The 139,849-nt window shown below is 32.8% G+C and overlaps 19 protein-coding genes, 3 long non-coding RNA genes, 1 other non-coding gene and 1 pseudogene across 29 annotated transcripts; 11 read left to right on the forward strand and 13 right to left on the reverse strand.

Moving 5' to 3' along the window:
- The first annotated feature begins 7,384 nt into the window (after window positions 1–7,384).
- On the forward strand, window positions 7,385–8,517 carry LOC126672951 (F-box protein At5g07610-like; annotated as a pseudogene).
- A 302-nt stretch (window positions 8,518–8,819) lies between these two features.
- On the reverse strand, window positions 8,820–11,472 carry LOC126675305 (uncharacterized). The gene is made up of 2 exons (XR_007639728.2): window positions 11,185–11,472; window positions 8,820–9,026 (listed from the first exon to the last, which is right to left on the reverse strand). It is a non-coding gene; the product is annotated as an uncharacterized LOC126675305 (long non-coding RNA).
- Window positions 9,577–11,025, forward strand: LOC126675304 (F-box protein At5g07610-like). The gene has a single exon (XM_050369925.1). It carries the CDS (start codon window positions 9,750–9,752, stop codon window positions 10,956–10,958), a length of 1,209 nt encoding a protein of 402 aa, XP_050225882.1. The 5' UTR covers window positions 9,577–9,749; the 3' UTR covers window positions 10,959–11,025.
- Window positions 11,473–13,216: 1,744 nt separating the features above from the next.
- Window positions 13,217–14,596, forward strand: LOC126672952 (F-box protein At5g07610). The gene has a single exon (XM_050366896.1). It carries the CDS (start codon window positions 13,217–13,219, stop codon window positions 14,594–14,596), a length of 1,380 nt encoding a protein of 459 aa, XP_050222853.1.
- Window positions 14,597–15,180: 584 nt separating this feature from the next.
- Window positions 15,181–17,781, reverse strand: LOC126675282 (putative kinase-like protein TMKL1). Its single transcript, XM_050369895.2, has 2 exons — window positions 16,963–17,781; window positions 15,181–16,389 (listed from the first exon to the last, which is right to left on the reverse strand). The coding sequence occupies exons 1-2, from the start codon at window positions 17,441–17,443 to the stop codon at window positions 15,803–15,805; spliced, it is 1,068 nt and encodes a 355-aa protein (XP_050225852.1). The 5' UTR covers window positions 17,444–17,781; the 3' UTR covers window positions 15,181–15,802.
- Window positions 17,782–24,395: 6,614 nt separating this feature from the next.
- LOC126675164 (acid phosphatase 1) lies at window positions 24,396–27,040 on the reverse strand. Its single transcript, XM_050369767.2, has 3 exons — window positions 26,337–27,040; window positions 25,903–26,112; window positions 24,396–24,775 (listed from the first exon to the last, which is right to left on the reverse strand). Exons 1-3 carry the CDS (start codon window positions 26,753–26,755, stop codon window positions 24,598–24,600), a joined length of 807 nt encoding a protein of 268 aa, XP_050225724.1. The 5' UTR covers window positions 26,756–27,040; the 3' UTR covers window positions 24,396–24,597.
- Window positions 27,041–35,544: 8,504 nt separating this feature from the next.
- On the reverse strand, window positions 35,545–40,422 carry LOC126674228 (U-box domain-containing protein 35-like). 2 transcript variants are annotated; one of them, XM_050368645.2, is made up of 10 exons: window positions 40,123–40,422; window positions 39,537–39,768; window positions 39,191–39,312; window positions 38,771–38,892; window positions 38,359–38,546; window positions 37,842–38,242; window positions 37,615–37,716; window positions 37,061–37,489; window positions 35,890–36,645; window positions 35,545–35,791 (listed from the first exon to the last, which is right to left on the reverse strand). In XM_050368645.2, exons 2-10 carry the CDS (start codon window positions 39,730–39,732, stop codon window positions 35,609–35,611), a joined length of 2,499 nt encoding a protein of 832 aa, XP_050224602.1. In that variant the 5' UTR covers window positions 39,733–39,768; window positions 40,123–40,422; the 3' UTR covers window positions 35,545–35,608. The 2 variants fall into 2 exon arrangements, with proteins under 2 accessions (XP_050224602.1, XP_050224601.1); XM_050368644.2 differs by having other exon boundaries at window positions 39,191–39,318.
- Window positions 40,423–42,226: 1,804 nt separating this feature from the next.
- LOC126673584 (derlin-1.1-like) lies at window positions 42,227–44,414 on the reverse strand. The gene is made up of 7 exons (XM_050367783.2): window positions 44,236–44,414; window positions 43,931–44,066; window positions 43,778–43,851; window positions 43,602–43,695; window positions 43,365–43,493; window positions 43,076–43,236; window positions 42,227–42,777 (listed from the first exon to the last, which is right to left on the reverse strand). The coding sequence occupies exons 1-7, from the start codon at window positions 44,250–44,252 to the stop codon at window positions 42,546–42,548; spliced, it is 843 nt and encodes a 280-aa protein (XP_050223740.1). The 5' UTR covers window positions 44,253–44,414; the 3' UTR covers window positions 42,227–42,545.
- A 271-nt stretch (window positions 44,415–44,685) lies between these two features.
- LOC126673583 (ceramide kinase) lies at window positions 44,686–50,267 on the reverse strand. 2 transcript variants are annotated; one of them, XM_050367781.2, is made up of 13 exons: window positions 49,909–50,267; window positions 49,597–49,761; window positions 49,351–49,518; window positions 49,166–49,258; window positions 48,761–48,853; window positions 48,353–48,578; window positions 48,232–48,258; window positions 47,974–48,058; window positions 47,071–47,220; window positions 46,411–46,512; window positions 45,542–45,910; window positions 45,151–45,217; window positions 44,686–45,078 (listed from the first exon to the last, which is right to left on the reverse strand). In XM_050367781.2, the coding sequence occupies exons 1-13, from the start codon at window positions 50,050–50,052 to the stop codon at window positions 44,941–44,943; spliced, it is 1,827 nt and encodes a 608-aa protein (XP_050223738.1). In that variant the 5' UTR covers window positions 50,053–50,267; the 3' UTR covers window positions 44,686–44,940. The 2 variants fall into 2 exon arrangements, with proteins under 2 accessions (XP_050223738.1, XP_050223739.1); XM_050367782.1 differs by having other exon boundaries at window positions 49,597–49,661; window positions 49,909–50,007.
- A 1,081-nt stretch (window positions 50,268–51,348) lies between these two features.
- Window positions 51,349–53,969, reverse strand: LOC126670970 (probable isoaspartyl peptidase/L-asparaginase 3). Its single transcript, XM_050364639.2, is given in 8 exon segments — window positions 51,349–51,661; window positions 51,663–51,686; window positions 51,774–51,878; window positions 52,382–52,440; window positions 52,518–52,898; window positions 53,171–53,235; window positions 53,580–53,754; window positions 53,861–53,969. Coding segments are annotated over 8 exon segments (1,056 nt in total). The 5' UTR covers window positions 53,918–53,969; the 3' UTR covers window positions 51,349–51,471.
- A 295-nt stretch (window positions 53,970–54,264) lies between these two features.
- Window positions 54,265–59,403, reverse strand: LOC126674788 (uncharacterized Rho GTPase-activating protein At5g61530). The gene is made up of 10 exons (XM_050369300.2): window positions 59,240–59,403; window positions 58,650–58,767; window positions 58,298–58,560; window positions 57,160–57,222; window positions 57,037–57,055; window positions 56,528–56,626; window positions 56,353–56,430; window positions 56,013–56,257; window positions 54,974–55,136; window positions 54,265–54,802 (listed from the first exon to the last, which is right to left on the reverse strand). Exons 2-10 carry the CDS (start codon window positions 58,708–58,710, stop codon window positions 54,657–54,659), a joined length of 1,137 nt encoding a protein of 378 aa, XP_050225257.1. The 5' UTR covers window positions 58,711–58,767; window positions 59,240–59,403; the 3' UTR covers window positions 54,265–54,656.
- Window positions 59,404–86,352: 26,949 nt separating this feature from the next.
- On the forward strand, window positions 86,353–90,395 carry LOC126674024 (hexose carrier protein HEX6-like). 4 transcript variants are annotated; one of them, XM_050368379.2, is made up of 6 exons: window positions 86,353–86,581; window positions 86,680–86,824; window positions 87,421–87,483; window positions 87,613–88,539; window positions 88,619–88,941; window positions 89,100–90,395. In XM_050368379.2, exons 4-6 carry the CDS (start codon window positions 88,410–88,412, stop codon window positions 90,174–90,176), a joined length of 1,530 nt encoding a protein of 509 aa, XP_050224336.1. In that variant the 5' UTR covers window positions 86,353–86,581; window positions 86,680–86,824; window positions 87,421–87,483; window positions 87,613–88,409; the 3' UTR covers window positions 90,177–90,395. The 4 variants fall into 4 exon arrangements, with proteins under 4 accessions (XP_050224336.1, XP_050224334.1, XP_050224335.1 ...); XM_050368377.2 differs by having other exon boundaries at window positions 86,680–88,210; window positions 88,349–88,539; XM_050368378.2 differs by having other exon boundaries at window positions 87,421–88,539.
- A 726-nt stretch (window positions 90,396–91,121) lies between these two features.
- On the forward strand, window positions 91,122–93,029 carry LOC126674026 (uncharacterized). Its single transcript, XR_007639429.2, has 2 exons — window positions 91,122–91,965; window positions 92,437–93,029. It is a non-coding gene; the product is annotated as an uncharacterized LOC126674026 (long non-coding RNA).
- A 332-nt stretch (window positions 93,030–93,361) lies between these two features.
- Window positions 93,362–95,810, reverse strand: LOC126673282 (hexose carrier protein HEX6-like). Its single transcript, XM_050367366.2, has 4 exons — window positions 95,681–95,810; window positions 95,279–95,601; window positions 94,350–94,775; window positions 93,362–94,153 (listed from the first exon to the last, which is right to left on the reverse strand). Exons 1-4 carry the CDS (start codon window positions 95,808–95,810, stop codon window positions 93,506–93,508), a joined length of 1,527 nt encoding a protein of 508 aa, XP_050223323.1. The 3' UTR covers window positions 93,362–93,505.
- LOC126673285 (uncharacterized) lies at window positions 95,501–96,002 on the forward strand. Its single transcript, XR_007639274.2, has 2 exons — window positions 95,501–95,591; window positions 95,671–96,002. It is a non-coding gene; the product is annotated as an uncharacterized LOC126673285 (long non-coding RNA).
- Window positions 96,003–96,204: 202 nt separating this feature from the next.
- On the reverse strand, window positions 96,205–98,601 carry LOC126673281 (hexose carrier protein HEX6). 2 transcript variants are annotated; one of them, XM_050367364.2, is made up of 3 exons: window positions 98,249–98,601; window positions 97,771–98,093; window positions 96,205–97,384 (listed from the first exon to the last, which is right to left on the reverse strand). In XM_050367364.2, exons 1-3 carry the CDS (start codon window positions 98,376–98,378, stop codon window positions 96,311–96,313), a joined length of 1,527 nt encoding a protein of 508 aa, XP_050223321.1. In that variant the 5' UTR covers window positions 98,379–98,601; the 3' UTR covers window positions 96,205–96,310. The 2 variants fall into 2 exon arrangements, with proteins under 2 accessions (XP_050223321.1, XP_050223322.1); XM_050367365.1 differs by having other exon boundaries at window positions 98,168–98,258.
- Window positions 98,602–100,278: 1,677 nt separating this feature from the next.
- On the reverse strand, window positions 100,279–106,560 carry LOC126672954 (uncharacterized). Its single transcript, XM_050366899.2, has 5 exons — window positions 101,239–106,560; window positions 101,055–101,072; window positions 100,865–100,992; window positions 100,395–100,416; window positions 100,279–100,293 (listed from the first exon to the last, which is right to left on the reverse strand). The coding sequence occupies exons 1-5, from the start codon at window positions 106,558–106,560 to the stop codon at window positions 100,279–100,281; spliced, it is 5,505 nt and encodes a 1,834-aa protein (XP_050222856.2).
- LOC126676019 (small nucleolar RNA R71) lies at window positions 105,953–106,058 on the forward strand. The gene has a single exon (XR_007640197.1). It is a non-coding gene; the product is annotated as a small nucleolar RNA R71 (small nucleolar RNA).
- Window positions 106,561–107,547: 987 nt separating the features above from the next.
- LOC126673284 (uncharacterized) lies at window positions 107,548–108,621 on the reverse strand. The gene is made up of 2 exons (XM_050367367.2): window positions 108,419–108,621; window positions 107,548–108,332 (listed from the first exon to the last, which is right to left on the reverse strand). The coding sequence occupies exons 1-2, from the start codon at window positions 108,450–108,452 to the stop codon at window positions 107,662–107,664; spliced, it is 705 nt and encodes a 234-aa protein (XP_050223324.1). The 5' UTR covers window positions 108,453–108,621; the 3' UTR covers window positions 107,548–107,661.
- Window positions 108,622–110,251: 1,630 nt separating this feature from the next.
- Window positions 110,252–113,974, forward strand: LOC126675029 (uncharacterized). The gene is made up of 5 exons (XM_050369595.1): window positions 110,252–110,491; window positions 110,605–110,743; window positions 111,935–112,161; window positions 112,406–112,663; window positions 113,414–113,974. Exons 1-5 carry the CDS (start codon window positions 110,282–110,284, stop codon window positions 113,717–113,719), a joined length of 1,140 nt encoding a protein of 379 aa, XP_050225552.1. The 5' UTR covers window positions 110,252–110,281; the 3' UTR covers window positions 113,720–113,974.
- Window positions 113,975–114,737: 763 nt separating this feature from the next.
- On the forward strand, window positions 114,738–118,400 carry LOC126674132 (protein DYAD). The gene is made up of 7 exons (XM_050368517.2): window positions 114,738–115,132; window positions 115,240–115,964; window positions 116,056–116,439; window positions 116,542–116,647; window positions 116,741–116,824; window positions 117,282–117,839; window positions 117,949–118,400. The coding sequence occupies exons 1-7, from the start codon at window positions 114,995–114,997 to the stop codon at window positions 118,135–118,137; spliced, it is 2,184 nt and encodes a 727-aa protein (XP_050224474.1). The 5' UTR covers window positions 114,738–114,994; the 3' UTR covers window positions 118,138–118,400.
- Window positions 118,401–120,171: 1,771 nt separating this feature from the next.
- LOC126673765 (autophagy-related protein 3) lies at window positions 120,172–123,824 on the forward strand. The gene is made up of 10 exons (XM_050368022.2): window positions 120,172–120,484; window positions 120,977–121,047; window positions 121,381–121,497; window positions 121,573–121,739; window positions 121,825–121,910; window positions 122,142–122,193; window positions 122,434–122,499; window positions 123,026–123,153; window positions 123,303–123,404; window positions 123,500–123,824. Exons 1-9 carry the CDS (start codon window positions 120,324–120,326, stop codon window positions 123,397–123,399), a joined length of 945 nt encoding a protein of 314 aa, XP_050223979.1. The 5' UTR covers window positions 120,172–120,323; the 3' UTR covers window positions 123,400–123,404; window positions 123,500–123,824.
- A 1,240-nt stretch (window positions 123,825–125,064) lies between these two features.
- LOC126673766 (PLAT domain-containing protein 3-like) lies at window positions 125,065–125,878 on the forward strand. The gene is made up of 2 exons (XM_050368023.2): window positions 125,065–125,197; window positions 125,282–125,878. Exons 1-2 carry the CDS (start codon window positions 125,129–125,131, stop codon window positions 125,774–125,776), a joined length of 564 nt encoding a protein of 187 aa, XP_050223980.1. The 5' UTR covers window positions 125,065–125,128; the 3' UTR covers window positions 125,777–125,878.
- Window positions 125,879–138,414: 12,536 nt separating this feature from the next.
- Window positions 138,415–139,259, reverse strand: LOC126672955 (uncharacterized). The gene is made up of 2 exons (XM_050366900.1): window positions 139,062–139,259; window positions 138,415–138,846 (listed from the first exon to the last, which is right to left on the reverse strand). The coding sequence occupies exons 1-2, from the start codon at window positions 139,257–139,259 to the stop codon at window positions 138,415–138,417; spliced, it is 630 nt and encodes a 209-aa protein (XP_050222857.1).
- Between the last annotated feature and the right edge of the window lie 590 nt (window positions 139,260–139,849).

Raw genomic sequence — 139,849 nt, forward strand, 5'->3', positions numbered from 1 at the left:
GGAGTTCATTAATGGAGGGCCACCTTGTCAGGTATAAAGCTTCAAACCTTACTCTTGACATCTAATTCTCCGACATATTTGCATCTGATGGCGCTACGTACATTGTCTGAACTCGATCTTTTATTTTTATTTTTCCGTTATGTAGGGCTTTTCTGGAATGAACCGATTTAACCAAGGATCTTGGAGTAAGGTCCAGAGTGAGATGATCTTGGCCTTCTTGTCATTTGCTGATTACTTCCGTCCTAAGTTTTTCCTGCTAGAAAATGTAAGGAACTTTGTATCTTTCAACAAAGGAAACACATTCCATTTGACTCTGGCTTCGCTTCTCTCAGGTAGATACAAGTTGTTCCCTTTAAAATCACTGTCATTTGAAGGAAATGAGGAGATTCTTCTGACTCGCTTGTTCGTGTAATGATTGTAGGTCAGGTTCGGAGTTCTGGAAGCAGGGGCATTCGGTATTTCTCAATCTCGGAAACGTGCAATATTCATTTGGGGTGCTTCACCAGAGGAAATACTCCCTGAATGGCCTGAGCCAATGCATGTGTTTTCAGGCCCTGAGCTTAAGGTTAAATTGGATGAGAAATCAAAATCTCATTATGCTGCAGTAAGAAGTACTGCTAATGGTGCTCCTCTTCGAGCAATTACTGTTAGAGATACCTCCAGGGACCTCCCAATTGTAGAGAACGGGGCTTCTGTGACGACTTTGCATGTGAGAATTTGTTCTTGTACAAGGTTTATGTCCGTTAACTTCTGCTAATCTGCTGGAAGCTTCTGATTTTTGCATGTTTTTACAGTACAAGGAGGACCCCGTGTCTTGGTTTCAGAAAATAATGCGGGGAAATATGGTGATGCTAAATGATCATATTTCAAAAGAAATGAATGAACTCAATCTCATTCGTTGTAGAAAAATTCCGAAGCACCCGGGCGCTGATTGGCATGACCTCCCGAAAAAGAAAACGTAGAACTTGAGAAGTTCCCGTGCTGCATAATGTAAAGTGAACACACTGCGGGGGTTGCCAGAATGTTTCTTCAGCAGAAACTGCTGGTGTGACCCGACATTTATTTTGTATTTACCCGCCAATCTCTATGCATGGGTTCCATTCCAAGACAGCTATAAGTTTGCAGGTAACATTCAACACAAGCATAGGCAGATCGGAAATGCCGTACCTCCTCCGCTGGCGTTAGCACTCGGGAGCAAACTCAAGGAGGCAGTAGAGATGAAGAGGAAGTCGAGCAAGGAATAGAAATAAAAAAAAGTCGAGCAATAAGGCTATTACCAAATAATGCCGCTATACACAGTTATTTTTCGTTTCAACATTTTTTATTTTCGTAACAATAGTCAGCAATTAAGCAAACACAATATGGAAGAAGAGGAAAAAGAAGTAAAAAAGAATAATTAAGTTCCATGGAAAAATCGGATCGTTGTTCATGCCAATTCAAGAAGAAGCTATTACTTCTTCTATTCTTATTTTAGTGTAAGAATCTCAATTTTTTTATTTGAAATAACTATTTCTCATTACTGTTTTTGATTGATTTTGTAATTGTCACATAGCCAAAACTCTTTTATGCAGAAATTTTAATCTAATTTTAATGTGTTGGTAGTGATTAAAAAAAAATAGGAGAAACATAACAATATTGTTGCATATAATGTGACGTAGATAAAATTTGAGAGTGTTGACGTATTGTACTTTATTTCTTCCTTTGCTTTAATTTTTTTTAGGCTTAATTCCTTAAAAAACCCCCACCTTGCATTTTTTTTTTCGTTTATACCCTGATCTTGTAAAAACACCATTTGTACCCAATTTTGAGTTTTTATGTTTCATCTCTACCCAAAAGCATTAAATTGTACTCTTTTCATTTGAAAAAAAGTTTAAAACAATCCTTCATTTTTAACTTATATACTAATTAGATATTAATATTATTAATAATACAAAAACATCATCTTTTTCAAAAAATTAAAAAATAATAATAATTTTTTTAATTTTTTTAAAAAATATTTCGAGTTTTTTTTTTAAAAATATTTTCGACAAAAAATTAAAAATAATAATAATTTTTTTTAATTTTTTATTATTTTATCAAATTAAAAAAATTAATTAATTATTTGGATGTATTTGATTATTTTTTAAGTTTAAGGATTTATTTGTATATTTTAAAATAGAAAAAAGTATGTTTTAAACTCTTTTCCAAATGGAAAAAGTACAATTTAATGCTTTTGGGTAGAGATGAAACATAAAAATCCAAAATTGGGTACAAATGGTGTTTTTACAAGGTCAGGGTATAAACGAAGAAAAAGTGCAAGGTGGGGGTTTTTTCAGGAATTAAGCCTTTTTTTTATTATGTTAGTGTTGGGCGTTTGGGTATGGTTGAATTTCGAGTAAGTAATCTTGAAGGTATTAATCTTGAAGGTATTTAAACTATCATTTTTTTTTATTTTGATAACTGTTAATTTTCTTTATTTTAATTAGAGTTAATTCATAAAAAAATCACGAATTTTACACGAAGTTTCATTTTAATCATAACCTTTAAAAGTTGTCATTTAAAGGCATGAACTTTCATATTGTTTCAAATTCATTATTTCAGCGTATTTTTATTAACTAAATTCTTCCTTAAACCATTAATGAAAGACCCAAATTATTAATTAACATCAAATCTTATTATCTTTTAGTTAGAGTATCTAAGATTAGGAATTTTTAGTCAGATAAAATACACCGAATTTTACTTTGGTGATAGATTTGAAATAAAATGAAAGTTCGTGCCTTTAAATGACAACTTTTAAAGGTCATGATTAAATGAAATTTCATGTAAAGTTCGTGAATTTTTAGGAATTAACCCTTTTAATTATTAAACTTTAAATTTTTTTCATTTTGGTTTTTTCCGGCCAAAAATGGTTAGATGGAAGATTTTGACACCGGACAGCCGAATTTCGATAGTTTTACCTTAAAAACTTATCACATATACATAAAACCATTTTTAAGAGGGATTTTTAGACCAAATTATGCATATACGGTAAACTATCAGGTAAAAAAATAAAGGGTTAATCACTAAAAAGCCTTTATCTTTAATTTTTTTTTCAATTGCACCCTGACGTAGAAAAATTCTCTCAACCCCCTCCCCCCCTTCTCCCCCCACCTTTAGATTCTTTTTTAATTGTACCACAAAGTATTAAATTGACCTATTTTCACATGATTTTTTTTAAATAATCTTTTATTTTTAATCTATATTCTAATTAAACACTAATATTATTAATAAGGTAAAAAATCATTCTTTCTAAAATTATATCCAATAACTTTTTAAAATTAAAACCATAAAAATTTTCAATTTAGGGTACAATTGAAAAAAAATCTAAATGTGGGGGAATTTTGAGAGGATTTTTCTACGTCAGGGTGCAATTGGAATAGAATTTAAATGTGAGAGGGTTTTGAGAGAGTTTTCCAATTTCGGGGTGCAATTGAAAAAAAAGTTTAAAAGTGGAGGGTTTTTAAGTGATTAGGCCAAAAATAAATTATGGTTGCCACCTATGCGTTTTTTGCCTAAAAAACCAAAACCAAAATAAATTAAAGTTTAGTAATTAAAATGAAAAAAATTAAAATTTAGTCACAAAAAAGAAAAAAAAAACGGATAGTTTAAGTATCCATCAAAATCAATTATCCTTATATTTGAAAATAGACTAAATTTACCAAGGTGAAAAGGATAGATATTGAATAATTCTTTACCATATAGGCATATACGTATCATGATATTATTGCACATTTTATCTATACTAATTTCACATTACGTGCTATGCACGTGGCTCGTAACGTAACTCCTCAATGAACATATTAGTAAATTTATTATAATTATATCAATTTTTTATTTATAATTAATATTAAATTAGTTAAATTTTTTTTGTAAAAGTAAATATAATATATTCGGTTATTAAATTTTTTTCTATACTGAATTTATTTTTATTTTGATTTTATAATATCCATAATTAAATAATTAACTTTTATTAATAATATTTTTAAAAATAATAAGATAGAAATTTAAATAATAATATATTGACCAAATACAGTATTTTAATTTTATAGTTCAATCAAACTAAAAGATAGGTATTCCTACTAATTTGGAGACAATTTAGTTATTGTTTACATACTAAAAACTAAATTGGAGATAATTTAGCTACCTATTCTAATTAGGACTTTAATTACAATAGTGATTAATTAAATAACTAATTAATTAATGACTATAAAACCTTTATTTAGTAGTAAACTGAAAAGGATTATTCAGTAAATTTGCATGTCCCCCATCCGTGCTTTTATATATAGTATAGATAGATATTACTGGTCTTACAGTCAATTTTCCTTATTTAGTTCATTATAATTTTTTTGTTTGTAATTTTTATTTGCAATTTTATATGTACAGGAATATTCTATAACAGATCAATTATACAATTTGATACGTACCAAAATAAATTTAATTTTATAATCATAGTTTAAGAGAAATTGTTAGGTAGACCGAGTCTATCACGTCATCAGTAGACTAAGCCACTCATAATGCAACACCTCATTAAAATGATGGCAATATCGTAATAATTATTCAATAAATGTGTTCAAATCCTAATGGTGATATTACGATATTACCATCATTATAATTTAAACCACTAAATAAATAGCATATATAATCCATTAAATATTTAATTTATATTTTTGATTAAATTAGTCTAAAACTTGAACTTCCCAAATCTAGTAAAATTTTGCCTATAGTCAAGGAAAATAATTCAAAAATCTGGGTGTGGGATTGTAAAAATCTAAATGAATCTGAAACATTATGGCGAAATCTGAGATAATTTAAAATTATTATGAAAAAATCTGCTTAGATTCTATCATTAATAAAGGGGTTTACTATTCGCCGCCCTAAATTACTACCCACCGCCCAAGTTTTGACTGAAATGCCCCTAACATAATTTCAATTCAAAAACAAAAAAACAAAAATCCTCTCAACTCAAAAATATCTCAAACTCAACCTAAAATCCCGACGATAATCGGAGCCAATTTATGTCGCAATCAACGGGAAATAAAAGACGGAAACCTCCGGTAATTAATTTTTTTCGTTTTTAACTGTTTTAATAAAAAAAGATTTTTTTTTATTTTTTTTAAGGGCCATCGCCCGGCGATGGCGATGGCCCTGTGCACCATCGCCTGGCGATGCCGATGGTGCACAGGGACAATCGTCTCCGAGGGACGATTGTCCCAGTGGACCATTGTCCATGAGGGACGATGGTCCCAGTGGACCATCGTCATCTTCTGGCGATGGTCCACTGGGACCATCGTCTTCCTGGGACGATTGTCCACTGGGACAATCGTCCCCCGAGGACGATGGTCCACTGGGACAATCGTCCCCCGAGGACGATGGTCCACTGGGACAATCGTCCCCCGAGGACGATGGTCCACTGGGACAATCGTCCCTCGAGGACGATGGTCCCTATGCACCATCGCCATCGCCAGGCGATGGTGCACAGGGCCATCGCCATCGCCGGGCGATGGCCCTTAAAAAAAATAAAATAAAAATTAAAAAAATTAAAAATTTAAATAAATAAAAACCGATTATTCACCGGAAGTTCCGTCTTTTATTTTTAGTCGATTTTGACATTTTTATTGTAAATTCACTCGGATATTCGTTGCGTTTTTAATTGAATTGAGAGAATTGAATATTTAAAAAAAAACTGAAAATGGCTTAGGGATATTTTGGTAAAAAGTTGGGCGGTGGGTAGTAATTTGGGGCGGTAAATAGTAGTCCACTTAATAAATTGGAATGTTTAAATTTACAATAAGAATTTTTACTTAAAATGGTTATCAGAATTAACTAAAAATGGACCTTAGTTCACCTATAAAAACTCGACAAATTTTTAACAATATTCAAACAACTAATAATCGCACACTATATGGAAAGAAAGAAAAGAAAAAAAAAACAATTAGCAATCCGATTTATATTCAAGATTGTTTACATTGTAGCAATCCAGTTGAAAAATTAGATCGTTGTTCATGACAATTCAAAACGAGACCATTACTGTTGCCGTTCATTTTTTATTGTAAGATTCTCAATTCTACTGTAACCCATTATGCTATTTGTTTGTCATAATTTATACTACTCTAAAATAATATTGTTCATTCATGAAATCATGTTAAAATTATTCATTTCTCATATAGTTTATAAAATAACTACTTCTCCTCACTTTCAGATTGATAATTTACTTTTATGCAGCAATTGTAACTTGATTTCATAGCGTTGACAACTACTAAAAAATGATAATAGAAACACAACTTTTTCCTTATTTTATTTCATATTTAATTGTAAGGGTTGATTTGGCCTTTTCATCTGTAAAGGCTGAGTTGCAACCCTCAGATAAGCTAAAAGGATGGAAGAAGTAGTTCATGTATAATTTCAGGATCGTATGTATATTCATATGGAGTCTATCGCTTCTATAATGACTTACTTGTCATACATTTTTCAGTTATCTTGACAATGGATTCCACCACGATCCAAGCAAACTTAGGCGGTGGATCATATTCCGTGTCTGTGGGTGAAATAATATGGGGCTCTAAAAAAGATAAGGAACTTCCCGCACTCTCTAGAGTAGAGTTACGTAATCTCATTGTCTCTTCAGCTTTTCGAGTACGAGACAGGACGAAAGTGCTTATTATGGACGATGAGTTGTTATGAATATAACTCTAGAAGTTGCAAAATGAGATTTGAAGGAGAAAATTATGACATTGTGGGTCACATCTGAACGGGATCTCTTAGAACTTGCAAGTTCGACAACTAGAAACGTACTCTTTGCCAGAAGCGAATTCTGTCCTAAATGGTGATTTGGAGAAAAAGTTCTGGCTTGTTGATCTTGCAAGACTTATTTTCCTAGAAGTGGGTTGCTTCATTGAACTGATTTCTAGCCTATCACAAAAACTCAAAAGTAGCCTATCTATTCATACACCTTGTATTATCTGTAATTGATTTCCCCTATGAGAAATGTAATCTACGACTAGAAAATGTGATAGTTTGAAATAATTTGTTGGCTCATGTTACCTAAGAGTATTAACTATAACAGATCAATTATACAATTCGACATGTACATAATCTGATATGTCCAAAATGAATTTAATTTTATATAGTTAAAATAGCCTATAAGCCAATAACAATTTAGTTCATATTTGATTAAATTAATCGAAAACTTTAACTCCTTAAATTATACAGATAATTTGAAAACATTATGAAAAAATCTGTTGAGATTTTGTCATAATAAAGTTAGAACAATTTGTTGGCTGATGTTATATTAAATTGAGCATAAATAAATTCATCTTACAGAAACAGATTGATTTTCTCTTGTTGCTTGTTCTTTTAGCTGCAACTTCTAGTTTCTGCAACGTTAGTCCAGAATTCAAGAACAGAATTTCTTAAAAAGATTCCTTTCACCTTAATATTTCAGACTCCCCTTGTGCCCTTTCCGTGGATAAAATGTCGCGTTTTAACCACCATGAATTTGGCTTCATCCAGCTAGTTTCTAGTAATGGCATCAATGCTCCCTTTAAAACTCTAACTTTCAATCATGAACTGTCAGGAATTAAAATAATTCAGTCTAGTAATGGACTGCTATTGTGCTCTAGTATTCGTATGTTTTCACCTAGGTCAAAATATTACATTTATAATCCCACAACCAAGCAATATGCTATACTTCCTCCACTAAGCAAACTTAATTTATCAGATTAATAGTGTTTATTTAGCATTTGATCCGAGCATATCGCCTCATTATAAAGTATTATGTGTACGTAAAACTTCAAAATCTGACGATCGGTGGACTTTTTTCACGAAAGAGGTCTCTGACTCGTATCAGATAGAGATTTACTCATCAAAAACTGGGTGTTGGAGAGTCTCGGCCGAGAATTTAAAGTTTCTGTCCGATATGGTACTCTATGGAGGGGCCTTATGGAATGGTGCTATTCATTGGTTTGATAGTTGTGGTCTTTTTTTGTGTTTTGATGTTGATCAAGAACATTTCAGACAAATTCCAGCACCTCAAATTTCAGATGATTTACGTAGACTGGAGGTAAAATATTTTGACGCATCTGGAGGATGTTTAAATCTTGTTGAGAAATATAATCCACCTAATGCACAATTCAATGTGTTTGAGATGGAGAAAGACTACTCGGGATGGTATGTGAAGTACCGTGTTGATCTTAATGAAGTTATGAGAGCCTTTCCTAAGATGATTCAACCCTACCATGAACCAGGGGAGGTGAGTTATTATGCTTATCAGATTATGAGTATTGTTAGGGAGAAAGTGACAAAGACTCCTACATGGTGCTCAAGATACCGGAAAAAATCATCATTCGGTACAACTTTAAGGATAAAAGTTTCAAGAAGCTTACGGATTTTGCTTCAGGAAGAGGTGCATATAAGTACCAATATCCAGAATTCTATAACCATGGTGCTTATCAGTACATAAGGAGTCTTGCTAGTGTTTGGGAATATAATAGAACCATGTAGGAGTCTTCATCACTTCTTCAATATATTTAGTTCTTGTAATAATCAATATGTTGGAATTTGAAATTTTGACTTTTTAAGATGGTGGCATTTGATAAATTGTTCTTTTGATATGATTTTCGAATTCAAATTGAAAGAGCTCTTAAGAGTGTAAATTCAGTTAAAACAATTCAATGGTTAGAACTTTCTTTCAATCCAATGAAATTTTGGCCATTATTAGTTCCTTCTAGGGAAATTCAGTTAAATACCTTTTCTATAGAACACAGTGATGGACAGCCAACTAGACAATTTAAAATAGAAACTAATAAACAAGTAACTTGCCAATTTATTAGTAAATAATGTGGCAAAGGGTCATTTATTATGACTAGTTCAAAAAAAATTCGACACAGAAACTACAAAAAAACTGGCATAAAACAGCACACAATTAACGGATGCATGAGGAGGCAATGTGTTAAACATCATTCAACTTACCTGCAATAAGAATGACCTTCCGTGCTGCGATAAGAGCGCACCTTAATTAAAAGAATGCAAAAAGTCAATTTCTTCTCCATATCGAACAGAGTTTATATTGTATTGAGATTACATATATTATATCCACAACCAGCATAGAAGTTTTAACAATTAGCAATACATCAAATCAAAAAACTATAAAGACCACTCAGAAAGGTAGCCTAGTTTTCACAAAGTATCTTTGCTTCATTTGCCATCCTATCTTAATTGTCCCAGTTCATACAAAGCGATGATGAGACAGTACAAAAACATACTTTTAATCCGGTTTATCCATAGATAGATAGCTATACAAATGCATGCAATTCAACAAATTTTGATGATTTTAGATTCTTTCTCTCTACTTGCCTATGGCAGCTTTGTTTATGTGGGATTTTTATTTGGAATATATATTGGCAAGTTAGGGTGTTTTGTTGGCATTTGACCTATGAGAGAAACGGGACTTTAATTTTTTATTCTCATTTATGTTGTTGACCCTTACGCATCTCCTTAAACTTAATTTTCATTATGGTAGCACCAACTCCAATAATAGCATTAACAAATGATGTAAATAAAATAAAATCACATGACTTAAATCTAGAGAAATGAGAATCGTCAACTACAAGAAGCTTACAACACAATCTTCTCAATTTGCAAGTTCCACGAACAGCATATAAACTTCTTTTCCATCCAATAATAAGGCAACATATTCCAAAATTTTCACAATTCAGAATCCATCACAGTTCATCATGGTCTCTGATAAAAGAACAAAAATGATGTTCTCTTTATCTCACTCATTATCAGCAGAGAAAATCGCCAACAATGATGATCTTTTAACCGAAATCCTTCTTCTTCTACCCATAAAATCTCTATTTAAATTCAAGTGTGTATCCAAGAACTGGCTATTTCTCATCTCCAATCCTGACTTCCACCATCGCCTTAACCTCTCTGACTTCCCTTGTGCCCTCTTTGTGCATAGATTGCCTTTTTCTAACAACCCTCTATTTGACTTCATCAAACTCGATTCCAGTTACTCTGAGGCTCCATTTGAAAGGCTAAATTTTGCTAATGATCTGTTTGGTATCGATATCATTAACTCTTGTAATGGATTGCTATTGTGTTCTAGTACTCAGAGGTACTCATCTCAAGCCAGATACTACATTTACAATCCTACTACCAAGCAACATACTGTACTTCCTCCAGTAAGTCAAGTTGATGATGAATCGTACAGTCTTCATTTAGCTTTTGATCCTTCCAAATCACGCCACTACAAAGTTATATGTGTACGTCAATACATCGTTTCTGAACCTCATTATAATATAGAGATTTACTCGTCAGAAACTAGGCTATGGAGGGTAACAGCTGCGAGTTTTACGGTGGACAGCTTGGACAATGAAGTTGCTGGTGGGGCATTTTGGAACGGAGCTATTCATTGGATTACTGACTGGGGTCCTTGTTTTTATTTAGATGAAGAACAAGAACAGATTCGAGAGATGCCAATGCCTCCAAAGCCAGATGATTGGAATCGGAGGAGGGTGATGTATTTTCAGGAGTCTAGAGGATACTTGAACCTTATTGAGATTTATCAACACGCAGCTACTCAATTTAACGTGTGTGAATTAAAGAAAGACTACTCGAGATGGTTTGTCAAGTATAGGGTTGATCTCGGAGTTATAAGATCATTTCCTGAGATGATTAAAACCGAGTTAGAACCAACTGTGTTGAACTATTATGCTTACCAAATCTGGTCTATTGTAAGGGGTAAAAATGATGAGGACTCCTATATGGTGCTACATTTACCAGCGAAAATCGTACGGTATAACTTAAAAGATGGAAGTTTCAAGAAGCTTTGTAATTTTACTCCTGGAAAGGGTGCAACTAAGTATAAGCAGGAGAATGCTATGAACTTGAAGTATTATAGAGCTTATGAGTACATAAAGAGTCTAGCTACTGTTTGATTACACTATTAATTTAGCAATTCAACTAAAACTTGAATAAAATGTTTTTCATAATTTGATATTTCATTCCTATGTAAATGCTTGCAATTATAATTCAAGTTTAAATTCAGTAGAACTAGCCAGATTAACCAAAAAGCAGACATCTAAAATTAGTATCTAATGATCAATTCAAAATTGAAAAAAGAAGCTAGAAATAATTGAGGAGATCATTAGTAACTGAGAATACCTCCAATTTTTTATGATAAGCCTCCTCTGCACGTCGAGAATCCAAACCAGCTTACTGAAAACATAACATCGGTATGCGACGGAATTGAATCTGGCAGGTGTCAGCTTTCAATTTTCCGATCAGCACTGTTTTGCAAGATGCTCTATTTACGCGACGGTCATTTCATGTTGTCGTTTGCTTAATTTGGGTGCTGGACAGTTGATTGCAGATTGGCTTAAGTAACAATTTGACATCTCAACTTGTAAACAATAAACAATTTACCTTCATTTTATAAATTAATTTACAAATAAAATTAATTGATCATAATCGCTAATTTCAAACTGATATTTTATAAATTTATGATTCATTATTTATAAATTGGAGAGATAAATTGCTATTTAAATTTATAAAAAAATTGAATTGGCGATCTTGATAATTTACCTAAAATTTTATTTCGTTCAATGAGATACTACTCGTTGGTTGAATTTTATATTTTTATATCATAACCTTGCTAGTTTACCCCACTAATAGCCTATATAATTTATTAACAATTTTGTGTGTATCTTGATTTGCCTTTCCTTATTAATTGCTTAAACATTATTGAAAATTATCATACAAATGTTGTGGTTAACTTTTCGACATATACACTAACTCGTAAAAAGAAAACTCTAGCTGTCTATTGTTCTTTTTTGGATTGGGATTCCCTCAAATGAACTTGAGGGGGTCATGTTCACGATCTACACCGTTCATTGTAAAATGAACGGCGTAGATCAAAAAGGTACAATTTTAATCAAATTAATCTACACCGTGCATTTTATAATGAACGGTGTAGATTATGAACATGACCCCTTCAAGTTCATTTGAATTTAAGGGAATTCTAATTCTTCTTTTTTTCTTTCGCAGCTGTTGTTAGTGATTTATTTTTTCCTTGACAATAATCATTTTTCATATTGTTTTAATTTTATAGAATATAACAAATAGACAATTTTTTTACTGAATTAAAATTTATCGATATAGAGCATATCATATTTAATTTATTGTGAACTAACAATTTAAAATAGATGAAAAAATTTAACAACAAAGATGAAATTGTTTATAGGCTATAATAGTTTTATTTTTTAAAATATTGTTTGTCTTTCTTTTTGAAATTTTTAAATTTTATTTTTGTGAAATTTTTTCATTCTTTCTTTAAGAAAGATTCATTGTTTATTTTAAATGGTAGAATTGGATATCATAACTTTAATTTCTAATATCAAAAATCAATTTGTGAGTTATAAAAAAATTAATCGAGGTTTGCATTAATTAGAGAAATAATCTGATAATTTATTTTCGTAAATAGATCTGTAAATATCAGTGTATGCTAAGTGGTCCAAATTTGACCAGATGAGAATTAGCATTAAAAGGGCTCCAAATATTTTAATCTCGCATATGCTGTTTTAGTTCATCTCCCAAAGACAAATATAATTAAAAGTGATAAAAAGTTAAAATTAAATCAAGATTTTGTTTTTTGATATGGTTGATTACTTGATTGGTAATAAGAACCGGTTGGTTTTTTGTTGGATTGAAAATCGAACCAAATCAAACTAAAATATAAGAACCGATCGGTTTTTTGTTGGATTGAAAACCGAACCAAACAGAAATATATTTTGGTTTGATTTGATCGGTAACCGATATATATTTATACTAATAGTTTTACAATGAACCTGATGCTTAGGAATCGAACCTATGCCATTAACAACTTTCAATATACTTGTTATCAGCTCGCTAAAGCAAATATTCATACTAATATTAAACTATTTAATATATATATAATATAACTTTGATCGGTTCGGTTTATATCAAAACTAAAACCGAATTTATATTTTCGATTCGGTTCGGTTCGGTTTTTCGGTTTCGATTGGTTTTTGCATGCCCCCAGTAATAGCTAGTTTGTCACCAGCGTTTCAGTATCTGCCTTTTTGTGACTTTGCTCTTCATCCCAATATACTTCTTACAGGATTTCTAGGCAAGCTACCTGTTGGATGAATATTTTACTCCCACTCCCACATGTGACATGTCCGTCATCAACTCCCACATAAAATTTAAAATCAATGGACAATCAACTAAAAAACAACTTACAGAACACTCTACTTTACACAGCATATTCAAAGACATCATAAGACTTATAAAATCAACTCAGATTCCAATTTTCACATTACAGAATCTCAAAATCATGGTCTCACCCCAAAGAATCAAAACAATCTCCTCCTCTTCTTCCTCGTCCTCCTCATCGCGATCATTTTCCGCAGAGACAATAGCCAACGACGATGATCTCTTAACCCAAATCCTACTTTATCTGCCCATCAGAGCTCTACTCAAATTCAAATGTGTCTCCAAGCATTGGCTCTCTCTCATTTCCAATCCTCACTTCACTCGTCGTCTTAACCTCTCCGACTCCCCTTCCGGTCTCTTCGTGCACATCAATAAATGGCCGCGTTCTGATAACCATCCTGAATTTGATTACATCAATCTTGATCCCATTAATAATCGGTGTGACGCCCCCTTTCGAATTCTTAATTTCGCTAATGAACCGTCAGGCATCAGGATTCTCCAATCTTGCAATGGATTGCTACTGTGTTGTAGTAACCTCAAGTACGGATCTGAAGCAAATTACTATGTCTACAATCCTACTACTCGTCAGTTCACTCTACCTCCTCCGTTACATCATCTTGCTGAAATACATGGTCCTTATTTGGCTTTTGATCCATCAAAATCGCCTCATTATAGCGTTATTTATCTCCGTCAAAACGAAGTCGAAGACACTGATTTGCACATAGAGATCTACTCTACCAAAACCGGAATCTGGAAAGTATCGGATTCGATATTCCAAACAGAACATGACATCGGATTCCATGGCGGCGTATTTTGGAATGGCGCGATTCATTGGTACACAGATTCAGGTCCTTCGATCTGTTTTGATGTCGATCAAGAACAAGTCAAAGAAATGCCAATGCCTCCGATGCCGGATGAATGGTATCGGAGGAGGGTTATGTATTTCGGAGAATCTAGAGGTTGCTTATATCTAGTTGAGATTTACCACCCGCCGTCTACGCAATTTAATGTGTGTGAGATGGAGAAAGACTACTCAGGATGGTTCGTTAAGTACCGCGTTGATCTGAATGGAGTTGCCGGCGCATATCCTGAGATGATTAGATTGTATCTTGATCCGTCGGTGTTGAATCACTACGCTTTTCAGATTATGAGTATTGTTAAGGGAGAAAGTGATGAAGAGGACTCGTTCATGGTGTTACATATACCTGGGAAAGTCATAAGGTATAACTTCAAGGATAATAGTTTTGAGAAAATATTTGATTTTGATCAGCAAGTTACTGCAGGAAATTTTTCATGTTATCCTGCTAATGAGTATATCAAGAGTGTTGCATCTGTGTGGTGATTGTTCTGTTCTTGTAACTTATTGAGGTTAAAGCTTCAATCTTTATTTTCTTTTATTTGCATAATAAATTCAACATCTCACGTTTATAGCAATTTAATCCCATATTTTACATTTCAATCTTTCCCACTTTTATATTGTGTAGTTTAAGTCTTTTTTTACCAAAAATAAACCATTTCTATAAAACGACGTTATGTGTCGAAAATATACTACACAATAATGTGCAATACGATGTTCTAGAGAATCAAATTAAATCGTTATAAATATTTGAAACGTTAAGATTTAATATGCGAATAACTCTTCTTTTATGTAATAAATTGATGGATTATGGTCCCATCTAGGAATGCGTCACACGTCGCCAATTAAAACATGTAAATGGGTCCAATGGCCAAAAGTCAGACAGCCATGGAGGTTGTGAAAAAGCAGAGTGGCAATTGACCAAAAGTGAGAATTTTAAAAGATAAAGAGGGCCAATATGCCTCAGCTAGATTGCGATCTTTCAAAGTTGAATTTGGACCAATTCAAAACCACCCGCCAATCCATCAACCTCTTGGCCAGCTAAAGGTTGATGATAAGAAAGAACCCACTACAAATTAATGCTTTATCTATACAGTATTCTGAATCAATTTACATTTGACATATTGAAGTCTGTTTCTCCGTATCTTTTGCCAAAAGAATCACCAGAATATATATTAACTACCAGTTCCTATAACTGAAAAAACACCTAACTACTTCAACAACATACCTGTCGGAGTTTGGACATTTAGCAGAGAACAAACAATAGCCCACAATTAGATGAACTATCATGTTTTCATGACGTTTTGCCCGTCGGAAGTTGGCTCTTTATAGTTAACTTATCTTCCTCTACAGAACAAGGCTGAGAGTTCAGAGTAGGGCCGTATAAGATCGACAAAGTTTTTTCGTTCTGGATACTTTTGGACAAGTGCAAAAATCCAACAATGTCACCCACATTTTGCTCCAATCTTGTCACAACGTGCAATTTCGGATTCGAATTGGAATCCTGGTGGGATGGAAACTTGTTTGGCAACTTCTATATAACCATATATGCATTACCATACTTGGTTCGGTTGGCAGCTTCTATATAACTATGCAGTCATTTTTCTCAATGCTTCCACCGATAAATACTAAAAGATAGAAAATCGAAAGTGAAGAAATTTAGCCTGTGATCAACTGCAAAAAACAAAACTGTCATCCGATTTCTTCTAGCTTCGAGAGAATTTGCTTAATGTTAGGTCTAAGAGAAGGCAAAGGAGAACAGCAAGACATGGCAAGCTGAAAAAATTTAAGTACACTTTCTTCAGTAACAGGGGTTTTATCGTCACTCTTATTGCTGAGTATGTCCGGGTGGTATAAATCTATATTTCTTCTTTCAAGCACTGCGTTTCTCATGAAAGTCGGCAAATGAAAATCCTCACCCGGTGTCGGATTCTCAATAACCGGTTCCTTTCCGGAAAGTAATTCGAGCAAGATAATTCCGAGACAGTAAATATCAGTATGCACATTAGCATCCTTCATTTTTATAAGCTCAGGAGCTTTATATCCCTCAGCCGCAGAAGCTTCAAGCATTTCTTGGCCAGCAGTCGGATTCAACAGGAGATGTAGGCCAAAATCCGAAATGTAGGGTTGGTAATTCCGATCCAACAAAATGTTTTTCGACTTCAGATTCCCATGAATTACAGGCTTCTGCAACCCTGTATGAAGATGATCCAATCCTTTGGCTATACCGATAGATATTCTATAAATAACGGTCCATTTGTGAGACTCAGCATTTCCATCTGCCATTAAAGAACAGAGTTGGACCATTCAAGACTAATTACAACTAAAAATTAAAGATTACCATTCCTCTCCATAGAGAAATTAGAAGGAAACTGACAAAAATTAGGTACCGACAGATAAAAGAAACCAAAAAAAGTTTGACTATAGGCGCAATTAGATATCTATATTAATACATGCAAATCAAAATTTTGAGTCCTAATCCTGGTAAAGAACCCTCCATATATTTACAGTTCAACTACTTAAACACCCAGAAAAGAGTTAACATGAAATTTAATGTAAGAAATTATATTAAACGATATAATCATTCAAGATCCAAACAATCAAATAGAAATATCAGGAAAACTAATTAAAATCTTCATTTTTTTTCTAGAAACATATGAATATCAAGAAAAGTATTTCTTTTTTTTCTTTCAAATCTCATAATTTCATTTCCTGATCAAATGAACTTAACATTTAACAAAGCAGTCAACATTAACCTCAATTCTGTAAAATTTACACATAAAAAAAGACAAAGACAGCTCATTTTCTCAGCAACCAAACAGAAAATCAAAGACATAAAACATAAAACATACCTCTAATGAACTGAGCAAGATTCCCACGCCTAATAAAATCATGAATAAGAAGCTTTTCACCTCTAGGGCCAGCATAAAACCCTAAAAGAGACACCAAATTAGGATGTCTAATGCAACCCAACAACTGAATCACCTCACCAAAATCTTTAGCTCGAGCTGCACAAACTGGTCTCAAGAACCTAAGCAACCTAACACAGTTACTCCTCTGCAACAAAGCCTTGTACAACGTGCCATAGTTTGACTTCCCTATAACCTCACCCGGTGCATCAAGAATGTCACTGATTGTCAAATCTTGACCACCTTGAAATGTCACTAAATCCTCTGCTTCTGACTCATCAGAATAATCTCCATTCTTGACTTCAGGGCTTTCTGGGTCATTCTGAGTATTTCTTGGTCTTATTTTGAAGTAAAAGAAGATTATAAGACTGATCAAAACAGTTGGTATGGTTAGTCCAAGAATGAGTTTCAGGGTATTGTTCATTTCCAGCAAAACCACCAAGAAAATACAAAATACTGATGAATACAAAGAATTGAAGATCTGGGTGGTGTTTGAAAAAGTGTGAGATAAGACAAGAAGATGGAGGAAGAATTGTGGAACCCAAGATTAAGTTTAAAATGATTTTTTGGATGAGATATTTAAAATTTTAAATGTATGTTAGAATTATTTGGTGAGGATGAAATATGTAGCAGAATGAGAAGGGAAAGGATTAATGTGGTAGAGACAGATCTAGACATGTGATGATGTTTCTTTCTAATTTGACTGTTGTATTTGAGGTGCAGGTGTAAAAGTTCTGCCATGCCATTACAGGTATACTGTCTAAAACTTGTAATTTCTTCAGCTATACTTACAAAGTCTGTTTAATTAGTTCTAGGCTACCCTACTTTTCTTTTTTGCAATTTAATTAACAATTTTTATATTGATATAAATGGAATTCCAACTGCTAAAATTTCATTTGGTTAGATGTTAGCTATTGAGACGACTTTCTAATGCACTTAGAGACGATTTAACCTTAGACTAATGCCCATACGGGCGTTACCAAATTTTAAAACAAATAAATTAGTTACTGTGCTATTTTTTTATGACTCCAACTATTTTTTAATAAAAATCCTACGTGTAGGTAAGAGGAAATTAAAGCACAAATCAACTGTCACGTAGGTATATATTGACCAGATTTTATTAATTCCATGAAAACACTAAATATGTAGTGCGGTACTCGATTAATTATGTTTTAAAGTTTGATAATCAAATTATAAAAAGTAAAAAATACAGTACTCTTGGAATCAATTACCCTACACAATCTTTGTGCACACTTTTATATAATAATATAATGGATTAACATCTTTCTAGTTCTAATACATATTAGAAATCAAGTTAATTTAATTTTTAAATTTATTAAAAATAAGTAAAACTAAATTATTGACAAAAAAACTAAATTAATTTACACTATTTTTTATGAAGGATATAAATTAGATGAAGTTGATCTTTCATATTCATTCAAGTTTAAGAGGACTTTAATTCATAGTATAGACATATAGTTGGTTAAGAAAATAGACTTGTAGGCAAAATTCTACATATATTTTACTTATGATCTCTCTTGATTATTGATATTAAAAAACATTTTAAAATATTAGATATTGGCTCAATTAGATATGAAAAAAATTATATATGTGGTGTTTGAATTATTCTAATTTTTTTTATATTGGTGTTTGAATTATTTTAATTTATTTTAATGTTGGTGTTTGAATTTTTGTTTTTAATATTGCCATTTCAATTCATTTATTTACCAAAAAAATTAAAAACTTATAGATATAGTAAAATTAAGAAATATGGTACGATATTCCAATAAAATAAAATCGTAAGGTATATTATTAAATATTGGCTAAACCTGACAATTTTAAATATGACACGGCATGAAGTTAAACGGATTTTTGTTTGATATAAATGAGTTTGGATCATAAACGGGTCAACCCATTTATGACACGATTAATTTTGTGTCCAAATGGGTTACGCACGCCTAATCCGTCTAAACACGTTTACACACGGTTAACTAGTTTTAATTAAATAATATTTATTTTTATAATTTAAATGTTATTAAATCTTAATTTTAATTAATTTTTTTATATTATATATAATTAAAATAGTGTTTATCTCAAAAACTAGTAATAATTTCTTTTATTATTATATTAAATAAATTTAAAAAGTGTTAAAATAATTAAATGGGTTTAAACATGTCACTATTTAAATAGGTTGATTTGTTAACACGTTTTGATAAATATGTTTATACATGTCGTGTCGTGTAATCCGTGTAATATTTGTGTCGTATTTGGATTTTATATATCAAATTCGATTAATAATCATGTCATGTTCGTATTTAGGTTAATTATGTTATAAATGGGTCTGACCTATTTATTACCCGCATATATGAATAATCAGATCTAAATACTGACTCAGTGACAATAGGAGTTATAGAACTAGATATGAGAAAAATATACATGCAAGTGTCTCAACAAATTTCTAGTATCAGTGTTTGAATTTTTGTTTCCACTATTAGTGTTTTAATTTATTTTTCACCAATAATAATATAATATTTAAAAATTTAATTATAGTTAAATTAATTTTCAATTTATGTAAGTGAATATTATAGTTAAATTAAGAATTGAATATAGGGTATGATATGATTTATGATTATATTGATATAAAAGGAATAAAATATAATGATTAATATAGAAACTGAGTGATGATTTTAAATAAATTTTGTATATATGGTAATATAAAAATTAACTTTATGGTTAATATATAAAAGGAATGAATTTATTTGGTAATCTTGTATATATGGTATCATATAATCATATACTATACATACAAAATTAATAAATAGTAACATATATGTAGTAGAATATTTTAAAATATAAAAAAAGTCTTATGCATATATAAAGCGTGTGCACGCTTGCATAATAAAACTGCTAATTACGGTTCCAAAGAGGATCGTTCTGATTTTTTGGTACTACTTAATAATTTTATCAGTGAATTAATTTCTAAAGTTTTTTTTTGATAATTAACTAATTTCTAAAGTTTACAATATTTTTAAATTTATTTTATTCAGAAATACTTTCAGTTGCTTCATTTTTAATATAAATCAACTTATTTATAAAATAAGAAATGTTTTAAAATAATTATACCATTATATTCATTTAAAATGTGAACAATAACAGTAAATTCAATTCTAACCAAATAAATAATACTTCGATTACAGTATAAACTATCAGTTATCGATTATCAGCAATAATTGAAGCAAACAAACCAATAAAAAGTAATTAGCAAACAAATTTTACTTTAAAAATAAAATGACTTGAAAAAGATAAATTATATATATATGCCTTCCAATTAAAACTGCAAAATCAATTGTAGCAATTTAGGCTTCTGTTTAAAATAATTAAAATAAAATAACTTAACAACATATTCCTAAGATTTATTTACTACAATAGAAGTAGTATAATTTACGGATTAATTATCTTAAAATCTGGCATGCATGATCTAGTAAAATCAGTGAATTTAATGTTGGATTTTTCTTTCTTTCTTTGGAATAAAAAGAAGATATTTTTTTAAGCAGCTTTATTTCCGCAATTAGAATAATAACTGATCAGAATTTTCTTTTACTGTTTATTGTATAATTTGATGCTTAAATTAATCAGAATAAGTGAACAAAATGATTCCTAGGATATCACATGGGGCCATTTGAAGAATGTCTCTACATTAAATTTTACATATTGTCAAAACAAATTTAAAATAACAGTATGATTTTAAGACTCTGATAAAATTAATCTAAATTATAGTAACTAAATTTCATATATTTTTTGCAGTTTTCATCGTCTCTTTTAAAATAGTTCACTTAATGTGTTGACGAATCGTTCATCTGTCATTTTTATTATTATTAATAAAAAAACTAGCGTTTGAGAAAAAAAATTGATATATTTTATTTAAAGTAGGTGATGATAAATAAATTGTAAATAAGTGTGCTCTAAAACTTAAAAACAATAAAAAAATGGTACATTAAAATCATTTATGTAAAAATTTCTTTTTTAATTACTTAAATCAAGTGATACTTGAGGTTAAAAAAAAAACAAGTGATACTTAAGTTGAGTCTACTAAGTTGAAGGTTAAGAATACAAATTCTCAACCGAACCATTAGATCAGTATATTTTTCTCATCGGACGGTTGATGTAATCCTCTGAAATTAATAAGAACCAATGGGATGTATACACGTTTGAAGTGAATTGGCATCGATAAGCTATGTGGAATAAAAGCTGACGTGAGTAGTATAAATCAACGGCGCAGATTGATGAGTAATGTACATGCAGACCCCACAATACTCAAAGCCTTGATCCTCTGTTTTCTCCCTCCAATCCAAATCAATATTTTGGTAACTTTTTTTTTTGATTGGTAATCCTTTATTAGTGGTTTTAGTTTTTACAATTATAATATTATATATGAAATAAACTATTTTATCTATTTATAGCTAAATTAGGATGACGTTGTTGTCAGAACAATATTTGATAATACATAATAAAATATTTTATTTTGAAAAAAATCATTCTCCGACATAAAAATGGACTCAAATTAAAAAGAATTATCAAAATAAAAAATAATGCTCTTTCTCTATTAATTACTTCTCTGGAATAACGTCGTCCTATATTATAATTATTTTATACATGATAAATTATTATTATCTTCATCTAATAATAATGCCGATTAAGTATATAAAAAATAAAATAATTATAAAAAAGTTATCTGTAATTATTATTGATAACGCTAAATAAAAAATATAACAGTGAGACTAAAAAAATATCAAACTATTGAAATTATTGATTTTTTATTGTAATTTATAAAAAAATAAAAGTAATCATTATTACATCTATACTATATATAAAAGCACGGATGAGGGAGAGGGGGGGGGGGGGGGACAAGCAAATTTACTGAATAATCCTTTTCAGTTTACTACTAAATAAAAGTTTTATAGTCATTAACTAATTAGTTATTTAATTAATCACTATTGTAATTAAAGTTCTAATTAGAATAGGTAGCTAAATTATCTCCAATTTAGTTTTTAGTATGTAAAATATAACTAAATTGTCTCCAAATTAGTAGGAACACCTATCTTTTAGTTTGATTGAACTACAAAATTAAAATAATATATTTGATCAATATATTATTATTTAAATTTCTTTCTTATTATTCAGTATGGAAAAATATTTTATAACCAAATATATTATATTTATTTTTACAAATTATTAACTAATTTAATATTAAATATAAATAAAAAAATTGATATAATTATACTAAATTTACTAATATGTTCATTAACGAGTTATGTTACGAGCAACGTGCATAACACGTAATGCGAAACTAGTATTTAAAATATATATTTAATTCTAGACATAAGAAATGGACATACAATATTATTTAATAATCAAAGTAAATAAACCAAAAAACAAATTGTAGTTCAAGACTACTGTCATAATGTGATAAATTTAGTCTATATATGACGTGGTGAACCGAATCTAAGTAAGAATTTTTTCATTATTTAAGATGGATCATAGAGTATGATAATCCTTAAATAATTTCGCAATGAACTTTATGAAAGATATCATTAAATATATGGCAACAATAATAACACTAGAATATTGAATAGCACATCTACCATTCTCGAACTAGTTTTATTCCTTGAGATACATCCAAGTAAAGTAATTAATAACCCAACAATCGACATTATGTGCTGTCTAATTTGATCCTTTAATTTTGTTATAAATCACCATCTATAACTAAATCATCATCATGCCCCACAAGCCACGCCTCAGATATATCAATTGGTTTCTAAATTTGTATAAATTATTGTAGTTTAATAAATTATTATAGTTATATTTATATTTTATATTTGGAGAACAGAAAAGTAACAACTGTTTTTTTTTTCAACGGTTGAATGAAACGCGGTACATTCAAATTAGATATATATTATTTTATAGAATTTTTTTACCTAGCTAATCCGGAACGATCATGAAGTTTTCTCCTTAATCTTTCACTACCTATAATTTATAGAACGTCTCTCTATAGACTATAGTGAAAGCAAGAAATGGAGAATTATGAAAACTTATGAGAAATAAAAAGTATCTTTAAAGAAAAAAATGTTATAAGCGTCAATTGCGGTATTATTTTGTCAAAATGACGAATGACGAGATTTGTAAACGATGTATAAAATGTAAACAACGGGACTATAAACTGTAAATTGTAATTGTAAATAGTTTCGACCTTGTGATATTATAAGTTTGAAAAAAAATGCTCAATTCAATCTCGAGAAGACTTTCCCTTTTTCTATATTCATTTGCACCAGTTTAATTATTTTAAAATATTATATATTTTTTTGATATTTTTTATTAGGTTATTTGCATATTAAATTTCTAAATTTCACTTTTGTAGTAATTTAATCCTATCTTTTAAAATATTGCATCATACATACAAATCTTTTAATTTTTGCATTGTGTAATAATTTCTGTTTTGTGGCGTTTTATACAAAACAACGTGGCTTTTTTTTACACATTTTAACTTTATTTTTGGTAAAAACGACTATAGACTATACAATGCAAAAGCATGAGAAATCATGAAATGTGCGATGCGGTATTCTAAAGAATGGAATTAAATCGCTGTAAACTAGTAATATATTGGAATTTAATATGTAAATAACCATTTTTTATAGCTAATGTTTCTTCAATATCAGTTATATATATATATATATATATATATATATATATATATTGGAGCCAACTATACATACTTATAAGAAATCGGTCAAATATTTTCAATTTTTTTCATTTACGACTATAAAAAATTGAAAGATACTTATTAAAATTAGACTATAATTGATAAAATTAAAATATATGGCCATAAATAAAAAAAGTGAAGAATCTTTGTTTTGTTTGAAAAATTAAGTAGTTAGCCATAATTAAAATATATTGATCGAAATTAAATTAAATTAAAATTAATATTATTAAAAGACTGAATTTTATAAAAATAAAAATTGAATACTTTTTGAGTGACAGAGGCTTTGCATAAAACTAACAGCCTTACAGAAAAGGAAGTAAGGGACCAAAATGAAAGGTACACACCAAGAAATTCGGCCCTTATTTCCTAAATGTATAAGTGTATAATAATACATAGTGGTCCTCTTTAATAATACTTCCTAAAAGGTCATATTCTGCATAAATTACCTCAAAGAAAAGGCAACAGAATTGAGAATTGAGTACTTGCATTTTTAATTTTGCAAACGCTAAAGTGTGCTTATTTCACGCGCTGTTAATGCGACTGCGATAAATTAAAATATTTAAATTTGGATCCCTGCATGCATATTGCATAATGCCTCTCTAACTTATTCACACAATGCTAACACCAGAAGTCAATTAGCTGTTCATTAACAAACTCAGTAAGCAGTCATTAAACACTATTTGTGGCATCATAAATTCCTGGGTAAGAATATTCAAGAATTTAGATGCTTTTACAATTGGCAACATTGAGGATGATTCTAAGATCCTCATGAAACCCACAATCACTTATTTCAATGATTTAAAAGTTTAATGTCGATCCTGTCAAGGAATGTAATACATAGGATTAGGAAGTTTGAATGAGCGAGCTGACATTGAAAACCCCAGTAAATCGCTCCATTGGTCCCCTGAATTTCCGAGAATACGATATCCTTCATTTTCCATCTCACTCCTCTTCTCCGACTTGAATACTGTTGCCAGTTTACCATGGTCGTCGGAGGCTCTGTTAAGATCAGTAAAAATGCAAGGAAATCACAATGATGAATTGCAACTTGCAAGTTCAACAGTTTTAAGCAATGTGTAGGCTTCTTGACGCTAGACGTTTTAAGAAGCATCATGAATGAGATAATTAATTTAAGAACGGAAAAAGGAATTAAAATGTCAAATCTATCATCATGAGACTCTCTTCAAACAGTTATCAGAGTTATCTCAGTTTTTCAATTTGTCCTCATTATTTAGTCCAGCATGAAATTTATGTAGAACACAATTATCAGTTCAAGTCCCTGATATGAAAGGGGCACTTATGAATATCACATGGAAAAACCATGTAACGAGAGCCTATATTATGCACCATTTGCACCCTTAAATTAGTAATCTCTAGACCAAGAAATAACAGAAAAAGGAAGCCTTCATTAATGCCTAATAATAAGGTTTGAGCCTGCGCCTTAATCTTTTAAGGTTGCAATTAGTTCAGTAAATTTGAGTTGGTTGTCTTCAAAAGAGGATTATTTTTTAATAAGATTAGCCCTGATCCAGAAATCTAAAGTCTCCGCTATCACACGATAGAAATATGACATGTTCCGTATACGAAATCACATATTTTGCCACTCCAAAGGAAGGTATGTCTCCAAAAACAACAGATTAGCCAAAAGCCATCAGAGTCAGGTAAAATCTCTAGAGCTGACTGAATCTAGGCTCACTTTCACGTAAGGAGGAGCTATCGTTCTCACGTAAATAGAAAATGTCAAAAAGTTTGGGATCTAGAGGCATGATATTTGAAAAACGAAACACCAAGTCATCTACCTCTAAGCTCAAAGACAACTATCACAATGAAGAAAGTATAACTGCCAGACAATGCTAAATCTTTAATAGTTTTCATTTAACGTGCACACAATCATTAACTGCTTTACCCGAAAGCACAAAAACATATATATGTCTCAGTTAAGAACCTGACTTAAGATAACCAATATATGGATATGTCTGTACCACATAAACTACTGTAAGGTAGCCGTACAAGTTGGCAGGTTTCAAATGACATAACGAGCCAACATAACTATTCACTATCCAGCATAAAACATAAGCAAATTCAGAATTCCATATAAATATAACAGAGAAAGCTGCTAGACTCACCTCAAGATAAGCTTATCCCAGTTCTGGAACCCGGCATTGATCAAGTTGGTCTCAGTGCATCCCCTTTGATTCTCACCGCGTCCCGTCAGCAAGAAAACCTTAAAGCCCAAATCCTGAACCTCCTTGTAGAGTTTTAAACTTAGCTCTATAGCTGGTGCTGAACCCTCCTCAACCCATTTTTCAAACTTTGCTGGCTGAAAAACCTCCAATCTGCAATTGACAACACAACACAAATTTAAATCATTACAATGCTCATCCAAATTTATCAAAGTCAACAAATAGAACAATATGCAGAATCCAGTTTTGTGGCAAAACATCCTAAAAATTCAATTTTTTTACCATTAAAATCTAAAAGTTTCAATCTTTTATAATCCCCACATTATCATAATTACTAAGCAATCAAATAAGCAACAAAACCCAAAATAAAAACTTACCCAAAACCATGATCAACATAATAACCAAGATTAGATAGCAAAGTCTCATCAACATCAAAAACCCAAGCATCCATTCCATCACCCCTCAATTCCACACTCTTCGCATACACACCAGCCTCATTGTAAACCCTTTCAAGGTCAACTTGATAGCCTCTTCCCATAACATAATCTCTCACGTACTCTGCACATTCCTGCGGAATTGTTTTCCACGGGTTTAAATTATTAGCCTCCACCGCAAATCTCCAACTAGTACACTGTAATTGAAGCTCATTATCAAATTCCCGGGTAGTCTTGGTTTCAATTGTGTTATCTGGGTATTCAAGAATTAACGGCCTGGGGAAAATGTGGGGGTTAAATTGCTCCTCAGAAAAAACAAGTGAACATAAATACAAGAAAACGAGCAATCTTGCAAGATTCATGATTTGGGTATTTAATTTTGTTGACTGGGTTTGATTTATAGAAAGAAATAAAGTGAATTGGAAGAATTCTTTATCTATTTCTTTAGCTTTTGTTTTTCTTTTTCTTGGGAAACAAAAAAGGCGAGGAATTTGATTTGTATAGTGGCGGAGGATAAGAAAAGTGGACAGCTTTTGTTTGTATAATTTGCAGAGACAGAGAGAAATTGCGCAGAGAAGAGGAGATGGTAATGGCGTGCGAGCGAAGAGAGTTGACAGGAGAAGTAACGGATTAATGGGTTTTGAATATTCGGTGTTATTCTGTTTCCAGTTTTTAATGGACAAAAAAGGGTCAATTCGGTCCTTTAATTTGTGTTCTCGAACAAATTAATCACTTCTAATGTTTTTTATAGTCAATTAAATCTTAATATTTGTTTTTCGGGATTAAATAAAAGTCACTTTTAATTTTTTTACTAGATTAAATCTCAAACTTTCTTAATTTAGGTCGAGTTATTCTAAATCTGTATATTTCAAACAAGTGATTGTCTTGACTTCGAGATATAAATTTTGAAATCTAATTGCGTAAAAAAATTCGAAGTGATTTATGTAATTCCGTAGCATGAATTTTAATTGATTAAAAGAATTAAAAATAATTTATTTGCTCTCAAATATAAGTTCAAGAGCCGGATTGATATTTTGTTGTTCTTTTATGGGTTTTCAGTTATGGGAGAAACAGAAACGGAGAGAATGAAACGGGCCGGGCGGGTTTATTACAGATGATGTGGATTTGCTTACGTGGCTGTTTTGGATAGGGTAATAACTACGCGTGCTGGGAATAAGATTTGGTAATGTAATTATTTTGTGCGTGAAATCCTATAAAAGAGAATCTATAACATGTCGTGGATAAATGGGAGAAACAGTTGTCGTTATTGACCAAACCAAAAACAATTAAAAATAGGTAGTTGGTTCACCGACCAAACTGTTTTATTTAATTCTTTTTTTTTTATCATAAACTACAAATTTAACATATATTTTTTTATTATGTAGACAATAATAAAAATAATTTAGCTCTACTTTTAATGTAAAGATTTAAACTTCATGTACAATATATTTATCTGGTTCTACTGATTTAAACTGCATTCAGATTGAACTTAAGATAATTATTTAAATTTGACTGATGACAGGAATTTGGACGAACATCTATATAGGCCCATAATCATGTAAAGACCCAATTCATCATTTATGGGCCTATAATTTCCAATTAGGGACTCCATCTTTCAGTTATACGGGCTTTGTACATAAATGCTTGATTTTAGCTTGTTCTTTTTAAAAACACTCTCCTATTAAAAAGTCAGCACATTTACTCCTTTTTTGATTGAAAGATACTCCCTCCATTTGGTATTAGTTGACGTATTTGGAGTTGGCTCACATATTAAGAAGTCAGTTAATATCTCTTAAATGCATATATAAATGACTAATTTGGCCCCATAGACTAACAATCTATAAATCATAATGACAATTATATTTAGTGGACTAGGCTTATGGACCCTTAGATTGGATTGTTGTTTCAGGGCAAACATGGAATATAAAGTCTAAAAGCACATTGAAAGTATAAAACGTCAGGTATTTCAAAATAAAAAATCACCCCTAAAACGTCATCTAATATGAAATGGAGGGAGTAGCAAATATACCTTTTCTCTAATAACAAAGGGCTTTCTCCATAAATGTTTGAATAAGTGTATCATATATATACGCTGCACCTAATTTTTTAGCACTTATATGCTTTTGTCATATTTGAATTGGCAAATGTAGTCCATTAATATTTATTCTTGGTACTGTTAAAGACTTGAATTTTTTTGTATTCCCAAAACTTCACCAATAAAAACTACAAAGATAATTTATAATTTTCTTTTAACCTTTATAATATTCATACGTCTTTATATGTTTAGACTCTTTCTTGTTTATAACTTAAAAAAATATACTCAAACATTATTTAATCAAAGAAATTGTAAATTTTTAGTCATGTTATAAAATAAACTATCTTTTTTTATCTCTTTAAATTTTTTATTAAAGTAAAAATAACATAAAAGTTATTTAATTATTATATATCAATTATTATTTGGGCTTCTTTTATAAATACCCTTTTCTGAGAAGCTATTAGCTTTTATACGCTACAGATTAAACACTTGCACATATACGCCTTTTCATAAAATATGTATTCATATATACGCTTTTTCATCAACCCCTGCTATATTAACTTTTCTTTTCTATAAAACTAATATTTGCAGTTGCCAAAAAAATTAAACTTTAGAAAAGCTGGACAAAATGGTGACCACCTCTAAATTCTATTGTTCTAATATATTCTTTCAAAAATATTATTTCTACTTTTAACTAATTTTTTATTAAAAGATAAAAAAAATATGAGAACGTCACGATTGTAATAATTTATCTAATGATTGATACAATAACTTTTTTTTCTATATATTTTTTGCATACATTTATTTTTATTTTATTTTTAGTAATTGACTATTGGAAATATTTGTACATATTGCATTTATTTTTTGAAACACCTCTCATTTAATTTCATTTTATTTTTTGAACTTTATTTTTTCGAACCCAACATGCTGAAAATTATTAATTCATTTTTTTAAATATTCTTTTCTATTTTTTAAAACTGTAATATTTCCAAATCAACCTTTTAATTTTTTAAAATTTAAAATGTTTTCAATATATTTTTATGTTTTTTTTATCTTTTAGAACTAATAGATAAGTCAAATTATATTTTTATCAAAAATATTAATTATTATAAATTATTCTAGCAAAATGTCAAATTTAACAAAAAAATCACCGTACACATTAATATTGAATTGTGATAATTTTATTTAATATTAGTTTTTATAAATATCAGTATATTGTATAATAATGATTAAGATAAAGGTGAGTGTAAATCATGTTCTAAAACAACATTAGATAGTTATTCATTTCATGTAAATTTAATTTGATTCAGTTGTAGAGAAGCAACGATCATCTGGTCAATCAAATAAATTTATAATATCACTTGGTAACAAAAATCAATAAAACATAAAAAATTATATCCCATACAAATAACAATCAATAAACAATTAAAAAATAACAAACGAGCAACCTACAAACAACCAAACAAGAAAAAGACAACAAATTAACAATAAAAAGCAATCAAAGAGCAACGAGAAAGCAACTAACAAACCACAAAATATCTACTAACGAGCAACAAAAATTGAGATCCAATCAAATTTTATACATACATATAAATCTCTAAAGAAGGTCATAATTCACCAACATCAAAGATATAATATATGATAATATATTGTTGGCAAAAAAAAAATACACCAACTAATTTCAATTTTTAAAACATAAAAAATGTGAAAACATATATTTTCATATAACATTAATATCACTTGTCAATTTTAAATCTCATTCTCTATTCCTTTGCTTCCATTGATCACCGAATAAAGTAATATGGACTTTTCGATTTGAATCAAATCTTCAAGTTTAATTACATTATGACATATCTGAAAGAAAAAAAAACAAAATTCAACGTTCATCTAGATAAAAAAAAAGAAGAACAAAGGAGTATAAATTTTTATTTGATTCCAATTACACAAATTCAATACCTTCTACCATGCTAAATATCAAATTTTGATCAGAAAGCATATAATGACATCTGAAAATAAACACATTATTATATAATTGTCAAACTAAAAAAAAGACAGTTAAAAGCAGTTTAACGTAAGAATAACAAATTCACGAGCTGAGAACCTAACACATTTCATGTAAATATGATTAAATTGCACGATAATTAATAATATCAAAGATGGAAACCTGCAAGGATGGATTGATATGCACAAAACATCTAAAGTATAGCACATGGTATAAGTGCGCGCCTTTGGGATGTGTTGCACATATATTCATGAAAAAAGAGTACTAAAGTTACTTGATATTTTTAAATTGAAAGTAAAAATCAAGCTATTGTCGACCCGCTGTCAAGCTACTACTAAACTACTGTCAAGCTACTGTTAAGTTATTGTCAAGCTACTGTCAAGCAACATGCTGCATCAATACTACATTTAGTAACATAAGTTCCACAAAAGTCAATTTCATCCATAAAGTGCAAATACAAGTTGTTAGTATGAATAATAGCTCCAAGATATAAGATAAGACTGAGAAGCCAATCCTGAAATTTTACTTTACAATCTATTCTAAAAAAACTAAAGACTTGCGACAGTCCTCTAAATGTATGCATCAAAATTAAGCTCTTCAATTTGGCTATTTCATATGAGACATAAATTGCAGAAATTTAGAAGTTCAAAGATGAATAATCCAATATGTGCTAATTATTTTTGAATTCTATGAATTCTTTTGACAACTAAACGCAATTCTAAAAATAAAAAATGAAAAATGAAATTACAGAGATCAATAAAATAAAATAACATGATCTAATTTATAAAATAATAAAAAAAGAGCTTTAGCCAATTTACCAAATAAACATAGACATAGCTAATATCAACAATAATCTTACTCGTCTTTAAATCGCTTCTAAGTCCGGATCAAACATCAACAGTTCTTATTTTTTGTGGCAGCCATATATTTATTTTCCCCTTTTTTTTGAGTTTTGATTTTTGTTATTTAGCAACAGATTTCATTCAAATGAAATTAATGACAATCAATAAACAAAACTAATTAATACAATAATTTAAGAACAAAAAAAGCGTGAAATCATAAATTTCAAAAGACAACAAAAATACCTAATTTTCTTACCTAAGTGAAGACTGAATTAACCTAACTGAGAAAGACAATTACAGAGTAAAAGAAAAGAAACAATTGGTTGAAGGAGATGAGGGCGAAGATAATTGAAGCAAGACAGCAAGAAACAGATGTTGAAAAGAGAACGGAAAAAATTGAAAAGAGACGACAGAAGAAAAGGCGTATATTTGGAAAAGAAAAATTAAAAAGTAAGCACGCTTGTAAGTGAAAGTTTTAGGAAGGTATCTTTGAAAAGAATATATAAATTAGGGTATATTGTGTAATTTCCTCCAGTTATACCTACTCATGTTAATGAGCCAGACTTGGCGGACTCGGGCGAATCCAATCGAGTTTGTGTCTTTTAAATGCAAGTTTAAATCTAGTTTGCATTAAGCGCAAACTTCATATATACTATCTAAATCCGGTTTATATATTGTATTTATACAGGTTCGGCTGAATTTTTTTGATGGTTATTATAATTAAAAAAAGGAACGATGACAAAAAGTATCTAAAATTTTAAAAATATTTATAAAAATACCTGTAAACTTTTTTTATTTACAAAAATACGACTGATTTAAACTTAATTACAAAAGTACCAAAAAATGAAAATTAATTACAAAAGTACGATTTGTATAATGTCGGTATAATTATGGTATAATTTTGGAATATTAAAACTATAAATCAGGTAATTTAAAAATAATATTTGGTTTATTATTGGTATAATTTCAATATATTTTCGGTCTATCGATTATAAATTTATATATATATATATTCTAGTTGATAACATGTATATATTTTTTTATATGTAATTTTCACTATAGTTGGTAATAAACTAGAGAATTTATATATTGTTGGTGTAATTTTAGTATATTGTTAGGTTAATATTTAGTATGCGATGTGGTGTAATGTTGATGTAATAATAAAATTTCAATATATTTTGATGTGTACACTCTTGGTTTACTGTTGGTATAATTTTGATATATTATTAATTTAATTATTAGTATACGATTTGATGTAATTTTGGTAAATTTTTATTTAATATTAATAAAATCCCAATATGTATAATGTTGGTATAATTTTATTATAATGTTGATATAATGTTAGTTTATTAGTATACTGACATTATACTCATAGTATACACCATATGTTTGATATTATTTTTTATTTTTTTATACTTTTGTAAATACTATTAAAAAATTTGTCAATGAAAAAAGCCAACATGTAATTATGTAATTTTTCTTTTTTGATAAATGGTGTAATTTCCTCTTAAAACAATTATTGAAGTTCAATTCTATCCGTTCTCTAAAATCTCAGACTCAGACCATGCTTGAGACAAACAATGTTCAAGTTTGGCCCAAAGAAAATGGGCCGAAAGAATATCCAGACCCATGATTAAATCTAGTTGTGATTTTTTTAGGGCTTTTTATGTCAAATACGACATTTGGCAGATTGTTTACATTTATACAGCCCAACTCATTTCTTTACTTTCCCCACCATCTTATTTTATAAAAATAACCTAACATCTTAAAATTATTTCTTTTATACGACTTTTCCTTTCTTCTCTCAAATTAACAATTATTTCTTTCATATTCTTCCATCTCATGTGCTCTATTCTTTTTCATGGTCGTCGCCCTTCATCAACTCTCAGTGCCGCTCCACTGCCGCCTTCGTTGTGCCGCCACCGTTCTCTTATTTTTTTTGTTTTCTTTTTCAGATCTGAATCGGAGTTTATTGTCGGAAGGAAGAATATATATCATAAGTTTTTAACGATTTAAAAAAAAAAATTAAAGGCATATGATCAGATTTTGAGACAAAAAGATTCACCGTTCTTCTTCTTCTTCTTTTTCATTTTCAGATCTAGAAATTGTTTATTAACTGCTTTTAAGTCACAATAATTTTTTTACCATTAAACATGTGTAAAGATTATCTTTAAGGAATGTAATACTAATTTTCATGTATATAAAATAATTTTATGATTTTATGGAATGAAAATATGTTATTTCTGCAGTTTTACTCTGTTTGGTTATATTTCTGCGTTTTTTTTATTCTGCAGCACGATTTGTTGATGATGGTAGATTGATAAAATTATTGTAATGTTTCAGTGTTGTTGATTTTATGTTAATTTTATGTTGATAATCAGTTGATATTTATTGATTTTAACATTGACAAATAAGATAATGATGTCCGTGAAATAAACTAAAAAAAATAAAAATTTAACTGAGACTAGATAATGATATGTTAGCATTGGGAAAGAAGACAAATAAAGATGTTGAATTATTGTAATGTTACAATGTTGAAATTGTGTTGATTTTCGGTTAATATTTTGTTGATTTTAACAATGGTGAAAAAGACAATAATGATATTGAATTATTATAATGTTACAATGTTGATCTTGTGTTGGTATTGTGTTGATGTTATGTTGATATTAACATTAATAAAAATATTAACATTACAATAATTTAGTAATCAATCAAAAATTAACGTATCATTTTTTCTGTTTCAATTTAATTTTTATTATTTTAGTGTATTTCATAGACAATATCGTTTTCTTCGACAATGTTAAAATCAACCAGATATCAACACAAAATCAACATAATACCAACATAAAATCAACACTATACTATTATAATAATTTAACATCGTTATTTATATTTTTCAGCAATGCTAAAATCAACACTGTAATATTATAATAATTATATATATTTTTCAATTTAATTTTTATTTTTTTAGTTTATTTCACGGACAATATTATTCTATTTGCCAATGTTAAAATCAAGAAAAAATTCAATTGATTATAAACACAAAATCAACATAAAATCAACAATACTGAAACATAACAATAATTCAGCAATCAACCATCATCAACAAATCGTACTGCGGAATATAAAAAATGCAGAAATACAACCAAACACATAAAAAATACAGAAATAACCGAATTTTATTCGATAAACTCACAAAATATTTTACATAATATGAAAAGATAATCTTCATACATTAATCATGAATATATAAAAACAGTAAACAAAAAAGAAAAGAAAATGTAGATTTAAAGAAAAGAAGAAGAAGAAGAATAAAAAGAATAATGAATTAGATCTGAAATCAAAATAGAAAAACGATAACAAGAAGCAACGTAAGAACAACAACAAAAAGTCATTTTACAATATCAAAAACAATGCTTTTCCTCGCCGGAATCTTATGCGGATCTTCAGCTCCAACAATGGTGAAAAGAATAACAATACGAACAAAACTTGTAGCGATGTTGGACGGCGACGTTGAAAAAGATGAATGAAGACAGCAGATCTGAGAGAGTTTGAAGAGTTTGTGAGATCTGAGAGAGATTAGAGAAATGAGTTGAGAGAGATGAGAGAAACTGATAATGATGAGAGAGAAAATAACTTTGTTTTTGAGGGTTGGTTTGAGAAGAGGGATATATATATCCGTATAAAAGTTATAATTTACAGAGTGTATGGTAGTTTTGATAATGAAAACATGTGTCCGTATAAAAATAATAATATGATAAATGTTGGTTGTTTGTGAAAAAAGCCCATTTTTTTACAGTAACCTTTTTCTATTAATTTCTTTTTAAAAAATAGTTTAACAAAAGAGCTGTTTGTAAAATATATAATAATTAAGTTTAATATCATTTCAAAACTTTATTACAATTATCTTTCAATTATATAAATTGATTTGTTTTGAGAATTTTATATATACAAATTGGTTTAAATTTTTTATATAACTGATAATTAAATTGTTCAAGTAATATTATATTAGACAAAATAAATTTTTATGACATAATATACATGCATTAGTCATGACAGTCACATCAATAATCATACACGACTTGAGAAGTAAATGTAACAAAATATTAAAATTCCAATAGACTAAAGAAATTTAAAAATTTAGTCAAAATAATAAACATGTTAATTTTTTTTGAAGTTTTAGATATTTGGCATAACAAAATAGCAGTATTTTACATATTATTCTAAAATTTATGATGAATTTTATGAATTTCGAAATAAAAATAGGAAACCTTTCACAAAAATAATAATAAATCATTTTCTGTGTGAGAACTACACAATAAATAGAAGGCCATAGTCACTGTTTATTGGACTTCCATTCAATAATAGCAGACAAAAGTGTATAACTTGGTAGAAGATTTTTACTCGCCAATGGCAAATTTGTCATCGGCGATTTATCATTATCTTCAAGCCATTTCTCAATCGCTTTCCGATCATAACTATATCCATCAGCAGCAACACAAGGGTCCAACATTATATCCTGTAATACAAAAATTTGCAGACATAGCTTAAGTATGTATAATAAGCATGAACAAAACGTACTTGCCAAGTTACAGCAGGTTGTATAGACCAACATACCTTAAGTATTGGGCAGATGAAATGATTGGGGGGAGTTCTGCGTTGAACACGGGAAATTGAATCTCGTGCCCGATCGGCTACCTCCTTCAATCTCTCTAGTGTAGGAAGTACTTGATTTTTCAAATCAGGTCTGTCTCTTCGACGCATTTCTGCACAGCTTAATCCTAATAAAACGAGTTCTTTTGTCTCTTCAAGGGGCCATTTCCCAGCCCTGGAATCTAACATCTCGGATAAACGTCCATCGTCGATTGCTGTTTCCATTATGTGTGTCAATGCTATTGCATGTTTTGCAGTCACAAGCTGCAGAATTAGTATTCCAAAGGCGTATACATCCGATTTTGGAGAAACCAGCCCGCTTCTTTGATACTCGGGATCTATATAGCAGAGAGTACCAACTGGGCCGGTGTCCCTGTACATAGTGGTTGTAAAGGAAGCATCTGAATTAAGCATTGTTGAAAGTCCAACATCACCAATCTTGCTCACAAAGTTATGATCGAGCAAGATGTTAGCGGGTTTCAGATCGCGATGAATAATTGGCTTTGGCTTGGAGTTATGAAGAAACGCAAGAGCCGATGCCACTTCCCAAGCGATCCGGTATCTTTCATACCACGGGATGGACGGTGTGTTGTTCACCCTGAATAGCCTATCATCCAAGCTACCATTCTCCATGTACTCGTACACTAGACAACCGTGCTCAGGACAAGCACCGATAAGGATAAGCAAGTGAGGATGGCGGATTTTACTCAAGATCTCAAGCTGAAATCCAAGAAAATATATAAAAAATATTAACATAAATTTTGAGGTCAGAATGATAGTGCAGCAAACACTAGAAAAGGAGGGCTTGCGCAAATCATCGCAAGAAGAATGCAGAAACAAATGCTGAAAACAGCAACCAAAGTCGAGGACTTTTTTTCTTGTTCACAAAATATTTTATGCTGAATGTTCAAAACTATTTTCTTGAAAGTCGAAAGAAAATGCTCGAAATCGGAATGAGTAAAAAAATTTGACTTTCTTGGAGCAATTCAAAAAATAATACCATTGAAGCCGTTAACGATACTTCGTCACTTCATAAGCAATTGTGAAATAAAGTCAAACTTAGTTTACTGAAGCTAAATTTTGTACATTATGAAGATTTATTGTGCTTTCAGTTAATAGATGAAAGCTTCCGTACCTCTTGCAGAAATTGCTTAGAATTAGGGTTCTCTTTGGAGTGAAGGACTTTCACAGCTGCAGTGGTGTGATGCAAACTGCATTTATAGACTGTTCCATAAGCTCCCATTCCTATTTTAAGATCTTCTGAAAATGATGAGGTGGCAGACACAATCTCTTCCCATGAGAACATGTGGTACTGCTGTACTTGACCTGAAAGAGCATTTTCGAGCTTTTCTTTTTCTTTGGCGTCGCGAATGGCTTCTAGCTCAGCTTCTTCCCTTTGTGAAGCTTCTCTTTCAGCACATTCTCGTATGTATTCCGCTTCCCTTATTGCAGCTTCACTCTTTTCCTTCTCCTGCCTTGCTAATTCTTCAGCTTCCTTCTCCCTGACATTTATTTCCTTGAGCTTTATTGCTTCCTCCGAATGACGTTTGCTTAAATTATTTAACTGAGAAAAGCAGTGGTTGAATTGAAACATGTCAACTTTAGTAAAAAAGACAAGGATACAGAATTGATTCATAAGCATGAAACTGAAGACAGTGTTTCGCTCAATACAAGAATGCTGAAACTAACCTTTCGAGAAGCATCGATTGCCTCACTTTGAGCCATTGCATATATTCCTCGAACATGTCTTAGCTCAATCCTTAGCTTTTCTAGCTCAAAGTTAATAATTGCCTGCATAATCAATCGGAAAATATGACTTCAGTGACAGTAAATATGCTCATGCAAAAGTACCAACCAACCAAGTCATTATATTCTCAATACAGGCAAATGAGCCAACAGAAAATGTAGAAAGCTACCTGCCCGTCCGAGGAAGAATAATCAGTAAGCGCATCTGAGGTGGAAGCTTGATCGGCTTCCCATGATTGGTAATCTGTTGGCATGTTTTTGCAACTAGAACTTCGAGCGACTGTATGTTCAGTTTCTGGACCACTGGGATTAGAAGTTGCTTCACAGTTTTCTTCCTCGATATCCATAGACTGCCATCTTGAATGATTGGTGGTCTCAACGAAATTTGTTCTTGTATTAGCATGGCTCTGGTTTCCGTCAATATCCAAAGACTGGCACCTCGAATGATTGGTCTCAACGGAATTTGTTCTTGTATGAAGAAGGCCCTGGTTTATTGTTGAAAGAGCTTGATTACGCTGCATCAGCAGGGAAGGAGAATGAAATGGAGTGTATGATGCGACTGACGTGGCATCTGCAGATTCCAGAAAGCAGAAAATAGATGCAGTAGAGTTTTTGTTAATTACAAATTTTGATGTGGAGATTATCACTAATTATAAGTAAGTCTCGATAAATCTTAAGAACAAGTACCTGTTTGTGAGCTGGAAGTGCAACTCGATGAGCTATTAGTAGAGCTCGCAACACTTGTGTCATCTCTCATACTCCCAATTGTCTCTAGATCTGATGGTCGGACAGATGTCAATTTTCCTTTTGACACAGCATAGACCGTACAAAAACTTGGGGTGCAATCGGATATTTGTGAGGACAACTTAAGTTTCCTGAAAATACTACCTTATCAATACAAAATGTTTTAAATGAAATTCTACCCCGAACCATAATGTTCTAACTATTACTACTATACCATATTAAATGTTATTTGTCATGCTAACAGATTTCACCAGTTATTGATTACAATTCAGATATATCAATTGAATTAACATTCAAGTCTCAAAGAATATTCTAGCATTATAAATTATAATCACATTTGACGCCATCTGCGTACCTTGTAAACATGCCACGAGGAGAAGCTCCTATAACCAGCTTTTTGATGGCGCCCTTAGCAACTTCCTCTGCTAATGCCTCAGCCACATCATCAGATTCTATCACGACGACATCTACTTGAACCTATATGCATAACAAAATGCTTTTCAAGTTGTAGTTACTCGAGATATAAAATCCACATTAGCCACATCATCAGATTCTATCACGACGACATCTACTTGAACCTATATATGCATAACAGAATGCTTTTGAAGTTGTAGTTACTCAAGATATAAAATCCACATTAGCCACATCATCAGATTCTATCACGATGACATCTACTTGCACCTATATCCATAACAGAATGCTTTTCAAGTTGTAGTTACTCAAGATATAAAATCCACAATTGGGGGCAGTGAGATGCGGAGGAAGAAAGACAGACCTTATTCCGAGTACACAAGTTCTTGAAAGGAAGAAGCATTTGATTTGTCTGCCACCCCATTTCCTGCTTGTAAGCTGCTGCTACATCATCTCGTACTTGTGATATTGGAATCGAATTTCCCACTGAAGCTAAGAAGACAAAATTCAGAAAAGTAACACTTGTATCCCCTTTCCAAAAATTCTATGCCAGCAACAATATCCATCAAGTATATTCAAATCTTTAACGAATATTAACACAAGCATCTTTGGTCCGTTCCCTGAGTTTCTAACGATTGTAATTGCTTCCGATTTGGATTAATGAAATTCTATAGTATTTGGTTCAAAATAAAGTTCTGAAGAGAACTTACTTGCTGTAGGGACAGTTGTGATCATAGGGCGGACATGTAACAACTTGAAGGCAACATTCTCCTCTGGAATAAATTTTTCCAATGCCCAATTCACTAGATATTTGCTTTTCCTCTTCCCATCAATGGCTATCCCAACATTTAAAGGTGGGATTGGTGGTAAACCAAACATTTTCTCAGGTTCAATTCTCTCCTCCATCACTCTACAACTTCTCTATAATTTGTCTATTACAGGCTGGGGAAATAAAAAAATACAACACAGTAAGACTTTGAAGCATGCCATTAAACCTCAGAACACACTGCAAAATAAGTCTGTGAATCAATACGATCATACCCAAATTAATAAAAGTAGAAATTTTAGAAGTCAAAATCTCTTCAAAATTAAGACAATTATTTTTTATGAATGCAGAAACAAAAATAAATGCATTTATACAAACAGACATATCAACAACTACCTGCAGCAAAGCTCTTAGCTTTAAACATTGAACTACTTGAAAATGAAGTTTCTTATGAAATTCAACTCCAAACCAAATGGGCAAAAAAAGAACTGAAAAATTAAGGAAAAAAACAGAGAGAAATCATTACATACCAGCAATCCAAAACGTCAAGCTCTGACCTTTGAAGAACCCATCATTCATATCTCTTCAATAATCAAATTTCAAACTCTTAAATGACAACTTGGTCTCTTTTTTTTTAAAATAAATTTAGAGTTCTGAATAAGCAGATATGGTTCGAAAGAAAAGGTAAAATATGATTACGGCATGAAAAGCAAGGATTTTTTGCAACTATGAGGCCATTTACTTGTCTCTGACGATCACTTTAATTCTATTTCTATCCATTATTTGTATTGTTGAACTTTATTCTATTCAAAGTTTCTTACTTGGGGTGTTCTTTTTTTTGTTTGTTTGACGTCAACTTTGTGATGTGATCATATGAACTGATGATGACAATTATAATAAGATATTTTTTAGCCACCATTTGAAGCTTTTGTTGAGTTACCAAATAAATTTCGCATGTAATGAATTTTTTTTTGATTTTTGAAGAAATTTTAAGATAGGCTTACCACATTATTCATAGACTAAATTAATCACATTATAATATCTTATTAAAATGATTATAAAATGTAAACACATTTGTTATTATTTTATCATTATATTAATGAGATATTAAATAATATGATTAGTTTAATTTACGGATAACTTGGTAAATTTAGTCTATTTAAAAATTTCTCTAATTAATTTAAGAAATGATATTCTTTTTGAGTCAACGAAAATGTTTCTTTCACGGTTTGTTGCTAGGAAATTAAGAAATTTGTCCTGAATACACATGGTGGCTTACTTAATTTGGTGATGTTCTATAAATGCTTACTAAATGGACTAATTTAGTGATTGTTTAGAGGGCAAAAAGGTACTAATTATTGATACAACTTTTTGGCAGTAGAAGGGTCAAATTGGCTATTTCATTGAATTTAGCTGCAAAAAACGTGGGGACTATATCTGTATGTTTGGTTAGTTGAACTTGTTGAATTTTTCATAGTACTGTACCATCTGACTTGAGACTCAAAGATGTTTTTTGGGTAATATATGATAATAATTGTTCCTAAAATCTATTTCCCCTAATTATCCTTAAACATAAACTTATATCCTATTTTTTAAAAAATGTTCAATAATTTAATTGTTCATGTTGTTATTTTTTCATCCGTTTTTGTCAATTTTAGCGATGTCGCGTGTCGAATAAAGTTTTATGTGGTCGTCTAAAATTACCACATAGCGTTACATAACAAAACTAAAATTTTAAAAGTCCATATATAACTTCAGTAGATATGCCACGATATTAAAATTGACAAAAACAACAAAAAAGTAACGACAAAGACAATTAATTATTAAATAAATATTTACAACAATTAAAGTGCGAATTAAACTTTAAGGACAATTAAAAAAAAGACGACATTTAAGAACATAAGTGTAATCCATTTTTTAGCACATATACAGCCCTATATGCGGGATTACTATTCTACTAATTCGAACCGAGTCGAGCGTATTGTACCATTTGAACTGAGATTAACAAAAAAATTCGAATACATATATGGCCCAACAATGTGAAATTACTATCCGGCTAATCCGCATTAAGTTGGATTCCGTAAGGGCATAAAAGATCTCCCACAGATTTTTTAAAGCCGTTTCATAACTAAGACTCGGAATTAAAACCTCTTGTTTAAAGAAAGGATTCTCACCACTCCATTACGCTCCACTACAAAAGATTTTATTAAGGGTTAATGTCATAAAAATTCACCAACTTTACACGTTTTCTCATTTTAATCACGCAGTTTAAATTTTCTCATTTTCATGCACGAACTACCACTTCCACCCCAATTCATGCACGGTAGAGGTGTCACAGCTCCATTGGTGTAATTCGTTGAGGTGCAGGTCATTTTACACTAATGAGTGCCACCTCAGCACTATGCATGAATTTGAGAAAAAATAGTAATTCGTGTATGAAAATGAAAAAATTTAAACTGCGTGATTAAAATGAAAAAACGTGTAAAATTTATGGTTTTTTTACATTAACTCTTTTTTTAATGATCAAGTAAATTGTCTACATGCGACTCTTTCACTTTCATCATGAAAAGTTGTCCAAGGGGATTTAATCAGTTTATACTCAATTAATGCTAAGAAACATAAGAAACCAAAAGATTGAAGGACAATAATCAACCATCAAGTTTTTATTTTTATTTTTTGTGCATGTGATTACAGACGACAAGGATTGTGTTATATTGTTGACTTTAGCAGCTTAGCATAAGATTATTCTAGCACAGTTAAGAGAGTAGGACTACCATTTTTCTTTTAATTAAGTCTGCTCCTCTCTTTTTTTCTTCTTCATAATTCCCATGAAAATTATATGCTTATCACTTGAGATAATAGTAAACTAATTGTTTGATTCAGCAAGCAAATACTACATTTTTTATAGAACTGCAAGCAGATACCGACTTAAAACAGAAACGTATGCTTTGATCTATTGTCCACCAACACGATAGCTTCTTCCACGAAAAGCGACACCGCCGGAAGAATTATTAGTAGCCTGCTGTTCTGATGAATTGGTTGCTTGTTGTGGTTCGTTTCTAGGATTAGTTCTGGTGCCATTCAGACGGAAGCTTCTTCCCCGGAAAGCAACTCCAGCATGCGGATCACTCTGCACAGGCGCATTTACTTGTGTCCCTCTGCCCCAGAAAGCCACCAGTTTGTGACTAGGAACGACATTATTAAGGATTACAATTATGCAAATAACTTCACAATAAACACATGAAGCACTAATATGGTTGAACCGGATTTGCCAAGAACTTGCATTTAATGGAAAATTAAGACCAAAATTCATATTTTTTTATCAATTAGGCCCATGAACTTGTTAGTTTTATCAATCAACCCAATTTTATAAACAATTAGCCTTCTAAAGTTGTTTCAAAATTGACATATTTGATCTAATCGTTAAAAGTTGATAAGTTCAGGACATGTTAGAAGAAAAACTGAAATAAAAAGAAAGGATACACCCAATAAGGGGTCTTCAACGTGAATTTGCCACCAGAAAGAGGATGAAGCACTGTTAGGAAGTAATAAAGATGTCCAGCTACCATACCAAGAATGTCAGGCATCAATGGATCTCCAAAAATCAGATCCAGTGCTAGCATTGCCCATGGAAGATAAAATCCCTTTAGGTTCATCATAATCAAATTATTAGATGCAAGCAAGAAATGGTTTTCAAGCATTTTGAAGAGGAATGAAGAAAGAATCTGCTAGCTAGTATGATCAAAACGAGAAGTGTAACTCATAAACATACCTTAAGTGACACGAGACCATAGATATTGATCTGGGCATTTGGGAACTCGCGGCTCCAGACATATACAATCATAAAAACTAAGGAAATTCCCATGAAAGGAGACCAAAGCATTGGAATGGCAGCCATCACCTATAATCAAACAATAAGATAATAACATTCTTGTGTCCAAAAAGCTTATAGAATGTATGAAAATTTATCAGAATTACACAATTTTATTCCATTTCTAATATAAGTTACCAGAAGTGAAAGGGCTCCAAAGAAGAACATCCATACAAAATCAGCAGTTCTCTTGTCAAAAGTTCCTCTCTCTAATGAAACCCCATATTTTGCTCTTAAAAAATTTGAGAAAAAAAAATCAATTAGCAACGCAACCCAACTCTTAGTTATTCAGTTGAATATAATTGTTGGCTTACATGATTATGAGACGAAATGCAAAAGGAAACGAAAATGGCCCCAGGAAGAAGAAATTGGTAATAAGCCTCCAAATCTGCCTTAAGACATTGGTAAAGCAACTAAACTCCTGGAAATCTGGAAAAGTATAACATAAATGACAAAAACAGATTTACCTGAAAGCGTTTAATTACATCCTCATAAGAAAGTGCTATGATCCAGGCATCGTAAAGACCCAGATAATAGGCAGCTGTTGTCATTAAACAGGCAACTCCATATGTCTTGCTCACCGGAGGTAAAGAATTGTAATATCTAATGCATTTCAAGAACAAAACAACTGGTCAATTCAGTTCATACAAAAGATAAGAACAACTACAAGTATGAATCTATAACCATCAAGCTAGAAGCTACAGACAAAAATAAACCAACAACCACATTTATGATTGTTCAGGTGTGTGAATGAGAGAAAAAGAGAGATTACTCTGCAGGTGTCGACATATTTGCAGGAAGTGGTGGTGGTGGTGGTGGTGATGGTGGTGGTTGAAGAGTGGAGAAGAAACATTAGAATTGGTGATGTATTTGATGTCTTCAATGGATGATGGCATCGGATGTTCCAAAGAGGAAGACTTTGACTTTGACTTTTGAGTCTTTCTCGTTTGTGTCTTCCAGAAAGTAAGTCAATGGTGTATTATTGTATTCTAATTTCTATGTTCATAGTCCACAAGGAGCTAGCTGTAAAGTGCCACGTCATTTTCACCAAATTGGTGTCCAAGTAAAACTTACCGAATTGAAATGCTCTGCTGCTAATAAACAAGAATCCAGCCCTAATTTATAGTTTCCCTCTCATAAACAGAGAGTGGTATTTTCACATTTGAAAAACAAAGACAGGGGGTGAGACTGAAGAGGGTAATCCAAAAACAAATACATCATATTCCAAACGAAAAGGACAATAATTTTTTTATTAATGTGGTTACAATTCACAAAACACTCCAAAAATTTACTTTCTTCTGTATCAATTTCAATGTTCCTTAGGCTTCTTTGCTATTATGATACATAAAGTTACAACATAAATCCAGGCTGTTCCTAGATCTCTCTTACAGTTATTAGCTTTACCCCGATTAATACGAAACTGAAACCATCAAATAGTCTAATTACAGTGTTAACTATATTTATCAGGAAAGGCGTACTAGACTTCAGGACCAGATGCAAATAAGCTAATAAGCCCTTGAAATACTTGTGCCGATAGTTTATGTGCCGGAAAGAGCTCACCGTCCAGATTCCAAACACTCTCATTGCCGAATGAAGTAAATGTGAAAGCCGGGGTCTGCAACCAACAAACAAAATAATTAAGAGACTTTCAAAGCATTAAAAGAATTATTGGAGAAAAGGAACCTACCTTGTGGTGTTCCACAAACTCCAAATTCAGGGGCTTTCCCCCTTTTTTCGCGAGCTGGGTTAGGTGCCTGCACATTTCAATCGTAAGTAGGGAAAATAAATGCACCAAAAAGAATGTATTTAATTTTTATCTATTATAAGTCGGACGAGATATGATTTAAGAGACTGCCTATCCCCTACGGTAAGATAATGTAGATTATACAGCAGCAATGATACAGCTAGCAATGAGTCTGGTTCGTACAGCACTCGAGAATTTCTCTCTTCTTTGGTTCAAATGCCTACAGTAACACGCTAAAAGATGCCTTTACTCTACATTTGCACAAGCCTAAAAAATTCCAAGAACTTTCTAAAGAGACAAGTCGCATATAAGATAAAAGGAGGTTTCACACTACCATAAATAAAAAGCGCGAGGACAGTCTCTAATCAACAAGAGATGCAGGAAGCCATCTGAAAGGTGTGCGTCAGCCACTAAACCATCTGGTGCTCTTTCATTTCTGTTAGAGATTATAGCAGCACCAACACTCAGAAAATGTCCTCGGCGTCTCACCCATTTAATGCCTTCTGGACGTGAATAAGGTGCTGCTCGGGGACTTCTTGCAGATACATGAACAGGTTTACAGACACTACAATTTATGCGACAAACTGATCTTTCTGATTTTTCCAATGCACCTTTAATTCTGCTAAGTAGATGACCTTTTCCAATAGTTGAATTACTTTTTCCTGGATCAGTTTCTACATATGCTACTTCTGCCTCATAGGATCTGACCAAGACACACACACAGACTTTCAATTGGAAAAATAACGTAAAGAAATAAAAAAAATATCTAATGCATGAAGTATGAACATTGACCACAATCTACAAAGTCAACAACGTGATATTCACTATATATTGAGAGCACCACATGGAAAATGTCATAATTTAGGGCCTGACAAAATGCAACAATTTATTCCATCCTGCATGGCTTTGTTGCTGATGAAGTGTATCAAAAACAAAGCTCATACACAGGTTATCATTACATTTGAACAAAATTAATCATAACCGGTCCCTAGTATGTTAATCTTCTTGTTTTTCCATCTTCTTAAGGAGTGATGTATTCAACTAGAGTATGACATGAACCGGATAAATTTTCTATTTGTTAACTTCTTATAAACACAGCCAACACTATGACGCTAAAACACAATGCTGTACACAGATCCAATTCTCCAGATTTAAGGAGACCTGGAGGAAATAAGAAACAAATACAACAAAAAGATTAATTACTTGTGTCTCAAGAACACCTTCGTTCCTGCATAGTCATAGCGTTTAGGGCCCATCCAGCGGTATTTTTCACTCTCAGTAATAACATCCCCATAAAATCCATACCTGATAATATTAATGAATAGAAAAATTCAGGAGAAAATTCAAAAAAGCATTTTAATATCATGACAGAAAAAGCATAATTGTTCTTTCTATAGCCCTAGGGCCTACAGCCACCATTACCAAAATTGACAAGAGCTCCATGAGCAAATGTAAGGATGGCATCGTGTAAAGTTTATATACAGTTTGATGAATGAAGAAACATACAATCTGACTAGCTATACTTGAGCAAGATCATAAATAGACCAAGCACCAAGACTGGTCTTCACTAATGGGTGACTTAATCATCTTTAGGGAAACTAAACACGGAAAGAAGAAATGTCATAATGTCCCTTTTAACGGACAGCGAACTCTAGCAAACTTCTGAAGCTAAGAGTTTCTGAAGTATCAGTGCGTAAAATCTAGCATATAATATAATGGCAAATAAAAATCTGCATCAACCTACCATTAATTTGAAAATTCATAACAAAAAAATAGTTCATTTCAAAACAATACCGAGAAATAAAGAACAAAGCATATGAAGCACATTAAGATGTAATGTATATGAGAGAAATGATTAACTACCCCGCAAAAGAAGCCGCATAACGCACATAAGGTTCAGTAACAGATGTAGATGACGTCTTCCATCTAACAACTTGAGCTATATCAAGATGCACCCTTTTACCCAGCACAATGTGCAATGCAGATGTTATAGGATCTCGTGTTCCGGTTGTACTGAAATAGAGAGCTTAAGTAAATAAAGAATTGTATGACCGTATCAGCAAGAATAGCAAAAGAAATAACGAAAGAGGTAAAAAGAAGAAGGCATTGCTCTCAATCTCAACTCTCAACAATTAAGAGAGAGGAGTCTCAACTCTCAACAATTAAGAGAGAGGGGCAGAGGGCACAGTTAAGCTATGTCTACAAAACAATTTCGTATGATTCAGTGTGGTATATGATAGTATCAATTTCGCCTCAATTACTTCCAAGAAAAAAAATTCACGCACAAAAATAAATTGCATTTAAAAATTTACACATCAGAAGTAATTAATTGTAAAAAAGTTAGACTTGGTCAAGGTTTTTTTACATAGTAGTGTAATACTATTATTACAAAGTTTCAGAATTAAAGCTCGCATATTTATGCTGAAAGCTGTATCCCTAGTCTTCAAAGTAATACTGGTGGACATAGACAAAAATGTACCTAATTTTCTAATTTTGTGAGCATTTACTGATATGACTTACGATTTCACTTTAGTCTTGGCTTCTTACTAATACGAAGCTTTCCTTAATGTTTTTACATAATGAAAAATGCAATTAAAATCACGTTAAATGCAACAGGTAAAAGTTTCTTTTAATCCTTTTCAGAGTTAGTCCTATCACTGAAATTTCCATCATGAAGCTACAATTTGAGAACACCCTTTCAACAAAAGTACAGCAAAATGAATTTTGATCAGGATAAGTTTTATAAACTATCGAACAAGAAAATACCACATCACGATGGCATCTGTTGAACCAGCAGGAATAATTCCGAATCTGATTTTTTCTTGGAGATATGGAAACTCCAGATCTTCATCTGCCAGTTTCCAGAGAAGCAAAAGAGCAAATTTTGGATGTTAAAAGATATTAAATCAACATGCACAAGTGCTAGGGCTCCTGCTGGCTTCATATGATAATGGTATTGGAACAACAGAAACTACGGCAAACAGTATTAAAAGGCCTAAACTTATAATACTGGAGCTCACTAACCAGTGTTGTCAGGACCATCTACAGTTCCTGCAATTTCATATGAATGCAGAATTCAATTAGATAAATAGCTCAAAATGACCTAGGTTCAAAACTAATTCAGTTCTGTGGAAACTCTACATACCAACATTTCCTAACCCGGATTCATTATTTGTGGAGCTTGAAATAAGTGGAGCATTAGCTTCATTTTTGCAAGCAGCTTCAATAACAGTCTTATTTAAACCGTGAGCTGAAGCATTGCCTTTGCTCTCATCAGAATGAATAAAATCTGAAGGAGATGGTGGGTGAGAAGCTTTATGCCTAGAAAGAAGAAATCCATTGAGGATCTCATTAAAGAAGCCATCACCACCCTGGAATCAAATCCAATAGCAATTTTCAGTGACAATCCTAGGATTTATAGCTGCCTCAACTCAGCAAAGCCTTAATTTTGAACTAACTGGATTAAGCTAAAAGATACTTTCCTCCATAATGCAACATAATAAATAGAAGGAAAGCATGAAAATGATGTGCGTGAAAGGATGCTGATGCTTACGACAACTATGACACCATCATATGACTTAAGTTCCTTGTTTCCAAGAGATGACATCACATCAAATGCATGCCCTGCTCTCTCTGTTACAACAACCTGAGGAACAAATTCAGAGGAAGTAAATGCATACATGTAACTTAAAAATGTTTCTGTTCTTTTGAATGTGAAGAAATTGAAAATTAAAAGCATAAACAGTTAATGGGTTCTGATCATATTAGCTGAATGTAAATACACTTTTTCTTTTCCTTAAACCTTTGCCACTTCACAGTAGTGCAATAATCAATATTGTATAGTATCATAATGGAAGTAACAGTTGAGAAAAATAAAAAACAACAGGCAATTATGGACGAGCAGGTTTGTTGAAACAATACCACAAATTCATCATTATCATTATGCAGAAAGATATACCTTTGCTTCCACACCCGCATGTGAAAATATAGGAGCCACAGTTTCCCAGGTTCTACAGCCACATGATTTCCCACTCCTTGGATTTATGAAAACCTAGTTATTAAGACATGAAACCTGGAAGCATTTTCACAACTAATGCCTTTTACCAAATGAAAATCAAAGGATTAACTAATTCCAGAACAAACCAGAAGACTTTTTGGCCTGTCCACTTCCATCTTTAGCAAAGCCTTAATTCTTCCAACCCATAGTTGACAAGTCCGCAAATCTTTGTGACCAAATTTATATTCAGTTAAAACCCAAAGACAGGGCTGAGACTGAGACTTTTGAAATCCATGTACTGCAAATCGATGCATCTGCAATATTTATCAATACATGTACTTATTACATCTATCCATATGTTTGCTGCAAAATACGTCGATGTAAGAACAAACCTCAGAATCGTGACACTTGCGACTCATAAGATACTTTCCAACATTAGGGTAATTCGATCCATGAACTAAACCGTAGTCGACCAATTCAGCACCATACATGTCAGAAAACTTTATGTCAGTTGCAAGTTTAGGAATAAATTTAATTCCTAAACAAATGGAATCATCCTGTTACACAAAATGTAAATCAAAACCAATCACAAAATATAATCTAAAGAACAATGTATTTCCATGTCAGTAACAAAGTTCAGATGTTTCAAATAAGACTAAGCAATTAGGGCATAATTAAATAGAAAAACAGAAAAAAGAACTTACAGTGTCGAAGGATTCGAGCAATTGCCAAGACAATCCATCGGAATTGAGAGTGAGAGAAACTTCTCCGATATTATCCAACAAAAATGTCGATTGTAAAACCGATAATTCATCTTTTTCTCCTTTAACATCATTTATAATCTCCATTAAGCTAGATTTTACTAATATTAATTTTTGTTGTTCTTATGCAATTTAAACAAAATTTGCGGCGGTGTTATTGTTAAGATAAACAACAAATTCGTCGGATTTAAATATGATCAAAGGAAAAAAAACACGATCTCATTATTATCCAAATCAGGTTTTTGTTTAAGTGTTTAAAAATTAATTAATTATGGGAGCATCTAATTGGAGATGGCGCTGAAGAAAAAGAAAATTAGGTGTAGGTAGGGGTGTGCAAAACCGAACCGAAACCGAAAAACCGAACCGAACCGACAAATTCGGTTCGGTTCGGTTTGAGATTTCAAAGAAATTTCGGTTGGTCGGTTCGGTTTGGTTTTGAGTTAAAAAATATTTCAGACAGATTTCTATGTAAACCGAACCAAACCGAAATAACCGACCGAACAGACTGGTTCGGTTCAGTTTGAAATTTTTTCTTTTCCTAAAATTTCGGTTCGGTTCGGTTTTGAAAAAGACCAAAATTCGGTTCGGTTCGGTTCGGTTTGAACCGAATGCACACCCCTAGGTGTAGGTACTACATTATTTCGGCAGCCGGTATAAAACCCCCCTAAGGTTTTTAAGTAGGAACGTTTAATCACTTTTAATAATTTTTTTGTCAATAAAGCCCTCTATACTTTTAAAAATGATACAAATAAACGCCTAACTAAACACCATTTGTAATCGGACATTAAGTTGCTTATGTGGAAATTAGTACCAATCACAGTTAATATTATATTTAATTGAAAAGATGACATGTCTCTTTAATATTATCGTCGAAATAATGCTATTTAACCCTCCTTTTATGATCCTTTTTATTGCAGTGCTTGACGTGGCAATAAAAAAGTGAAGGGATATAAATTTCTTATTACATGCAAAGAAAATTGATCAAATAAAAAATTTACTCATAAAGAGGGATGAAGTAGTTTAATATAGCATATTTGTACACCATAAAATAGACTAATAGTAGCTAATGTGGAAGTCGGAGTTGGCCACATTTCACATATCAAAACGCACCGCTTGAAAAGTTTTTTTAATTAGTATTGTGATAATAGAACTACTCTATTTTATGTATATTTCTTTGTGCAAACCAAACATAGTCTAAAAAGTTCACGTATGTTAAAATAGTCCACCATGAATTTAATTTAATAAATAAGAAACATGTCATTCAATTGTTCGAAAATATATTGCCTAAATTAGATCATTCATGAGTTTCTCTTAAAAAAACTACACTACTCTTTGAATTATAAATTTACTTATAAGAGGTCTATCATAGACTGAGTCAGAGTCTAGAGAAGAATTTCCCCTCAAGTCTTTTGCATTAGAACAGTAAGTTCCTTCAAAATGTAGACAAATTGAAAGGGGAGCATTAGATCTCCATAAGAATACAATAATTATGACGAATAATACACTTCAGATTTTGGGGAAAACGGTGAAAACTTCCACGTCATCCATATCGGAACTTCTCACAGAATACTGAAATGTCCATCCATGACAAGCACCAGCATGCACACCAGTCTTATTGATGGCAAAAACAGCTCCCACAAAGTCTGGAAATTTTCTGGCAATTCGTGATATTGCATCTTCGGCAGCTTCCCTCGAATCTCATACTCTCCACAACTTGATAACTGAAAACAAATAGCAGGTCAATGTAATACTACAACCAGTACAGAACTTTAAGTGGAAATCATAAACACGAATATTTAGGACAATACCATGGAAGGAAGCGCATCATGATGTCGCCATCGCCTGTTGCACCACAAGCTCCAACATCACTGTCAGCATATGCTGAAGATCCTGGAATGGGTCCATCTCCTACTCTGCAGTCAAGAAACAGTTAAAGTTCCATGTGATTTGATGCACAGGAAATATTTTACTATCTAAATGACTCTAAGCTGATTTATGGTGGAGTTAGTCCAAAAAGGACCCAGCATAAACCTAATCCAAGATATGAGGAGAAGCATATGATTAACATTGATTATCATTAAGAAAGATTCCTCTGAGCTTCAATAATCAAAAGTGGAACATAAAATGCTATTGACTCACTGAATTTTACCATGGAGATTCATAGATGCCAGTTCTTTTTTTTTTTTATTACTCTTAGTTATCGGCAAAGATGGTGAGAATAATAGCAAGTAAGTTCCCTGTCTATAAACTCAAATCACAAAATCTTAAACCTACCAAAATCTACTAATAGTACTATATTTTGTAATTAGAGCAACATTTTGTTTTCTGTAATTTCAAGTTTCACACGGCTTTCCATTTAAACTATCATCAAATTAGATCTCACCCAAACGTGTAGAGAATTAAACATTCACCTTACCTGCCCGGGATCTTGTACGTAGCTCCATTAGTTGATGTACCAACGGCTACATGCCCCATCTGCGGACAAGGATAATTTTGTTTGAGATATTTATAAATGGTACGTGTACAATGAATCAGCTATTTCATCAACTTACTCGATCTATGACAGCCATTGATATAGTGTCATGGCTATGACGACCAATCAGACACGATCTTGGAATCGGGTTAATTTGGGAGCATTCCTCTTCAATGACATTCATAATGCCCTTTGGATGATAAGGGCCACAACCATTGACGGGCACCACATTTTTCCAAAAATTAGGTTTGCAGTGATTCTCTTTCCATATAGTCCATTTCTCCATCGACTCTGGTGAACTAAGGTTTTCAGGTCCTGGAAGACCCATAGCAATGGCAAAAACGGATGCCTGCTCGCCAACAAGCAATGTGTGTTCTGTATGTTGCATCACTAATTTTGCAGCCCTGATGCCGTCTTTCACATATCTCATGGCAGCAACAGCTCCAACCTCCATCGTCACCTATGTATATCTTAGCAAAATGGATGTTCAACATCACTTTTCACATCTAAGCAAAAGAAATATAAAAAAGCTAAGTAGCACGGACACTTCATTCAATCAACATTTTCCGTTCCGGAAACTTGGTGTTTCGGACTCAGAACTTCATTTCTAACATTAGAAACCTTGAAATAATATTATTTCGCCATGTCCAAGTATCCCATATCCGTGTCCGTGTTACGTAGTGGAGTCTTTAAGCATGAGAAGTAATGCTTTTAAAAAAAATACATGCTTACCCCGTTCATGACCAGGGCATCAATAGTAGTTTCTCCATTCTCATCAGGACTTCCACCAGGCCCCACTGTTTAATCCAGATTAAAACTGCCAAAGACATCAGCGATCTCACCAAGCTACAACATTAAGCATATAATAATAACGGATAATTACTATCGACCACTTAGCTTTTCTCCGGAATTTCAAAAAATCACGACATTTAGCTTATAGATAAATAAACCCCGGAGTTTCAGTTACAAGAAATTAAAATGTCCATCAGAAAATAATAATTTCCTAAGATGCAAGTGAATTGTAATCTTGACTTAACCTTATAGTTTCAATTATGATCATATAATAACCGCTAACATACTAAAAATTTGTTCGGAATACATAACAAAATCTAGACATAATTAATTTGAAGCATTAGATTACCTGTACCGTCACATCTAAGTTGCTCACAAGCAGAGCAACCCTCCACAACAGCATCAACAGCAGAATCGCCGCTATCTACAGCTCTCCAAGCAGCTCTAACAGCTTCTTTGAATGGCCACGTGCTCACTACTACGGGGTGCTTAGCTGAATTGACAACCCCATTCTTGCCTACTACCTGATCACCAAAAATAGGGACGCAGTTTAGTTTCCGAGATCATGATTACAGTACATGATTAAAATAATTAGAGGGAGTTAATTTTCATTAGCGGGATGGCAAATACCGTAGAGAGAATTACGGAGAAGAAAATAAAAGCATTGGGTAGGCTTCCCGTGGCCATGGAGCTTAACTTCTGTTTGGTTAGAGGGAAAATTAGACCTCGGGAGTCGGGACTACCAAATTTGTTCTTTTAATGACTGCCAATTAGGAGGATAACTGATACGACAGCGTTTAAAAGATGAAAAATATAAACATTTTCACAATTCTACTATTACCCTTTATCATAAGAAGCTGATTCACAATTTTGAAATGAAAATAAATCTCATTTTTTGATACAAAATAGATTAATAATTGAGAATAAAATACAACTAAAAAATCAATTTAATATACTCAGCTCAATGCATGCTGTTCATAGATTATTTTTCCTTTTTCAATTATGTAAATGTTTATAGAGAATGAACCAAATAATGTCAGAAAATTACATTTGATTGCAATTTGCAAATAGTGTATTGTATGTATGATCAGAACACCTGATATTTCTCAAAGCAAATCAGTGTTCTGTAGCAAGCAATTTTTGAATATTACACGTCTTATTGATTTCCTTTCCCCAACACAGCATGTTCGGGCAAAATAATGCTTTTTTCAACTCTCTCTATCTGCTAAAATTTACAAACCACAACAGTCCCAGGATTGGCTAAAAAATATACAAGGCCACGTCCGGAAAACAGCTTTAATGAGCAATGCTTGTTTGAAGTGTAATTACAGACAATCGTTGAAACTTGTCACTTTACATCCGACTAGACAGTAAACAAGTCGCATGAGGAATCCAGGAAACACGGTGCTGTTCTTAGGCTCTAGGATTACCTCCAAACTGTCTCGTTTGCATCTGTGAAAATTGAGTTATGCTGTTCTATGAGGCACTGAACAACCTCGATAGCACCGAAGTCCAAAGGTGTACCGTCATCCAAGGGAATGGCGGATGAAGCATCCGTACCTTCGCCCTCATCTGTAGCCATTAAAGAGAAGAAAGAATGAAGATCAATTAACTGAGCAGAAAATTAATTTTTTCATTAATTATGTCGGTCCAAGTTACCACCATTGTTATTCTATCCCAACCTATCAATTCGAGTTGCTTCTGCTTTTTTTATCTGTTTTATACAGAAATTGAGTTACTCACCTGAAAGAAGGTCCCATTCACTGTAAGAAGGTGGTGAATCCATGCTCCCTTTTGGGGGATTTCTGGACGCTTGACTCCAATATTGCCTATAAGCCTCTGGCTTCTGTTCTTTCCGCCACATAATAACAGGGGCTGTTTCCATGGCAATACTTCTTGCGTCCATCTGCAGGACACGGAATAAATGAGAGAGTTAACAGCAAATGACAAAAAAAAATGATGGAAGTAGTAATATTGAAATTATTTAGTCTTTAATATAAGTCATGCACATCAAAAAGAAAAATTAAGAAAAAAGAGACACAACTAAGTTTGTCCTCGCCAACTCATTAAGTTTGGCCTAACAATGAGCCAAAGCTTGCAAACAAATGCTTAATATGAGATCCATGGTTCAGATATAAGACTTTGTGGCATTTAATGAGTAAAGAATACTAAGGCCCAGTTTGGCATAACAATTTGGAGAAGCAATTATGAATTTTTCCTTTTTGTAATTTTATTTTGGATTAAGCAATTGTGGATAATTTATCTTCTTTCAAAAGTTTGTTCACTAAAAGCAAGTTTTAAAAAATTATAAAAATCAAAAACCAATTTACAAGCCTATGTCAAACTGAGCCTAAATACCATCTTTTATAACCGACAAGCAAAAATATGCTAATCACTAGAATAATGAAATGCCATGGGCATGATTCAAAAATATGTCGACCGACATATAGAAGAAGGAAAATTACAAAATACAACTAAAACATGTATAGCAGATTGATGTGGACCAATGATCATGGCATTTCCTTTGTGAGCCTACATTGATCAACAATCTACTTCAATCTGTTGTACATATATAGATTGTATGTAAATAATTTCAATCCATTGTAAATATATAGATTGTATAGAGAAACAGTATGATAATGATGATTAGCAAATGTAAAACATCAATAAGTTAGTGAAATCCCTCAAAAAACAAAAATACAAGTAGAGGCCGCAAGTTGTTAGTGGTGACACCGATCAAATGTACCACAGCAAAACACAGAGAGAGAGAGATATTGCTTGCCTTGTTAAGAGGTGATTTCTGAGTAATTCGAAGTAGCAGCGCAGTAATAAACTCCAAAGTCATATAGTTTACAGTAGGAAGCTTCTTCAAGATGTTTCTCATGACATGTATGCTAGAGCGAGCGCCTTTAATCTCATTATAGAGCTCAAATGTTGTTAAGGGTTCAGGAAGGCTTGCAAGGTAACATTTGATAAGAGCTGCCACATCAAGTGGATTTACACCTTCCGGTAACAAAGCATTGGAGTCTATATCAAATTTAAAACAACAATAAGCATACAACATCACCATGCTGAATAATGTGGTAATCAATTCTGAGCAAAAGAAAAAAAAGGTTTGGTACCTTTATTGAATATTGAAACCAATTGCAAAATAACCTTTTTCTCTCCTTCAGCTTTAAACAAGTACATTGAATTTAATCCTGACAATGAAAAAAAATGAGCAATAAATCCCAGTTCAGGATCAATATTAGTTGATGGATAAACATTAAACTGTTTTCTGATACTCCAATCCATTACCTGATAAAATGAGATAATCTGCACATTTGACCAAAATATGTGGGACAGGCTGGTTAGAGTGTTGCCTTTGGACCGTGACTTCAATCGGAACTCCAAATACTGAATACAAAGAGCAAAAAGCAGCTGTCAAACATTACAAATATTACGTTCAGGACACAGCACAGTCTGCTTTACTAGAAGAGGAGGCTGTGTCAAAACTAAGCCTATATTACCCTCTAGCCCAAAACCCTCTAAACTGATAAATGCCCCTTATACTGATGATCGAGAAGATTTTCCAAGAGAAGAGTAACATCAGATTACATGATACAAATTATGAACAGCACAGGAGCTCAAGGTTCTTAATAAGTGCAACTAGCATGAACTGCACAAGTAAAATTCATCCAGTGCTGGGGAAAGTTAAAAAGAATCTGGTACAAATAAATTTAAGGAGGAGAAGAATGAAAAGGATAAACAAAGAAAAGCATCACACTCGTTAATTAGGAGACATGTTTAAAGTTTAATACACTTACCATCGGTGCTTGCAACTCCCTGGAAATGGACAACAGAAGCAGAATATTAACATGTATTGCTCCCAAATTAAAAGGAAAAGAATTATCAAACCACAAACACAAAGCAATCTCAAAGTCATATACCTTCTGCCATCTTTCAATATCAGTCAAAATATTCTTACTTTTCTCTGCAGTCTTTTTGGCCACCTACAAAAGAAATTCATCATTTCAAATGTGGAGTTCACTAGTCTTTGCAGTAAGTTTAAAGCTAATATGGAGAAAAAGGAGCAATTTTTTAATTGACTATGCTATCAAATTCAGTATCTTTAATTAACACTGTATATTTTACCACCAATGTACGAGTATCAGTTCACTAAAATTCTACAAAAATGATATCAAATAGAAGATACAGTGAATCCTTCATACGCTCATTCCTCCATCTAACAAAGATTCATGAGTCATGACCTTTGAAGTGTAAGAAATCTTGACATCCTGATTGATACTTGAGAAAAAGGCATACATGTATTGGGTTGACAACACAAGAACTTTCCTGACATGCAGAATGAAAATGGGGATTTTCTAGCGAATACATAAGAGAAGAATCACGAACATTATTTATGGTCCCACTGGAGTATTCTAGCTAACACCAAAATCAGAAACTTGTATAGCTTCCTCAACATGGTCAACAGATCTAGGTCTATGCTACAGCCTCTCTCTGACCAAGTTTTTAAGTTTATGTCAGCGTCTGCAACAGCTTTTAAATATCAAACTACCTAAATTTAATTATCCTTAACAGTCTACACCAACTTTGGGGTTCATAAAGTACTCCAGTACAAGAGTTAACTTAGAGAAGCTCAAAATGTCTCAGAAACCTCAAATTTAAAGCTAACTTCCTTAAAATTGTGATATATCAATTGGCAAGGTGCGATCCTCCAAAGCATGCATAAGCCATGAAGTCATCTCACCTTTTCCCAAGTTACCAGGTGACCACTACTTGAGGGCATAAAAAAACGCAATTTTAAGTTAAAGTTCTAAGGCCTCAAATATTACTAAAAATAAACAGTTAACACCCTAATTCAAATTTCTCTTTCTGAAGATTATAATAAGACAGATTAGAGTACCCTGTTTCATATGTATGCAGCCAATTGAGAAGTGTAGATACAAGCCATAGTCAATCATTCGTGGATCAAACACATATATCTTACAACTAACAAAAATAAAATAAGTGATTATCTATCATATAAAGTATAAACTTCAAATTTTGACTTTCTAGTAGAATTACCTCTTCAACTTTTGTCTTCCCAACAACAACTTTTTCCTTTGTATCTGACACACCTTTCCTCAAAAACATGCCGGTAGTTGCAGCTGCTGTGATCAAATTTTCCTGCAGAACATGCCTTGTTGCTGGCTCTCGAAGAAATGACCATCGACTTTTGACAGCCGACCCAACTTTTTCCGCTACATCAGCTACATTTACTTTTGCATCCTTAGCAAATTCTCCCATTAACGTTCCAGCTGATTGCCCAGCTTCTTTGAGCTTTGCCCCTGCATCCAAACCCCAACTATACAATTAAAACAAAAGACGGCAGATTAAAAAAAAGGCAGTAAAATAAACATAAATATCAAAAAGGCACCTGAGGAAGAAAAGAACACAGTAGCCTTCTCCTGCCAGAGAGGTGAGCCAGCTGAAGGCATTGCTCAAATTACAACAATCAAATTCCAACGGCGAATTCAAAATTAATATATAAATTCCTGTTCCCAAGCAGAATTAAAATTAGATAACACAGGAAGCTAAAAACAGGCTTCAATAATTTAAAAGCTAAACAGCAACAAAAAAACAATTAGATTCTGGTCAATTTTATCTTTTGTTTTTGTCCTATTAGTAAAAAAATTAACTAATGACAAACTTTTAATACTAACAACCCTAACTAACAAGAAAATAAAACAAAAAAATTAGTACGTAGCTGTAGATTCTACATAAGCACGATGATTAACCTATGCGGAGTTCATAAATCATAACCAAAATTATCTAGAAATGAAATGAAATTTCCCTCTAATTTCACAACCACTGAATAAATAACAACAATCAACGACTGATAATAATTCGAACGAAAATGACTAAATTCATAAATATATAATTAACGAACTAACCGAAAATCATTAAAATCAGAAATATATAATACAGAAGAATCAAAAACTAAAATTAAATGAATATAGTAATTACCTGTTTATTACAAGATAATTATTTAGAATCAGATTATTCCGTTTTGAGGAGTCCAATTTTCCCGAGAAAATTCGGAAGTTGAAAGTCTGTTTGTTTCTCTCTCTAGTTTTTTATTTTTGAGTTGTAGAGAGAGAAAGAGCGGTGGGTCTTTTTTTAGTTGCAGTATAATATTTCAATATTGTTTGTTACTTATTTGCAGAACGAATACGACTTTTCTAATAATTGGTCAGCAAAATGGATTTTGAGCCTACAGTCGAATTAGGTGAAGCCACGTGGATAAAGTAGAAGAGCCCGCGGACTCTTTTTTGTTTCATGCTTCTACAAACGGATATATAACGGCTATCGTCTTGTTTCGTCTCTTAACGGCACTTTATATAAAAAGAAAACTATACTCGTGGAAGATAAAATATAGACACAATTATGAAAAGGAAAATTAAATCGGTAGATATATATTTGTAAATTTTGAAAATTGATTATCACAAGTAATAAATTTAAGAATTTAAATTTTAAAATGAAAAATAACCTATTCAAAATATTATAAAATTGACAATCACATCCGAACTTCAGTTGTTAATAAAAATTTCATATGTTCAAATTGATTACGGGACATGAAATCTAAAGAAAATAAATTGCCAATGTCAAAAAATTAAAAAAAAAACAGTAATCATATCTCTTCTCTAATAACCAAATACTAAGCATCGTCTAATCTTTCGCGTGGTAAATCTGTCCCCAGCCACCAACGGAGAAATCCCAGGAGAAACATGATGCATGGAATTCCGACACGAATATAAGGCGGGGCAGATGATAAGTGTAACGAAGCGGAAGCAGTAGCCCGGTATAAAAAGTTGAAAGCGCCAAGGTCATCAACAACTCTATACATCTGGAGGCGTACAAATACGAGAACCGTCACCGTGAAGCCGATGAGGTACATGTAATGATACTCGTGGAAGATTGCTAGAATACAGTTCAGGGCAAAAATAATAACGTCCGCAACTCCCCTACTGTAATCCCCGTAACGGACTCGGGTCCATCTCCAGTGGCGAAAGCCCTCGGCACATAATATATGTCCCAAATGAAGAGAGTTGAGAGGACAACCCTGAAGTGAAAACATATTAATAATAAAAACTAGAATAGCGAGCATTGAAAAAATTCCAGAAGCGCCAGGAAAATGATGAGCTCCGACTGTAACAATAGGAAGCGCATAGCCGAAGAACTCCACTAAAACCCATATTTGGGTGGGCCAGTGACCGCCGATAAGAGCCAATCTGATAGCCTCTAGAAACTGAAAAGTTAAAATAAAAAAATATTAATAACAAAAGGAAAAGGATAATTCCATGTATGGCCACATTAAGATTTGATATTCTAAATCTGTATCTATTTTAAAATTATTTTCAATTTAGTGACCGTGGGCACTTGTGTGTCTTATGAAATGACACACAAGTTCAATTTTCAAAGCCTATGCGTCATAATTTTAAAATAGACCCGAATTAACAAAGTTGTATGTCGTATAAAAAGACACACTGCATGAAAAATATAGGTAATAACAGTTTTTTAATTCCCAAATTGTATGATATGTAGAAATATCTTTATACTACCTTTTATTAATTATTAATTATGTACTTTATTAATAGTAGTTTATTTTATTTTTCCATACAAATATCTTAATTTATTGATATTTATTAAAAATTAATAAATGTAAAACTAAATTAAATATTCAAATCATAAATTAATTAAAATGATAATAAAATAAAAAATCATAAAAAATAATAAACTTGGTAATCTTATGGTAATTAGAAAACTGTTTATTACCTAGATTTTTATTTTTATTAAATAATAAATAAAAAGTTATTTATTTTGATAATTAGAAAGCTGTTTACTACCCAGATTTCTATTTTTATTAAATAGTAATAAATAAAGAGTTATTTATTTTGATAATTACAAAACTGTATATTACCTTTTTTTTTCGACTAAATAGACATCAGATTAACTTCGTTCACTATTGAAATATTGTCACTGGTATGTATCTGATTGATAATGAAGATATACACGTAACAAAATTGCTATGAAACCAGTTCTAAGAATGGTTTGATCGGCTAGATAAGATTCAATAAAAAGGTTTGCAAGATAATGTTCCACGAAAACTTTTATTTTCAGAAACAACAATCAGTATCAGTTAAATCTTGCACCAAAAGGAAATTAAGTCGCTCAGTCATGTTAAATGAACGAGATAACATAAAAGAACAACTCAATTCAATACCAGTTCTAAATTCAACTTTGAAATCACCCTAATGATGATACCATAACCAAGATTACCTTTTTACCGAAATAGCTAGCAGCAAAAATGTATTAAGTAGTAAATATAAAGTTGTAAAAAAAACATTTCTACATATCATACAATTTCTAATTACTACCTAGATTTTTCATGCAAAGTAGCTTTTTATAAGACACACAGCTTTGTTTTTTTTTATCATTGACACACAGCTTTGTTTGGATTAAAGGAAAAAAAAAGCAAGTAGAGTATAAACTAGGTATGAAAAGTGAACTTTGATTGAAGAAAAAACGAAAAGCAAGTAACTAGGGTGTAAACGTACCTCACGGAGTGGCCGGGGCTGCACCGGCGCCGGCTCATCTTCGTTCTCCACGGGGATCACAACCTCCACCGGAAGATCATCTTGAGAATATGGGTGCATTCTATCCAAATGTTGTCTTCTGTATCAACAAGCTCAAATATGTAACTTTCAAGGTGATGAAAATATTTTCTCGGGTAGGTGATGAGTGTATGAGTGTTTGGCTATTTATAGACACATTTCATAATAGACACATTTCATAATTCTCTCTATCCATCTGATGCATCAGACGGTGTAGAATTAATGACGTGGCTGTATAATGATTACTAGAGGAAGCAGCAGAAATGTATGTTTTGTGTAGGCGGTTAGTGCAGCAGCAGGCGGGGAGCCAATCGTGTGGGTTTAAGACGTTTGTATGCACGCGTGACGGTGATGTTTGTATCAGTTTATGATTGGAGTTAATCTGGACCGTGTGATTGCACTATGAGTCTCGAGAGTGATGCAGATGTGAACGCGTGAGAATAAAAGAGAGTGGGATATATGAAATGAGAAATAACAGAAAATGGAATCAGTTTGACAGTGACACACACTATACAGTATACACTATAGTGACTAGGTAGAGCCTTGCATTTTGTACCTGAAAATCAAATACAACTTTGAGGACCCATCCACCCTGTTACCCGATTCAAATTTTACCCCCATAAATTATTTTGAACTACAAACAAATATCATAACTCATATTTATATTTAAAATTCAAATGAGACGTCATTTATTTTTAATGTTGATCAATTTAGCTGAAAAATTAAACTATAAATATTTTAATTTTAATTTAGTCCTTAATTTTATTTTGACATAAATATAAATTATAAATTTATAAAATCTCATGGCTTAATAAATTTAATTGAATTTATGTAATTTTCACTTTTCTTATATTTAAATTTTTAGAAATTTAATTTTTTACATCATTTAGTTTTTAAGCCTAATTTTTTTTAAAAAAATAAAAACATATTTCTTTTTTTAAATAAAATTTTAAAAATTCAATTAAAGATATTAACTCACTAAATTTCATACCAATGTAATATTTATTTGGTGTATTGGCGAAACAAATCCTAAAGTTTCATTTTTTTAGTGATTTAAGCATAACGTTTAAAACTTTACGAAACAAATCTTAACCTTTTCAATTTTGTAAATTGTAGCCCATGTTCTAATTACAACCATTTTATCATCTTTTTTAGGCTACACGTTGTAAAAATGCAAAACGTAGAAATTTTATTTGTTGAACTTTAAAACGTTGAAATTTAATATACTAATAATATGACTGCCACATAAGAAAATAATGACTGGAAAACGGCTTAGCCTACAATTTGCAACATTGGAAAAGTTAAAATTTATTTTGTAAAATTTTAAACGTTAGGCTTAAATCGCAAAAAAAGTGAAACATTAGGATTTGTTTTGCCAATACCTCTATTAATTTATATATATGAATAATATAGGTTTAAAGACTATATGCGTGAAAAATTATAAGACACGCGAATTTCTGAATTTATAATGGGCTATGTATGGAATTATGCATTAGACCGCAATTCAGTTAGAAAAGTGTGAAATTAATTAAACTACGCTTAAACTATATAAAATTAAATTGAAAGTTAAAAAAATACAAGTAAAATTAATGAAACTATTCCCAAATTAACCGATCACAACAATTGGGATAATGAATTTGAAATTATTTTTGTTTGATAATTGAATTGTAGAAATGAAAAACCGAAAAGATCCAAGGCGGTTGGGGTTGGCGAATATCTTTAGCAATGGCTGCAGTACCAACTTCAATCTTAACATTAGGTGCATTTTAGAGAAAATTAATTAGTAGCAAGTATAGAAGAAGCCTTATCAATTTCTCTAAAGGTCGGTTATCTTTTCCTTTTCTTTTTCTTTTGAAAAAATAGAGAATTTTATAACAACACTAAAATGGTATTACAAATTTAAGCGAATCGCTTCTCAATTTCTCTAAAAGTCGGTTATCTTTCTTGAGTGTGCATGCTTAATTTGTATGGTAAATTTGTAACTATAAGTCGAAAAACTATTTGAATACAATAGTTGAGTCACGCTATTCGTGCACAGCATTTATAATATTATATTATTAATAAAATTAAACAAATATTTAATATTTATATTTTATACCATCACTAATATCTTTTTTTATGGATAATATCTTAAATTATCGTATAAAATAACATAACACAATTATTGTGTATAGTAGTTACTCCTATAAATGTAATGCAAACTTTATATTAGGTCTAGCATTCAATGTGTACTGAACTAGGGCTGTATAAAAACTGAACCAAATTCAGAAATCAAATCGAACCGAAATACAATGCAATTGCAATTAAATCGCAAAAAGTACAATGTTAACAAAATATAGAATTTAATTTTGGTGGCATTTGATAAAATCTTAAAATTAAATGCTAAAATTTGAATGGTTCATTTTAAGCACTGGTTATAATAAATGTATGCCTTTTTAATTATTAAAATAACTAATATATTTGATAACTATAACAAATATTAAAAATCATAACAATGATTGCTTTTTCCTACCTAACTAAATATATTGAGTTTAAACTATTAAATATATAAATAAATAATAAATGAAAAAAACTTGCCATAAATATAAATATAAATAGGTGTTATAAATTTGGATTGCATATATCGAAACTTATTCTTTCAATTAAGTTTTCTTAAAATACCATATGTTACATGTATTTTACAAAAATAGCTGTTTATGACTAACAATTACTAATTTTTTTCATATTAATTAGTTCAATTATTCACAATTAAAATTAATAAAATATTATTAAAATAAAAGGAATTTGTTTCTGAGATCAGTTTAAAAATGTGAGGAAAGATTAATTAGTATGTGATGAGTGCAAATAAAAGTTACCAAATACTACATAATTAATCTATTAATGTTAATTTAAATAAATCTTGAGGCATAAGGGAAGCACAAACTTAGAATCCATTCAGATTTTCAAAATAAATTAGGTGTGAGCAATTTTTCTAGTAATTTACAAAACCAAAAAGGAGAAGGATGGGAAATAATATCCAAAACCAAAAAGAAAAAGGATGGGAAATATATATATGTATATATAATATGGGCCATATCATCACCTTAAACTAAAAGTTCATAACGAGTTAGTAACCAAAACTAATGGACATCGAGAAGCAGACGGAGACGGCGATCGTATTGGAGGCAGATTCAGAGACACACAAGGGTAACCCCAATTCCGGTGCTCTTCGGGATATACCAGTGATACCAGGGAATAGAGGGTGGTATATCTTGAGTACTTTTGCTGTGAATGCGCTCTCTTTTTCTGCATTACCGCTGATCGTAACACGCTTCCCACAAACAACAACTGTCCCGGGCGGCTTTCTGTTCATACCATGCTTTTGTTTCACGCAATATTTACTCTTGGTTGCACTTTGTTATGCTTATCGTCGCGCCCTTTTCCAAGACGTGCCTAGATCAAGGTGTGAGCTTGGTCGCCTCGCTAAATCTGCAAATCTCTTGATTTCTATAGGTGCTGCTCTACTAGCAGGCCGCTATTTGGTTGATCAACACGAACCTGAACTTGAATTTGTCCTCAGAGTCTTCATAGTAAGTCTCAATGTATATGTACATGCGATGATCAGATTCGTATGCTGCATCTTTCTCGACCTATGCCTGCGTGATTTACTCGTGACTGCGCTTATGCAAATTCTGGCTCTACAATTCAGCAAAACTCATGCATTTATATGCGGTGTTATCATTTTGCATGACTTCTGCTTCTATAAACCAGTCCCTGATATTTATGTGGAGGAGCGGATTGAAGCGGCTGTATTGCGTTTGATGGACTCCATTCATCCTAAGCTTTCACGGATGTAATAGTTTTAGTCGTTTAAGTTATTTATTTCTCACTTTTCATACAACTTTATGTCGTATACTAAGTATCAATCTCTTTCACTCCTATGTTTTTCTTCTAGTTTCACCTACATCATAATGTATTAGTTTCTTTTTATAGAAAGCAAACCAAAATTAAAACATCATTTTAGTAATTGTAGAGTTTATTCAATTCAGTATTAAGGATGTGCAATATTCGGGAATAGCTGGATAAATCGACCGATGAAACGATTTTAATTCGCTTTGGTTTTTAGTTCGTTTATGGATATCAAAATCTAAAAACTTCGGTTATTTCAGTTTGGTTCGGTTTTCATTATGAAATTTAGTCAAACGAATGGACCAATTTCTATGCATAAATCACGTTATGTTTGTACTCTTTTTAAAAATTTCGGTATTATTGTATTTTTTTAGGATTTAGATATTAATTGCATTGAAGTGGTAAATTAATACTAAAATCAACTTATTTTAGTTTTTAGTTTTTAATAAAATTTGGTGATTGTTTACCAAAATTATCGACCATACTGAAATATTGTATTAGTTCGGTTTGGTTCCGTAGGGTTGTGCATACAGTGTTTCGGTTCGGCCAAAAAGTGAGATTATCAAAACCAATTGTTTTTTTTAAGAATTTGAATACCGAACTTTGAGATAAATCATGGTTTGGTTCGGTTTTATCGATATAAACAAATACTTCTTTTAAAAAAATTACTTACAAAAAATTAAAAATAGTAAATTTACAAATCAAATTTAAGTCAAATTGTAATGTTTTATGCATTATAGCATTTAATGTTTTATGCATTTTTTTTTTTTGGTAAGCCCATCCGGTTTCCAAGGTTTCGCCCTGACTAATCCGAATCCGACCCGTGTCGCGCACCTGGCATGGTGGGTGAGTCTTCCAGTGGAAATTTTCTGCATTCACAAGGACTCTAACCCGAGACCTTGCTTAAGCGATACCAAGCCGTTTACCACTTGGACCAACTCCCATCGGTTGTTTTATACATTTTTTTGTTAATCATATAGTGAGACATATTAGTCCATTTCAGGTTCATTACTCTAAATACATATAAAACCTTTATTATTAATAGTATTTTATGCTTCGCTGCTTCAAAAACAATGCATGCATGAAACTTTTTATTGTTTTTTTTTTCATAACATAACTACAGTTTACAATCCATAAAAATTAGGTTGTGTGATTATAATTGCCTCCATGGGGATCATTTTGAGGTCCATAATCTACCATCCCACCCTTCCTTTCTGCATTCAACAACATTTATGAAATGAAAGTTTAGGAACTTGATTAAATAAAACTGAAGCTCGAAGTTCTTACTATAAATAAATTAAAGTTCAGAAATCTGTTATGCTTTTTTACCTAAACGAAACTTATTAATTTCTAGATTAAAATGAGAAAAACTAATTATTTTTTTACCAGATGTTTAATTCACACAATACATGTACAATAATGTTTTGTTACAACAAGTTAAATATTTGTTACATATGATATGACAAACCATCGGTTACATACAGGGGCGGAACTACCCTTAGGCTCGGGTAGGCTCAAGCCCGGGCTGCCGTCGGAAAGTACAATGACCGGGACCTGAGCTTGTTGAAGCCGGAGGAAGCTTGAAGCTTTTCAGCCATGGCTGAAAATAAACAGCAGCCACTGTTGAAGAAGAAGACGGCAAAAACGTCTTTCTATTTTAGGTTTTTATAAAGGACCGAACGAGTTGTCGTTCGGTCTTTTTATTTAAGTTTAATGATGGACAAAACCACGTCGTTTTGTCCTTCATTAAACTTTAAAAAATAATGGCCCCCTTTGCTGTTTTATTCAAACAGCTCAAATGAGACAATTGCTCTGTGATTTGTCCCGTTTCAGCTTCTGCCAAACACAAACAAACATCTCATCAAACCCCACTACCACACCATCAACTAATTAATCCCTTTTTAAATTCTTTATTAAACGTTTAATTAATTTCATTAATTCTTTCACTAAATTTATCAATTTCCTATCCATTCTCTAAAATTTTAATTTAATTTCTATGACCTAATTTTTAAAATTTCTAACTTACTTTTCAAATTTTCCAACTTAATTTTTCTAATTTCAAATTCTCCTCCCAAATCAAACAATCTCCAATTTTGAGTAAATATTTTTCTCTTTAAATCTTATTTGTATAATTAATTTTATTTATATATTATTGTGGAATAACTATATTAATTTAATTTGTTAGGTTGTTAAACTTGATTTACTCAACCAAAATCAAAGAAGTAGATAGACTATAACAAATAAGTATTTTTGGTTATTATCATTTTTATTTTATTGATAAATAATTGATGAATTTTGTTATTTGGATATGTTGTGAATTAAAAAAATAACTAATGAAAATTAATTAAAATAATTTAATTTAGATTATGGATAAATTTATTGTTAGAAGACCAAAAAATGTTAACTCTTGTGATAGAGAAACTAATTTGGGTACAATTTTTTGTGAAAATTAATGACGAGCACATTCTACAACGCCTTCAAGCTATGTAAACGCGAAGAATATAATTGTCTCGCTGCGATCGAAACTAATGTAAGACTATATTAGAATAGTAACTGTTTGTTTCTTTATTAATATAATTTTTATACAAATGAATTTATATATTATTAATTGTATATTATTTAGCCCGGGTTGAAACAAATTCCTGGTTCCGCCACTGGTTACATATGATATGACAAACCATCGGGTTCGAGTCCTTGTGAATAGGGGTGAGTATGGTTCGGTTTGGTTTAGTAAACTCCAAAATCAAACCATATTTTAAGAGAAAATATAAAAACCAAACCACGCCAAATACTTATGTAAAATTTCGGTTCGGTTAACCAAACTTTAGCATCGGTTTCGGTTCGGTTTGGTTAATATAAATTTAGATAAAAATTATATATAATTATACATAATATTTAAAATTATATATAATAATTTTTACTTATATGTGTGTTCATACATGTAGCTATACACACATATTATATTTATATATAAATATTTTAATAAATAAATTTTATATTTATTTGTACATATATAAATATTAATAAAAATAATATTATTATAAACTTCGGTTTTTTGGTCGGTTCGGTTAAACACTAGTTGAAACCAAACCAAAATCAAAAACCATACTTTTTTATAATTTGAAACCAAACCAATCCATTTTAATCGTTTTAACCAAACCAAAATTAATTTCGGGTTGGTTTGGATCGGATTAGTGGATTGGTCCAGTTTTTGCTCACCCCTACTTGTGAATGCAGAAAATTTCCACTGGAAGACTCACCCACCATGTCAGGTGCGCGACACGGGTCGGATCCGGATTAGTCAGGGCGAAGCCTTGGAAACCGGATGGGCTTATAAAAAAAAAATACATCATAAGTTTATTGTATGAATGACGCGATACAATTTTTATAATATATAATTATGAACTTTTTTTTCTGGCGGAACCTTTCAAATTTTTTACAGAAAAAAAAAAACTCTTTTATTTTTAGCTTTCGTCGTGAGCCTCGTCAATTTATAAACATTTAATTATTCTCTCTCTATCCACGTGGCTGTATAATCATTACTCGAGCGAATTTAGAGGAATCAGCAGAAATGTATGTTTTGTGCAGCAGGAGCAAGTCGTGTGGGTTTCAGACGTGTGTATGCACGCGTGACGGTAACATTTGTATCAGTTAATGATTGGAGTTAATCTCGGCCGTGTGATTGCAATATCAGTCTCGAGTGCGGTGCAGATGTGAATGCGTGAGAAAAAAAGCGAGTGGGATGTATGAAATGATAAATAACAGAAAAAAATGGAAAAAGTTTGACAGTGACACACACTGTACACTATAGTGACTAGGTAGAGCCTTGCATTTTATACCTGAAAATCAAACCCATCAACCCAGTTACCCGATTCAAAATTTTACCCCCACAAATTATTTTGAACTACACCGCAAATATTATACTCATATTTATATTTTAAAATCAAGTGATATGTTATTCTATTTTTATTTCCGCCAACTTTATTTTTAATGTTAATAAATTTGGTCAAAAAATTGAACTATAAAATTTTAAGTTTTATTTAGTCTTTAAATTTATTTTAGAACAAATATAAATATAAATTATAAAATTATAAAGTTTCATGGCTTAATAAATTTAATTTATTTAACTTTCACTTTTCTTATTTTTAAGTTCTTAAAATTTTAATTTTTTTTACTTCATTTGGTTTTTAAGCCTAAAAAAATTTGAAAAATAAAAAATAATTTATTTTTTTTAAATAAAATTTTAAGAATTCAATTGATGACATTAACTCATTAAATTTCGTAACAATGTAATATTTATTTATACATATAAAAAAATAAGTTTAAAGACTGTTTGCGTGGAATATTTTAAAACACACGAATCTTTGAATTATAATGTGTTTTGTATGGAAGTATGATTTAAATTGAAATCCAGTTAGAAAAGAGTAAAATTATTAAACTATGCTAAAATTATATTAAATTAATTTGAAGGTTAAAAGGATCAAGTAAAGTCAACACTTGAATGATATTTATATGACCGTTATGAATGATTACATATAAATAAATAATTAAATATGATATTTTAGTTATTAATATATTTATAGACGCCTATTTTCCGAATAGTAAAAGTAATAAGGGACCGAAGCATCCTATAATAATTTTCAGAAAAATCTGTCCGGGTGATGAGTTATTGATTGGCTTACTAGAATAGGCGTAATCAGTAGATATATAGCTGTAAACTGAAAGGGTTAAAACATAATTAGCCGTAAATAGCCCATAAAAATTCAAATAGATTGTAATCTAAGTATAAAAATTGGAGTAATTGTAATGTCTTAAAAGTTTATGGGTCAATTTGCAAGTTTTATTGACTAAAATTATACCATTCCCAAACCCCTAAAATTCCAAAAGTCGTTTTTAATACTTCCGGACACCAAAACTAACCTTTAGCGCCTTTTTACTGGGCTAGCAAGTCTAAATCCGAATTTTAAAGATAGAATCTTACAGTAAATAATTTAAAGATAACTCTAATACTAATAGTTTATCAGTTAACACTTTTTTTGACTTTAAAACAAACTCTAAATAAGTAAATAGTAATCTAAAGCTAAATTAACTTATAAAAAAATTCCAGATTAGTCTTCATTCTTATAAATATTCCTGCTAGCCAGTCTAGCTAGGGATCGGTCTAGAAAGACAAAAAAAAAAAAACCCTAGAAATTATATCCCCCCTCTCTAAGAAAACGTTGAAACCTTCTAACATAAACACACACAAAATCGCTCGATTTTATACCAAAATATATCTAAATATGCTTTGACTTTCCATGGACACAAGCACTGTCCAGATTCGAAGCTGGATTCCGCATCCACTTCGCCAATAAAAATGAGTCAAGGACTCAGAACGGTACCTTTGAGAACTCAGTGCATCTCTTTATTGCTTTTTATCTTTTGTAATTTAAAACTGTTAATTCGACACATTAGAACGCATGCTAGGTTATTCTAGTGCAAATTTTTCTAAAATTATGTTCTTGATATAAAATTGATGTCATTATATTAAACATTGATTCATAAGTCAGTAGTTCATTAATAATAAAATTATCTTAAATAATTAATAGTTTAATAAATAAATATTCTTATTGAAATTAAAATTTTAAATTAGAGTCATACTTAAGTTTATATTTTTTATTTTAATTGAAGCAAATTTTTCTTGTTAAAATTAAACTCTAAAATGATAGTCCTGTTTAATTTTGTTTTCATCATTAAAATTTATAAAATAATCTATCTATAACTGTTTTATAAGTGTGAAAGGGAGAGTCAAAATTACGATAATAGATTTTATTAAGAGTATAATTTAAATTAAATACAAGTTTAAATAAAAAAAATCCAATAGAAAAATAGAAATTGACCGAATTATATTTGGGTTAGGATTCTTAGAAATAAAATTTATCAAGAGTATAAGAGTTTGATTATGATTAATCGTATTAATGTCAATCTTTAAAGTTGATTAAGATGTCAAAAGCATAAGAGCGTGATTATGATTAACCGAATTAATATAAGGGTGGGAATTTTTGCACTCCACTATTCATAATTGCACTCCAATTTTAATTATAAATGACTTTCTTATCCTTTATTAAAAATTATTTATCTTTTTCACACTACTTCTTATAATTAACTATTCTAGCTAGTTTTAGTGCAATTTATTTTGCTTAAAATTCCTTACGTCAGTAATATTTTCAGCAAGAAATTCATAATTAAAAAAAGGCCAAATATCTTAAAAAGGCCAAACCTTTCATAAAAGTTTCGCAAAAGTCCTGACCTTTCAATTTTATCGATTTTGGCCAAAAACAAATTATTTGGTTTCAATTGTGGCCAACTCTCAACACTACTAGAAAACAGGTGTTTAGCGACGGAAATTTCCGTCGCTAAACACCTGAAATCCGTCGCTAATTACAATTAGCGACGGATTACCGACGGACTGCGTCCGTCGGTAAATTTTGGGTCGCTAATTGTAATAGCGACCCAAAACACTGTCTGTCGCCAACTTACCGACGGAATTAAGACAAATTGTATAAAATTCTTCAATATTGAACTTAAATGTGGATATGAAGACATACTCTCTGAAAGGTTCGATTTCAGTGCAATTCAGAAGGATATAGCTTCGGGCAGCATTATATTCAGCATCATCCAGATATCTGTTCCGAGAAGCACCTATAGGTCGCCCTTTCGGTTTGAAAATGGATAATCTGTCGACATCATCATCAACGTCCATTTCGCAAACTTCATTTCTTTGCATCCGACATGGTAGCATCGGATCACCATCCTTGAAATAGAAAGATGCAAATTTCGCTGTTTCCTCTAATAAATATCCGCTGCTGATGCTTCCTTCCACTCTGCCTTTATTCGAGACCTTATTTTTTAGTTTTCTCAGGTATCTGCATAATCAAATAATTAGTTCATGCATGTACCAACCACTCGATCGATGAAATAGAACTGTAGATGTAGTACCTTTCAAACGGATACATCCAACGATACTGAACAGGTCCTGCCATCATAGCTTCGTATGGAAGGTGTACCGGGAGATGTTCCATCGAATTAAAAAAACTCGGTGGAAAAATACGTTCCAACTTGCACAGTATCTTCGGGATATCAAGATCCAATCTCTCAAGATCTGCCTTTTTCAGCGATGTGGCAGTTAATTCTCTGAAGAAGATACTTAGCTCAGTTAAAGGTTCCCACACTTCGGGCGGAAGAAGCTCCCGGAGAGCAATTGGCAAAAGTCGTTGCATGAAGACATGACAGTCATGACTTTTCATGCCCATCATCTTCAAACTGTTTAAATCAACACACCTTGACAAGTTGGACACGTAACCGTCCGGAAACTTTAACTTTTGAATCCATTCGAGCAAAATCTTTTTTAAATCCCTGTCCAAAGCATACAAAGCCTTTGGATATCTACCGGTTTCCTGATCTTGTGCTAGACCGGGACGATCACAAATCTTATTCAGCTCTGCCCTAGATTTTGCCGTGTCTTTCGTCTTACCAGGTACATTGAGTACGGTATTAAAAACGTTGTCAAATACATTTTTCTCAATATGCATGACATCGAGATTATGCCGGATTACATTTGTCTTCCAATACGGTAAATCCCAAAAGATACTCTTTCGATTCCAACCACGGCCTTTAGATAGATCAGCATTCGTAGCCTTAGCATCTGTCTCATAAGCCCTCTTAAACCCCAGACCGTCAACCTCTGCTAATACTTCATCTCCAGTCCTCACACCTCCAAATTTGTGCTTTACTTGTTTGCCTTTTCGAAATTCAGTAACATTCCGACGAAAATGATGGCCCGTAGGTAAAAATTTTCTGTGGCAATCAAACCAGGACTGTTTACCACTATCGGGCAACGTGAATGCCTCGGTATTTTCCATACAATGCGGACATGCCAGTCTTCCTGATGTGCTCCACCCAGACAACATTGAATAAGCGGGAAAGTCATTAATTGTCCACATAAGCGCCGCCCTCATTTGAAAATTCTGCCTCTTTTGAACGTCATACGTCCGAATTCCAGATTCCCACAATTGATTCAACTCCGCTATTAACGGCTGCAGGAATATATCCATCTGGTCTTTTGGATTTCCAGGTCCCGGGACAAGTATTGTCAAAAACATAAACTCATCCTTCATGCACATGCCTGGAGGCAGATTATACGGCGTCACAATGACTGGCCAGGAAGAATATTGTGTTCCAAAACTACCAAATGGTTGAAACCCGTCAGTACATAAGCCTAGTCTGATATTTCTTGTTTCATCAGCAAAATTTGTATGCAACTCACTGAACCGTTTCCACGCCGGAGAGTCAGAAGGATGACACATCTTCTCGTCTTCCATTTCATGTTCAGCGTGCCATGTCATATGTTTAGCCGTGGCTTTGGAAGCGTACAACCTTTGCAGCCTCGGAGTTAAAGGGAAATAAAACATTTTTTTATAAGGAACGTTAGCCCTTCTTTTGGCCGAATTGCTTTTCGTAACAGGTTTCCACCGAGGAAATGTGCAAACTTTGCAGTGGGTTAAATCCTCGTCTGCCCCCCAGTAAATCATACAGTTGTGCAAACAGCACTCAATAACCTCAACCGGCAACCCGAGACCTTTCACCAGCTTCTTGATATTAGCAAAATTTTTCGGCATTTTGTTGTTCTCTGGAAGCAGTTCTTGTAATAAACGGCAGGTGTCGTCAATTAAAGATATCGACCCCTGATGTCGACACTTAATATCCAAAATTTCAACAGATGCGGACAGGGGTGAGTGTCTGCTATTTCCGGGCCATATTTCTTCTTCTGCCGCACTCATCATATCAAAAAACTTCTGAGCTTCTTCATTCGGGGTCTCTTCCTCAAAAACTTCAGGACCAGCAGCATCAATAACCATTCTCTGACCGGAGTTTAAATCTCCCCCTCCCTCATTATAGTAATCGTATTCATTAACCGGCTGCTGAACAACAGGAGGGACATTCACCTCACCGTGGTGAATCCAGACATAGTAATCTGGAACAAACCCAGACTGCAAGACATGTAGTTTCACAACTTCGACATCTCGAAAATTCGTATTTCTACATTTTGTCCTAGAACATGGGCATTTTATCTCTTCTCCATTCATACACTCGGGATGTTGTACAGCAAAATTCACGAACTCTTCAAGATTAGGGAAAAAATCTGGCGGCAGGAAGCCTCTGTCATGCCTCGTATACATCCAGCTGCGGTCTGGATTCATTTCTGGAGGACGTACAATTACGTACTGGTTCATAAGCTCAACATAGCAAAGTCAATGTAATTGACTGCTAAAAGGGTAGGGTCCTATCCCATTCGCAAAACTGGCGCCCCATAATTCGATCACGATATATGCATGAATACGGAAAAAATATTCGGCAGCCTTCCGGCGTCGTTCCCCAGGTGCATTACATAATATAGGGTGTGTAACGCTAATTATATATTCCGTAAGGAATAAGCGTTACACAGCCTATATTAAATAGCCACCCGGAGAACATACGCCAGAAAACTACCGAATATTTTTATACCATATCCATACATATATGTTTTTTCGTGATCAAATTACGCAGACGACGGCAGTTTTACGAACTGTACACACGTACAATCCCGTGTCGTTCAATCGCTTGAACACACGGGACGGGTTTCTACGGCTAGGTAAGATTTTATTCGGTGTGAATAAAATCTTTGTTAAATAAATTTAATTGTTATTCAATTTACTCTAAATACTATAAATTGAATACAAAAATGCAGTAACACTTACTTGTTGAAGAGCAGAACCGCAATAAATAGGAGATAAGCGATGTAAACAAACAACAGCGGCTATGATCAGCGGCTATCAGCAATCTTCAGAAACAAACCTACATTAATAGTTTTGGATCAGATTATAACAATACAAATTAATACTTTATCAAGATACATTTTTTTCAATTTTCTAAGTGATATAATATTTTTAACGAAAATCCGGCAGCATTTCCCCTAAAAATGAGCATCACCCATTTTTCAGGGAAATCCTGCAAGCAAACAATACACATTTCCACATAACCAACACCATTCATCTAAACTGTTTCATATTACAGATAGTATTATATTAATTACAGTTATTATTAACTAAATACGCTAAATTCTCAAAACTAACAAGTAACACAATTAAACGTATATTTACGATTACAATCCAATTCACATAAAACTTAACCAAATTAATCAACTATTAAAAAAATTAACTATTCTATTTACATGCATAGCCTAATTAACTAACATCTAAATAAAATAGTATTAATAAAATAACCTAATTTTACCAAGCAAAATAAAAAACAATTCTTTTCAATTCTTTTCAATTACAAATTTAGTCTACTTTACTAACCTAATTTTAATAGATTTACACAAATATAAAAAGTAACCTAATTTTATATAACTATCATATTATTATAAAAGTTACCAACTTAAATAAAATGTAAATTTAAATAATACCAACCTAATTTAAATAAACTTACAAATTTTAATAAACAATAATTTAATCTAATCTATTAATATCAATTAATCTAATTTAAAAAAACACCTAATCAATTAACAAAACTAATCTAATTTAAACCTAATTTTAATAATATTAACTAATCTAATTTAAACCTAAATTTAATAAAATAAACAAAACTAATTGAATGATTTATACTGACCTGAGACCGGAGAAAGGCAGCGGCACCGGCGGCAGTGGAGGGTGGCCGGAGACCGGAGAAAGGCAGCGGCGCCGGCGGCAGTGGAGGGTGGCCGGCAGCAACTATTTTTTTTGTTAAAATAAATAAAAAAATTAAATAACTAAAACACATTAATAAAACAAATGAAAATTAATAAAACCCCTAAACTAACTTACCGTAGATCAGTAGCACCGGAGAGAAGTGGGGGCGGTGGAGGAGCAGTGGCGCCGGTGAGGAGTGGCGGCAGCAGTACTGGCGCCGGAGAGGAGTGGGGGCAGCCGGAGAGGAGTGGTATCAATGGCGCCGGAATGGGAGCAGAAATCGCCGGAGATGGGAGGAGAAATCGCCAAAATGGAGAAAAGTGAAAGAAGGAAGAAGATGAACTGCTGCTGACTGCGGCGCTGTGATATTAGGTTAAGATTTACCGACGGATTGTGTCCGTCGGTAATCCGTCGGTAAATCTTAAATGAAACGGTGCGTACCGTTTCCAAATGATTTACCGACGGATTGTGTAATCCGTCGGTAATATTACCGACGGATTAATAAGTCCGGTCGCTAACCCCAAAATAAAAAGGCGCCATTTCTTCCCGCCATCAGCCCGCCAAATCCCCGACGGATTACCGACGGAATTTCCGTCGGTAATCGTTTTCCCTCCAAATTGGCGACAGGTTGCCATTCCTGTCGCCAAGTCGGTCGTTAAATGTGGAAATTAGCGACGGAAAGGCATTCCGTCGCTAATTTCCGTCGCAAATGGAAGGATTTCTAGTAGTGCAATTTGATTGCAATTTGCCTATGTGAAGCTTATGTGACGCTTATGTGGCATGCCAAATATTGAAAGGTCGGGACTTTTGTGAAACCAAATAATCCATTTTTGGACAAAATTGACAAAATTGAAAGGTCGGGACTTTTGTGAAACCAAATAATCAGTTTTTGGCCAAAATTGACAAAATTGAAAGGTCAGGACTTTTATGAAACTTTTGTGAAAGGTTTGGCCTTTTTATAACATTTGGCCTTAAAAAAATAGCAATCCAACTTTGATATGAAAAAACTAAATTTAAACAATTAAAAATTGATTTTGTATCGAGTTATCCAAAACTTTTTTATTATTTAGGTATTTTATAAATATTTGTGGTTAAAATATTATTTTACATTTTTGAAATTGTTTTAAAACTTATAATATGTTTAAATTATTCATAAATATATTTGTATAATTTTCTAATGTACAAAAAAATTTGTATAATTATTTAATATATATTTATATTATTTTTTTAATTTGAAGTTTGCTTTCGTATTTTAAACAATGTTGATAGGACAATATTAAATTTTAATAATTTTCTATTTTAATCATTTAAAAAAATAAATTAAATTGTCTAATGTATAATGAGATAGATTATAAATTTATTATTTTAAATTACCAAAGTCAACAAAAAATTCATATACATTTAAGCGTTTTTGTATTAAAAAATTTATGACCCTATTACGGATTCAACTAAACTTAAATATATAGGTGATATATTAATTAATCTCATAAATATAACACTACATATATAAAAGTATGTCTTTCTTAAAAAAATATTAAAAATATTAAATTTTATGATATAAAGCAATATAATATATTATATAGTGTTACATAAAAAATTAAAAAAAAATGAGTATTTTTTATTTTTTTGGTTAATATAATTGGATAAATAAAATCAAAAAGAATAATTTAGATTATTGTAAAGTGAATGCAGACAAGTGAGTTAAGGGCAATAAGGCCATATGTAAATTGAAAAGGTAAACGTGGAGTGCAATTATCAATTTGTGGAGTGCAAAAATCTCCACCCTTAATATAAATCTTTAAAGTTGATTAGGATATGTAATGTTAGTTGTGGTTGAGTTTAAGGGAAAAGATTATTAAACTAATATAAAAATCAAAAGAGTACCACTTTTAGCTTTAATAAAATTTATTATCGTTTTGTGTGTCTCTCCTTTCTACGTACACAATAATTATAGATAGATAGATTATATATTATAGGTAGATAAATAGATTAGGATAAGTAATATATTTAATAACTATAACAAATATTAAAAATCATAAAAATGATTGACTTTTCCTATTCAACTAGATATTGTGAGTTTAAACTACTAAATATATAAATAATAAATTTTTTTTACCATAAATATAAAATTAATTGTAAAATATTATTAAAATAAAAAAAATTGTTACTGATATCAGTTTAAAAATGTGAGGAAAGATTAATTGTTATGTGATAATCATAATTAATCAATCACTGCTAATTTAAATAAATTAAGTGTGAGAGTAATTTACAAAACCAAAAAGGAAAAGGATATCCAAAACCAAAAAGGAAAAGGATATCCAAAACCAAAAAGGAAAAGGATACATATATGTATATATAATATGGCCATACTAAAAGCTAAAAGTTGGTAAGTGGAAAATAAGCTAAATTAAATACTCGAGAGCGGCTGCCGCCGTTGCATATATAATATGGATATCGAGAAGCAGCCGGAGACGGAGACGGAGACGGCGATCCTCTTGGAGGCAGATTCAGAGACATTGGCAGGCCCCAATTCCGGTGAAATTGGTGCTATACCAGTGACACCAGGGAATACAGCGTTGTATACCTTGAGTACTTTTGCTGCGCCTGGAATCGCTTGTTTTGCATATGCGCTGATCATGATACGCTTCCCACAAACAACAACTGTCTTGCGCGGCTTTTTGTTCGTGCTATGCTTTTGGGTCGCGCAGTGTTCACTCATATATGCACTTCGTTATGCTTATTATCGCGGCCTATACGAACATCGCCGAGGGAAACAAGTGCCTAGATCAAGGTGCGAGCTTGGTCGCCTCGGTAAATCTGCATATTTCTTGATTTCTATCGCTACTGCTCTACTAGCACGCCGCTATTTGGTTGATCAACACCAACTTGGATTTGAATTTATACTTGGAGCCTTCACAGTGAGTCTCACTATATATGCACATACGATGATCAGATTGGTATGCTGCATGTTTCTGGACCTATGCCTGCGTGATTTACTCGTGGCTGCGCTTATGCAAATTCTGGCTCAACAGTTCAGCAAAACTCATGCATTTATATGCGGTGCTATCCTTTTGCATGACTTCTGCTTCTATAAACCAGTCCCTGATATTTTTATGGAGGAGCGGATTGACGCCGTTGTATTGCGTTTCATGGACTACATTCAACCTTCTTATTAGCTTTAACGGATGTAATAGTTTTTAGTCATTTAAGTAATTTTTATTTTTCACTTTTCATACAGCTTTATGTCATATACTAAGTATTAATCTCTTTCCCTTCTATATATGTTTTTCTTCTAGTTTCACCTACATCGTAATGTATTAGTTTTTTTAGAACAAAAATTAAAACATAACTTTAGTAACTGTAGAGCTTATTCAGTTAATTATTTCGTGTACAAAGTCACATGGACTATAAATAATTATGCATATTAAAGACAATGAAGCACATATAATTTAGCAGAGAGATAGAAATGTTATGCAACTCTCCCTCAAGGGCTTCAGTCTTTAGGTACAGATCATTCAGTTTTACTTTTGATGAGTGACCAATTTGAAGCCTGAGAGTGAGAGTTGGATGGCGCATGCCTTAACCTTGGAGTTAGTCCGAGCTATGAAGCAACAAAAAATATGGCTAAAATTAGTAACATGCATGCTGTACACACGTGGTGATTCCGTCCAAAAAAAAACCTTATAAATAAAATTCGTAAAGTACAGGACCCAATATAAAATACAATGAAGATATAGATAAATAAAAAGATGGCTTCAAGATGGGTGTGGTATTACATAATTAAATTGCATACATAGTAATTAAATGATACGCTTATTCATTAACATAACTCCGGATAAATCACCGAGTAGTATATTGGTGTTCATATAAGCGCATGTTTGCATATATAAACGAGCACACCTCAAAGAAACGATCTAGCAAAAAAAAGTGAGGTATTATTGTATTTTTTTAGGATTTAGATATTAATAGCCTTGAAGTTGTAAATTAATACTAAAATTAATTTAATTTATTTTTTATTTTTAATAACTAATTTTTATTATAAAATTTTGTAATTTGGTTAACCGAAATTATTGACCGAATTGAAATATTTTTTAGTTCGGTTCGGTTCCCTAGATGTGCGCATTCACTGTTTCGGTTCGGTCTGAAAGTGAAATTATTAAAACCGGTTGTTTTTCTTTTAAATTTGAAAACCGCACCGAATTTTGAGACAAATTTCGGTTTGTTTTGGTTTTTATCTATATAAAATATACTTCCTTTTAAAAGATTTACTTATAAAAAATCAAAATATAATGAAAAAAATTTAAAGATACTAAATTTAAAAATCAAATTTAAATTAAATCATAATGTTTTATGTCTTATAGCATTTAAATGTAAATAAAATAGTAGTATTAATTTCTGAAAAATAAGAGCAATTTAAAAAAAATGTATATATCAGCTTTTTGGAGTTATTAAAACATATAACCAACCTACCCAACCAACATGTATACAAACTTCATAATATAAAAAATTCAAAATCTAAAAATCTGAAAAATCATCTTCCTTAAATTCTCTTTTTTAAAAGAGAAATTACTGTAATCATTGAGCTTGGGAAGTTATAGTACTATGGCGTCAAAAATGGCCAAAACAAATGAAGGAGGCCAATACAACGGCAGGATTACTTCCTTTGTCGTCTTATATTGTATGACGGCGTCAGAAATGTTACTACTACATTGAGGGTTGATCAGGATTAAATCGGATCGAAAAATTGAATCAACCAAACTGAATTTTGTTATTTAGTTTGGTTTTTAAGTTAAAATGATTTAGTTTGGTTTTTATTTTGAACAAATACTATAAGAATTATTAGAATTAGCAACAAACATTGTGGCATGTTGCTGCTAATAAAACGTTGCCTTAAATAATTGGTAACAAAATTTGTAGTAAAATGTTGCTATAACTTAACTAATTGCAGCAACTTTTAAAATTAATGCTGTAAAATATTTTTTAGCAGCAAAAAAAATTAGATGCAAAAGAATTTGTTGTCAAATACAGAATTTCTTGTAGTGAAAGGGTCTATGCGCCCCCTGAACTTGTGACACGGGTTCATCTAACACGATTTATATTTTTTTAAGCAATTAACCCATAAATTCTTTATATTTGGATTAAATAACCCCATAATTATATTTTTATTTTAAAAAATAGATTTAAAATAATTATATCTCAACAATTAGTGAAGTATCTAATTATTGTTTTGCATCTCTCACCTTCAATTTGTATTTTATGCGTTTTAAAATACAATTATAGGATTATTTGACCCAAATATGAAGAGTTTTGGGGATAGTTGCTCAAAAAATTATAAATTGATTAGATGAACCTGCGTCACAAGTTTATGGGGCGTTCTCCCTTTGTTCTTTTTATTTTAGGTAAATTTTAGTGTTTGGTGTCCGGTTTGAATGTTTTAAAATTTAAAAAATCGAAAAAATCGAATTAACCGAACTTTAATATAAAAAATATATTTTTTTTAAAAATAATATACGTACATATTTATATTTATATTTTTTTTTATTTTTTTTATCTTAATTATTGATGATATATGAATTATAATTGTTATTTTAATATATATATATATATATATATATATATATATATATATATATATATATATATATATATATATATATATACATATAAAAGTTTATTAGATTCTAATAATTTAATGTTTGAATTAGTTTCAATATAAAAATTAATCAAGTTCGGTTTTAACCGAACCGTATCAAATCAAAAAAATTGGTTCAATATAGTTCGGTTTTTTGCCTCCAAACCAAAAGTTTGTTTTGATTTGATTTGAATGTTTTTCAAACTTCGGTTGGGGGTTTTAGAAAATTTTCAACCGAACCAATCGAACCGATACATAGCCCTAACTACGTTATATATAACAAAAATTTAATTTATTAATTTTCTATATCTCTAAATTCATTCAAGTATATATCATTTTAATCGGTTGTATATTATAATAATTTTAATACAGTAAATGTGATAATTTTTCAATAATAATTTTTAAATTTTATTAAACTCGAGTAGAACTCAAACTTGAGTTGCTCAAATGTTGTTCGACTTCAAACTTGGCATAATTCGATCTCGTCTCCAAAGGCGGAGCCATGTTGTCCCTCAAGGGGGCACTGGCCCCCAAGAAATATTTTAGTTTTAAAAAGTCTTTAATCATTTTCTATTTTATAAAAAGATATAATCATAATGTTTAGAGTTTTATGTAATTGACTCCCCTACGACTTTTTTCCTTCAAAACATGTCTGTAATTTTATTTTTTTGAAATATAACGATTAAATGCAAATCTATATATATTATATAATTGAGAGGACCAACGGAGCCTTCTCATTCATTCTCACCAAATAGAGTATTCTTAGAGTTTCCAATTTTTTTAAAATACTTCAATCATATTTAATTGTAATTATTTTACAATTTAATAGATACACAAACTCTAGCAATATAATTACATGTTTAAACTACTAGAATTCAGTTCCGTGATAGAGATTAAATTCATCATAAACATATAATTGTATTGATACACAAACTCTACCACCAAACTCATCATTTTATAGTCTCCACCATATTTTGAAACGTTATCAGATTTCTTTTTTCTTATTCTCTTAATCTCTTTATTCTCTTAGTTATGCCTTTTCAAACATCAAATTTTGCAGGGCAACAAAATTATATATAGAAGGGCTTGCAATTTATTTTTTTCCAAGAATAATCTGGTTAGCATGCTGAGAATTATTTAAAGCTATATGTAAGTTATGTCTTTTTCTTTGAAAAAAATTATTATTTTATCATTCTTTCTTTTGTTAAATTTGTATTTCTTAACATTGTTAATTTGGTTGACCCTCAAAGAGTGATTGATAATAATAATAATAGTAATTTTATTTTTATGTAATAGATTTTTGGATAGATTCTGTGTTATATAACTGTTGTGTTGTTATTTAATGTGATTTTATGTTGTTGATTTTATTTTTAATATTATTCTTTCTATGAGAAAAATTATTATGACTTTATCTGAACCATTTATTTATTCTTTCTTTTATTACAATCTTATTAATAGAGATTGTAGAAACTGTATCAATACTTATTTATCTGTTTTAAATTTATTTAAAGTCAAAATATGTTATTTAAAAAATTAATAACATATAAAACACGTAAAATATGTTATTTAAAAAATTAATAAATTTTAATTATCCTAATAAAATTAAATATTAAATAAATTGCGTATAATATTGTAAGCATATAATTTGGAAATTTGTAAACTTCTAATTAGATTCAAAATCATAAAACCAGTTTCATGATCAATTTACTAAGGTCAAATTTGTATTATAATTTCAAAGACACTAATCTTTTTCTTTGAACGTATAAACACTAATCTAATTTAGACTATTTAATCAAATTTTGTTGTGATTTGCATAACAATTTTAAAAACACTATTCTTTTTTTAACGTAAAAATGCCATGGAAGGAATTATTTTAGTTCAGAAACAATAATTTTAATTTTATTTTTTAAAAATAAACATAATTTTTAAAATAAACATTAATAATATTAAGTCCTGTAAATTTTAAAAATAATTCATTTAAATATGTTCACTAATTAAATTTAAAGATTAAATAATTAAATCATATTTTAAATCTTGATAGTATTATATATCCATCTATTATTTTTAAATAATTCAAACACTACCTCTAATTCTTATACTATGCAAACTCTGTACTTTAATCCTTATATTATATACACTTTACTCCAAAATGTTCTATACTTCAAATCCTACCTCTAATTTTTCTTCTATGCAAACTCTCTATATTTAATTTTTATATTAAACGTCAAACTATATGCCGAATTCTACTATTATTCAAACTCTACCTCTAATATTTCCACTACGCAAACTCTCTACATATAATCCCTATATTATACAAACTCTACACTGTATTCTACTATTATCCAAACTTTACATCTAATGTTCTTTATTATAAAAAAATCCACTTCAATATAAGTTCAAATACTTAAGTCCAGTTAAATTAATTTTAAAAATAATTCACATAAAATATGTGAACTAATTAAATTTAGAAAATATATATTATTTTTATTTTATATTTTAAACATAATACATGTCCATCAAATTTATTTATTATAAAAAATTAACTTCTAATTCTCCCACTCTACAAACTCTCTACATCTAATCCTTATACTAGACAAATTCTATATCTAATTCTATTATTAACCAAACTCTACATCTAATTCTATAATTAACCAAACTCTACATCTAATTCTGTACAAATATCTACTTCTATATAAGTTCAAATACCTAAATAACAATAGGTATATTCAATTTATTAATTAATCTCATAAACAACAATTAAACATAGTAATAAACAACTAATTGAAAAACAACTATATGCTTTTGTTTCAGCAATAGAAAATAATTGCAGTCAAAATCTACTTTAGACCGTCACTTGCCGGAAAATTCAAATACAACTCTCGATTTAAAATCAGAAAGATCTAAAAATCGTCCAACTACAAATAATATATATTTTTATGATTCAAATAAATTACTTGATAATAGTGTCAATTGGCCAAGAAAACAAAACAATAGTGAGATTGTTTATTGTTTACCTATTTTCAAATTACATTATTTTTCTTTCTTAATGTTATTCTTGAAATTCATTAAAAAAATAACTAAGTATAATTATTTTTTGTTATTTAGGATTTTTTTTGCTTTTTGAACCAATATGTGCCCTTTCTTTACATTTAGTTGATTTTATTATTACTGCTATAATGTGAATTGTAATGATACAAATTATATATTTTATTTTATTTTTATGTAGATACCAAGCCACCTATAAAGATGAAAAATTCAGCATTATCTTTGAAAATCCTTCGAAAAATAGCTATAAAATTGAAAAAATCAAGCATGAGCGATTTACAAAATTTCCAATTAACATAAGTATTATCATAATAAATAATTTTAAATCATAAAAAAATTATGTAATCACTTATATTTTTTCTATAGATCATTCAAAAGAAGGTCATTGAAGAAGGTCATTGAAGAGATAAACATCAAATACCAATAGAAGAAATAAAATGCAAAAAATGTGTCGTAGATATTCAATATTTTAAAACAATTCATTATTAGGATTGTTTAATGAAATTTTTTTCTAATTAGATCATAATTCATGAATTTTACTTTTTAAGAATTATTTACATTACTTTTTTAAAATTTTATCAGTCTTAAATTATATATAAATTTGATTCCGCGCAACTGCGCGGGCTTTCGACTAGTCTCATATAATTTGGCCCTCTTTTAAATTATTTTTGGCTTTGTCCTTGCTCGTCGCGGCTCGTTTTCACTCAAATTTAAGTCTTTAACTTGAATATCTACCATTTTAAATGTTTTAATTCTTTTGATTATGCTCTGTTAAAATCCCAAATTTGCTACTTAAGAAGTCTAACACATGTGCTCTATTCAACTCCACTCATAAATCATAATAGTTTACTTTGATTGTCCTTGTTGATTTTGAAAATTACTAAATTTTTTCAGTTTTTTCATTTCAGTTAATAAAGTATTGTTTTTCTCACTAATCTTTCAAATTTTTTTATTTTGATATTTTTCGATATAAAAATTTTAAGTGGCAGTCAGAATTTTCCTTTTTACCTACAAATTTTCCATTTATGTATAATTTGGCCTAGATCAGAGCCTGGTTTATAGTAGACAAAGTCGGCTGAAGAGTAACGTTCATATTCAGAGGCATACAATTTTTTAGAAAAGTATTTTCTTAAAATAACTATTTTATAATTATTTAGTTGTCATATAGAAAATATACTGTTAAAACTAGAATCTACAATAAAAAAAAATGAAAATCATCTCCAGTTACATAAATGTATTAGAAAATGAAAAACATGTAATATATTGAATTCTATATTCTGATTCTATTTTTGTTCATTCCCTTCGTCGAGAACTTGGCTTGATTCACATTTGTTTTCCACAGTTGAAGTAATGCCTTCAGCTGGCTCAGTCTTGTCATCGTCAGGTACCCTTTTTATTGACATTTTTTTTAATTGGAAGCTTTCTTAAACCTAATCTGACTCTTTATGTTCTGATTGAATTGTATTTGTGATTTGATTGCAGGGGTCGAGCTAAAAGAATCCGGACAGTCAGTTAGAAAATTAGCGAGAAATGTTAGTGATTTAGCAGACAGAGTGGGGTTATCCGCTAATGATCGATGGCCATTTCTTCGCGACCCGGGAAATGTCGTATCAAACAAACGGAAAAGGTTGCGTATCCCAAAAACTAAAGTTGAACATGTAATTGTACTACATTGTTAAATTTTGAAGCTTATGAAAAATTGACAAAAAGTTTGATGTTTGAGGTTTAAGATTATATGGTTGATTAATGCATATTAAGGAACTAAGCTTTAAAGTTAAGGTTTTTGAGACAATGTTTACATAATGTGCTCTGTGATTGCTATTCATTGTGTAGGATAACTTGGTGAGATTACAAACTATATCTGCTGACTATCTTAAATAATAATAAAGCGATTTTCTTAGTATTTGTAAACTTTTATTTAATAATTCGTATAAGAAAACTAGATGGTGTCTCATGTCTGCATTAGTTGGTTTCATTTTAAGCAGGCCCTGCGGTAGCGTGAGAGGGTTTAAGACTTTAAGTGCTCTACTGGTAACTTCCACTTAAACCATGTAGCAGTTGGTCATCTTTCAACTTCTTGTTTTCCAGTCATTTCATGCTCATTAATAATCAACGCTACAAATGTCAAAGAAAAATTGTGTAGATCTTATCCTTCACTAGTCATAGAGTCACTCTAGTCAGTTTCCTATTAAGAACTAATTGTTTGTGATGCATGGATGATAGTGATACGCGCACAAGACTCCAAAGGCCAATCCACCAACATTTTCATATGCTTAACTGCAACTTGTGAGTTAAATAATTTTATTGGGTTTGATAGTGAAACCTGCACAAGGTTCCAAAGGTCAACCCACCAACATTTTCATATACTTTAAGTGCAACTTCTGATCTAAATAGTTTTATTACTGACAATTTCAGATCACTGATGGGTGTCTCTTGGCAGTTAGAATGACCTGGAAATGCAGGAAAATGATTAAAAAGCAATGGATGACATGATCTTCAATAGCCCATTTCAAGGGCTAATACATACACGAAGAGAATAAGCGAAAGTGATTAAATGGTTTATACTTTAAAGTCTCGGAAGCGACTTACCCTAGAGTGTCTTTTAAGGACATCTATATATGTTTCTAGCGTGTCAATGAAATTATTTTGTACATTAGTAAATAGACATTGACTGGCCAGATGATTAATACTATTTCTGGGATTACTCTATATTCAGATATATTGTCTTCAAGAAGGTTATATATCCTTGGTAGTAAACTCAGCTCTACTCGATAGTACTTGTTCTGCAGTTGCCGACTAGGCGGTCTGCCTAGGTGGAGTTAGAGCTTATTGTAGTCCCTTGATACCCAAATTGACATTTCAATTGTTGCTTGGATGTCAAGTTGTGATTTATTATTGATTCTCATTTCGGTCAAATTCTTATGTAGCCTGAGTTTGTATGGATCTTGCTCGTATAGCATCTGTTCCGGAACATGCTCTTATAAATTCGGGTCCCTATATACCCACAGTATGGGTATTATATTCATTTACTCTTTTTTTCTTCTATAAAGTGCCCTTATTTATTTGATGTTGGTTTCCACAAGTCAATGGACGTCATAGGTTGTGATTTTAAATTATTATATCCTACATCTGACCTCTCCTCTTTCTCTAGTTCTCTCTTACAACAAGACATTGGTGGATAGCTAGTGAGCTTGGAATTGGAAGGTTACACCATGGCAACAGGATTAGCCATAACAAATGAAAGGGGTCAAAACAATAGCAAGCTGACCTCCTTTGTTTTACTATCTTGTGTGATGGCTGCTATGGGAGGAGTCCTTTTTGGCTATGATATTGGAATATCAGGTAGATTATACTATAGATTCTATATAAACATTTCTTTATTATGTCAAAGTTTAATTAATTTGTGCAAATTTTTGTGAAGGTGGAGTGACATCAATGGACTCATTCTTGAAGAAATTCTTCCCGGATGTATACAAAAAAATGAAAGAAGACACAACAATTAGCAACTACTGCAAGTTTGATAGTCAACTATTGACCTCCTTCACATCCTCATTATATCTTGCAGGCCTTATTGCTACCTTCTTTGCCTCATTAGTCACTACAACATATGGGCGCAAGCCATCAATTCTTTCAGGTGGTATTGCTTTTCTTGCCGGATCAGCCATCGGTAGTGCAGCAATTAATGTGTACATGTTGATACTTGGCCGTATCTTGCTTGGAGTTGGCGTCGGTTTTGCGAACCAGGTATTCCACTTGATTGTTGATAATTCCTTATTTTTTACTTGTTGAGTTCCATAGAGCTTCTACCATACGACTATAGGTCTTGAATTTTTTCACAAACCATCTTCTATTGCTTGAGAACATGAAATTAAGTTTTATATAATTTGTTTCTGACTCTGCAGTCGGTTCCACTTTATCTCTCTGAAATGGCACCACCAAGAAACAGAGGGGCAATTAACAATGGCTTCCAATTTAGTGTTAGCATTGGGATATTATCTGCAAACCTTATAAACTATGGAACTGAAAAGATAAGCGGTTGGGGTTGGCGAATTTCCCTAGCAGTAGCAGCCGTTCCAGCTGCAATCCTAACATTAGGTGCACTCTTCCTCCCGGAAACACCCAATAGCCTGATTCAGCGAACAAATGATCATGAAAAAGCCAAACGTATGCTACAGCGTGTGAGAGGCACCAATGATGTTCAAGCAGAACTTGACGATCTCATCAAAGCTAGCATGATCTCTAAAACTGTTGAGCACCTGTTTAAGAATATTATGCAAAGAAAGTATAGGCCTCAACTAGTAATGGCAATAGCCATACCATTTTTTCAGCAAGTAACAGGAATCAATATCATTGGCTTTTATGCTCCGTTACTTTTTAGGACAATAGGATTGGGCGAAAACGCATCCCTCCTATCTTCCATTGTGACAGGGGTTGTGGGTAGTGCAGCAACATTGATATCCATGCTTATAGTAGATAAACTTGGCAGAAGAGCATTGCTCATATTTGGAGGTATACAGATGTTTGTGGCACAAGTAATAGTTGGGAGTATTATGGCAGCTGAGTTAGGGGATCAGGGGGGTATGAGCAAAGCATATGCTTATATAGTTTTGACTCTAATCTGTATTTACATAGCTGGATTCTCATGCTCATGGGGGCCTCTCGGATGGCTTGTCCCTAGCGAGATTTTCCCATTAGAAATTCGATCAGCAGGCCAGAGTATCGTTGTGGCAGTAAGCTTTTTGTTCACTTTCGTAGTTGGGCAAACCCTTCTGGCTATCCTTTGCCACTTCAAATCTGGAATTTTCTTCTTTTTTGGAGGATGGGTTGTAGTGATGACTGCCTTTGTATACTACTTGTTGCCAGAGACGAAGAATCTGCCAATTGAGAAAATGGATGTCGTGTGGAGGAAGCATTGGTTTTGGAAGAAAATTGTAGAGGAAGAAACTGTAGAGGAAAGTAATAAAGTGGAAGTAGCATAAAAAAAATGGCCGTAAATCTGACAAACGTCCGTGCCTTTTTATGACTCCAGTTGCTGATTGAAAATTCCATCAATATGGACGCCGGAATTTATCCTACCATGCTTTTCATTTTTGGATTGGTCGTAAGATCTCGATGAGTCAAGTTAATAAATTTTTTTGAAATTTTCTGATTACGTAATAATATGTGTTGCACAAATACAGCCGAGTTGGCTTCGTCTACACCAAGTTCCTATCAAGTCCTCCATTGCATTACCTACTAATGTCCTACAGGTATTTAATTTCTTTACAGTTATAGTTCAGACAGCATTTAAGGGAGTTAGCAAGTGTTTCTTGGTTAACATTATGACAAAGAAACGTACTCCCTCCGGTCCGTAATATTTGTCGCATTTGGTTTTGACACAAAAACTAAGAAAATAATTAATGTGTCTTAATTTGTAAACACTTTTACTAAATTAACCCTATATTGAAACTTGTTTACTTTTATGACTACCATTTTTATTTATTTATTGTATTCTTTCAATAAATTAATGGTGGGCAAATATAGAAAAATAGCAATTAATGCTCTCTTTATATTATAAGTTTATAACATGACAAATATTATGAACCAAAAAAATTTCTCAAATGCGACAAATATTATGTACCGGAGGGAGTATTAAAATCCCAATACTCAACTTCAAAATTCCATTGACAACAACACTCTGTCTATAATTTGTGGCTCATAAATAGTCTTTTCCATTGCCATATTTGCCCACTTGAAATGATATGCTTAATGTCGGCCTGTGATGTGTACATTCGGTTTAAACTAAATCGAACCGACATTTTAATATTTTTTTAAAGAGTAGAAACGATTTTATATGAACCTTAAAATTTCAAATTGAAACGGATCAATAAATTTATTTGTCTTTTTCAATTAGGTTCGATTTTTCAGTTCGATTTGTACTGATAATCAACTAAATCAAATAGAAAATTTAATTTTTTTAATTTTAGATCGAACTGAACCAAGTTTATTGGTTCAACTCAGTTATTCGATTTATACAAAAATGTGCATAAAATCCACTTTCTATTTTTACTCTACACAGTCTGCCCCAAAAGATCCATATTAAGATGTCAATTTCCTATGTACAACTAGTGCATTTTGTAAATGGCATAATTTTTTATTTTTTAATTAAATAATTTTATTTAGTTAGAAATTAATTTTTCTAAGGCCAAACCCATACTAAGGTCCCTGTATTATACGACTTTTGTTCAAGAGGCCCTTATCTCGAAAAACTTATCTATGTGGTCCCTTTACTTTATTATTTCGCGATTTTAATACCCTTATCTGGACGGAATGCAGCAAGTGTGATTCACTTGCCGTTAATGAGAGAGTGAAAAAAAAATATATTCAACTTTTTTTATATTTTGTCACATCAGATTTACAACAACCACTAATATATCAACATGTGTCTCATTAATTATGTAAAAATTAAATAACAAAAACCTAACCCTAATTAAGTAATTATTTAATTATATTTACTATCCCACCATCAACCTTTATTTGCTTCCATCTTACCCGTTGTAACCCAACAAACCATCATAGCTTGTCTTCCACTACCATCTCCGGTACTGTCATGAGCACCACCACTACCGAAAAATAGATGTCCCTTCAGCGCCTCTGCCGTAGTGACCCCTGCCGCCTCGTCTTCTGCTTTCGTTGTTTCTATCTCGACCTCTCCGCCTCTGCCGTATTTACCCATGGCCGGAAGAGCCGGAAGAGACGACCATCGATGTAATGGTCGGGCTTCTCAAGGTTATTGCAAGTATTCTATCTATCAATTTTTTAGACCAGATGCATTTCAATTACAGAGAAACAAATAGTTCTTTGACTTCCACATTTGAAGAGTTAAACAAAATTTATTTTCTTACAGCTATATGTATCAAATTAAGCATATAAAATCAAATGGCTTCCTAGTGAATTTTTCTTGTGCTTTTTGTTAGTCTGAGTTATGAAAATTTCCTCTGTTTTCTTTTTTTTCTTTTAGCAGCAAAGCATTTACCGAAATTTAGAAAAGTTAAAGAATATTTGATGGGTTCTGGAGATGGTAATAATTTGAATTCTTAAAAGGAAAAATTTTCATCAATTTCTTAGCATAAAATTTGCATTTTGTAAAAGTTGTCCGAAGTGGCAAAAAATTCTATAATGACAGAGCTTTTGCAATATGTGGCAAGAAGGTAAGCTTTATGTAATGGCTTATGGACATGGTAATTTGGCATTAGACAGGGATGTGAATGGAAGACGGAATAAAGCAACAGATACATTGAGTCACGGCGGCAACGAAAGTGCAATGGCGGTGGAAGTTGAAGCGCGGTTCGGGTGATGCAGTAACGGTGCCAATCATCAAAAGACCGAGAAGTCATATCCTCGGCATTTCGTCTTCTAATAATGTGACATCTCCGGCCAGTCTTGGGGTTGCGGTGTTGTTCAAAACTGAGATTTGGAGAAAATGAATAAAACAGAAGTTTTGGAGAAGATGGTAAAATAGCCAGTTTACCCCCACAATTTGTTTCTTTTATAAAGAGAATAGTGATATGGCATTACGTGGTTTTTTTATACAGACAATATTTTTAATTAACAGTCATTTAGGTTAGTTAACGGAAATTTTTGTTAGTTAATGGCAAGTGAGATACACTTGCCAGTTAAGGGTATTAAAATCGCGAAATAATAAAGTAAAGGGACCACATAGATAAGTTTTTCAAGATAAGGGCCTTTTGAACAAAAATCGTATAGTACAGGGGCTTTAGTATGGGTTTGGCCTTTTTCTAAATGTTTGTAAAATAAAAAAAATCTGTGGTATAATTATTTTTTTTATTAAAGGCATATTTGTTATTTAATTGTTTCTAAATTACATTGGAATATGTAATATTTTAGTACACATTTGAAACTAATTTCTTATTAGTAATTGTACTTATTTCTTATTAGTATTTGCAGCTAATAAAACGTCATCTTTTTTCAATTCTACAATATGCATATTTTGTATTTTCTTAACTTTTGTTAATTATGTTATTTTGAGTTATTTTAATAAAACAATTGTATGTATAAGTATATATCTTATGAATAAGATATGTATTTTTATAGATACCAACTATTCTTACTGTTATAAAAATTCCTTTTTTTTTATTTTCTAATACATTCATATAACTGGAGCTGATTTTCATTTTTTTTATTTGTATAATTCAGAATAGTTTTTTTTGTAATATTTTAATACATTAATCATAGTTTATACTACGAAATGAAGATAGGCATATTTCATTAAGGAACCTTGTCAATCTCCATCAAAGTATGGCTACTTTTAAGCATTTTGTTGCCTTGATTTATCATCCTCAACTTCCCCAACAATTCTTTTCCAAAACCAATGCTCTCTCCACACTCTATCCATTACCTCAATCGGCAAATTCTTAGTCTCCGGCAACAAAAAGTACACAAACACAGTCATCACCGCAACCCATCCGCCAAAAAAGAAGAAAATTCCAGACTTAAAGTGGCAGAGCATAGCTAAAAAACTCTGCGCAACAATGAACGTAAACAGAAAATTCACCGCAACTACAATGCACTGCCCGACCGATCGAATCTCCAACGGAAAAATCTCACTCGGAACAACCCATCCTAACGGACCCCATGACCAAGCAAACCCAGCAACATATATGCATATCATAGTCAACACCAAATAAGCGTACCCTTTGCTTATGCTTCCATGGTCCCCGAGCTCTGCTGCCATAGTTGCTCCGATTACCACTTGGGAAACGAACATTTGTACGCCTCCGAATATGAACATTACTCTTCGGCCGAGTTTGTCTACTATGAACATTGATGTGAAAGTTGCAGCTGTGCCTACGACTCCGGCTATAAGTGCAGACATGATTAAGGAAACACTTTCGGTTAGACCGATAGTCCTGAAGAGGATTGGAGCGTAAAATGAGATGACATTGATACCCGTTACCTGTCAAATAACCGATTCATCCAAAAATTTACATGTTAGGCAAGGCTCCAACAATTAGGTGTGTGCACTATTCGAGTATAATTGAATTAATTGACCAAATCAAATTTAAATTTAAATTTAGTTCCGGTTTTAGTTAATTCAGTTTGGTTCTGTGACTGAACTGACATATGCACTATATTATTATTTTTAACATTACCTGTTGAAAAAAAGGAATTGCTATAGCCATTACTAGCTGAGGCCTATACTTTTTTTGGATGATTTTTTTGAATGGGTGATTGAACGAAACTGAACTCGCTTTAATTAGATCGTCGAGTTCTGCTTGGACATCGGTGGTGCCTCGAATGCGTTGTAGCATTAGTTTAGCCGTTTGGTGATCATTGCCACGCTGAATTAAGCTGTTTGGTGTTTCTGGGAGGAAAAATGCACCTATTGTTAGGACTGAAGCTGGAACTGCAGCCATTGCTAGAGAGATTCGCCAGCCCCAACCATCTTCGATTTTTTCAGTTCCAAAGTTGATGAAGTTAGCTGATAATACTCCAAGTCCAACACATAGTTGAAAGCCGCTGTTTATTGCTCCTCTAGACTGTGGTGGTGCCATTTCAGACAGGTACAAGGGAACAGACTGCACAACAAATTTAAGAGCAAGTCATAATTTTATTCCAAACTCAACTAAAAACGTCTTTTGGAAGCTCGAATTTCGGCTGAGTAATTAAACATTGAATTTGATTTGGCTCGACTTGATTATCTATATGAATATTTGAAAATTAACTTCATTGTAAAAGAAAAGTTATTGTAAATATGCTGTATATATAAAAGAAAAATAATACATGACTAAAGTGATAAGTTTCACAAGTTTGTGCACCCTGATATTTATTGGAGAACCGCAAATTCAATTGCAACTTATATTAAGTAAAATTTAAATATTTTTCGAGTTAATTTTGAATAATTCACGCATTGATTCGATCCCGTTACACAATAATTTGTAATTTGAATTATGTAGTATCGAAATAAAAACTCTAAAATGAAAATTGTTAGTTTTAAGAGATAAGTTATAAATATGGTAATTCGAACTTTTAATAACGTTTTCGAAAATAAAATCAAAATGCAACTGACCACACAAGTTACCTGATTTGCAAACCCAATCCCAACTCCAAGAAGAACACGACCGAATATCAGCATATACAGGTTAGTAGCTGCCCCATTGAGAGCTGAACCAGCAAGAAAAGCAGCACCTCCGACAAGAATCGATGGCTTCCGTCCGAAGTACCTCGTCACCGATGAGGCAAAGAACGAAGCGACGAGACCAGCCAAATAGAGTGATGATGTGAAAGATGTTAGAAGTTGGCTATCAAATTTGCAGTAGTTGCTTACTTCACTATCTTCCTTCATTTTAGCATAAACATCAGGAAAAAATTTCTTCAGAAATGGCTCCATAGAGGTAACTCCACCTGTACAGGACAATATTATTTAACAGTTACTTCAGAATTGAAAGGAAATAATACAGGTTTTAGTTACAGTCTGACAGACCTGAAATTCCAATATCGTAGCCAAAAATGAGTCCTCCCATAGCGGCGATTATACAGGACGCAACGACGAATGAAGTGATTCTGCCATTGTATTGCTCTGTTTTGCTTGTAAGGGCTAATCCGACTGCCATACCGTAGTCCGGAGCTGAGTTCGAATCGGAACTAGAAGGATTAAAAATAATATTTGAAGTTGCAGGTTGCCAAGAATAGCAGTCTTTCTTGAAAATTGATAAATTAAGATGTTCATTGTAGGATGGTCAAAGTAAACTATCATCTACACACTGGAGTGGAGTTGAATGGAGCACGTGTGTTAGACTTCTGAAGTAGCAAATTTGGACCATCTAATTTACAGTAGCAGAAATGATTTTACAATTTGACAACAATTATCTTTTTGTAATAATTAATTTCTTCTGCATCAAAATGACAAGCAATTGACTTGTTCTTGATAGGAACAAGTGCCAAATGTCCCATTGTAGTTGCAAATTTTAGTTCAGTTTGATTATGACAGATTATGATCCAAATTAATTGGAGTTTGAACATGATCATTGTAGATTGGATAATTAGAATCGATAATTCTATAAGTTCTAAAATGAATTTGTACAACAGCACAGTTGGATTATTTATTTAGCTTTCATGCTGCTTCCATTTTATTAATTTCTTCTTCTTCCCCTACAATTTTCTTCCAAAACCAGTGCTCTCTCCACACTATATCCATTTTTTCAATCGGCAAATTCTTCGTCTCCGGCAACAAATAGTATATGAAGGCAGTCATCACAACAACCCATCCTCCGAAAAAGAAAAAAATTCCAGACTTGAAGTGACAAAGCATAGACAGAAAAGTTTGTGCAACAATGAAAGTGAATATAAAGCTCACTGCCACAACAATACTTTGCCCTGCTGATCGAATCTCCAACGGGAAAATCTCGCTAGGAACAAGCCATCCGAGAGGACCCCACGACCACCCGAATCCTGCGACGTATATACAAATCAGAGTCAAGATGATAAAGGCGTACCCTTTTCCGGTACCACCATGATCCCCTAGTTCAGCTGCCATAATACTTCCGACCATTATCTGCGACAAAAACATTTGTATCCCCCCAAAAATAAATAACGCTCTTCGGCCATATTTGTCGACTATAAGCATTGATACGAAGGTTGATCCGCTACCCACTACACCAGTCACAATAGACGATAGGAGGGATGCACTTTCGCCTAGTCCGATTGTTCTGAAAAGTAATGGAGCGTAAAATGCAATGACATTTATGCCTGTTACTTGTTGGAAAAATGGTATGGCTATTGCCATTACTAGTTGAGGCCTGTACTTTCTTCTCATGATATTCTTAAATGGATGCTCAACAGTTCTTGAGATTATGCTAGCTTGGATGAGATCGTCAAGCTCTGCTTGAACATCATTGGTGCCTCGAACTCGTTGCAGCATGCGTTTGGCTTTTTTATGATCCTTGCCGCGTTGAATCAGGCTATTAGGTGTTTCCGGGAGAAAAAATGCACCTAATGTAAGGATGAAAGCTGGAACTGCAGCCATTGCTAAAGATATTCGCCAACCCCAACCGCCTTGGATCTTTTCCGTTCCGTAGTTTATAAGATTGGCAGATAATGCCCCAATGCCAATACTAAATTGGAAGCCATTGCTGATTGCTCCTCTGTATCTTGGCGGTGCCATTTCAGAGAGATATAGTGGAACTGACTGCATTATATAAACATGATTTAGAATATGGAATTCCTGATTTTCTTTACTTTGCAAAACATTCCTGACAATTTGGGTTAGAATTTTTTTGCTGTCCACACTACAGTTTCTATAAAGAACGGTCATCAGAATTCATCCAGTGAGTAATGCTTTTTTGGTAAAATTGAAATTTGAAAGTCGATAACTGTTATGTAAAAACACTATAGTTTGGCAATCGCAAAAAAATTTAGCAGGTAACTTTTCTTCAAGAAATAAAACAATCTACTAAGTTCAATTTTAGAATTTTAGTTGTCTAAAACATTATGAAGAAATTCAGAAATGTCAGAGCTGCTAAGCAAACCTTAAAAACAGAGAGAATAAAGAGTCATCAAGAATCAAACAAGTACCTGGTTTGCAAAACCAACGCCAACTCCAAGCAAGACACGGCCGAATATCAACATGTAGACATTAAATGCAGCGCCACCAAGGGCAGCGCCGGCTAGAAAAGCCGCCCCACCAAAGAGAATTGACTGCTTGCGTCCGAAAGCTCTAGTTACTGCTGAGGCGAAAAAGGAAGCAATAAACCCAGCAACATACAGTGATGATGTAAATGAGGTCAACAGCTGACTATCAAACTTGCAGTAGTTGCTGATTTTCGTGTCGTCTTTCATCTTTCGGTATACTTCAGGGAAAAATCTCTTCAAGAACGGATCCATTGATGTCACGCCGCCTTCGCATAAATCATAAGTTAATTAAATTCATGAACTAACATATCATATGGTGTACAAATAAATCATGGTATACCTGAAATTCCTATATCATAGCCAAAAATGACTCCTCCATGAACTAACATATCATATGGTATGCAAATAAATCATGGTATACCTGAAATTCCTATATCATAGCCAAAAATGACTCCTCCTATTGCAGCCATCATACAAGATAAGACGACAAAGGAAGTAATCCTGCCGTTATATTGGCGCCCTTCGTTTGCTACGGCCATTCCTGATGCCATAGTACTATGATAATTACAGTGATTTCTGTTTTGGAAGAGAGAACTTGAGGAAGATGATTTTTCAGATTTAAGATAACATGATAATAGTAATAAAAAATGTTAGAAGCTGCAGTCTTCATTGACTTGTACAAGTCAGTATCAAGTCCATTGGTGTATGATATTTTTTCAAAAGTGTAGATTATGAGCATATGGGTGGGGTTTTAAATCTTGGATTTTTGTGTGATATTTGATAATATTGGTCACTACCCCAAATAAGCAGTGTCTGAATAATTTAAATCTATAATTATTGGATAAGAATCTTTTCTAAATTCTTTATGACTATATAAGGAGTAGGTGATAAACCATGATTTTACGTGTTTTGTTAAGAATATTTTGATTTAATTGTTATGCGATTACGTAAATTATGGTTTAATTATACCCTGATTCGTTGAGTTTATTAACTTTCTTTAGGAACAAGCAATTGAATAATGGAGAGCCGAATGAATCGAAATTGCAGTAGAATTCGTCATTTCAGAGTCGACTTTACCTACCGGCCGGACCTGACTTGCAGAACCGGCCAAGGAGGCAAATTTGGGGACCCAGCCGGACCTACCAGCCGGACCTGCCCAGTAGAACCGGCTGGAGGTCCGGTCAACTTACTGCCGGGACAGAAACTCAGCCGGACCTGTAGCCTGACCTGCCCAGTAGATCCGGTCAGCAGGTCCGGTTGTCAGCGTGTTTTAGTCAGTTTTTGAAGGTTTTCTATTGAGACTTGGAGACTATAAAAGGCAAAAAGAGGAGCTGAGTTAGGGTTCGATTTTGACACAACTCGGAGACTTTGTAAGCAACCACAAGGAGGAAAAAGACCGAATTGGCGATTGGATCAAGGATTCTTAACGATCGAAGGAGGAAATCAACTGACGATTGATCTAACCTGGAATCAAAGAGTTTTTCCTTATTCTCTACTCAATGAACTCTTTTAATTCTGTTTTTGCTTTCCAATCTCAGATTATGTGTAGCTAAACTTTTACATTAGAGCTAGGGATGTAGTTTAATTATGAGATTCATTGTTATTTTATGGATTGAAGTTTTATATTAGCAAGAAATTGTTTAATATCGTGTTTTCAGTAATTAATTCTTGTGTTTATCGTTGTTTGATTGTTTGGCCGTCAATTAAACTTTATCTAGAATTTATGTGAAGTATTGAGAGATGAAACATAAATTCTGATCTAGAATTAATTCGCATAACTACCGTGGGATAGAGATATACCTACGGATTTGTGTATGACATATAGGTTGTAATCCTTCATCATTCGATTAAATTAGGGTTTGGATTGAGAAATTAAACTCACTTTAATTGAATAGGCTTTCTTGATTCGAGAGAATACTAAAGCAATTTTGAATACCGTCATTGAATCACATCAATTCCATAGATGACAATGTATCTTATGATTAAGTGAAATCCCGAAACTCTAGTGTTCTTCGCCATTAATTTATCTTTACATCTTAGTATTTGTCGCTCTATTTACTTTAGTTAATTAGTTTAAATAAATTACATTCAAATTTTAATTGTCTTAGCTATAATTAATACGAATAATAGTTAATCCGTTGTCTCTGTGGATACGACCTTGTTTGCTACGATTACATTCTGTATACTTGCAGGAGTTGCATTTTTAGCTATCAACTATGTCTTAGCTAGAAAGCATATCATAGTTGAACAACCCAATTTATTCTAAGTTACAATAACAATTGTAATGAAATAACATGGGTCACACAACTAAGTCATCTTCTCTAATCACTATTTAGCAACAAGTATACTTGAAATTGACAAAACACCTAATGCTAAGGATTAATCGAACATCACAATTTAGGTACAATAATTGCTAGATGAAACTTAAACAACCCACACCCAATCTTTACATCATGCAAAAACAGCCTATACATCCGAATTAGTGCATCAATGTGATAAACAACCCAATAGCCTAAACAATATATTAAATGAAGAACAATAATTACCAACCATGAAGAGTAACATACCTTAATGAAAGAGAGATTCCACCTAAACCAAAATACAAGAGAAATAAAGTCCCAAATTTGAGAAAAAATTCTCAAATTTTCGGATTTAAGCTATTAGGGTTTAGGATTTGCAATTTGGGAAAGGTGAAAGAAGGGTGATGGGAGGTAATGATAAGTGAAATTGATTAAGTATTGGGTGTCTTGGATGAAGTAGAAGCCATTTATGAAAAAGAATGGAGGTTAGAGGGTGAGGGGAAGAAAATGAGTGCTTATGGAAGAAGAGAGGAGGTGTTTAGGAGGAAAAATGAAGGAATTTTTCGGGCTGCTCTTGTTTTAAACACTTAACTCGATTTTTTTTTTATTTTTTTTTACGTGACCGGATCTACCGGCCGGACCTACTGGGTAGGTCCGGCTGGAGATCCGGCCGACCTGCTGGGCAGGCAGAAGCTGGGCCGGACCTATGGCCGTATCTGCTGGGCAGGTCCGGTCACAGGTCCGGTTTGCTCCCTGGACCCTTATGTGAACCAGCCGGTCCTGTGGCCTGATCTGCTGGGCAGGTCCGGTCACAGGTCCGGTCAAAGGGGGGAAAAAAATCAGAATAATAATAAAAAAAAACGAGCTAAATGCCCAAACTTACTGTTAACTGAATTAAAACACAAAGGGGAGCAATACGCTACTTACCTGTGGTCGGCTACGACACTGCAAAAGAAAAACAACTAAACAAAAGAAATTGATTAAACAAAATAAAAAAATCAAAACATAAAATAAAAGCAATTGTAAATTTTCTGGGTTGCCTCCCAATTAGCGCTATGTTTAACGTCTTTAGCTAGACTCAGTGAGATGTCTATCAAGCATCAAAAAGCACAGAAAACGCTTTTTCAATTTGCCCACTTTCAAGATAAGGTTTAAGTCGTTGACCATTTACCTTAATGAGCTGGTTATCCTTACCTTCAATCTCGATTGCACCATGAGGGAATACTCGAGTGACAATGAACGGTCCGGACCATCTTGATTTCAACTTTCCTGGAAAAAACTTAAAGCGAGAGTTAAATAAAAGAACCTTTTGCCCGCTTTTAAATTCTTTCCGAATGATATGCTTGTCATGCCACGCTTTAGTTCGCTCTTTATAAATTCGTGCATTCTCAAAAGAATCACGTCTAATCTCATCAAGCTCACTAAGTTGTAGCAAACGCTTTTCTCCGGCAGTTTTCAAGTCATAATTAAGTTTTTTTACAGCCCAATAAGCACGGTGCTCTAACTCTACCGGGAGATGACAAGGTTTACCGAACACTAGCCTATATGGTGACATTCCTAAAGGTGTCTTAAACGCTGTTCGGTACGCCCATAGTGCATCGTCAAGCTTAAGAGACCAATCTTTCCTAGAAGCACTAACAGTTTTCTCAAGAATTAACTTAAGTTCCCTATTAGATATTTCTACTTGCCCACTAGTTTGTGGGTGATAAGGGGTACTAGTCTTGTGTTGGCATCCATATTTATTCATAAGACTTCTGAATTGATGATTCTGAAAATGGACACCGTTATCGCTAATCATGACTCTAGGAACCCCATAATTGGAAAAGATGTGTTTCTTAATGAACTTGACTACACTACTAGCAGTATTATCTTTTAGTGCAACAGCTACAACCCATTTTGAAACATAATCGACTGCGACGAGAATGTATTGATTTCCAAAAGATGGTGGGAAGGGACCCATAAAATCAATACCCCATACATCAAAAATTTCTACCTCAAGGATGCCTGTCTGAGGCATCTCGTTTCTCCGGCCAATGTTTCCAGTCCTCTGACATTTATCACACGCCAATACGAAGCTCCTTCCATCCTTAAAGAGTGTTGGCCAATAAAATCCACTTTGTAGCACTTTCGCCGACGTTTTAAGTCCGCTATGATGTCCGCCATAAGGAGAAGAATGACATTCCTGCAGAATTGGGATCATCTCTTCCTCTGGTATACATCGTCGTATGATTCCGTCAGCACATCTTCGAAAAAGTAACGGTTCCTCCCATATGTAGTATTTCACCTCAGATAGAAACCGTTTCTTTTGATGGTAGGAGAACTCCTGTGGAACAATGTTAGATACCAAATAATTCACAATATCAGCAAACCATGGTACCTCAAGTTCTTGGGCTGCCCATAACTGTTCATCCGGAAAGTCGTCATTAACCGTTTCCTCCTTACTAAGCTTCCCATTTTCCAATCTAGAGAGATGGTCAGCTACAACATTCTCGGAGCCCTTCTTATCCCGGATTTCGAAATTAAATTCCTGCAAAAGAAGAACCCATCGAATCAATCGTGGCTTAGCATCTTGTTTAGAAATGAGATACTTAATTGCGGAGTGATCCGTGTACACTATCACCTTTGAACCTACAAGATAAGAACGAAACTTGTCAAATGCATAAACCACAGCTAAAAATTCCTTCTCAGTAGTGGCATAATTTATCTGAGCACTATCGAGAACCTTGCTCGCATAGTATATTACATGTGACTTTTTATCCTTCCTCTGTCCTAAAACAGCGCCAATAGCAAAGTCACTTGCATCACACATTAGTTCAAAAGGGAGTGACCAGTCAGGGGAAACAATAATGGGGGCAGAAATAAGAGCTTTCTTTAATGTGTTATAGGCAATAAGACAACTTTCATTAAAGTGAAAAGTAACATCTTTGATCAGCAAATCACAAAGAGGTTTAGCAATTTTTGAAAAGTCTTTAATGAACCGTCTGTAAAAACCTGCATGACCCAGAAAACTCCTTACTGCCTTCACTGAGTTTGGAGGTGGCAACTTCTCTATTACCTCCACTTTCGCTTGGTCGACCTCAATACCTGCAGCTGAAATTTTATGCCCAAGGACGATTCCATTTTGTACCATAAAATGGCATTTTTCCCAATTCAGAACTAAATTGGTCTCTTCACAACGCTCTAATACCCTGTCTAAATTGGATAAACAAACGTCAAAGGAAGAGCCAAATACAGAAAAATCGTCCATAAAGACCTCAATGATCTTTTCTACCATGTCAGAGAATATAGCCATCATGCATCTCTGAAAAGTACCTGGAGCATTACATAAACCAAATGGCATTCGGCGATACGCAAAAGTGCCATACGGACATGTGAATGTCGTATATTCCTGATGTTCAGGATTGATAGGCACTTGATAGTAACCCGAATAGCCATCTAGAAAGCAATAAAATTGATGCCCAGCTAAACGCTCTAACATCTGATCAATGAAAGGTAAGGGAAAGTGGTCCTTACATGTGGTCGCGTTCAGTTTGCGATAATCGATACATACCCTCCAACCGGTGACCATCCTCGTCGGAATCAGCTCATTGTTGTCATTCTTGACCACGGTTGTGCCTCCTTTCTTTGGTACAACTTGCACAGGACTCACCCAGGCGCTATCAGAGATAGGGTAGATGATTCCTGCGTCAAGAAGCTTAATCACTTCAGCCCGCACAACCTCCTTCATGTTCGGGTTGAGTCTTCTTTGTCCTTGGACACTAGGGCGATGTTCCTTCTCCAATCGAATCTTATGCATGCAGATCGATGGATTAATCCCTTTAATGTCATGAATCGACCATCCTATCGCCTTGCTTCGATTCCTCAAAACCCGCATTGTCTTCTCTTCCTGCACATCAGATAGACCAGAAGAAATAATAACAGGATATGTGTCGTTAGGTCCAATGAAAGCATATTTCAAATGAGATGGTAGCTGTTTTAGCTCTAGCTTTGGTGGCTCTACAACTGTTGGTTTTGGTTTTGGTTCCCATTTAAGCTCATCATATTGAGGCTTGTATCTATAGGTCCTGAAACCTTCACCTTCTAATCGCATAGCACACTCAGCTATTTCAGGATTTTCATCCTTCTCATGCGAACTCAAAATTAAACATGCTTCTAATGGTTCCTTGAATGATTCATGTTCAGCAACATGAAAAATAGCATGGTCAATCACATCAACACTAAAACAAGAATCATCACGTGATGGGTGTTTCACCGCCTTAAGAATATTAAATTCTTCTTTCTCACTCCCCATCCTAAAGGTAAGTTTACCTTGAACAACATCAATCAACACACCTCCTGTAGCTAAAAACGGTCTACCTAAAATCATAGATAAATCATTTTCATCTTCTGTTTCTAGAATAAGAAAATCTGCAGGAAAATAAAACTTGCCCACTCGCACAAATAAGTCTTCTACAATGCCTAAAGGATATTTGATCGATCGATCAGCCAATTGTAGAGACACAGTTGTGGGCTTCATCTCTTTCATACCAAGCCTCTTATAAAGGGATGCAGGCATAATATTCACACTAGCACCAAGATCACACAAACATTTAGAGATAGTAGTAGCACCAATAACACAAGGAATAGAAAAACTTTCTGGGTCCTTAAGCTTAGGTGGTAGCTTCTTTTGAAGTATGGCACTGCATTCTTCAGTTAAAGCTACGGTGGCGTACTCCTCTAGCTTGCTCTTGTTGGAAACTAGTTCTTTTAAGAACTTGGCATAGGAAGGCATCTTAGCAAGGGCCTGCAAAATAGGAATATTAAGCTCAATCTTTTTAAAGGCATTAAGAAAGTGCTGAAAATTGTTGTCATTAGTTTTCTTCTTCAGCCTTTGTGGATATGGAATAGGTGGAACATAAGGTTTGACTGAAGGAGCAGCCACCACTTCCTTATCAAGATTATTCCCTTGCTTTGCATCGTGTTCACTCTCTTCCTTGTCGTCCCCGTCGTCGACAATCTCAATTACTTTCTTGCCCTTGCTTCCAGTCTCCACCTGAGTCCCGCTCCTGAGACTGATGGCCATAACTCCCTCCTTTGGATTATTTTCAGTATTACTAGGGAGTTTGCCTTGTTCACGTTCAGCAACAGTTCTTGCCAACTGACCCAGCTGCAACTCTAATTTGTGAATTGATGCTTGACTTGACTGTGCCAACTGGTCAATTTTTGCATCCATCTTCTTAACAGTGGTATCTTGAGTTGCTAAAAACTGAGATATCATCTCTTCCACAGAAGGCTTCCTGTCCGGATTATTCTGTTGTTGAGGCGGAGGAACTTGTCTTTGTTGCTGAAATCCCGGAGGTGGTGCTTGCCTATTCGCTCCTTGATCCCTCCAAGAGAAATTTGGGTGATTGCGCCATCCAGGGTTATAAGTGTTTGAGAAAGGGTCATTCTTGACTTGTCTACCCTGGAAGGCTCCCATGAAATTGGCTTCCTCACAGTTTGGTGGTGCCGATTCAACGTTTGCGCACACATTTGCATTGTGTCCAAACATCCCACAAAAGGCACACGACTCTTGATTGGAAGTATCTCTGTCTACAAGCATCTTGACTTGCTTGGTTAAATCAGCCATTTGTGCTGAGAGATCAGAATGAGAACTGATTTTATATACTCCTGCTCTTTTCCCTCTGATTGCCTTCTGCCTCGAATTCATCGCTAACTTTTCATAAGTTTTCATGAGTTCTGCAGCTGTTGTATCTCCATAATAACCTCCAGAAGCTGTGTCAACCAGTGTTTGACAATTAACATTCAGGCCATCATAGAAAAACTGAGTCAGCAAATTTTCTGGCACTTGGTGATGAGGGCATTGAGTCAAGAGCAGCTTAAACCTTTCCCATGCTTCATGAAAAGATTCTGGATCCCGTTGCACAAAGTTGCAAATTTTTGCCCTGAGATCCATGGTCTTTTGTGGTGAATAGAACCTCAGCATGAATTCATTGTAGACATCCTCCCATGTGAGAAAAACACCTTCTGGCTGGTTCAATAGCCACTGTCTCGCGTCTCCTTTCAGACAATGAGGAAAACACCTCGTCCTTAGCTCATCCTCATTGAGATTGTTCAGCGGTAAAGTCTGCACAATACCATAGAAATCTCTGATAAAGGCTAGTGAGTCTTCAGTAGCCGTTCCATTAAACTGAGGCAGCATATTGAGATGGAAAGTTTTGAGCTCATAGTTCCTTGCTGCTTCACTCAAACGGATACAAGACGGGTTTGCAGTAACCGTTGGCCTTTGAATATCACGTAGCCTTTGCTCTTGATTGGGATTAACTAGTCCGTTCATGTTTTCAGCTGTGTCTTGTCTTCTTCTTGCTCTATTTGCACGGCACGTTCGTTCAATCTCTGGGTTAAGCTCAAGTATTTCTTTGTTATTAAGACTTTTTGATCGTCTCAATAGCATTCAAATCCTGAAGTTGACAAAGAGAATTGAAAGAATAAGACTAACAGTAAAGACTAGAATTAATAAAATAATAATTAAAAACAACGTTGTCCCCGGCAACGGCGCCAAAAACTTGATAGCTAAAAATGCAACTCCTGCAAGTATACAGAATGTAATCGTAGCAAACAAGGTCGTATCCACAGAGACAACGGATTAACTATTATTCGTATTAATTATAGCTAAGACAATTAAAATTTGAATGTAATTTATTTAAACTAATTAACTAAAGTAAATAGAGCGACAAATACTAAGATGTAAAGATAAATTAATGGCGAAGAACACTAGAGTTTCGGGATTTCACTTAATCATAAGATACATTGTCATCTATGGAATTGATGTGATTCAATGACGGTATTCAAAATTGCTTTAGTATTCTCTCGAATCAAGAAAGCCTATTCAATTAAAGTGAGTTTAATTTCTCAATCCAAACCCTAATTTAATCGAATGATGAGTAGGTGTGTGTATCGGTCGGATCGATCACCGAAATAGCCTAAACTAAAATTGTATGATTTTCCATAATTGAACAAGGAGTAGGTGTATGTATCAGTCGGTCACTTTGGTCACCGAACCAAAATCAAAATAACCACAATTGAATTATACGATTTTCCATAATTGAACCAAAACAGAATTATTCTGAAACCGAAACATAACCAAACCAAAATAATATTTCGGTTCGGTTGGTAATTTTGGTTAACCGGATTTTATAAAAATTAATTATTAAAAATAAAAATAAAAAAAACTAATTTTAGTATTTGTAATTAGTATACAACTTCAGGGAATTAAAATAATTACAAAAATACCTCAATTTAAAAAACAAAAATACACCATTGAAATCAAACCTGGGGAACTAATCGAGTCCACCATTTTTAGTGATTCTGCTGCTCTGGAGAGAACTTTGACAGTTTGATACCTTGGAAGGATGATAATTTATGAAGGATAGGGAGACGATTAAAGAGGTAACAATTTGATTACTTGAATTTAAATAGACTGCATAAATAATAAAGTTAAATTTTGATAGAAATTAAATTGGTAGGACTAAAACTATTACATCCTAAAATGAAATCAGCGACAGTGTCCAAGCAAACGCAGCGCACCAGCTTCAATCCGCTCCTCAACAGAAATATCAGGGACGGGTGTATAGAAGAAAAACTGGTGCAAAATGAGAGCACCACAGAAGATTAAAGCTGCAATAAATGCATGAGAATTGCCGAACGCTACAAAGACCAGCATATGCATAAGCGCAGCCAAGAGTAAATCACGGAGGCATAGGTCTAGAAAGATGCAGCATACGAATCTGATCATGGCATGTGCATACATAGTGAGACTTGCTATGACGATCGCAATTTCCAACTGGTAAGCCAGATACCTGCGCGCTAGCACAGCAGTAACAATAGAAATCAAGAAATTTGCAGATTTAGCCAGGCGACCAAGCTCGCACCTTGATGCAGGCACGTCTCTACCCAGCTGACGCTGTAAAAGGCCGCGACGATAGGCTTGACAAAGTGCAGCCAAGAGAGAAAAATGCGTGGCGCAGTACCCTAGCATGAACAAGAAGCCGTCCAAGGCACTTCTTCTTCCTCGGAAGCGTCTAAAGATGAGCGGCGTTGCAAAAGAAGTGACTGCATGCGCAATAAAAGTAGCGAAGATGAACCACCCTCTGTTCCCCGGTATCACTGGTATCGCCTGAACAGCGCCGTCGTAATAGCCGGTCAAGACTCTGCGAAATACTCTCCCTGCCAAAACACATAATCAAAGCAGTTTTAGTAATTAAAATCACACCCAATTATTCCGAAATTAGAAGGAAGAAAAGGAAATTTACCCTTAGGTTTCAAGGTTGTACTGTCAATGTCCATTGTAGAAGAACTGGTGAAGAGTTGAAGGTGATGATTTGGATGTATTTATATGCCAATTTTAAACAAATCCTAATCCCACCCGTAAACAAAAAACATACTTAAATCCTAATCCTAAATTAAAGATACTAAATTATTGGTTGAATGACTTTATGAGACATTATCTAAGAAAGATCTTTGACTATAAATTTTTTAAATTTGTTTCTCGTCCTCGAATGAGGCTTTGATGCGATAGCGTTTATGTTTTGCCTAATTATTTAAAAAATCTGATATTGTAATTTTTTTTCGTTTATACCCTGACCTAGAAAAAAATTCATTTATATCTTTTTTTTGATTTTTTATTTTTCTCTCTACCATAGAGAGCTAATTTAACCTATTTTCATTTGGAAAAATATTCAAAATGATTCTTTATATTTAGCTTATATTCTAATTAAACATTAATATTATTAATCATTTATAATATTTTCATCCTTTAATTAATTTAATTGTCAAAAATTTAAATTTTAGGGTAGAGATGAAAACGAAAAATTAAAAAAAGGGTACAAATGAACTTTTTCCTACGTGAGGGTATAAACGAAAAAATGTTATAAGATGAGAATTTTTTAAGTAATTAGACCTTTATGTTTTGTGTTTTTATTTCTCAATCCTCTATGGATTTCTTCTTTCTTTTTTATATTTTTTTTTAGAATTTTTTTTTTGCTTTTTCATGTTCTATACGCTTTAATTTTCTCTCTTTTTTTATCTTTTAGTTCTAGAATTTATTTCGAGAATCTTGTTTGTCCTTGAATTCCTTGCCTTATATATAATATTAAAAATTTCATTATTTTTTATTATCAAAGATAAATCTATTCTAGTTGTTAGCGGAGATTAGCATAATTAATTAGCATTGTTAGCTATTTTTTAAACAAGCAACACAACCTAAGAGAGTTATGAATTTAACATACTTAAATAATAGGCTAATAGGCTGAGAAACTTTTAACCTTGATTTTCAATTTAACCCTGACATAGTAATTTTTCCAATTTTATCTTATTTTAAATTTTTGTTCAATTGCACCATAAATTAAAAAAATTAAATAATTTTATTTATTATTCAAAATATATAAAAAAAATATATTTAAGGATCATTTCATATTTTTGTTATGTGAACAAATTTAAACAAGTCCTTAAATTTAAAAAAAGTTTCAAATAAATTCTAAATAAAAATTAATTAATTAATAAATTTTAATACGTCTCACTCCGCTTTCATCGTACCCGCTATCACTAGACCCATCGACCAAACTCCACTCGTCACCCACCACCGCCTGAACCATCCACCGCCATACCCCATCGGAAACCACCGAACAATTTTTTTTTCTTTTATTTTTTTTATTTTCGATTGAAACTCCTCCAATACACTCCTCGGAAGAGGAGGAACAATTGCTCCTTGCCAAAGGAGCATATGTTCCTCAATGGAGGAATGCTCCTCCGTTGAGGAGCTGCCGGAGGAGGATGAGTTGCTCCTCCTCCGAAAATTAAAAAAAAAATTATTTAATTAATTTATAATTAATTATTTTTATTTCATTTTATGGAGAATATGGTTTTTTGTATAGTTTATAACATTCAAGAATATTTCAATTTTTTAATAAATATAAATGATTTATTTTAAATATTATCTAAATAAAAAGAGTTCAATTTAATATCTCGGGATGCAATTGAAAACTAAAAATCTGAAATAGAGTAAAATTGACATAATTGCTACGTCGGAGTTTAGAGTTTTTTCAGCCTATTAGCCAAACCCTATATATACTACTTTGAAAATTATTTCAAAAAAATGAAGCAAATACTAATAGTAAATGGGCTTACTGTCACTGTTGAAGCTCAATAACCAGAATTTTGGTGTGCTACTGTTAATACCTAAACAAATATATATCGTTCATAATTATCATAAATTATCATCATTAAGTTTAACAACTCCAAGAAATCAAAGTGTCAAAGCTTTTGCCACAGCAGAATCATTTAAAATGGTGAAGGCGATTAGGGTTCATGAGCTTGGTGGACCTGAGGTTTGATTTCAGTCTTACCCTTTATTTTGGATCGTTTTTATTCAATTTATGTGGATGGAATTGGATTACTTGACATGTTCATGCATTATTTTTGTTAAAATGATACTTATTAGGTGATGAAATGGGAGGATGTGGAGATTAAAGAGCCAGGGGAGGGTGAAATAAAAGTAAAAAATAAAGCAATTGGGCTTAATTTCATTGATGTTTACTTCAGGAAAGGACTTTATAATACCCCAACTCCCTTTACTCCAGGTCTGCACTCTGTCTACCTCTATGTTTACTGAATTAGAATCGGGCGAAAAATGGATTATATTATACTTATCGTTACATTGATGGTAATTAGTCGCTTATATGTTATATTGTTTGTAATTCAAGCCTGGATAACTGTTTCTTTGTTTGTTTACGGGTTTTAATTTGACCGAGAATGGTAAAATCAAGGCAATCATTTTTGCGAATTCACGATTGAGACTCTCTGGTGTGTTTACCTTCAACTTGTGTGATTGTTATGCCACTGGATTTTGTTGGATGGAAACTTTGGATTTTGAGAATGTATGTATCTTTGAAATTTAACTGTCACACGCGTAGGAAAATGTTGGTACTTGGTAGTAATTTTGTTGGTTCTATTTGGAAAATAGAGTGGATGATATGATAAGTAAAGAATTATTATGTTCGAAAACTAGAACTGAGAAACTTGTGAAATTAGAATCTCAACCCTTGCTAGAACTGTGGTCACTGTCAGATTGGCATCTGTTCTACATTATTTTAATAGCAATGCATTTACTAGAATCTTAACACCAATGGATTTTTTTGTTCTACCCAAATATGGATTGTACTTATAATTACCTCGATGGTTATTACTCACTTATATGTTTATTTGATGTAACCCAAGCTAAACTATTTCTTTGTCTGTCTGTTCAAGAGTTTTAAATTTGTAAAGATAATATTAATTACAAGGCATCATTTTTGAGTGATTAAGACTATCTTGAAAATTCTTTTGTTACACAACAAAATCAACTTCTTATCTCCTCGTGACTGTTCATCTCCTATGACCTTCTTCATTGCTTGGAAATAAGCTATGTGACTGTTATACCACCAACTTATGTTGTATGAAATTTGGGATTTTTGGAATATGTCCTATTTCTAAAATTTAATTGTCGCATATGCCGGGAAAGTTGGTAGTACTTTGTTGGTTCCATTAAGAGTGTAGAAGTAGGACATATAAAGAAGTTATATATACGTCTTATTTTTGAGATATTAACAGATAGAGTTGTGAAATTAGAGTCTCAACGCATACTAGAGCTTTGTGAAATTAGAGTCTCTACACCTACTAAAGGTTTATGCTCTGCCTGAGTATCAAAAAAATTCTTCTTCTATTTATAGTTGGCTAATATGCATTGGAAACATCATCCAGCCTGATGTCCTTGAACTCAATCTCTCTTCTAGGTATGGAAGCTGTTGGAGAGGTTATATCTGTAGGCTCTGGAATTACTGGCAGGCAGGTTGGAGATATTGTAGCCTATGCTGGCTATCCTATGGGTTCCTATGCTGAAGAGCAGATCCTTCCAGCAAACAGGGCTATACCCGTTCCTTCCTCCATTAGTCCTGTTATTGCAGCATCTGTTATTCTTAAGGGCATGACTGCGCAGGTCCTACTCCGCCGTTGCTTCAAGGTAGGTTGTATCTCTTGATGTATGGATTCCAGTGGTCTGATTACTTTTAATTTGTTATACACCCCGGATTAGTTTTGTAAATGAAGGGCATTTGAGTTGGGATCATTATGTTTCATTGTCTAATTATGTTACAGAACGTAGAATTTATTTTGATAATCTTGCAAGCTGAGATGCATAGAATTTAGAATTATTTGCATTTGTATTCAACTTTAGTTAACATTTTCATGAGGTCTCTTTGTTAAAGGTCGAACGTGGCCATACAATCCTTGTTCATGCAGCAGCCGGCGGAGTCGGGTCTCTTTTATGCCAGTGGGCAAATGCTCTTGGTGCCACAGTTATTGGAACTGTCTCGACCAAGGAAAAGGAAGCACAAGCCAAAGATGATGGATGCCACCATGTAATAAACTACAACAATGAAGATTTTGTTACTCGCGTCAATGAGATCACATCAGGCAGCGGGGTGGAAGTTGTTTATGATTCTGTGGGAAAAGATACCTTTCAGGTACTTTACTCTCAATTTTCCAATAAGGTCTTTTTGTGGAAGACTGATGTTAATGTTCTGCATTTGCGAGTGCTGACTCATATTATGTTCTTTTTGTGCCTGTGATGTTATGTTAGCAATCATATTGTTATATATATGATCTGAGTAGTTCGGTATATCCATTATGCTATACTAATAAAAACAAATAGTTCATAGTATCAACCCAAGGATTAGCATTAATTATAGGTTTAATCATTCAAAAATATCTAACATTTTCGACCTTTTTCATTTATGGTCCAATTTTTGGAAAACATTAATTTTGACCTATTTTCGATAAATATAATTTTAAATATAACCAACTACACAGGTTTTTTTTATATATAAAAAAAGTCGATCCTTTTTTTTTTTTTTTCATTTAAAACCAACTGAACTTTTCTCCCAATCAAAATATACTTCTACAGTTGACGAAATTAAAAGGTTTGGCCTTTTTTCGAAAAAATTGAATAGCTGAATACAATTGAAATGTACTTCTCGAAATTAGAGTATTTTTAGCGGTTAATCTTATATCCACAGTCTTCTATTCCATAGTAGCATTTTGTTCCTTTTGTTTTTCTTCGTTTGTGAAGGTTATAACTTTAAAAAAAAAAATCATAGTTGCATATAATTTAAAATTAGAGAGTGGTCCATCAATTTGATTTATACAAGCAGAGTGGTGCCTTGCTTTCTTGAATATTTTGTGAAAGTTTATCATGACAAAGTTATGATGTTCAGGGATCATTGGAATGCTTGAAGACTCGTGGGTACATGGTGAGTTTTGGGCAGTCATCAGGTACACCTGATTCAGTTCCCTTATCAGCACTCGCAAAGAAATCGCTGTTTCTGACAAGGCCTTCACTCATGCTATATACTGAAGATCGAGATGAGCTACTTGTAACTGCGGGAGAGGTGTTTGCCAATGTTACATCAGGTATATTGCGAGCTCGAGTAAACCATACTTACCCTTTGTCTGAGGCAGCACAAGCTCATGCAGACCTTGAGAGTCGAAAAACATCTGGATCAGTTGTCTTGATACCGTGATTCAAATAGTCGGTTATTGGCTAAGTTAAACTCATGTACAATGAAACTGTTCTGGGTAAGTTTACAAGTCGAGTCGAACGCATGGAAGATTATAATAGGTTGTTCGTCATTGCGGTGTACATGTAATCAAATTTGGAATAAATAACATGTGCGATGTGTAATTGAGAAGTATCCTGCATCAACATCTTAAATCTTGGTTTGCCCTTGGTTCTAAGGTTTATACAGGAAAGTAATGGTATATGAGTTTCAGTTCAATCTATGTCAATTCGAAATTTTAGTAATTTACAAAAATAAAATGTAAAGTTGGATTAGTAATTTACAAATTGATTGAATTAAACCGATAGAAAGTTAATATTTTTAGATAATTGAAATATATTTTAAATATTTTATATTTAATTAATACTCTAAATGTCCTGATTTTATATTTCCCTATTTTATCTTATACATTATTTTCGAATAAAAAAGAAAGAAAAAATCAAAATACTGATTACTCATTTGAACCAAAAAAGTGACAAAATATATGAAGTTCATGTCGTTTTATACTAAAAAAATCCAATCGTGTAACTGGGCTATTGGGTTAGGGTCCGAAAACTTCTATTTGGTTTTCAGCTTAAAAATGTTGGTTCGGCTGCTGCCTAGTCATTATAGTCTATGGTAGCTGTGAGAGAAGCTTTTAATTTGTTGGTTATAGCTCCCTCCCTCCACCCAAAACTGATTCCATTTTTCTGTTACTTCTCATCTCACATATCCCACTCGCTTCTATTCTCACGCTCTCATATCTGCACCGCAATCAACCTCCGCACCAGACTTGTAATCTAATCACACGGCCCAGATTAACTCCAATCATAACTGATGCAAAAGTTGACACCACGCGTGCATACACACGTCTTAAACCCACACGACTGGCTCCCCCCTAACCACCTGCACAAAACACACACACACATACATGTCTCCCGCTTTCTCTACTAAATAAAATCAACACAGCTTTTTCAAAAATTCGCTCACAAGTAATCATTACATAGCCACATGATCTCTTATTTGCTCGTCGCCAAATCTCTCGTCACTAATATATCCACCGTCTGATGCAAGAAATAGAGTGAATTATCCCGTGTGAACAGGTGCACGTTGTGCATATATATATGCACAGTTCATGCAGGAAATAGTGTACTTGAAAAAGAAGCTAAAACAAACTTCATTTCCCTCTTAATTCTCTCTTCCTTTCTTTCTAATTATACGTCACCGTTTCACTCTTCATCTTGATTAGCTCAAAAAACCATGCTTGATCTTGATAACAGTGTAATGGCGTGTGTTGATCCAGCTGATCATATTAAAATCGGTTCTTATTACGAAATTGATCACTCTAAATTACCTCCTAAATCCCCAGATCAGCTCAACTCTATCCGTATTGTTATGGTAATTAATTATTTAACCATACACAAGCAAACAAACAAAACCCATTTGATTTTTAGTACTTTCATTTCAGTTTTTGTAATGTACTGGTTTTTGTTTTTGTTGTACAGGTGAGTGAAAAGACAAGAATGAGGGTATCATTGAGATTTCCAAGCTTGGTCTCACTCAAAACTTACTTCTACAGTGACAGTACTAAAACGAAGCTGTTACCAGCGTTTGATGTTAAGTTTATAGTGGGTTCAGAAACCGCCGCGGAGACGCTTTATCGTCGAGTCCCACCTCAGGAAATTACTGATAAGAAGAATATTTGGCGGTTTTGGGCTGTTCCGTGCATCACAGCTCAGAAATTAATCGTCTCTAATCGGTCGTTTTGCGGCGGTGGTTATGGCGGCGGTGGTGGTGTTAAGATTAAGCAGGATTATCTGTTGTCTCAGATTAAGGATACGGGTATGGTGAAATGGGGTCAGAAGAGACAGGTTAGGTATTTGGCTAGGCATAATACTAACCCTAGTGAGTATGACCAGCAGCTTATCCTTGTTAACAAGGAAGAAGAGAGTGAAGAGAGTGATCCAGAGAGTAGTGCTGAAGATGACGATGAAGTTAAGAAGAAGAAGATGGCGGCGGTGAAGAAGAAGGGTAAATCTGAGAAAAGTTTAAAGCGGAAGTTTTCTACTCCGACCACCGCTGAGAATAACCAGAAAAACAAGAAGAAGACGGTGGTTACTAAGAAGCCAAAAACTGAAAAGAATAATAATTATAATAATCAGATTGTTGTTTACAAGCAGAAAAAACTAAAGGTTTTTAAAAATTCCTATGACAGATGGTCTGCCGAGAGGTAATTTTAATTAATTAATCAGTCCAATAAACAGTTTTAATTTGGATTTGTATTTAAGTACTGGTAATCAACGATTGTTTTTTGTGATAAGGTATCATTTGGCTGAGGTAAATATGTTGAAGATAATGAAGGAGCAAAACGCAGTGTTTGGGAGGCCGATATTAAGGCCGGAACTTAGGGCTCATGCAAGGAGATTGATTGGGGACACGGGTCTATTAGACCATTTGCTGAAGCATATGGCAGGGAAGGTGGCACCGGGCGGTGAAGATAGGTTTAGGAGACGGCATAATGCGGAGGGTGCAATGGAGTATTGGCTAGAGAGTGCTGATCTGATTGAGATTAGAAGGGAGGCTGGTGTTCAAGATCCTTATTGGATTCCACCACCTGGTTGGAGCCTTGGTGATAACCCTACTCAGGATCCTCTTTGCTCTAGGGCTATCAAACAACTTAATCAAGAAGTTGATAAATTGAAAAGGTGGACAATTTTTTTAAAAAAAAATATACCCTTCTGTTTGCTTTTTATACCCATTAGTTCAAGTTTGTTTATTTATTTAGTTTGAAAATTTATTCTGATTAGGGATATGGAGCTGTTATCCAAGAAGCATGATGAGGAGGAACTGGCCATTGAGACTGTACCAATGCCTTGTGGGAGTAGTCCCAACATTGACTTGATGTTTTTCAAGGTAAGTTTATGAGTTTGACCAGATTTTGACTAAATCAAATTCATAACTTGACCTTTAGTTGATTATGCTTATTTTCTGGTTTAAATTTTGTAGGAAATGTATATTGATTTGGCGAATAAGAAGGCTAAAGTTGAGGAAATATTGCTGGAATTTTCACACACTATAGCCAAAATGGAGGTATGTGATCATGGTCATGAATTGGAAACTGTTTTTTCTTTTTTATTCTGGTTTATTTCAGAGTTATATGCTGTTTAGCTTTAGAATGATTAAAATCCAAGTCCATGAAATATTGTAATAAATTGACTGTTTGAGCTAATTATACATCAACATGTTAAGCTTTTTGATTCCATACATATCATATCACCTTACTTAAAACAGTATATGTGAAGTGATTCTAAAATGTGCTGGATTTCGCTACCTCTATTAATGCTTCACGAATGATTTACACTTGCTTATTTTAGTCACTCTTTGTTATAAATGAGGATTCTTTAACTGATTGTTTTTTAAATTCTTGCTTATAAATGACATTTATGTTAACTGAACTGAATGTCTAATGATTATTCTTTGTTCATATAAATGAGATTATTTGGGATTAATTGCATGTGGTGCATTAATTACATTGTAATAAATGCAGGAGAAGCTAAAAACAAGAATGGAGGTGGAGGAAGGAGACAGAAAAGAATCATCAGAAGCAGCATTAATGGAATTGCCAGAAATAGTGCAACACAAGAAAGCAGAAGAACAACACACAGAGGACAAAGCAGCAAAAATAGAAAGGCTGAAGAGTGGTTTCAAAATATGCAAACCCCAAGGCAGTTTCATCTGGCCAAACAACAACAACAACAAGATGGTTCAATTTGAAGACATGATCTTTTCACTCCCAACTCCGCCGTCTGTCTCCTCCACGTCAGCATCACAACCCCACCTCCTCCTCCCTGCTACTCCGGCCACCAGTACTTCTCCACCTGTGAAGAAGCCATTAGCTGAAAAAGGGCCTGTCACCATTACTACTCTATCCTCAGCTGTCACCACCTATGATCAGAGTAGCAAAACCACTGATCTGATCAACCTGAACGAACCTCCCACCAATCAAAACGACAACATATCACCTCAGACTCATGGTCAACCATCTTCATTTCCTGTCACATACCAAAGAAGAAACTCTACACCCACCACTCCTACTGTGCCAAGTGTACGTAAAGTCGACATATTTCTCAGTTTTCACTACCAATTAATGAACTTTCTGCCATTTTTGTGATATTTGACCTTCAGTTGACTATTTTTCATGTTTTTGCAAACAGATGGAATTAGCAGTTGAAAAGAAGGAGATGATGAACCGATGGGAAGGGAATGATCAAGGGAAGGAATTGATAAGGTGTTGCTCCGCTTCTTCCACCGCCTCTTCATGCTTCTCGGTCGGAGCTGGACCATGGCTGGCTCTTTCTGCTTCCGATGCACCAGCTGCCTCGGCTTCCAAATCTGATGATTAGGGTTTATTCTATAATCATTCCAATAATTATAGTATTATTAAATATTACTTATTTACATCAGGCTATATATACATATATACATACATATACAAGTAATATAATTAATCCATAAAAATACATACTTTGATTAAATGTTCAATCCTTTCAAGAATGGACAATGTGAACATTCACATCCATTTCTTTCTTTTTTGGGCCGAATTTTGTGTCATGTGTATGACAGACAGTGAACAATTACATTAATGATATATAAGTTGTGAGATTTTGATGCATCATCAGTTCAGAAGATATATTTTTATTGGTTAATTTCTTTTATTACTAATTACTAACATGCTATACTTTATTACTTGGAGTTGAAGGAATACTAAAATTTTGAATCCTGTCAATCTAGGGGTGGACACATAGTTGGTTTTACTTTTACTAGTTTTATACAAATATTGTAATCCAAATCAATTGGTATATGGTTTTCCAAATTTGGATTAAATCTATTTAGAGTTACTTTATTATTAATTATATATCAACGAACTGTAATTCAAATAGTACTAAGCAACAAAGTTGTGCGTTCAATTTCTCTCACATGCGTTTCTTTTTCCAATTTTAAAAAGAGAAACTATAAAAAATTATAAAATATTTACCACATCATTGTTTTTTTATAAAACAATCACTAAATTATAGAAATGGACAAGAAAAAATTACACAACCATACAATAAGAAGATAACAATTTTATAGAAAAAAAACTATAGTTCGATAACTTTTTGTAATTTTTATAGTTCGGTAACTGTTTTTTAAAATCACAATTATTCAATGACCATTTTATAATTCGCTAATCACTTGTAAAAAAAAGATTATATAGTTCAATAACCGCAAAAATATTATACCTGATAAATTTTTTAAACTGGAACTAAACTAAAAAGATAGATAACAAACAACAAATTTGATCTGATTTGTTTTGATAATTTTTTTCTTTAAACTTAATTCATCAAATAATTATTTTATTTATCATATAAAATAAAAAATTAAATATTTTAAAATTATTTACACATCATAAAAATAGTTTATATTTATTTATGTAGTAAGTTATAATTATGACTAAGATCCATCACATCACTATTTTCATTTTTTAATTTTTTATTTACAACAGATAAAAAAATATTTCATATAAATTTTTTATTATAAATTTTTTATTTATTAATATGATATTCTAATATTATAAACAATTAACATTCTATCGAGGATTAATGTATAAATATTTAAATTATTAAAAATAGTAATCATTTATTAGATGATATTAAAATATATTATTTTATTGAGTATAATTTTAAAAAAAATGTTAAAATTTATATTTTTAAGTTACACTATACAAGTTTTTAATAAATATATAGTAGTTCAGTTTGGTTATATTGGTTGAATGTTTAAAGCCACAAATCAAGACTTAACTCTTTTATTTTTTTTCAAATCAATAATTATTCAATCGGTAATTTTTATTTGATTTGGTTGAATTAGTTTTTTTAGTGATCGGCTTGATATTTTTTTCTTGTTTAAAGGCCTACAGCCCGGTAGCCATAATACCCGTACGGCCGTACCCATGTATTTCAATGTGACTCAACTATTGCTAGCTGAACTGAAAATCGTGGCAGGATTTACTTAGGCTTAAGGACTTTCTGTTTGAAATAAAGAATTGTCTGGGGACTTATTTCCATTGTTTATTTAATACAGGGACTTGTCTAAATTTTAATTTCCTTACTGTAGTATCAATTAGTATTACGTACTCATAGTTTTTTTGTTTGGTACATACTAGTTCATAAGGTTTTCTGAAAGATTCTGACCCCAATTTTTAAAAGACTTCGTATATGAATACGGTTCGAAACCGCGATTTCATTTAAATGAGGAGAGCATCCTATCAACTCACCTACGCTTTGAGATTTATATTTTGTACTCATAGTTAAATTAACAATATTCAATTCTTTGATTAAAAAAGTAATTTAATTAAATTAACAATTAAAACAAGAACAAATAAAAGAAACACACAATCCCTGCAAAAGTTAACTTGACAAGTCACAAAAACGCCCTTGCTTCTATTTTTCTTTTCTTATATATTTATCTCCCTCAAATTCCCAATCTCTGCAATTTCTAGGGTTTGGTAGTAAAACTCAAATTGAAATCTGATCGAAGTAAATAAAATTGAGAGATGGTGCTGACACAGAAGCTTCACGAAGCATTCAAGGGAACAGTTGAGAGAATCACAGGGCCCAGAACGGTCTCTGCTTTCAAAGAGAAAGGTGTTCTGAGTGTCAGCGAATTTGTTCTTGCCGGTGATAATCTCGTCGCTAAATGTCCCACCTGGTCATGGTAATTGTCCTCTTTGCCCCTCATGTTATTCACTAGATTTTAATGCTCTACCTTTACTTGAGTAATTGTCAATTGATGCTGTCGTGGTTGTTATATAATCAGCTTTTGGAGCGTAAATTTAGTTTTATTAAGCTGGATTTTAGTTGCTTGATTGTAATTTGGAGTCAAATTTCGATATTCCATGATTGATGTTGTCGTACTTGATCAGAATGCCAAGTTAATGCTTTCTATTCAGTATTATTTGAGCTTTAGCATCAATTTACTTACAGCAGTAATGTTTTTAGTTTTGGGATTGGTGTCAATTAATAGGAATTTTGTTTTGTGAGTAAAAGAATTGGGTCATTTATATGGTGTTCTCCTTTTGTTAGTTTCATATTCATTCGATGGCATGCCCTTTTGTTTCCTCCATATTAATTTTATTCTAATCCCTAAATTTTGACTTCTTAATGCTAATGATAAATTAACTTACATTTATTTTTTTGTGATCAATAGGGAATCAGGTGAACCAAGCAAGAGGAAGCCTTATTTACCTTCAGAGAAACAGTTTCTGATTACTCGGAACGGTAAGTGGTCTAACCTTTTATGTGGTTTTGTTTCTATTGATACTTTGTTATTGTGCTATATTGTTGACTACTTGTAATTTTATCATCTATTAGAGTGTATCCATAGGAATTACTTAGTTGATAATTGCCCTTAACTTTACTAGAAAAAAATCTGTGGAAAATTGTGAATCACTTTACATTACAGGAGAGACTAGAATTAGTCTTGTCTAGATATAGATAACCAACCAGATTCCAGTTTTGAGTAAATTTGGAGCCTTACGAATTTTCTTCGCTCTGTAAAAGATTTTAATTGACAACATTAAGTTGATGATTAAAATTTGAATTTCCTCTCAGTTCCTTGTCTACGAAGAGCTATATCTATTGAGGAAGAGTATGAAGCTGCTGGAGGTGAGGTTCTACTTGATAATGAAGATAATGATGGTTGGCTGGCAACTCATGGGAAACCAAAAGGTATATATCTTACCAGAGCTGAATATTTGTGCTTTATGTCTAGTTCTTTCACATCATCCTCCATATTTCTTGTAGAATCCAACGGTGATGAGGAGGAAAATGTTCCTTCCATGGAGGCCCTAGAAATCAGTAAGAAAGATCAAATAAAATCCATACCCTCATACTTTGGGGGGGAAGAGGACGACGACATTCCAGACATGGCAGACTATGAAGACCCTGATAATCTTATTGATTCAGATCCTGTAATTTTATGCTCTTTAGACCATTTTTCTGTTTTTTTAATGATCAAAACTTATGAGATCTGACTATATATTTCACTTGCCGCAGGCAACACTTCATTCTACTTATCTCATAGCCCATGAACCTGATGATGACAATATATTGCGTACCCGCACCTATGATGTCAGCATTACGTAAGTTAAAATTAATACCCTATTCTTGTGAATATTGGACAGCAGCTCCTAAAATATGTATGTAATAAAACTAGCTACTTTTATCTGTTAGTGCCATGTATTTCCATTGTTATGATCTTCATTTCAACTTTTAAATCCCACAATTTTTTGTATGATATTTTTTACAAGGAATCATGTTGTTAAAATATTGTGGTATTTTTTGGCCCATTAATGTAATCCTTAAATTTCCAGGTATGACAAATATTATCAAACTCCTCGTGTCTGGCTTACTGGATATGACGAGGTTTGCCACTTTACTATTTAATATTTTTTGTTTTTTTCATTGCATAATTGTTAGGAGATCTACTATTTATATAAAAGATCCTTGTACTATTTGAACACTATTAAGTTATAATACATGCGGGAATAGTTTGTGTTATTGATGATAAACACGTTGGGTGTTGGTAACATTAATTTTTACTGATGTTCAGAAACGTTAAATGTCTCATCGGTGGGCTTCTTTTCTCTTTTTGTTCAATGACAGTCAAGAATGCTTCTGCAACCAGAACTTGTACTTGAAGATGTTAGTCAAGACCATGCACGCAAAACGGTAAGGAGATCTTGTTATTCATAATTCCTGATTAGAACAGGCAAAATGTGCTTGCAAGTTTATTTTATGGTTATTGCTTCTAATCCATCTTTTGATGAATTTTTATTTACCAAAAGTTTTTCTTTCATTTAGATATCTAGGAAAGATCTTGTGGTTTTGCGGGTAATTACATGTATGCATTTTTGAGTTTTTTCAATGGCATTTTTTAGTTGGACGTGTAATACAGGCTGCTGCAGCCTGGCCTTTGCTTCATTTTGCCAAAAAGTGTGATTTTTAGGTGGACTTCCTTTTCATAAAATGCAAACATATGAAGAATGCAACATGTCAAATGTATACGTGTGCTAAGTATTTTGAACAAAAAGCTATTGAAAATCGAAAGTCAAATTTTCTGCAAAGCAGTTTTGAACACAGCGATAAATTTCCAATATTGGCTTCTCTCTATCAATTCATCCCAATATCGACTATGAAGGCCTCTTTTTACATCTAGGATCCCCCTCTCTCATGTTTCAAAAACAATTTCTTGCAGGTAACAATTGAAGATCATCCTCATTTGCCTGGAAAACATGCATCTGTACATCCATGTCGTCATGGCGCTGTCATGAAGAAAATTATTGATGTTCTAATGTCTCGTGGAGTTGAGCCACAAGTTGACAAGTAAACTCTTTTATTTATCTTGTATTTCTATTTTATTGTCTTAGAGGCTCTCGGCACAATAAGTTGTGTTCAAGCACTTATGTTATCATTTCAATTTTCATTTTCAACTAATCAAAATGTATTTTTTATGATTGCAAATCTCTGGATAGGTATCTTTTCATATTCTTGAAGTTTGTAGCCTCTGTAATTCCAACTATTGAATACGACTACACAATGGATTTTGATCTTGGTAGCTCAAGCAACTGATAGAGGTAATTGCCATTCTTCATCTTCTCGTCCTCTCTCATTGTTTATGCATTGTTGTGGGCGCTGGTGATAAACTGATTGTGATGTTTGTTTTTACCAGGTGGATGCTGCAACAAATTCAAAACGCCACAGCAAACCATCGTTGTACATAAATTTTACTAATAAACTTCATATTTAAAGTTTCTGTGTAAGGGGAACGAAGGTTATATTACATTACTAAAAAAGAAAAGTGGCTTTGTTGAAGTGTGAAGCAGTGTCTTACATTATAAATTGTAAATGTGGACGTTTAATTTTATTTTATTGTCGTTTGGCATATGCCATGTCCAATAAGCTGAGTTGTGTGTGTGGCCATTGCCGACATGCTTACTGTAAGCTTTTAGGCATAAAGCCAAAATTATAAATGGAAGACAGATTCTATTTTTTTATTTTAATTTTTGAAGTTGCACATTTTCCATGTCATCTTACATTTGCATTGTTTACAATTTTCATTGTTTTGATGGACGGTGTTGAAGCCGATGTTTGTAGTTTGTAGTTCCGTAGTTTTCTATCTTTAATTATCGATTGTATCGCACTCATTGTCGTCTGGGCTAGAGATCATTGGTTGCTACTGTTATATCTCATTTTGTATTTTTTGTAGTCACATTCATGATTCACTGAGCCTTTTATTTCCAATTATGACCTGCCCATAAATCAAAAAAGGAAGTTTCATTTATCTTTTTTGTGTGGCTTCCCATAAATCATAAAAGCAAGCTTTGCAAAAAGTTGGTAGAATAGTACGGTCCCCATCTACCATATCATTGAATTTTTTGATTACTATTAGCACAAAATCAGCATTTAAAAGGACTAATTAATTCACATGGTCAGGACTGGGGTCCTTGCGGACAGCTAAACTTATCCCCACATGCTGTGGATCAGTTCTTCTGCAAAAAATTATTAAAAATAAATCTAACAGACGTGATTTGCACTAATTAATACTACAATTAATGTAAAAAAATTGAAAGGGTGGTTAATTGATTATAATGTCCTGGGGTGAACATTTGGTCTGTTCCATTAAAACCGAATCGAATTTCCTAAAAACGACCAAATTGATCGGTCGAATGCTCAAAATAAAATTGACCGACATTACATTTTAACTGAAACCGAACCGATTGGAAAAAAAATCAATAATCGAACCAAACCAAAAACTAAAAAAGTTGAAATATTGGCCGGCCTTGTAAAAACCAGCAAAATTACAATAAATACTTATAAAATATTAAAAATGAAAATGAAAAAAATATCTTCAAGAAATGTCAAAACTGAACTGACCTAACTTATCACCAAATGAAACCGACTGAAAATTATTGGTTCAGCCGGTTAATTTGGTCCGTCGGTATATTTCTCACCCCAACCATTTTCTTTAATTAAGGGGCTTCGCCTCTGTCCACTACTATACAACACACAAACTTTTCGACTTCTATCCGTCGCTATTTTATTTCCGTTTCCATAAATAATCCCGAAACTATATCCATAATCTATTTTTATAAAAGAAATCATTCATTTTTTATTTTGATATTTTCTGTTTTAACATATTTGCTGTAAAAGAACAGAATAATGAAATATCCCAATTATTAACAGTAGAAATAGTCAAAAAAGATTAATATTATTAGTAAGTTTTACTGCATTTTATAACCAAAACTTCATTATATATTCAGGCACATCACCCTTCGTTCTCAGTCCCAATCACACCAAAATGAAGTCTCTCCTCATCACATCGATACTCTTGCTCGCTCTCTTCTCCGCAGCTTCAGCAGACGACCACGTAAGCAAAATAATCACTACTCTCACATTTTATCTGACTCTGATCTATAATTTTTAATTTTCCAATTTCATATAATGAATGCAGAACGATGACGATGAATGCGTCTACACTCTGTACGTAAAAACAGGATCCATATTCAAAGCAGGGACAGATTCCAAAATCAGCCTCACTCTTAGCGACGCGCAAGGCCGATCTGTATGGATCAACGACCTCCAATCATGGGGCGGTCTAATGGGGCCTGATCATGATTACTATGAGAGGGGTAATCTCGACATTTTCAGCGGGCGTGGCCGTTGCGGCGGCGGTGGACCTCTTTGCCGGCTTAATTTGACCTCTGATGGATTAGGATCGCACCATGGGTGGTACTGTGAGTATATTGAGGTGACTTCTACTGGACCACATAAGGAGTGTAGGCAGACTCTGTTTTATGTGGATCAGTGGCTGGCGACTGATGTTTCTCCTTATAAGTTGACGGCTGAGATTGATGGGTGTGGCTCTTCCGGTGAGTCTGTGAAGCAGGGGATTAAAGGGAGGTTTTTTGTTGGGAATAAAAATAGTAGAAGATCTGCTGATGCTTGAGGAAAAGTTGTAATGGTGTTTTTTTGTTTGGGATCGGTTTTGTATTGCTAAGGCTTGATCTTAATTATGATTTTATAAGTGAGATTTCTTTTGGTCTTTTAATTTTTGTGTTTATTTCCATTAATGAGTCCATAATTTCTGCTAATGCTGCTAGAAAGAATATTAAGCATAATGTTGGAATTGCTAATCTTGAGAAATTTGAGCTGCCATAATTGATTGTTCAATGAAGTTTGTTAATTGACCTTAAAGAGTCCATGACCAGAACTGATGAAGTAATCAGTTAGTTGATTGCATTTTTGGGGATGAGGGCTACAGAAACAAGTGAATATAATTGAGACTTTTTTCTTTGATAAATCTAATAAGAAATATAAGGAACAAAGGGTCAATTCACCCCTTCAACTTGGCACCAAATATCAAATGAGTCATTTTGAACGTTTTTAGTACAAACAGACCCACAACTTACGTTTTCGTATCAAAAAAACCCGCAACTTGTATTTTCGGATCAAAAACGCCCCTCTAACATAAAAAAGAGAGTGAGATGAAATAATTTTGTATTTTAATATTAATTAATTATAATTAATACTAATTAAATATAATTAAAACTCTAATTAAACCTAATTATTCTAATTAAACACCTAAACTAATCATCAGAAAACCGCCACCGCCGCCGCCATTAACTCCCGCCGAAAATCGCCATTCCACCGGAAACCGCTCTTCAGGCGAGGAGCTGTGCTCCTCGCCGGAGGAGCAACAGATCTGCTCCCTGCTCCTCGGGAGCAGATCTGCTTCTCCACGTCGGAGAAGCAACAGCTCCTCTTGCTCCTCCACGTTGGAGGAGCAACGAGGAGCAGCAGCTCCAACGAGGAGCTGCTGCTCCTCGCCTGAAACGGCAGATCTGCTCTAACGAGCAGAGGAGCAACAGCTCCTCGCCTGAGAAGGTGGAGGCGGAGGGTGGTGAGGTAGGTGGAGGTCGATAGCGGTGGGTGCCGGAAGTAGGTGGTAGGAAGAAAAGAAGGATAGAGATAGAAAGGAAGAAGGAGGGAAGAAGAAGAAGAAGGAGGAATGATGAAGAAGAAGGGAAAAAGGTAAAAAGGGGTTCTTTATCTTTTATTAAAAAATAAATTAATTAATAAATTTTTAAAATTATAAAGTTATAATTGAAATTTAAAAAATATTAAGGATTAATTGAAGAAATAAATAAAATATCAAGGGTGTTTCAAGGCTTTTTTTTATTTTTGTAGGGAGAGTGTAATTCACTTGCCGAGCTGAGACTGGAGAGGGGCTTTTTTGACCGAAAAACACAAGTTGCGGGTCTGTTTGATCCAAAATGCTCGAAAATGACTTATTTGATATTCAGTGTCAAGTTGAGGGGGTGAATTGACCCTTTGTTCGAAATATAAGTGATATACTTAAAATGGATCAATAATTTAGCACAATGCCCACTATAAAAATAAAGGGATTACTATACTTTTGGTGTTTCAACTTTTTACGAAATGACAATATGGTGTTTGAACTTAATTTTATCACAATACGGTGTTGCAACTTGTTGAATAATTACAATATGGTGTGTTTGCCAGTTTCGGATTTTAACCAGTTTTCAAACTTTTTTGTTATTTCAGTTTTAGTCCTTAAACTTTTATTTTTTCAAAACAGTCCAGAAATTTTTAAAAATCTACTAGGCTTTGATACCATCAATTGTGAGCCTACTCCTACAATGGCGGAACTAAAGAGTTACTCAAAGATCTTTAATTTTTTGTCTATTATTTCTAGACTCCTTCAGCTTCTCATACTCATGAAAGTATCGAGAGCTAGCAACAAAACCTAATGGTTCTCTGTTTTTAAGAAAATAATTCTCAAATTCACTCTGTTTAAGAGTCAACTCTTCTAAATGCTTAGAAAAACTTTCTACAGATTTGTTTAAAGTTTTTAAAGTCACACTTAGAGAATTAAGACGATCGATAATAGAATTTAACAATCCTATTACTGGTTCCTTACCTACTCCGTGATCTAAATGGAAACAATCAGGATAAGGGCAATTACCATTCATCAAGCTTTAAGTAAAAACTTCAGATAAATAAAACAATTTATTCATCTAAAAATATATACCTTCAATGAACAGGGTCCACTAAGCTTCCGCAATTGTGTCCATTTCCTCTACGCTCGTCACCAGCAGCTAGAAGGATCTTCTGTGTTATGAATGCCCGCTTCTCTTCAATTGATTATGGGACTTATGAAACACTCCTTCACTAAAACAGACCGTTGTAAAATGAAACAAGGTATATAGTAGCAAAAAATTCTCAGACAATTATATGAAAGCACTCTGATTTATTTCTGCTCCCTTTGTTCATAGAACTTAAGGATATTTATAGGAAATACAACGACTAGCTGGTGCCTCTAGTACTGTTTTCCAGCTTCAAAAGACTCAATAATTGAAAGCAATAATTTTAGACAGCTGGTGTCTCTGGTCCCATTTTCCAGCTGTAGTACAATAACTCTCAATAATACAATATAAAAGATAAGATTCCTACAACAGCAATAAAGACATGACACGCATATTAAGACACATGGGTCATATTATGGGTAGTGCTTTGTAGGATAGTGGCTGCCTCAATTATACATATTGAGGGTGACATCATGGATGACGTTTTTGTCATGCCACCTGTGAGTGAGTGACAGGCAAGTCCCAATTCATTTCGTCTAGTTCCTGCCTTGCTTTCTCAAAGAGTTGTTCTTTATACTCAGCTACTTTCTTCCAAATCTCAAAGGTTTCTGATTTGAAATTTAAGCTAGCATCCTTGTTAACTAGCTTCAAGAGTAATGTTTTTGCCTCTTCTCGTCCAGAGATAAATCTTGCATTATCGATAACTTCAATATCTTTGGACCAGATGGTTATGAACATTCTTCCATCTCCGAGAATAATGTAGTTAGAATTATTAACTATATTCTCCAAAACAGACTTGAGGAACTCAATATGAAGAGCTTTGTTTGCGAGTTTTGATTCTTCATACATTTTCCATCTTAACTTTTGATTTTGACTATTAACTTTCTGGGGTTCCACAAGCTCTCTATTGGTGATAGGACGAAGATCCCAAATTTGATAAGGATATCGGACCTTACCATCCTCTTCATATTCCATCATTGTACTTATAATTTGAAATGTAACAAACCTAGATGTTTGTTTAACATAACTTAAAGCTGTCTGCACAATTCCTGGAAATACTGACCGGGGAGTTTCTAAATCCACTTCTAAAATTAAAGTTAGACCTGCTTCTGTGAATTTTAGACTTTCCACCGCCACGTCTGCTTCAATTTGCAAACCAGGCCATCCATGTGACTGCCAATGAATGTAAGGTTGTAACATAGAACATTCTTTGAGAGAACGATCTATCGAATCAACTATTTTCCTTTTGATAGTGTATCTTACATCTGGAGGTAAATATTGATTCATTCTTTCAAGAAGTTGTTTCCTCTCAGAGATATGTTCAAGGAAATCTTCTTCTCGTGCTGAACGGAAACCAAGTTGTTTTTCCAATTTTAAAATATATTGAACAACTTCATCTGCAAAGTGTGATATTTGCTGGAAATTTTTATTTTGGATTCCTCCTTTTAGACCTGCACACAGATTAGATCCGTCTTTTGAAAGACCAAGACTTTTGTCTTCATAATAATTCCAGGTTTGTTCAACCTCGGGATTTTCTAGTGATGCAAGAAATCCTCCAAGATCAATATCTTCAGATTCAATTTTTGAATCTGTTTCTTCCTGAGAATGTGATGGTTTTTCCACGGAATATTTGACTTTAAAATCATATTTTCCAGAGGGTTCGCCCAACGTATCCCACTCAGGACCATCATCGAGAAGATCATCATTATCTGAGTATTCTTCTCCAGAATTAATAACAAATTCTTTCTTATTATGAGTTTGATTTGGAACCTTTGTAGGTTCATTCGCACTTTTACTAGCCTCGTGACCTAAAATGTCACCTTGCAGTATTTCAGCGTTATCTTTTTGAGAAGAAAGTTGATTATCATAGTCTTCTTTACATTTTTTGTACCATTCTTCTCGCAGTTTTTCAGCTCTTTCTTTAGTCAAGCCAAATTTTGCAGCTCCTTCGGCTAGATGATCTCTCTTTGGCGTTTGAGACACTAATGGCTTCTTATTCTCGTTCAGTTGAACCAAGGATTTTTCCTTTCGTTCCTTTTGGGGAACCAAAGGTTTTTCTTTTACCTTTTCATAAACCTTTTTAGGGTTTATCAGTTCTTTTGAACTCGCAGCTTCATTTCCCTTTGGGCATTCTGAAGTAAAATGACCAGGTTGCTTGCACCGCCAACAAAGACTATCTTTTGAAGCCTTTGTTTTCTTGTTCGTCCTTTTTGGACCAGAGCCTACGCTCTCGTTCTCTTCATTTCCTCGCTTCATAGGGCACTTCTTTCTTGTATGCCCTTCCTTCTTGCAAATCCAACATAGCTTGTTTTTGGCAGCAGGATCCATCTGCAATGTCAGAAAGTTCACGAGAAAGAGAATCAGCTATTACATTTTTATCAGATGCAATATATTCAATATCAAACCTGTAATAACTAAACCATTCTTGCAACCTCAAGAGTCTAGTTTGTCTAGCTTCTTTGAAGTTCAGATTCCTAAACCTTTTAACATAAGTAGAATCTGTTCTAAGAATAAACCTTTTTGGTGCTAAGAAGAGATAAAAAGCTTTCATACCGTTTTTTGCCGCTAATACTTCCTTTTCATGAATTGGATAATTTAATTCTGCACCTTTAAAGGTTCCAGACCAATACTTACAAATAGGTTCAGGTTTCCGTCCTTTGATTCTAAGGACTGCACCCCAACTCTTTTCTGAAGCATCTGTCTCTAAGACTAACTCATCTGTATCAGAGGGTAAATTTAAACATGGCAAATTTTTCATTTTTTCTTTTACCTGTTGTACAGCTAGAGTGTCTTCTTCATCCCAATACCAAGGAGTTTTATCAGAAGATTTCTTAGATATCCTTCCTAAGTATTTGGACAAATCTTTCACGAATTGTCTAGCATAGTTAGCAAGTCCACAAAATCTTTGTACTTGCTTCCTATCTTCCAATTCATCAGGAAAATTGATAAGTTTTTCAGAGATATGACTTTGTAGCCATATTTTTCCTTTTGCTATTTCTATCCCTAGAAATTTTATCTTTTCCTTAAACCATTCTATCTTTCTTTCAGATAGAATCATACCTTCCTTTTGAAGGATATCAGTCACTTGTTCAAGGTGACTCATGTGTTCAGCTTCATTATTGCTAAAAACTAACACATCGTCTATATAGACCACACAAAACTTCTTTAATGCTTTAAAAGCATTATCCATTTTTCGTTGAAATATGCCAGGGGCATTTTTCAAACCGAATGGCATTACTAACCATTCATACATTCCTTGAGGAGCATTGAATGCTGTTAATGGTATAGAGTCTTCCTCCATTTTTACCTGCCAATAACCGCTTTTTAAATCAAATTTAGAAAAAATGGATGGTTGTTTAAGACTTAACCTGTCAATTACATCTCCGGCTGTAGGAATTTTATAGCCATCATCTTTGGTCATTTGATTTACCTGACGATAGTCTATAACCATTCGTGCTTTTCCACGCACCTGCTCTGCATGATTAATTACCATAAAAGCTGGACTAGAATGTGGACTTTCACTATTTCTAATCAAACCTTTTTCGAGCAATTCAGGAATTTGTTTATCAAATTCTTCTATCATTTCTTCAGAATATGTTATATTTTTTAATCTGATGATAGTATCGGGATCTTTCAGTTCTAGTTTGGCTTTTATACCATTTAGAACCCATAACTTTAATGGATCTTCACTAAAGTTATCAGCTAACTTGTTTATGAACTTATCCCATTTGTTTCCTGCAAGTTGTATGCTTCTTGTAATAGGTTTTTCTATTACATCTTGTGTTTGACACAAATTTTCGTACCAATTGGTATCATTTGGAATTTCCGATCCAAACAAACAATCTATCCATGACTCACCACGCTGTGCTCGCACTCTGTAAGCTGGTTCACAAGGTATAGATCCACAAAGTTCAGAATTTTTTACGGGATAAAAACCGAATTTCAATTTTAATTGTGGACTCGTAAGAGTTGTGATTTTGACACCTGCAATTGAGATAAATACATCATCTTGCACAAAAGGACGATTTTCTTTTTGCCCTTTTAGGAAAGCATTTCCTAAAATAATATCTGCATCTAGTTCAGGAAAGGCTAAAATCTTATCAATAATGAATTGTTTTTCATTAATGATAACAGGAACTTTTTCAGCATAATGTGTTACTAGATTTACCTCACCTCCTGCCATACGTAAAACAATAGGTTCGGCCAATGGCTTCCACCATTCATCTGGTAATGCATTAGGTCTTGCACTACTGATTGTTGCTCCTGTGTCTATTAACGCATCTAAACAATAATCATAATAACCTGAAAATTTGAATGTTAGTGAAATATAAGTGCTCAAATTGGTTTTTTCCAGGCTAAAGATCTTTTGTGATGCCATTGGAATAGGTGATATCATATTCCAAATATCTTCAAAAGGCATTGACCGTTGTTGCGAAATAGTTTGAATTTTTCGAACAACCTCAGGAAGTATTATTGCTTGTCTCATTAATCTTACACTTTCCTGACCTTCCTCTTCATCTGCATAAATAGGTAGACTTATTTCTTTGTAGCCTATAATTCTCCTATTATCAGATGATTGTCCATCTTCTTCTCTTATTGATGTTCTAGGAATTTCTACCCTATTTTCAGTTGCACTAGACACTGATCTTCTAGGCAGTTGGTCTAATGTTGAAGCATTAAACATGTTCCTAGAGAATAATGATCTCCTGAGAATAGGATCAGAGATTCTAAAAGCTCTCATAGGCTCTTCTAGATTCAGAATGATATCTTTTCCCCTTTGGGTTATCTGAGAAGATCCTATTTGCCTTGAAGATTCAGCTGGTTCTGTAAGCACCCAACTCTTGGGCCAACTTAGTTCTACAGGATTTATCTCTTTCCTATTGAATTGCTTATAGTTATCTGAACCTTCTTCGAATAATTCTGTTACTTTAGAAATGTTCCTCACTCCTGGATTAGTTGTGTTAATAAGTCTAAAGACAATCCTAGTGTGATACGCCAAATACTTGGCCTGAGAACTCATTCTATTCATCTTAGAGGATTTAATCCTAAGAGTCAAAGAATTTCCCAAACATTTATCGCTTAAAGCCATCAAATAATTTGGATAGGCTTGAAACCAGACTGGACCATTTGCTAGGTTAGTCTGAACACCTGATATTAGCTGGTCTTTAAATTCTTTCCATCTTTTGTCTAAGACTGCTGCTATCACAGGACTGTCCGCTGGGAGATTAAACAAAGGGACTAATCCTACTTGCACTAGACCAACATGGATGTATTTATATTCACCTTTAGACTTGTTCATCATTTCTCTAATTTTGGCAAGTGTAATTAGAGATACATCCAACGTTTCTAATTCTGTGCTAGAAACCTGAGCTGTGGACTCAGACTGGGAGACATCGACTATTGATTTGAAGCTAAATCTAGACTTACTATAAATAGAGTTGATGTCTACCTTTGGCAGTTTCCATTCTAGACAATTTCTAGATGGATCCTCGTACTGAAATGATTCTTCATGCACCAGAGTAGTATCCAATGGTACTAACTCATCATCCATATCAGCTCCTGAAGTGTTCATCATGAATATTTTAGCTGTCCATAAATCAGATTCATCATTATCAGTTTCATATTCAGAAACTACTTCATAAATTGAATCTACTTCAGAGTCTATATCAGAAAATTCTTCTTCATCTACTGGCTCATATGCTAGACTCTCATTTTCAAAAAATACTCTCCTAAGATTTTCCCTTCGCTTATTCTTTTGAGGACAAGTATCGGCTTTATGACTCTTAGAGCCACATACCCAGCAACAAGAACAGTTACTCAAAGGTTTTCCCTTAGGACATTTTGGTTCTCTACCATATTTTTTCTTAAACGCATCTATCCTATCTTTGTCTCTAAGGTTACTTCTTTTTCTAATAAACCAACCTGGTCTATCAGACTTCCTCCTTTCCTCTCTATCCTTTCTTAATATTCTTCTTTTTCTATATCCTTTGAAACTTTTCTTTTTGAAGAATATCCAGTTCTAGATTTTTCTTCTGTTCCAGAAGAACATCCATACCTTCCTGGAACATACTCAATCTGAGAACAACAACTCTTGTTTAAATAAGGAAGACGTTTTGCATCTTGCCTTACTTGGAGTTCAGTGCATGCTTTTCTCATAGCATACCTCACTGCTTGTATCCTTCCTCCTAAACCATCAACTACTTTGTCTTCATTTAGGAGAAGTTGAAATGCAGTCTTTGCTACTTCCGGCCAAGGATCCGGAAGTTTAGCAAAAAATAATTCTGACATGTAATTTTGGGCTGCCAAGTCTAAATTATAATAATATTTTTGAAATTCACAGGCAAAGTTATCAAAATAGCACATGTCACAGATTTGTAGTTTCATTAAAGCCATTAAAGATTGCTCTTTTTCTAATGACTCTGTTGACAACGAAAAACCACAAAATTCTATTTTCAAGGCGTCTACCACTATAGCTAGTACTCCATCTGCAAACACTTCTTTATCAATTTCTTCTTTTATTGGAGTATGAGCTATTAATGATTCCCAGTATTTTTGAGCATTACCAACCATGGTGGCTTTGCACAATTCGTAGACGCCTCCAGGAGTGTAACCACCTGACTTGACTGTAAATCTAATCATAGTAATCCACTCATCTATTTTTTCGGACGCATGTTTTTCACAATCTAAGTTGAGAAATGCCGCCGGGCTAATCACCGGTCTCAAAGGGTTATCCCTAGGTACAAATTCTTCTTTTGTCCTATGTGGATAATTAGGTTTGTACATTGTTCTCTTTGTAGAGACTAACTCATTAAAGGTTCTGTCATCTATATGTAGAGGAGCTTCTTCTACCAAACCTAAGGATTTTCTAAGGTCTTGTGCCAGATTATTATTATTCATGTTGGCTGCTTTAGTTGCTGGATCTGCAATAAAAGGAACAATTTTTTCTTTTCTTAATTGAAGAATTTCTTTTTCAGTTATTGGTCCTTTTGTCTTTTTTAAACCCTTTTCCCTTTCAATTGCATCTAACCTTTCATTTACCAGTTTTCCTACTTCATTTGCTAAAGTAGATCTTTCTTCTGGTGAATCACCTAAAATTCCTTTTGCATGAAAATGTTCAAGGAGTTGGTGCACTTCACTTTGCACGTTGTGTAGCGAAGTCAATCCTGATGGATTACTAGAGTCTGAACTCTCGGCTGGATTACCCATTAAACTAGCTTAATTAAGCCTAATTTAATTAATTATTATTCAAATAGTGTTAATTACACTATTTCAGAAGTTTATTTTTCTTCTTAGTTGAAAATATAGACTAAATTGAAAGTATTTTTTCTTTTTGTACTTATCAGTACTGCTGCTTGAAAACTATAGGAACCAAACCTGCCTTTTTTTGATAGTTAAAATTCTGGTTGGTAACCTGTAACCTGATGGTGACCTGCTAAAAACACCAATTCGTAACTTTTAAACAAGTTCATACACTAACTTATAATAAAATTTTGTTTAAACACTATTTTGTTATTTTTAAAAAAGTTCACACACCTAAGTTATATTAAACCCTTTTTTTCCTTCATATTTGATTATTACCATAAATTGGAAATGCTTTCAATCATTTAAGGATGGTTATTAATAAAATAGATTGTATGTAGTAAAAAATAAATGATTAATATTTAAAATGTACGTAGTAATTTTCTATATTTTTAACTGTTTTTTTAGAAATATCAAATATTATTATTAGTTATCCAATGGAAATAAATAAACAAAGTAGTAGTAATAGTATTTACTTTGTAAAAATAAAATAATTTTTAAAAACACCAATGTTATTGCTTTGTCAATATAGAAAAATTACTTTGTCCCTATTAATTATTGCTCTTGACTCTTGTCTTGATAAATTCCACAATTGAAAAATGAAATATGTTTTTCTAAAGAGAGATGAATAATTTGGTATAGATACTCAAAAATATTGTCTTTTTTTGGGTTAATGTCAAAAAAAATTACGAACTTTACACGTTTTCTTATTTTTATCACAGAATTTAAATTTTCTCATTTTCATGCACGGTGCTGAGGTGACACTCATATTCATTGGTGTAAAATGATCTCTCAGCGAATTACACCAATGGAATCGTGACAACTCAGCATCGTATATGAATTTGAGAAAAAGTGGTAGCTCGTGCATGAAAATGAGAAAATTTAAAATTCGTGATTAAAATGAGAAAATATTTGGTGAATTTTTATAATATTAACTCTTTTTTTCAATAAAATCACTCGATTGGTGAGTGAGATAAGAATCACAGGCCTTTTAATTAAATAGCTAAAGCCCGCATATCCACCGCCTATAACCAAAAGCCCATAATCCGTTTTACATTATACGGGTTCGGTCTTTCTTTCGAAAAAGGTAATTCGTAATTTTATTTTGTCGGGAAAAGTTGAGGAAATTACATCCTATATCTCAAACATGTTAATTGTATACATTCGTGACCCATTAAATTTAAAAGTGCAGAATTCTCCCTTTTGTCCTTAATACTTTTCAATTATACATCATTTATTTTTCATCACCATTATGCCCCTAACTACCCACTAACACACTAACCTGTCTATTCTTGTAGCTTATTATTCTCCACGTCACTATTTCTTCCCCACTCACACACGTTTCTTCAAGCTTTCCCCATTTTTGAATTTCTTAAAGCTTAATAACTACCATTAATCGTCTTTATATATCTGATTCTTTTCTTCATTTTACTTTTTAGTCTTCATTCGAGTCGTTCTTCTCCATTAATGGTCCAAACTCGAGCTTCAGACGCTGCTGCAAGACGAAAACCTCCTAAAATGAGGAAGAAGACGGTTCCTACCCATGTCACTGTAAAAACAGGTTTACCTAGATCTGAAACGAAAGAAAATGCGTCATCTAAAACGAGAGCAGTGGTGGAACATCTAGGAAAAGGAAGGCAGCTGAACTAAGCCATGATTCGAAGAGGAAAAAACGAGATTCGGTTGAAAAACCACAGCAAAATTCAAAGGTTTAGTGACATTACCATTATTTGTTTTATTTTTGATTGTTTTGACTCTATTTTGATAATTTTGTCTGAGTTCTGTCATTTTATTACTTAATTAGGGTTTACTTTTTTTGATTTTTATTAGAGAAACATACCTATAGTAATTTTAAATGTTTCATGTTCATTTTTATGTTGTCTGTTTGCAATGACATTTGAACATTTAATCTGTTTTTTAGGGTTTATAAAACTTATATTTGCATTGTTATTTGGTAATGAAATTAACCTCTGTTTTATAGCTATCATATAAATTCTCATATGATTTTGCTTTTCTTATGTTGATTTGTGGTTGACTCTGTTTTACAGATTTCATAAAATTTTCATGTTATTTGGTTTATGTTATGTTGATTTGTAGTTGATTTATTGTTCTTTTTGTATTCTGAATAAATTGTTTCTGTTTTTTGATTTGATTCTTTTGTATGAGTTGCACAAAGACATCAATATTACTACTGGTCCGTATAAGGGAAAAAAAGATCTGATCCATTTGAAGTTAAATTTGTTGAAAATCCGCCTACTCAATTTGATAAGTAAGTCTTTTCTTTTTATCACTTTGTTTTTTTTCATATATTTTATATTGAGTCAACTGTAAATAAACTGCATGTCAACTACATGTTAACCTGATATTTTATTATGTGTTTTGATCATTTTTATCTACTTGTGTTTTTGTTTTAGTGACTGTGGAATCCATATGGTTTTGCTGCTGAATTTTTCATTGATGGAAAAGAAATGGGATCTGATTTTGTTGCTAAAGAACATCGTGCTCGCTATGCTTCCTCCTTGTATGCGTATGGTAATTGGAAGGAACATTCTAACATGGTTAGTGAAGATGAATGTCCAGTCAAGTACAAGAGGCACATTAAACAATAATTTCTTTTATGTATTAGACTTTTATTATTGTGATTTTTTATTTTAGAAAAGTACTTTGGATATTAATACTGTTTTATTGTGTTTTATAGTTCATTTTTTTATGAATGTTTGTAAGAATGTTTTTTATACTTTATTAATTGTTTTTTTTTCATTTATATGTCTTCATATGTGAAAACTATTTATTTTGATTTGTTTACAGATTTTCAAATCAACTATATGTCAACAGCAAGTCAACTGTGACTAAAATAAAAAACTAATGAAGGATCATTTTGTTTTATATTTTTATATTTTTATACACAATTGAATCATAATATTAATATTCTGTATGTAATGTTTGTAAACTAAAAAAAATTAAAATTTGTGTATGTAAACCCGAATTTAACATTAAAGAAATTTCAAATACTAACATAAGCAATTTTTTTATAAATTTTCTTTTCATGTTTCTTTGTACATTTTTCATGTACTATAAAAAATTAAAAAAAATATTTAATGTCTTTATAACCTGTAAAAAAATTGAAATAAAATCCATGTAAACCCAAAGTAAACTGACAATCAACTGATGATAAACTCTAATTTGCCTTTGGCATACTTCTGCATGTCTTCCTATTGTGACCATACAGTTTACATCTGCTGCATTTGTTATGATTTGAAATCTCACTTTTAGATTTATACCTACTCTTCTTAGGCCTTCCAGATTTTGTTCTTCCAATTAGTGTTGCTACAATCATTTCTGCCACTTCTTCTGGTATAGTCCACATTTTTTGATCTTTTATTGGATATACTGTTTCCTCATAAGTCTTCAACAATGTTTCTTTCTTATAATAACTCGAACAAAACTTATAAGGTTCTTGGTTTATTTCCCTTAGTATTGCCATTGCATGAGGGCATGGTATTCCATCCAACTGGAATCTTCTACACGTGCACGTTCTATCTTTGAGGTCGACAATGAAAGTTGTTGTTTGATCAAGCACTGATATTAAGTAATCTGTTGAATTTGAAACCTGCATTTTATAATTGTAATTAACATCAACCAGAAGTCAACCTTAAATAAACTGCACTAAAATTTATCTATCTCACCAAAATAATATTGAAGGAGAACTTACCACTAATCTTAGAGACTGGATGTAGTTAGCATTCAGTATATCTTCTCCTCTTTTTGATAGTGATGTGAATGTTGACCTTGCTAAAATCTATTTGATTAGCTCCATTCTTGTACCAATGACCATAGGTACTCTAGCAATGTTGTTATTGGAAGATCCTTGGCAGCTTGTATTTTTGAATTGAGAGATTCAACAATATTGGTCGTCATGGTTGTGTGCCTGTTATTACCGCAATGAGCTCTTGTCCATTTGCTGTAACCAACATCGTTTAGATAAGGCCTCAATTTCTTATCTATTTTGTCTATCTTCTTCATGAAATAGTCGATATCATTCTTGCAAATTGTATTAAATCAGGTATGTTACCCTTCTGCCTCTCACTTGTTGATCCAATCTCAAATGTTGACTTTGATGCTGATTCTGAATGTGGAATGTCGGCATTCGACAAGGTGAATGTTGAATCTAAAAAACTCACTTCCTTTTGAGATGTTGTCGAAATACACAACGGATACTTCATGCAATCTGATTCATTCTTTTTGAGCTCTAAATAGAATGATAAAGTTGCATTGTCTGTTATTTTTAAAGGTGGATAGTTGCTTCTGACTTGATATTTAATTTCCAGGATAGTTGACATGTTGTTGATTTGGAGTTGCTTGTACAGAATCTCTTGAATGATGTTGTAGTCACATGTTGTCTTGACTACTATTCCAATTGGCTCAAAGTTGATGTATTCCAAATTTTGATTCCATCTTCCATTGTGATGAACAAAAACTAAAATGTTCTCCATAACTATAATAGAAAATCAAAATATTCAAAAAGAAGCAGCTGGAAATTATAAGCAACCTACATATGAACATAATCATAGTAGAATTTATACTAATTAACATATCAAATATATTTATATATA

Source organism: Mercurialis annua, linkage group LG3 (genome assembly GCF_937616625.2).
Source record: "Mercurialis annua linkage group LG3, ddMerAnnu1.2, whole genome shotgun sequence".
In the NCBI taxonomy this organism is placed as follows: Eukaryota; Viridiplantae; Streptophyta; class Magnoliopsida; order Malpighiales; family Euphorbiaceae; genus Mercurialis; species Mercurialis annua.

Excerpts from the sequence above, each read along its gene's own strand:
- LOC126674024 (XM_050368377.2), top strand. The coding sequence starts at position 88,410 with ATGGCAACAGGATTAGCCATAACAAATGAAAGGGGTCAAAACAATAGC. Across the intron at positions 88,540-88,618 it reads CTATGATATTGGAATATCAG|GTGGAGTGACATCAATGGAC; the intron begins GTAGATTATACT and ends ATTTTTGTGAAG. Across the intron at positions 88,942-89,099 it reads GCGTCGGTTTTGCGAACCAG|TCGGTTCCACTTTATCTCTC; the intron begins GTATTCCACTTG and ends CTGACTCTGCAG.
- LOC126673281 (XM_050367364.2), bottom strand. The coding sequence starts at position 98,378 with ATGGCATCAGGAATGGCCGTAGCAAACGAAGGGCGCCAATATAACGGC. Across the intron at positions 98,094-98,248 it reads CTATGATATAGGAATTTCAG|GCGGCGTGACATCAATGGAT; the intron begins GTATACCATGAT and ends ATTTATGCGAAG. Across the intron at positions 97,385-97,770 it reads GCGTTGGTTTTGCAAACCAG|TCAGTTCCACTATATCTCTC; the intron begins GTACTTGTTTGA and ends TATATAATGCAG.
- LOC126675282 (XM_050369895.2), bottom strand. The coding sequence starts at position 17,443 with ATGAACAATACCCTGAAACTCATTCTTGGACTAACCATACCAACTGTT. Across the intron at positions 16,390-16,962 it reads TCTTGCTCAGTTCATTAGAG|ATGGAAATGCTGAGTCTCAC; the intron begins GTATGTTTTATG and ends CTTTAATGGCAG.
- LOC126673583 (XM_050367781.2), bottom strand. The coding sequence starts at position 50,052 with ATGGAGATTATAAATGATGTTAAAGGAGAAAAAGATGAATTATCGGTT. Across the intron at positions 48,579-48,760 it reads ATGATGGTGTCATAGTTGTC|GGTGGTGATGGCTTCTTTAA; the intron begins GTAAGCATCAGC and ends ATTTGATTCCAG. Across the intron at positions 47,221-47,973 it reads ACAGATGCCATCGTGATGTG|TACAACCGGAACACGAGATC; the intron begins GTATTTTCTTGT and ends TCTCTATTTCAG.
- LOC126672954 (XM_050366899.2), bottom strand. The coding sequence starts at position 106,560 with ATGCTATTGAGACGATCAAAAAGTCTTAATAACAAAGAAATACTTGAG. Across the intron at positions 100,417-100,864 it reads CCAGGGAGCAAACCGGACCT|GTGGAATCTCTCTTTCATTA; the intron begins GTGACCGGACCT and ends ATTTTGGTTTAG.
- LOC126674228 (XM_050368644.2), bottom strand. The coding sequence starts at position 39,732 with ATGGAGGAGAGAATTGAACCTGAGAAAATGTTTGGTTTACCACCAATC. Across the intron at positions 38,547-38,770 it reads CCTCGTGGCATGTTTACAAG|GAAACTTAAGTTGTCCTCAC; the intron begins GTACGCAGATGG and ends TAGTATTTTCAG. Across the intron at positions 37,717-37,841 it reads ATTCTTCCTCGGACGGGCAG|GCAATTATTAACTTTGAGCT; the intron begins GTAGCTTTCTAC and ends TTGATTATGCAG.
- LOC126674132 (XM_050368517.2), top strand. The coding sequence starts at position 114,995 with ATGCTTGATCTTGATAACAGTGTAATGGCGTGTGTTGATCCAGCTGAT. Across the intron at positions 116,440-116,541 it reads GAAGTTGATAAATTGAAAAG|GGATATGGAGCTGTTATCCA; the intron begins GTGGACAATTTT and ends TATTCTGATTAG. Across the intron at positions 117,840-117,948 it reads CCACTCCTACTGTGCCAAGT|ATGGAATTAGCAGTTGAAAA; the intron begins GTACGTAAAGTC and ends TTTTGCAAACAG.
- LOC126673584 (XM_050367783.2), bottom strand. Across the intron at positions 43,852-43,930 it reads ATGTAATTAAACGCTTTCAG|ATTTGGAGGCTTATTACCAA; the intron begins GTAAATCTGTTT and ends GTCTTAAGGCAG. Across the intron at positions 43,494-43,601 it reads TTGGAGCCCTTTCACTTCTG|GTGATGGCTGCCATTCCAAT; the intron begins GTAACTTATATT and ends GTTTGATTATAG.
- LOC126672955 (XM_050366900.1), bottom strand. The coding sequence starts at position 139,259 with ATGAAGAAGATAGACAAAATAGATAAGAAATTGAGGCCTTATCTAAAC. Across the intron at positions 138,847-139,061 it reads TAGAGTACCTATGGTCATTG|GTTTCAAATTCAACAGATTA; the intron begins GTACAAGAATGG and ends TATAAAATGCAG.
- LOC126673765 (XM_050368022.2), top strand. The coding sequence starts at position 120,324 with ATGGTGCTGACACAGAAGCTTCACGAAGCATTCAAGGGAACAGTTGAG. Across the intron at positions 122,194-122,433 it reads GGCTTACTGGATATGACGAG|TCAAGAATGCTTCTGCAACC; the intron begins GTTTGCCACTTT and ends GTTCAATGACAG. Across the intron at positions 123,154-123,302 it reads GTTGAGCCACAAGTTGACAA|GTATCTTTTCATATTCTTGA; the intron begins GTAAACTCTTTT and ends ATCTCTGGATAG.
- LOC126673282 (XM_050367366.2), bottom strand. The coding sequence starts at position 95,810 with ATGGCAGTCGGATTAGCCCTTACAAGCAAAACAGAGCAATACAATGGC. Across the intron at positions 94,776-95,278 it reads GGATTGGGTTTGCAAATCAG|TCTGTTCCCTTGTACCTGTC; the intron begins GTAACTTGTGTG and ends TTTGTTGTGCAG. Across the intron at positions 94,154-94,349 it reads CAATTCCTTTTTTTCAACAG|GTAACGGGTATCAATGTCAT; the intron begins GTAATGTTAAAA and ends GTTATTTGACAG.
- LOC126673766 (XM_050368023.2), top strand. The coding sequence starts at position 125,129 with ATGAAGTCTCTCCTCATCACATCGATACTCTTGCTCGCTCTCTTCTCC. Across the intron at positions 125,198-125,281 it reads CAGCTTCAGCAGACGACCAC|AACGATGACGATGAATGCGT; the intron begins GTAAGCAAAATA and ends TAATGAATGCAG.
- LOC126672952 (XM_050366896.1), top strand. The coding sequence starts at position 13,217 with ATGTCCGTCATCAACTCCCACATAAAATTTAAAATCAATGGACAATCA.
- LOC126675164 (XM_050369767.2), bottom strand. The coding sequence starts at position 26,755 with ATGAATCTTGCAAGATTGCTCGTTTTCTTGTATTTATGTTCACTTGTT. Across the intron at positions 26,113-26,336 it reads TATGTTGATCATGGTTTTGG|ATTGGAGGTTTTTCAGCCAG; the intron begins GTAAGTTTTTAT and ends TGTCAATTGCAG. Across the intron at positions 24,776-25,902 it reads TGGGATAAGCTTATCTTGAG|AGCCTCCGACGACCATGGTA; the intron begins GTGAGTCTAGCA and ends TGATCTTAACAG.
- LOC126673284 (XM_050367367.2), bottom strand. The coding sequence starts at position 108,452 with ATGGACATTGACAGTACAACCTTGAAACCTAAGG. Across the intron at positions 108,333-108,418 it reads TACAACCTTGAAACCTAAGG|GGAGAGTATTTCGCAGAGTC; the intron begins GTAAATTTCCTT and ends GTGTTTTGGCAG.
- LOC126675304 (XM_050369925.1), top strand. The coding sequence starts at position 9,750 with ATGGTCTCTGATAAAAGAACAAAAATGATGTTCTCTTTATCTCACTCA.
- LOC126674788 (XM_050369300.2), bottom strand. The coding sequence starts at position 58,710 with ATGCCTTCAGCTGGCTCACCTCTCTGGCAGGAGAAGGCTACTGTGTTC. Across the intron at positions 58,561-58,649 it reads TGTGTTCTTTTCTTCCTCAG|GGGCAAAGCTCAAAGAAGCT; the intron begins GTGCCTTTTTGA and ends GTTTGGATGCAG. Across the intron at positions 56,258-56,352 it reads GGTTTCAATATTCAATAAAG|ACTCCAATGCTTTGTTACCG; the intron begins GTACCAAACCTT and ends AATTTGATATAG.
- LOC126675029 (XM_050369595.1), top strand. The coding sequence starts at position 110,282 with ATGGGCTTACTGTCACTGTTGAAGCTCAATAACCAGAATTTTGGTGTG. Across the intron at positions 110,492-110,604 it reads ATGAGCTTGGTGGACCTGAG|GTGATGAAATGGGAGGATGT; the intron begins GTTTGATTTCAG and ends GATACTTATTAG. Across the intron at positions 112,664-113,413 it reads TGGGAAAAGATACCTTTCAG|GGATCATTGGAATGCTTGAA; the intron begins GTACTTTACTCT and ends TATGATGTTCAG.